At 35.6% G+C, this 144,179-nt stretch overlaps 1 long non-coding RNA gene across 1 annotated transcript, besides 2 other annotated features; it reads left to right on the top strand.

Annotated features, from left to right (window-relative positions):
- Window positions 14,995-15,289: a silencer, noted in NCBI's record as "tiled region #6537; HepG2 Repressive non-DNase unmatched - State 24:Quies". NCBI's record gives its function as "represses a minimal TATA promoter and a strong SV40 promoter by Sharpr-MPRA in HepG2 cells {active_cell/tissue: HepG2}" and the evidence as "EXISTENCE:reporter gene assay evidence [ECO:0000049][PMID:27701403]".
- LOC107984998 (uncharacterized) lies at window positions 62,113-129,227 on the top strand. The gene is made up of 5 exons (XR_001738111.2): window positions 62,113-62,250; window positions 127,069-127,112; window positions 127,198-127,350; window positions 127,446-127,575; window positions 128,053-129,227. It is a non-coding gene; the product is annotated as an uncharacterized LOC107984998 (long non-coding RNA).
- Window positions 111,871-112,419: an enhancer, noted in NCBI's record as "OCT4-NANOG hESC enhancer chr1:79603859-79604407 (GRCh37/hg19 assembly coordinates)". NCBI's record gives its function as "activates a minimal SCP1, AML or CMV promoter by ChIP-STARR-seq in primed H9 embryonic stem cells {active_cell/tissue: H9 hESC(primed)}" and the evidence as "EXISTENCE:reporter gene assay evidence [ECO:0000049][PMID:30033119]".
- Window positions 129,228-144,179: the final 14,952 nt, after the last annotated feature.

Genomic DNA, 144,179 nt, shown 5'->3' with positions numbered 1-144,179 from the left:
TAAATATAGCATTTGTGCAGTTAAAATTTGAATGAATCTATAAAAGAAAAAAATTGAAAGCATTCATAAAAATCTTATAAACACTATCATGGCATAAACGTCTGCAGATGACAAATCATATTTATATTTTCTTACCATAAAATCATAACTATATGAAAACTTAGATGATAAAATTTAGCTTTGTCTGAAAACAGATTTCACATTTTGGATAAATCTATCTGATTCACCATTCCATCCCAATTTGTAATAACTTCTGTTTCATTTATTTTATGTAGAAAACCTAGATTAAAATGATAGTTAAAATAGAAAAGGTTGTTCAATACAGGAAACCTGAAAAGTTCTATTGAATTCTCAAATAACTCCTCATTTTCCAGATGCAATTTATTCAATTTACCCTCATTATCCTCACTTTATCTGCACAACAAGAGGTCTTTAGGCCATCTTATGGTCCTATGGATATTAGCACTTCTAATAGGGGTTGGATATAAAGTGAGGGAAGGTGAAATTTAAATCAGCCCATTTTGCCGCTGCTTTATTAATTTCAAAGTGGATCCTTTGGGACAGAAAATTAGCACCTCTAATGGAAGTGTGATTTACTTTTGATGTAACCTATCCAGTTTTTGCGCTTTCTTCATTCAGCTATATCAAAAAGAGATTACTTGGTCCAATGCACCTCATACCAGCCTACTTCTGGGCATGCTCCAAGAAACATTATGTGCTTAATAAATGGATCTGTGCTTTCCAGTCTTATATTCAGTTATACACAAAGCTCCTATTTGCAAATGACTTACCTAACTTCAAGTCATTAGCTATTTCTGCCTAGATTACATGTGACAATTTTTTTTTGCCTTTTGATTTAGTCTCATTTCATTTTTTTTTTTTTTTTTGCTTCACATTACTCAACATTCCCCAGAGTCCCCAATCCTCTCCCACTGCCATGTCTTTGCACATTCTGCTTTCTTTGCATTGCCCTATTCTCCAGTTCTCAGCCTGGCATATACTCACGAATATGCCAAATGTCTGCTCAATAATACCTTTTCTAAATAGCCAGAATACTGACTGTTCTCTGTGTTCCCATAGGAGTCCACTGATACTATTTATTATTTATTATGTTTATTCATCTTTCTCATTAGACCACGAGTTCCTTGAAAGCTTAAAATGCTTTGTTGTGATAGCTCAGGTTCTGGCACATAGTAAAGACCCACAACAAGTTTTGTAAATAATAGTTAATATAGCTACCTAGTCTTGCTTAGATTTACCTTTTACCTCTCTCTCTTATCAACACATAATATGTTCCATATTTATGGGGTACATATGAGTGTATGTTTATTATTTAGAATAGAATGTGTAATGATCAGGTCATGGTATTTGTGGTGTCCATTGCCTTGGGAATGTATGATTTCTACGTGTTGATATCATTGCAAGTCTTCTTTTCCATTTACTTTGAAATATACAAAGTATTGTTGCTAAATATAGTCACCCTAGTATGCTATCAAATATTAGAACTTATTTTTTCTATCAAACTATATATTTTTACCCATTAACCAACCTCTTTTCGTCTTCCTCTCCGATCTACCCACACTTCCCAGTATCTGGTATCATTGTACTCTCTATGTCCGTAAGATCAAGTTTTTTTATCTACCAATATGAGTGAGAACATGCAGCATCTGTCTTTTTGTGCCTGGCTTATTTCACTTAAGATAATGACTTCGCCAATGTATAGTAAATAGTGATGGTGATAGTGACAACTTTGTTTTGTTCCTGACATTAGTGAAGATGCCTCCTGAGTTTCTTATGTAGACAGAGCAACGGATCAATGGGGAAAAAAGAATCCAAAAATAGAACCATACTTACATGTTTGATTGATATTTTGACAAAAGGTCTAAGATAATTCAACGGGAAATGGAAAATCTTCCTCTCAAATTGTGTTGAAACAAGGAGATAAACATAAGAAAAAATAAAGCATGATCCTTTTCTCAAACCACACATGAAAATTAATTTGAGATTGACACTTAAATGTAAAGGAGAAAATGTTAAAGTTTATAGTAGGAAAGATAGGGCAATATCTCCAGGTTTTACAAAAATGTTTTTTAGCATATACAATGGACAAAACATAAGACAAATAATAATGTATAAATTGGGCTCTATTAAATAGACTTCTCCCTAAAAGGTAGCATTAAGAATACGAAAGGCAAGCCATAGACTGTGAGAAAATATTTGTAATGCATATATACCTGACCAAGAATGTGTCTACAGAATATATTTAAAAAGATTCCTACATGACTATAATAAAGTGACAAATAAATTACTGGAAGCCTTGAACAGACACTGTACAAAAAAGCCTAATAAACAAATGGCTAAAAAGAATATGAAAAATTGTTCAATCTCATCTGTCATCAGAAAAAAGCAAATCAAAACTACAGTGACATACTGCTTTACATGCACCAGAATAACTAAAATTTAAACTGTCAACAACAAATGTTGTCAAGCATGAGGAACAATTGGAACTCTCACACATTGCTGGTGCAGTGAAAAATGTTAGAGCCACTTTGGAAAACCGACAACGTCTTATAAAGTCCACCATGCACATACCCTATGGCCCATCAATTTTACAGCTGGGTATTTACCCCAAAGAAATGAAAATACCTATACACAAAAAGCTTGTTTATCTTGGTTTCATTCATAGTAACCCTAACCTAAAATATTAAAATTTCTATCAACTGGACAATATATTAAGCAAATTGTATACTCATACAGAAAACTTAGCAGTAATAAATACTGATGAACTTGGACAAACCATATAAATGAGAACAATTATTGATATGGGAAGGGGTGTAAGGGAACTTTTTGGGATGATAGAAATGTTTTAATATATTTATTAGGATGTTGATTGCATGGTTGTGTATAGTTGTTCAAACTCATTAAGATGTTCTTTTAACATACTTGTATTTCACCATATGTAAATTTTACCTCAATGTAATTTTGTCTCAATATAAATCATAAACAAAATGTTGTATACATTGGAACCCTTGTACAGTGTGGTTGGAAATAAAATGATTCAGCTGCCATGGAAAGGGTTTGGAGGTTCCTTATAAAGTTAAGCACAGAATCATCATATGACCTGGTAAATCAACTCCTAGGTTTATACCCAAATTGTTGAAGGTAAGCACCCACACCAAACACCTTCACATGTGTGTTAATGCAGTGCTATTCACCATAGACAAAAAACAGTCCAAACATCCATCAACAGATGAATGTGTTGACAAATTACGGTATATACATGCAATGGAATATTATTCAGCTGTAAAAAGGAATGACGTACTGAAACATACTACACATTGATACACCTCAAAAATATGCTCAGTGAAAGAATTCAGACACTAAAGGTAATATATTGCATGATTTCTTTTATATGAAATATCTGTAATAGGTAAATTCATAGAGAAAGGTGCAGATTGGTGGTCGGAAGGGGCTGAGGATAGAGTGAAATGAGGAAAAACTGCTTAAAGGGTATAGGGTTTTATGTTGGATTTAAATAAATATTTTATAACTAGGCAGAGATGGTGATTGCACAACATTGTGAATGTAATAAATGCCATGGAATTGTTCACTTTAGAATAATTAATTTTATATTAGGTACATTTCATTTCAATAAGTTTTTAAATAAGCAATAGGCATCAATTTCATATTGCATTGTCTAATTAAAATTTCCAAATAATAGTAGTGAATGTCTAAAAGCTTGATGCGTAGAGTCCTTTTAATTGAGATGTTTATACCATTTACAATTAATTTATATGGTTAGCATTAAATTTCTTATTTGCCTTATGTTTCTGCTTCCTCTTTTTCTGTACTCTGCTTCCTTTGTTTTAATTACCTTTTATGATTTCATTTTATTTTCTCTTTTGGCAGCTTAGCCAAAACATTTTTATATAAGTGCTTGTTCAAGAGTTTGTAGACTACAGCTTTAACCTAACAGCCTACTTTCAAGTGATATTTTCCCACTTCATCCAGAGTATAAGAACCTTATAATAGGTGACTTCCATTTCTCTGCTACTGACCTTCATGCTGTTGCTTTCATTTATTTGACTTTTATGTTCTTATAAACTCCATACTACATTGTTATTGTTTTTGTTTAGTCAATTGTCTTTTACAGAGATATAAACAATAAGGAAAAGTACTCTGTATATTTACCTACGTCATTATCATTTCTAGTTCTCTTCTTTGTATGGGTTTGTGTTTCCATGCGGTATCATTTTCCTATTTTCCTTTTGTCTGAAGACTTTCTTTAACATTTCTTGTAGTGCAGGTATGCTGGTGATACTTTTTTTTTTTTTTCAGTTTTTGTATGTCTAAAAAGTTTGTATTTTGTCCTTATCTTTTGAACACACTTTCTGGCCAGTCATGGTGGCTCACACCTGTAATCCCAGGACTTTGGGAGGCCAAGGCTGACAGAGCACTTGAGGCCAGGAGTTTGAGACCAGCCTGGCCAATATGGCAAAACCTTTTCTCTATTAAAAATACAAAAATTAGCTGCGCATGGTGGCACATGCCTGTAATCCCAGCTAATCAGGAGGCTGAGGCAGGAGAATCTCTTGAGCCTGGGAGGTGGAAGTTACAGTGAGCAGAGATCACATCACTGCACTCCAGCCTGGGCGACAGAGTGAGACTGTCTCAAAAACAAACAAACAAAACAAAACAAAACAAACATACTTTCCTAGGTAAAAAAAAAAAAAATGCTAGGTTAATGTTATGGACTGTATGTATGCGTCCCTGAAAATTCATACATTGAAAATTTAACCCCTAATGGAGTCGTATTAGAAGGTAGAGGCAATTAGGTAATTAGTTTTAGATGAGGTCAGGAGAATGGAGTCCCCATGATAAGATTAGCGTCCTTATAAGAAGAGAAAAAGACTAGAGTTGTTTGTTTGTGTGTGTGTGTGTGTGTGTGTGTGTGTGTGCACCAAATAAAGCAGGTAAAGCCATGGGAGGACATAACCAAGAAGAGGGTCCTCACTAAAACCTGACCCTGATGACACCCTCCAGAACTGTCAGAAATAAATTTATGTTTTTAAGCTACATAGTTTGTATTAGTTCATTCTCTCACTGCTATAAAGAATTGCCCAAGACTGGGTAGTTTAATAATGAAAAGAGATTTAATTGACTCACAGTTCTGCATGGCTGGGGAGGCCTCAAGGAACTTACAATTATGGCAGAAGGCAAAGGAGAAGCAAGCACCTTCTTCACAAGGCACGGAGAGAGAGTGCAAAGGAGAAACTGCCAAACACTTATAAAAGCATCAGATCTCATGAGAACTCATTCACTATCATTAGAACAGCCTGAGGGAAAGTGATCCCATGATCCAATCACCTCCCACCAGGTTCATCCCTCAACACCTGGGGATTACAATTCAAGATGAGATTTGGGTGGGGACACAAAGCCAATCCATATCACAGTTTATAATATCCTGTCTTAGCAGTTGGAACTAAGACAGTTGATAATTTTCCCCCATTGGTACATTAAAAAATAATATTTCATTGTTTTCTCATCTGCATTGTTTTCAACAGAAATCTTTCCTCCTTATTTTTGTTCCTCTGCATATAATGAGTTTCTTTTTCTTTTCACTTTTAAGATTTTTCTGTTTATCATTGGTTCTAATAAATTTTACTTAATTTTATGTAAATTTTCTGACAAGTTTTTATGCTTCTTGGTGTAGTTTTATTCATGTCCTGGGGTTATTGAGTTTATTAGGCCTCTGAGTTTATGATTTTCATCCAATTAGGAAATTTTGGGGAAAATATTAATTCACACTTTTTGCTCCTTTCCTTTTTCTTTTTGGGGGGCTCTAAATACACAAATAAAAGGCCACTTGAATCTTTCCTACAGTTCACAATGCCCTGTGCATTTTAAAATTGTTTCATTCTGTAATTCCAGCACACTGGGAGGCCAAGGCAGACAGGTCACTTGAGGTCAGGAGTTTGTGACCAGCCTGGCCAACATGGTAAAACCTGGTCTCTACAAAAAATACAAAAATTAGCCAGGAGTATGGTGCATGCCCATAATCCGGGCTACTTGGGAGGTTGAGGCAGGAGAATCACATGAACTCAGGAGGCGGAGGTTGCAGTGGGCTGAGATTGCACCACTGCACTCCAGCCTCGGCTACAGAGAAAACTCCATGTCAAAAAAAAATTGTTTTATTCTCTGTGTATTACTTGAATAATTTCTACTTCCATGTCTTCATGTACACTGTCCTTTTGTTCTGCAATATTTAGCTTCCTGTTAATCCCATCTAGTATTATTTTTATCTTAGATACTGTAGTTTTCATTTTTAGAAGTTAGCTGTGGCTCTCTTTTATCCCTTCTATGTCTCTACTTACTATTTTGAACATATGAAATACAGTATAGCAGCTTTAATGTCTTACTGCTAACTCTAATATCCAAATCTATTTTGAATGGGTTTGAGTTGAATAATTATTCTCATCAGAACAGGTTGTATTTTTCTGTTTCTTTGCATATCTACTAATTTCTGATTGAATGTCAGACACTGTTTATTATATTTTGGAATATTTTGGATATCTTTGAATTCCTGTAAGGACTCTTGAGCTTTGTTCTGGGATAGTTATTTGGAAAGAGTTTGATCCCTTCAAATTTTGTTTTTAAAATTTGTGAGGTGGTAGTCATGACATATTTTGTCTAGAGATAATTATTCCCCAAAACTGAAGCAGTATTATTACTCTACCAAATGCCTGGTGGGTTATGAGTTTTTCCAGACTTGGCTGGTCGGAAAATACACTCTTCCCAGACCTGTGAGAATTCCAGGTGGTTTTCCCTGTAGCAATTTTGGTTGGTTATTTGCCTCGTATTGGTGCACACAAGTGTGCTAATCAGCACTCTACTGTACCCTTGAGGAGATTCCTTTGCAGATCTCTAACATTCTCTAGCTATGCATCTGTGTCTTATCTTGTAATCTGTCCTGAGCACTCTAGCAACCATGGTTCAAAGACATTCTTAGAAAGTCTTTCTACTCAGGAAGTTTGCTAAGCATAATGTGGATTCCCCTTTCCTACGGAAAAGCAATATGGCTCACATCATTTATTTTATGTCTCTCAGAGAACTGCCCTGCATTGTCTAATTTTTATGTCTTGAACACCAATGGTTTATATATTTTGTTGTTTTTGGTTGATTCAGGCACATGCAAAAGTTTATTTAATGGTATGTGTAGTTTTTTGTTTTGTCTTGTTTTGTTTTGTTTTGTTTTGTTTTGTTTTGTTTTTGTTGAGACAGAGTCTCTCTCTGTTGCCCAGGCTGGAGTGCAGTGATGCGATCTCAGCTCACCACAACCTCCACCTCCTGGGTTCAAGCAATTCTCCTGCCTCAGCTTCCTGAGTAGTTGGGACTACAGGCACACACCACCATGCCCGGCTAATTTTTGTATTTGTAGTAGAGACAGGGTTTCACTATGTTGGCCAGGCTGGTCTCAAACTCTTGACCTCATGATCCGCCTTGGCCTCCCAAAGTGCTGGGATTACAGGCTTGAGCCATCCTGCTCAGCTTAATGGTATGTTTTGATATTAGTGGTTTTCTTTATAATTTTTACTTCTTATGTCCTGCTTAAGAACAATTTTTCGTGGTTACAAAAATGTTCTTTTATGTTTTATCTTCAAATGTGTATTGTTTTACTGTCCACGTTTAGGTTGACTATTAATGTGGAATTTAATATTTTGTGTAGCTCAAGGTAAGGGTCCACATTTGTTTAATCACATTGTCTGGTCTGTTTGTGCTCCTATAACAAAATGCCATAAACTGATGACTTATGAACAACAAAAATTTATTTCTCACAGTTCTGGAGGCTGGAAAGTCTAAGATCAAGTCACTGACAGAATCAGTGTCTGCTGGAGGGCTTACTTCCTGGTTCATAGACTGCTGTATTTTCACTGTGCCTTCACATGGTGGAATGGGCATATGAACTCTCTGGGGATTCTTTTATAGGGCCACTAATTCTATTCAGGAGGGCTCTGCCTCATGGCCTAATCACCTTCCAAAGGTCCCACCTCCTCATATCATCACCTTAAGGGTTAGAATTTCCACATGAATTTTGGGGGGACACATTCAATCTCTTGTGCTAATATGGATATATATGCACAAGATATATATATATATATAAAATATGATATTCGATGACCAAATATCATCGAAAGGATAATTCCTTTTTCAGTATACTTCAATATTACTATAAATGAGGTGACTATATATATGTGGCTGTTTCTGGGCTTTCTGTCTTATCTCATTGGTTAGTTTGTCTATACTTGTACTAATATCAATAGGATTTAGATACTTTGGTGTCACTGTTGTGCAAGGCTATAGAAAATTCTCTTTGCAATCCATTATAATAATGGATAATATAATAATATAATAATCCATTATAATAATGCCCTATAGTTCTGTGTTCATTCCGAACAGTTTTAATATCATTGCTGTGTTTTAGCATTTCATATTTTTCCTAGGTTTCATAAGGATCTGAAGTGGTAGATTTCTTGTTTTTGCTAGGATCTGATTTAGAGTCAAGATGGACTTTAGAAATTATCTGGCTTAATTAATTCACTTTATAGATGAGCTAAAAGAACCTTAATTTGCTTAAAGGATGTACAGTTAGTTAGAACCTGGAACCCCATTCTTCACACCCTATGCCTTTTATTTTCCACAACTCACAAATTAAGTGCAGTTGGTGTCATACACACTTCTCCCATTTAGTTCATTTTCCCCCCTTCATGCTGCTATATGATTCTTCACTTTGGGTGTATTATGAGTTTTTCGTCCTCCACACAGGGTTCTGTCAGTTCGTGGTATAGCAATTTAGTGTTAAAATGGTGGTGTCTCAGCTGTCAATGCTATAAATACTTCGACTTCATTCCTCTTCAGGAAAGCTTAGGCTAATTTTTTCCCTTTGCATGTTTGCATTTATATTTTTATTAAGATGATTTTCATTATAATATTATGTCTTTATGCTAGAATTACAAAAATACAGAAAAGTAGAAGATGGAAAATCATTACCCATAATACACCACCTAGAGTTACACATTTTTAGAAGTTGAGAATATTTCTTCTGCTCTTTTGTTTCTTTTTATTGAGTTCAGATCAAATGATATATATAAAATTATATTGCCTGATTTTTCAAACATCCACTTTGTGATTATATAAGTATAATAATTTCATTATAATATTAAGAAATAGACTATTTTAAATATTTTAAAACTTTAATTTATTTTCACTATTAAAATGTTGCCATATTTATTGACCCAGTTTAAATGTATTTTTATATTTTCATGAAATTATGGCAAAATAATTTTTAAGCATCCTTAATCAGGAACTTCACGTGTCCCAGTAGGAAGATATGTGTATGGGCTCATAATAAAAAATATATATATTTTCAACTGAGTGGTTTATAGACTTTTCACAAGTAAAAAAAACTCAATGACTTATGGAATTTTTATGAGTTGCAAAGATGCAGAAAGTAATTTCTCATGTTCCTTGACAATGAAAATGACCATTGTGATTCTTCATATGGCTTGGCTGTTTCCCCACCAAAATCTCATCTTGAATTGTAATCCCTATAACCTCCACATGTCATGAAAGGTACCTGGTGGGAGGTTATTGAATCATAGGGGCAGTTTCCCCCATGCTGTTCTTGTGATAGTGAGTTCCAGCGAAATCTGATGGTTTTATAAACATCTAGCATTTCTCTGCTGGCACTCATTCTCTCTCCTGCCACCCTGTAAAGAGGTACTTTCTGCCATTATTGTAAGTTTCCTGAGGCCTCCCCAGCTATGCAGAACCATGAGTCAATTAAACCTCTTTCTTTTATAAATTACCCAGTCTTGGGTATTTCTTCATAGAAATGTGAGAACAGACTAATACAGGAAATTGGTACCACAGAGAGTGTGGTGCTGCTATAAAGACACCCAAAAATGTGGAACCAACTTCAGAACTGGATAACAGGCAAAGGTTGGAACAGTTTGGAGGGCTCAGAAGAAGACAGGAAAATGTGGGAAAGTTTGGAACTTCCTAGAGACTTGTTGAATGACTTTGGCCAAAATTGTGATGGTGATATGGACAACGAAGTCTAGGCTGGGGTGGCCTCAGATGGAGATGAGAAATTTCTTGGGAACTGGAATAAAGGTGACTCTTGCTATGTTTTAGCAAAGAGACTGGCAGCATTTGCTCCTGCCCTAGAGATCTGTGGAACTTTGAATTTAAGAGAGATGACTGATTTAGGGTATCTGGAGAAAGAATTTTCTAAGTGGCAAGGTTTTCAAGAGGAAGCACATCATACAAGTTTGGAAAATTTGCAGCCTGATAATGCAACAGAAAAGAAAACCCCATTTTCTGGGGATAAATTCAAAATGGCTGCAGAAATTTGTATAAGTAATGAAGAGACAGAATGTTAATAACCAAGACAATGGGGAAAATGTGTCCAGATCATATCAGAGATCTTCGGGGCAGCCCCTCCCATCACAAGCCTGGAGGCCTAGGGGGAAAAAATGGTTTTGTGAGTTGGGACTAGGGCCACTCTTCTCTGTGCAGCCTGGGCAAGTGGTGTCCTGAATTCCAGCTGCTTCAGTTCCAGCCATGGCTTAAAGGGACCAAGGTACAGCTCGGGCCATTGCTTCAGAGGATGTAATCCCCAAGCCTTGGTGGCTTACACATGACGTTGAGCCTGCAGGGGCACCGAAGTCAAAAATTGAGGTTTGGGAACCGCTGCCTAGATTTCCCAGAATGTATGAAAATACATGGATGTTCAGGCAGAATTTAGTTGCATGGGTGGAACCCTCATGGAGAACCACTGCTAGGGTGGCATGGAAGGGAAATGTGGGGTTGGATTCCCAACACAGAGTCCTCACTCGGACATTCCCTAATGGAGCTGTTAGAAGAAGCCCACTATTCTCCAGACTCCAGAATGGTAGATTCACTAACAACTTGCACCATGCACCTGGAAAATCCTCAGACACTCAATACCAGCCCGTAAAAGCAGCCAGGAATGGGGCTGTACCCTGCAGAGCCACAGGGGTGGAGCTGCCCAAGGTTGTGGGAACACCTTTCTTGCATCAGCATGACCTGGATATAAGACATGCAGTCAAAGGGGATCATTTTGGAACTTTAAAGTTTAATTACTGCCCTATCGAATTTTGGACTTGCATGAGGCCTGTGGCCCCTTTGTTTTGGCCAATTTCTCTCATTTGAAATGGATATATTTACCCAATGCCTGCACCCCCATTGTATCTAGGAAGTAACTAACTTGCTTTTGAATTTACAGGCTCATAGGTGGAAGGGACTTACTGTCTCAGACGAGACTTTGGACTTGGACTTTTGGTGATATGGTTTGGCTCTGTGTCCCCACCCAAATCTCTTCTTGAATTTTACTCCCATAATGTCCATGTGTCGTGGGAGGGACCCAGTGGGAGATAATTGAATCATGGGGGTGGTTTCCCCCATACTGTTCTTGTGGTAGTAAATAAGTCTCACAAAATCTGATGGTTTTATAAGCATCTGGCATTTCCCCTGCTGGCACTCATTCTCTCTCCTGCTGCCCTGTGAAGAGGTGCCATACACCATGATTGTAAGTTTCCCGAGGCCTCCCAAGCCATGTGGAACTGTTAGTCCATTAAACCTTTTTCCTTCATAAATTATCCAGTCTTAGGTATTTCTTCACAGTAGCATGAGAATGGACTAATGTAATTCTCAATTCTACTTCTATTTTTTTTTTTTTTGAGAACCCTGAAAAAATATATATTTAGGTAATTTTTCTCTCTCAGTGTTCCAAGCACATAGTTTAGCCAATAAAATAACAGCTGGATTAATACATTGTTTGTATCGTCTAAATGTATGGATATAAAAATTATCATTAGAGTTATTTGAATTGTGGGGCCAAGCATTGAATTTATAAACAAATTTCTTAGAACTCAGAAAATATTTGAGGAAGAAGTTCTGAGGACAGGATGGCAATTTACTCACAATGTATTAAATCTAGCCAACAAATATTAAATTCTTTAATTTGAGATCCAAATTGTGCAGGGAAAAAGCCCTAATTTTCTGTGTTTTTTTCTGTTATTTTATGTACAAATATACATATTTATTTGTAATCTCTAGGTCAACTAGGGTAGTTCTTAAGTATTATTTTATAAAATAATTTTATATTTATGTAAAAATATACATATTTTATGTACAAATATACATATTTATTTGTAATCTCTAGGTCAACTAGGGTAGTTCTTAAGTATTATTTTATAAAATGTGGGAGATGTAGTTTATTTTCTGGAAGTTTTGTATATCAAGATTTATTTTTTATTCTTATTACTTAGCTACATATAAAATAATGGAGTGACAATATTAATTATAATATTAATATTTTAGAAAGGTATTTAATGACTTGCATATTGAACTATGACAATTAAAATAACTCTAGATTACTCTCAAGGAATTTTTAAGATAATGAGTATATATTGGTGGAAAAATTTCTAAATATACAAATGTACAGATTTATACCGTTCTCATAGTTGTTTCATGGTATTTCTTTAATATCCTTTTAATATCCATGGGATCTGTAGCGATGCTCCCTCTTTCATTTCTAAGATTACTAATCTGTGACTTCTGTCTTTTTTTCTTAGTTAGCCTAGCCAGAGGCTTATTAATTTTATTGATCTTTTCAATGAACTAGCTTTTGATTTCATTGATTTTTGTCTATTTTCTTGTTTTCAATTTCATTAATTTCTGCTTTAATTTTTATTTTTTCTTTCTTTGTGTTTTCTTTAGGTTTAACTTGCTCCTCTTTTTCTACATATTCAATACTTTAAAATATTATGTAGACATATGTATTTTACTCTCTATTGTAGAAAGTACCTTCAATTATAAACCGATTGTGCTACAGGTTTAAGAAAACCATTATTCATTGAATGAGTATCATATGCCTTTCACTGCATTGAAATTTGATTTATATTATTTTATTGACTCCCCATAACAATCCTATAAGGCTACATGTTATTATCCTTATTTTATTAATGAAAAAACTAGGCTCAGAGAATTTGTCTAACAACTATGACAGAAGATGTAGGAAATTAACTCATCTTTGTCATAAAAGGCTATTTTACAGTGAAATTATCTATTTATATGGCTTTGTATAGTATATAAGGTAAGCTTTATAATGTCTTATTTAAATAAGTACTATATAAACTGCTAGACATATTAGATTATGGTCCAATCATTTTTGCTAACATATTGCAAACATATTATATGCCAGATATATACTAATTCATGCCATTTCCACAACAGCCCTATGAGGTTAGTTATCCTATTTTTACAATCAATCAGAAGGAGGCCCAAAGAAAGACTAAATAATTTGCTTAATGTCTGCAGCTTTTAAACAGTAGAATTTATAATCAAACACAAACAGTTAGGATGTAGAACCTCTGCTCTTGGCCACTAAGCTATCTAATTATTTCAGCAACAGTATATTCCAAATATATTGAAGATAACAGGAAGCATTTGCATTATGTACAAATATGTATGCAAACTGAATAATTTAAAATAGAAAATAATCTGAATTCTTCTAAAGCCATCCAAAGTTCTTAAATAGATCTCATCCAATGTATCAATGTAATAACCAGAATATTTACAAAGATAGGGACCATCAAAATAAAGACAAAAAAATGAAGAGGAGCAAATTTTTAACCATCTCTTTCCATTAATATATTTGATTACAATTATGCAGAGAAAATAAAAACAGATATTTTGAGGAAACAGAAGATAACCTAATTACCTTATAACTAATAGAACAACTAATTTAGAAAATTGACTCTTTAATAAATGGACATATTTCTTTTTTAAAGATCACTTGTAAGTTTATGGTGCTTACTATTTTGCAACTTGATTTTTAAATAGCTCATTTAAACTCAGAATTACCATTAACATGTGAACTACAAAAAGCATTTCTAAAATAAAAATAGCATTTGGAGCACATCTGTTCCAATGATATGTTTTAAAGAAATTTGCATGTATTGGGATCTGATGGCTTGTTTGTGTGTTGCTTTAAGAAGGTGCTCTGCATGATTCACAATTAGACTGCGTATCAGGAGAGATGGGTGTTGCCATGGTAAGTACACATTTTTTGATTGAATAGGAAACTAATAGGCACATAAAACCCACGTAAATTATTGGCACATAAATTGCCTCTCCTGAGGCTACAAATAAACATACTTCTCTTTGGAAATATTTTGCTATTTTTTCTTGGGCTTTGTTTAGATGGTAGACTCATGCATCTCCTTTTGCAGCCTGAAGCCTCGTTTCCTTAAACCCAGTCTTTCTCACCTCCCTTCACTGATGAGCAGCAGTTTTCTGAGTACAAGGAAGAACTACTTTGTACACAAAGAATGCTTTAAGATGTTAAATATCATGAAAATCATGATCTGATTCTTAATAAATATCTGGAATCTTTGCATCTAAAACGTCATGGGAAAATGGTATTAAATATGACTCAAGAAATCCCTCACAATTTGATTCTAGAGTTCCCCATAAAACAGGGATTGTTACATAAAGTGAATAAAAAGGAATACTTTCTGCTTGTACTAGAGAAAGATTATTTGTAAATGTGCATGCTCAAAACCTCCCTGTTCTCTCAGACGTCTGTTGTTCAGTCTTCTCTCCTCAGCCTTTCTCTTCTTCCTTACACCCTACCCCCAGCTCACCCAGTTCAACTTATTCATATCCTGTATTGACAAAGCAGTAAAAGCTTTTGTCTCTTTATTTTTTTCTCTACTTGCATATTTTGGACTCACATGCTTTTATTCATCCTTTGCTTCACAAAGGAAGCTCTTTTCATGGCATTTTGTGGGTTATATAGCAATTTGTAGGATGTGCTCTGCCTCCTTTTTCCATTTGGAAGATTTTTTTTTTTCTGGTTTTACTTTAATCACTACGAAGCATGTGGAGAGGACAGTCATTTGTACTCATATCCAAGTTATTTTTAGAAGCACATTGACAAATTTTTAAGTAGACATTGTATTTTACAAAGAATGCTGTTCTGAGATCATTTTGGCTTGAACAATAAGAAAATTCAAGACTACAGGAGGCAAGCACAACAGGATATCCATAAGTAACAACGCCTACTTATCAACTAGGGGAGCTTAACAGACTTGTTCCTGACTGTGACAAACAGTGAGCTGAATTTTTAGAAAGGCTGTAAGCAGTGAGTGAACACAAAAGGTAACAGGAAAAGATTTGGTGTAGTGCACCAAGACTGCTTCGTGGTACAAATCAAGAGTGAGTTAGAACAATAGTGACTGATCATTTTCAGCAGCTGCCTCGACTTTTATTCTATTGCCTTGTAGAGTTCACTCACCTTTGTTTTCTTACTTTGATTTCAGAGTTCATTTTTCATGATGTTCATTTTTTATGATGAAAGTGAACCTGTCTTGAAGGAATAGATGAATAGTTTCTAGTGGGTTCAAAGACACCTTCAACAGCTTGGAACAAAAGGAAATTATTATACAGATCAAGGTACTACATGAAAATGTTTTTACAGATTTTAAATAAAATATAAACAGCTGTTGAGAGAAGAATGGCACAGTGACAGTTGTTACCAATCCATTAATAATCTGAACGCAAATTCGATCCTGCTCATTATGTGAAACACACATTCCTCTATAGAGAAAACAGTCAGAGTTAAATGTATAAAAAATGGATTCAACAGCAAATCAGAACAAATATAGAAAAAGGAAATGGTGAATCAAGTCTGAATTTATTATGTAATTTTCTTGAAAACCAAGTAATCAATATGTTCTAGCGATGTAATGAATGGTGCTAATAGTGATAGCCTGCTTTTATTGGTTACCATTCAAAGGACTGTCTGGTAAATGATGAAACACTCCAAGGAACTCTTTCTCCTGTCTTTTTATATTTCCCTTGCTTGCAAAATAGTCTTACTTTCTAATCAGGAACATGCAGTCTTTCTAGATGCTTACTTATTAAAACAGAAAAGGTATTTCTCATGTCTTCTTACATTTCACTCTTCTGATTTGCTATGTGACTTAAAATTATCCTAATGACATATCTTCCAAAAGTCTCAAGGTTTCTTTAAGGTTATGTTTAAAATCTATATGGGTAAAAATAAGTGAGAGATTATAGAAATCTTTGTAAACTCTTATTTAATTGTGAGATATAGAGCTTAAACAGGAAGAGATAATGTTCTACTTTGCATCAGAAAACATAAAATTAGCCAAAAGATTTCACCAAAGCAGCTCCATTACTATCAGTTATGTTTGTATTGATGCCACATGATATAATAGAATACAGGTCATAGAAATATGACTCAGAAAGCCTGCTATAGCTTTTTAAAAGTTGGTGCACATATGTTGATGTCATCTGCTTATAGAATAAAAGGACTATAGTAAACAAGAATGCATAGGGGCAACAGGAATGTCTACCTTTAGAACAACCAAGCTGCCTATTGAATGTTCTTATGTATTTGCTGAATGTAAGGCAATCCTTCCTCCTTCAATGTTTTAGAATGCAGCTATTCTACCACCAGGAAAACATCTGTGTAACTACACTATCTTGATGGGTTTCCTAACAAAGTTGTTCTTAAATTATACTCCCTTGGAACACGATTTGACTTGGCTCAAATGTATTTACTGAAGGCAAAGAACTGTACATTATAAGAATGTTACATGGATACAGTATTTAAAGCTCTTCTCTTTACCTACTGAATAGAAAACAAATTTTATTAGTGACCTTACCAAAATGTTTATATCTTTTTCTATGCTATTTTTTCACTTTTTTCTCTTCTTTCTGATGATATTCAGATTTACATCTTTCTAATATTTTTAATCATTCCACATGGGGGAAAAGTAATAAATAGTTTTTCAACAGAAAATCTCTAAAGTAGTAAAGTACTCTAAAGAGGAAATATTATAAATGGCTCCATTTTGTAAGTAAAATGAATCTGTGATATGTTTAGGGGTGACCTAGTACATAATGGAGGAAGAACCATATTTAATATGTTCATTAGTGGTATTTATTAGCACACTTATGCAAGGAAGAAATGATCATTCAGGAACAACATTTTCATCAGACCAAGTACCCCCTAGAGAGCCTTATTGTCCCTAGGACGTCCAAGCATGAACCATGCTAACATCTGAACAATAGTATTTCTAAATAAAGTAATTAACAGGCATATGTGTTCTCACAATCCAGACATCAAAGGACAAAAATTTCACATCAAAATCAGACAATAAAAACATCAAATAGGAAAAGGCAGCTATTGCTGTCCTAGCAAATCCAGCTGATGCATTTTTAAAATGTAGTTATAAACCGTTAGACTGAGAGTCAATATTTGTTTTATCTCAATGATTTCCATTTCAAATTTTCTCAGTTTACAAGTCAGAGATTATTTTTCTCAATTTTTTATGTTACATGAGCACCCTGGGATTTGAAACTCAAACTGCATTCCTACCTTCTCTTCTCTTGGCCATTGATAAAGATCTGTAATTACAGTCAGGCCAGAGATTGCCTTGATGATGTCAAGAGGCAGAACACAATATCCCCTGACCTTTCCTAGAAACATTACTCTGCTATGCCAGCAGTCAAGTTTTCTTATGTCAGTAAAGCAAAAAGACTGGGCTGGGAGAAATAGAAATAACAAGACTGCTTCTTGCCAACCTGCACAGCACAGCACAGTCAAGCTGCACAACCTTCATTGTGTCCTAGAAGAAAAAAAATTCCTTTACTTGGTAGGTTTGCTCTGTATTCTATGGTTGAATTCCAGTTTGGGCCAAATTCTAGTTCAGAGCTTTTTTTTTTTTTTTTCCAAAGCAAGTAAAGTTGGGTTAACTGATTTTGATTACCAGAGAGCTTTTGTAACTCCTGCTTCCTCCCTAGTTGTCAGAGTCCCCTCCCTCTGTGCATGAAAGGAGGCATGGGCTAGCAGTGCAGGTCATGGCCTCTGGAGATGGATTGCCAAGACCCATTGCCTGCTTCTGCCATTGAACAGGTACATGATCTGGGGCAACTAACTAAGCCTCTTGTGCCTCATTTTTTATAAAATGCAAATGAGTACTGTACTTATACCATATTTTTAAGGATTAAGTAAATTAAAACAGCTAAAAGGCTGAAAGCAGGAACTTGTATACAATAAGTGCTATATGAAAGATGATGATTGCCATTATTATTGTTATTATTTGACATTACACATGTTCTACAATCAATTTGTACAATAGTGGTCCTGAGGTGATGTATATTCTCAGCTTACGAAGATAACAGGATCCTGAAATTTGGCTTACTTAGCATACGTTTCAACATCTTTCTAGTTTTCTTTTCTTTACAATGTAGGCTGGAAAGCTAAAAACAACACCCTATTGACTCCCTTCCAGCTAGGCTGCAGGCCTGTGATCAGTTTCTTCCAATCACATGCACCTGCATAAGGTGGCAGCTGGTCAAAGGGAAATCGGATTTTTTGGACAGCATGGGATATTGGCGTCCAGACAAGTCCAAGGTTCCTAAGTGTGGGTATCAACTTCACAGCTGTTTCCATTAGAAGAGTCCCATGGTGTGGTTGGGCATTTTTTTTTTACTGACATTAAAAACCAAATCTGGTTCTCTGGCCTTCCCTGATGTTTCATAAAACTATCCACTATGCCTTTGTAAAACCTTTTCTGCTTAAACTAGCTGGAACCTACTTTACCATTTGTAATTAGGATGCCTGGCTGCCATATACCATCATTTAAGTTTCATGAAGCAGCATAACTCTTCCTTGTGAATGTGGCTGTGGTGTGGCAAAGTTGTACCTCTCATACAGAGAGGAGGGGGCCATGCTCATGCATGTGACACACTGCTTCAAACAGCTGTCATATAGATGGATCCCTAGAAGTTTTCTCCAATTCCTCAAAGCACTTTTAACTTCAGCCCCAGGGAATTAGGGATATCTGTTCCAGTGATTGCAACACATTCATGGTTCTTCCCTCGGTACTTTATGCTTTTTCTATTATATTCCTTTCACCTTAGGACAGATTAACATGTTCAGTAAACAAATCTAATGTTCAACTTTGTGTCTTTGGAGAACAAAGGAATTTTAGTGTAAACAATGTAGACATTGGTAAGTGGGTAAATTCCAGGTTTAGGGATGGTCCCAAATTTTTCAGACATTTCTGGTTCCATTCCCAAATCTGCCCTTCTTTCAACAGCACTTCAATACCAGGGGAACCAGCCTCCAATATTTCAACATAGGTTCTTTCTATTTTCCCTAAGTGTCGGCCGGTCTGAGAAATAAAGAGAAAGAGTACAAAGAGAGAAATTTTACAGCTGGGCCTCTGGGGGTGTCATCACATATTGGTAGGATTGTGATGGCGACCCCGAGCTGCTAAACCAGCAAGTTTTTATTAGGGATTTTAAAATGGGAGAGGGTGTATGAACAGGGAGTAGGTCACAAGGATCACATGCTTCAAAGAGCAATAAAGATCACAAGGTGAAGGCAAAATTAGAATTACTGATGAGGGTCTATGTCCCAGTGTGCACTCATTGTCTTGATAAACATCTTTACAGGAAACAGGGTTCAAGAGCAGAGAACCGGTCTGACTAGAATTTACCAGGCTGGAATTTCCCTATCCTAGCAAGCCTGAGGGTACTGCAGGAGACCAGGGCATATTTCAATCCTTATGTCAACTGCATAAGACAGACACTCCCAGAGTGGCCGTCTATAGACCTCTCCCTGGGAATGCATTCCTTCCCCAGGGTATCAATTATTAATATTCCTTGCTGGGAAAAGAATTCAGCGATATTTCTCCTACTCACACGTCCTTTTATAGGCTCCCTGCAAGAAGAAAAATATGGCTGTATTCTGCCTGACCCTGCAAGCAGTCAGACCTTATGGTTATCTTCTCTTGTTCCCTGAAAATTGCTGTTATTCTGTTCTTTTTCAGGGTGCACTGATTTCATATTGTTCAAACACACGTTTTACAATCAGATTTCATATTGTTCAAACACGCTTTCTACAATCAATTTGTACAATAGTGGTCCTGAGGTGACACACAATCTCAGCTTACGAAGATAACAGGATTAAGAGATTAAAGTAAAGACAGGCATAAGAAATTATAAGAGTATTATTAGGGAAGTGATAAATGTCCATGAAATCTTCACAATTTATGTTCAGAGATTGCAATAAAGACAGGCGTAAGAAATTATAAAAGTATTAATTTTGGGAACTGATAAATGTCCATGAAATCTTCACAATTTATGTTCTTCTGCCTTGGCTCCAGCCAGTCTCTCCGTTCCAGGTCCCTGACTTCCTGCAACACTTCAAGGCTTATGTTAATAATCCATTCACTTAATCCCTGAAAATTCAAGATTGTTCTCAAGAAATTATAAATCAAAAGTGCCCAGTTAGATAAGGGCAGAGTTGAGAACAAAACAGAGTTGATATGGTTTGAATATACATCCCTGCCAAATCTTATGTTGAATTATAATCCCCAACCCTGGAGGTGGAGCCAGGTGGAGGTGCTTGGTTCATGGGGGCAGATCCTTCATGGCTTGGTGCTGTCCTCAAGATAATGAGTGAGTTTTCACAAGATCTGGTTTTTAAAAGTGTGTAGCACTCTCGTCCATTCTTTTTTGCTCCCCCTCTGCCATGTGAGACGTCTGGTTCTGTGTCACCTTCCACCATGAGTGAAAGCTTCCTGAGGCCTCTCCAGAGGCCAAGCAGATGCTGACATCCTGTTTGTGTAGCCTGTAGCACCATGAGTCTACTAAACCTGTTTTCATTATAAATTATCCAGTGTCAGGTATTTATGGATAGCAATGCAAGAATGGCCTACTGTAATAGGTCTTCTATTTTCTTGTCCAGAACTGTTTTTACTACTCTTCACTGGCAGTCTTAACTAAACTAGAAGTTATTCTCAGTTCAGGTATGATCTGAGTTTAGACTTCCAGGCCTTTTATGTTGCAAAAGGACTAAATTTTAATTGAAGGCTTTTTAACAGACCAGTTATGATCATTAACTAGCTAGTGTACTAGAACTCTTAACATAATACCATGGATAGTAACATAAGTGACAGTTGCCATTCTAGTTAGTCTAATCTAATTAAAACAATAATTTTAAAGATATATTCACTAATATGCATAATAATAATAATAGGACCTAATATTTCAGTATGTATTATATTTACAGGAATTATATTTAATACCAATTGATTCTTGAGAGTCAACTGATAAAACCCTGAGGGCATTTTATTTGTGATTTGCAATGCAAAATTAGAAAGGCTATCTGATGATATGACAATGGATCCAGGCATTTAAAAAGTAGCTTTGTTCCTAAGCATCTCCAAAGTCTTTGGCATTCTGTCTACAGTGCACTTCCTTGGTACCAAACCTTCTTTCTCCGTCCTCTAAAATTTCTCCCACTCTTCAACGGAAGATATTTTCTGCTCCACCTAGTCATTTCACATCACCTCAGCTAGATATGATTGCTTCCGCAATCCTTATTCTCTTAACAACACATACAGAATTTGTCAAATGCTGCTGTATATTGCAATTTGTTGTCTACTTAATTTCACTCCACTATCAGAGCATTAATCAGATCCAAGGAGACACATGCTATCTTGTGCTTTCGTTCTTTGAGTATCTCAGAGTATCTGGGGCTTTTCACAAAGATAATAAATATTTGACAAAGAAAAGGATCACAAACAAGCTCAACTGCCTGCAGGAGGTGGCGGTCAACATGACTGGGTGCCACTAATCTGATACAAGCATATAGGTGAAAGCCACTTGTACTATGAGCAAGCATAAGTCTGCCTGCTCACATTGCCTCCGAAATGCTGTATGGTCTTAATGAAGGCAAGATAAAGCACTTCCAGTGGTCAAGTTAAGCCCTATGCCTACCAGGCATGTCCCTTGAATAAAACACCAGTCAGCCTACTTCTGTACAGTAAAAACCAACTGAGAAAAATATGCCACTCAGAAAAAATTTCCTGAGGATTGAGTTCATTTGTTTTCCCCTCTCAGATGTGAGGAAAGGATGTGTAGAGGTTGTGAGGAGTCAGACTCATTAATCATTAATCCATGATAGGTCTTTTATTGAAAACAAGAGAAACGTTACATTAGATATACTTACATTTTACAAAACGATTTCACTTACATTGTTTAATTTAAACTTCGTAACAAATTAGGGAGTTGGCTGAGCATATAATACAGCCACATTTCTTATGGTTGAGAAAAATCAAGGTTGGAGAGACTCAAGTGTCTTGCCCAAGTTACTGAAAAATAGGTTGTGGTAGAGATGTCACCAAACCCAGAATATTTGATACCTACCCCAGAGCTCTTTGCACAACACTATTCTGCTTAGCACCAGACCTCCGTTATTTTTGGCCCAGGCTCACCAATCAGAAGTGAGAGGCAGTTCTTATGAAAACAGGAATGAGTTCTCTAGGGTTTTGGGTTTTTGTTATGCTTTACACATTTTTTTTGGTTGACATATAAAATTCTGCAAATTATCACATGCTTATTTCCCACGTAATTATTGGCTATTTTCTATTTACCAGTTATATGTGCATGTTTGTAAATGATGGCAATTAGCCTACTTGAGGCTTTATCCACTTTACAGTTTTTATCCTAAATTCAAAGACACAGAAACACAAAAAAACCCACATTCCATAATTTACCTTTTAGAGGGATGTCTAAAATAAACCAGCAGCCAAATTGAAAATTCAGAATTGTAACAGGAACTAATAAAAAATAAAATAATCTATCATACTATCAGCAATGATCAATAGAATTTGTGACATTCGAGGAGTGAGAAGCAGGGGGTTTTCATAGGCTTGGTGGGCTTTAGAAGTTAGTCTGCCATCTCTTTTCTCTTTTTTAATGGACTCATGTAAGCTTTTTGATGTAGGAAATCAGTTATTGTTTTGTTTCCATGTTCACTCTGTCTGGTGAAAGGTTGAATAACAAGCCTCCCAAAGATTTGGCTTGATGGGAGTTGGGAGGAGAGGATCACAGGCCATCGCTGAGGATGGAAGTTTAAATTGTCTTATCTGGAGCTCCAATCTTGATAAGAGAGAGAAAAGGAAAGGACCTGGGTTGGAGAGGGGGCAGGGGGTAGCGGTGATGGAGAGGAGGTGGAAAGGTGAGGGGTATGTGGGGGAGTGTGGGGACAGCTTTGTTCTTCTCAAGGTCTGTAGTGAAATTACTGACAGTGGATATTGGTTATAGGTCATAAAAAAAAATGAGGGATAGTGGGAAAGCTAAGAGAGAAGAGCAGAATAGACTGCTGTTCCGCACAAATTTTCCACCAGGATTCATAATAGTTTCTTCACTCAAAACGTAAATCATTTCATTATGTTAGTTTGCTAGCTCTTGACAATAATATACCTGTCAGTCCTCAAACCTGAATCAAGAAAGAGTAGGAAAATGGAAGAAAAGTGAATATTGCTAGGAACAATTGATCTGTCACTGCTTGCTTAAGTGACCTTGACAATGTAACTAAACCTTTCATAAACCAGCTACAGAATGATATCCAAATGTTTAGTTCTGGATGTGTTAACTGTAACATTTTACTTATATTCTTCTATTGAAATAAGTTGAAAAAATGCTAATGAGAGTTTTCAATGAGTATCTGTGTTACGAGGTGTTACAGTCTCATGTACTTTTGAGGGTTAAAGACCACAGCTACTTAGGAATTTATATTTATAATTTTATCTGAATTCTTATGTTGAAAGAAAACTTATTTTACATTAAAATATTTTTATGATGAAGTACATTAATATCATACCATGGAATCTATTGCAGATTATGGTTCCCAGAGAAAATAAGATGTTTTACTCATGTTTACTTTTGACAATTATTCTCCCATAAGCATTCACAGTATAATGGAAACTACACAAAAAAATACTCTAAAGATTGCCTATCTATATGTAAACACAGTACAATAAATAGAAAAACCATTCTCATAATTACCAGGAAAATATCTCAACTAGGAAAAATATTTCAACCACTTATGGAAAAGAGGTTTTCGAATGCTTATAAGAAAAACATCAAGATTCTTCAAGTTATTTGTCTTATTTACTGGCTAATTCTTGAAATCTCTATTTTACTCTTCCTGCAAAATCAGTTATTGAGTGGTTGGTAGCATCTTATGCTAGTATTTTAAAGGGATAAACAAACACTCATTAAATCATTTATTATAACTTAGATGCTCGAAGCTTGGTTTGAGAAATAAAATGTAACTTAGAAAAGAATAAAAATCAAAAGAATAAAATTGGTTATGCAGATATATATTAATTATCTCTTCATCATTAGTAAATCACATAAAAGTATTTTAGGGGAGAGAGTTATAAAATTTGACCCCAAATGAAAATTGATCCTTGAACAGTTTCCTCTGGGAAAAGTCCCTCTGAGCAGAGAAATAAAGAAGAGTATGACATTAGAGTGTAGTGGGGTAAGATGGAAGAAAGAGAACCTGTTTGGAGACTACGAGAAAGAAAAAGAAGTAAAGTGTTCTAATAGAGGCTGCACTTAAAGAAGGAAGGAGGGAATTCACAGAGGAACACAAACCTAGGAGTTAAAAGAATTACACAGCCAAATGAAGGCAAAAATGAATTAAAAAAGTAAAGGAAAAAGGGAACAGGGAAAAAGAAATTAAAAGAAAAAACAAATTAAAAGAAATTCAAAAGAAAAAATAATTAAAAGAAAAATTTGTGTTGTCTAGTAAGTAGAAAGTATGATGCCATTTTTACCAATTGTAATTTCTAACAAAGAGTTTAGGAATCAAAGTTTGTACATAAAGGTTCCCTTCAGCTATCTCCCTAACATAGCCTCCATGATTAAAATGTTGATGGTTTTTGACAAATCGTATGTTGAGGAATATAAATAAGGATGTACTAGAAAGTTTGTGATATGTAGCGAAAGGAAAGACTCCATTTTAACATTGTGTTCACAGAACATATGCATGTTTGTATTTACTTTGGGGCCAGGAAGAGAGAATGATAGGTTGCATCTTGGAATACTCTTTTACAATTAGGCAAAATAAGAATTCTTGGAAGTAGAGTCCTATGAATTACATGCTTTATTATATCAAAGTTAAACTAAGGTCCTTTGTTGATCCATTTAGCCTACCCTCGAAAGGGAATACAGCTGGAGAATAATATTTTACTAAATCTTACAGCTAATCATCTAATATTTTCCTTTCTGACACTGAAAATCCTTTTGCCACCATCTTGCTTACTTGTGCATCACACACCATTCACATGGTGAGGGAGAAATCCTTGATACACAAACCGTCAACTGATAGCCTTGCTTACAGAAATTTTCCAGGTCTCTGCTGGAAACAAATTGCATTTGGTTCTAAAAATTCTACATAACTACCTGTGTATCACCTTTGGACCTCATCTTTATAGTTCAGCTTGAGGGTTGGCCACATTTTCACTTCCATCTGCTCAACTGTGGAAATAAAAACATGTTCTCTTCTGACTATACCTCTGGATTTGTTTAGCTTAATAAAACAATGATATCCATACTTTGAGGACAAGCCACTTCTAACCCATCAGTTTGACTTCATGATCTTTGAACTTCTCTTGCTATAGAGCTTACATTAAATGTCTGCTAGGAAGCAACGAGTTTCATGTCAAGACCTAATAATTGATTTAACTCTCATAATGCTTTGAGCTTAGAATTTAATTCACGTACATTCCTTTGCAAGACTTACCAGGTGCATAGGATTTATATCGCCCCATAATTCTGATAACAAAACTCCATTTATCAAGGGCACTAATGGTTTATACAGTTTCAAATCAAATTAGCATATCTCCAACCTTATTATTTTTCTGAATACTCAGCAATATTTGATATAAATACTTTCCAGTCTTGAAACCACCAGTCCTTCCTACATCTAATGTATTTTCTATAATGAGGAGAATGTAAAGCTAAAAATTATGTCTCCAGATTTCCTGGAAGCTGGAATTAAAAATGGGATTTAGGTTTAACCAATCAGTGTCCTCTCACGTGAACTGGGAGGCAAAACCAAGGTAAGGGCAGAATCCCAACTGCTTTTGCTGCTTTTGCCAGGCAGGCATGGTATTCAGCGAATTTGTTTTTTCTGGACAACCATTGGCAGAGTTTTCAATGGCAAGTCATCAGATTTATCAGTTTCAAGAGTAGGATATTCATTTCTATGTAGATTTGTAGATTTTTGAACAGTTCATTTTTTCCTTGACTAGCAGAATAACCTCTCATCCTATATATTTCCTCATTGCATATATAAAACCTAAGGTAGTATTTATTTGTTAATTGTCCGTTCTTCTTCATCATAATTTAAGTTCCAGAAGGGCCGGGATCTTGTCTGTCTTCTTCTTTACAGATTTTAGAATAATGCAAAGCATGTAGTTAGCAATGAATAAATGTTCACTGAGTGAAAAAAAAATGAATGAAGACTGAATGAATTGGGGTTGTGTTAGGGAATTAAGGACTGGTGCTATGAAGATTTTTGTGTATCATATGAATATTGTTTATATTTTCTTTGCATACATACATGCACACGTGTGTGCATTTTGTGTGTCTATAATATACAAATAATCTTTAGTCCTTTTTGGATCTCTCTCCCAAGATATACCTCAAGAGTGAAAAAATCTTCCTTTACTTCTCAATCTCTGTAACTTTCATCTAAGTCCAAAATTCGCTAATTATTTTTAATATTTAACTCCATTTTTAATAAATTTTGACAAAATTTTCTAATTATGTTTAAAATAAACTTTCTATTGTAGAAAAGTTTTAGACTTAAAGAAAAGCTGCAAAGCTACTACAGTGAGTTCTCATATACCTTACACCCAGTTTTTCCTATTAACATCCTACATTAGAAAGGTACATTTGTTATAATTAACGAACCAACATTAAATTATTCATTCACTTATATCCATATTTTTCAGATTTCCTCAGTTTTTACCTAATTTTTTTTCTGTTCCAAAATTTTATCCAGGTTACCACATTACATTAGTAGTCATCACTCTTTAGGCTCCTCTTATCTGCAACACTTTCTCAGGCTTTCCTTGATTGTGATGACCTGGGGAATTTTAAGGAGTGCTGCTCAGGTGTTCTGCAGAATGTCACTCAACTAGGATTTATCTAATGTTTTTCTCATGATCAGATTTGGGTAATATGTTTCAAGATGAAAACTACAGAGAAAGAGTACCACCATTTCATCATATTATATCAAAGTTATATAGTATCAACAAAATCAACACAACTTTTCACTTTTGATAATGACCTTGATTACCTGACTGAAGTAGCATTTGTCAGTTTTCTGCATGAAGTTATTCTCTTTTCCTTTTTTACATACTGTATTTTTTATTTATTTATTTATTTTTTTTTTTGAGACAGAGTCTCGCTCTTTCTCCCAGGCTGTAGTGCAGTGGCACAATCTCGACTCACTGCAACCTCCACCTCTGGAGTTCAAACGATTCTCCTGCCTCAGCCTCCTGAGTAGCTGAGATTACAGGCATGCATCACTATCCTCAGCTAATTTTTGTATTTTTAGTAGAGACAGGGTTTCCCCATGTGTTCCAGGCTGGTCTCAAACTCCTGGCGTCAGGTGATCCACCTGCCTTGGCCTCCCAAAGTGCTAGGATTACAGGCGTGATCCACCGTGTGTGGCCTACATACTGTATGTTCTAGAATGAATTCACTATGCACAGCCCATACCTAGGAGTGAAGAATCTTACTCCATGTTCTTGAAGGCAAACTATCTACATAAATTATTTGAAATATACCTGCATTGAGAGTTTCACCTCTTATCTCTCATTTATTTATTCATTCAATCTTACAGTAATGTCAGTATTGACTAATATATAATTATTTTATACTTTGAGTAGTTATATATATTATATTATATTACCACACACATACATACACACACACACACACACACACACACACACACACACATATATATATATATATATTTTTTTTTTTTTGAGACGCAACCTTACTTTGTCACCTGTCCCTCAGGCTGGAGTGTGCAATGGCATGATCTTGGCTCACTGCAACCTGTTCCTCTCAGGTTCAAGCAGTTCTGGCTCAGCCTCCCAAGTAGCTAGCATTACAGGTGTGCATCACAATGCCTGACAAATTTCTGTATTTTTAGTAGAGAGGGGGTTTCACTATGTTGGCCAGGCTGGTCTTGAACTCCTGACCTCAGATAATCCACGAGCCTTGGCCTCCCAAAGTGCTGGGATTACAGGCATGAGCCACAGTGCCTGGACTATTTTATTTATATATTTTTGCTCAAATTATTTCATCTTTGGCTATCTGGAACTCTTTAGTTGCCTGCTGTGTCCCTTTGATGTATTCTCATCATTAAAGGTTTTCTTTTATTACTTCCTTGCTTTCTGTCCAAACTACAAAGATTGAGAAACAAAGGAAGATTTTTCCACTTTTGAGGTCTCTCATGGGAGAGAGATCTGTCAAGGAGTAAGAATTATTTCCATATTATACATGCACAAGATGCTCCAGGCTTAAATTGTATATTCTCTATCTCCTTCCTAGAATTAGCCATTTCTCCAAAACCCCAGTTTCTTTTTTGGGACAGTGATATATTAGTCCGTTTTTACACTGCGGATAAAGACATACCTGAGACTAGGTAATTATAAAGAAAAAGAGATATAATGGACTCACAGTTCCACATGGCTGAGGAGGCCTCACAATCATTGCAGAAGGCAAAGGAGGAGCAAAGGCACATCTTGCATGGTGGCAGACAGGAGAGAATGAGGGCTAAGTAAAAGGGTTTTCCCTTATAAAACCATCAGATCTCATGAGAGGTATTCTCTACCACGAGAACTGTGTGAAGGAAACCACCCCCATGATTCAATTATCGCTCAACAGGTCCCTACCTGTGGGAATTATGGGAGCTACAATTCAAGATGAGATTTGGGTGGGAACACAGCCAACCATACCATTCCACCCCTGCCCCCTCCCAAATCTCATGTCCTCACATTTCAAAACCAGTTATGCCTTGCCAACAGTCTCCAAAGTCTTAACTAATATCAGCATTGACTCAAAAGTCCACAGTCCAAAGTCTTATCTGAGACAAGGCATGCCCCTACTGCCTATTAGTCTGTAAAATCAAAAGCAAGTTAGTTACTTCCTAGATGCAATGCGGGCACAGGCAAAGGGTAAATACAGCCATCCAAAATGGGAGAAATTGGACAAAACAAAGGAGCTACAGGCTCCATGCAAGTTTAAAATCTAGTGGAGCAGCCAAGTCTTAAAGCTCTGAAATAATCTCCTTTGACTCCAAGTCTCACATTCAGGTCACACTGATGCAAGAGGTGGGTTCCCATGGTCATGGGAAGCTCCACTCCGTAGCTTTGCAGGGTATAGCCTCCCTCTCAGCTGCTTTCAAGGGCTGGTGTTGAGTGTCTGTGGCTTTTCCAGGTGCATGCTGCAAGCTGTCAATGGATCGACTATTCTAGAGTCTGGAGGATGGTGGCCACCTTCTCACAACTCTACTAGGCAGTGCCCAAGTGGGGACTCTGTGTGGGGGCTTCGACACCACATTTTCCTTCCACATTGCCCTAGCAGAGGTTCTCCATGAGGGCTCCACCCCTGCAGCAAACTTCTGACTGGACATTTCCATACATCTTCTGAAATCTAGGCAGAGGTTCCCAAACCTCAGTTCCTGACTTCTGTGTAGCTGCAGGCTCAACACAATTTGGAAGCTGCCAAGGCTTGGGGCTTGCACCCTTTGAAGCTGCAGCCTGTGCTGTACCTTGGCCCCTTTTAGCCATGGCAAAAGCAGGTGGGATACAGGGCACCAAGTCCCTAGGCTGCACACAGCAGCGGGGTCCTGGGCCTGATCCATGACACCGTTTTTCCCTCCTAGGCCTCTAGGCCTGTGATGGGAGGGGCTCTGACATGCCCTGGATACATTTTCCTCATTTTCTTGGCAGTTAACATTTACCTTCTCATTACTTATGCACATTTTTGCAACTGGCTTGAATTTCTCCTCAGCAAATGAGTTTTTCTTTCCTATCACATCATAAGTCTGCAAATTTTCTGAACATTTTTGCTGTTTCCTTTTTAAAACTGAATGCTTTTAACAGCACCCAACTCACCTCTTGAATGCTTTGCTGCTTAGAAATTTCTTCTACCAGTTACCCTAAATCATCTCTCTCAAGTTGAAAGTTCCACAGATCTCTAGGGCAGGGGAAATATGCCCCCACTCTCTTTGCTAAAACATAGCAAGAGTCACCGTTACTCCAGTTCCCAACAAGTTCCTCATCTCCATCTGAGACCAGCTCCGCCTGGATTTCATTGTCCATATCATTATCAGCATTTTAGTCAAAGCCATTCAGCAATTCTCTAGGAAGTTCCAAACTTTACCACATTTTCCTGTCTTCTTCGGAGCCCTCTAAACTGTTCCAACTTCTGCCTGTTACTGTGTTCCAAAGTTGCTTCCACATCAGGTATCTTCAGAGAAGCACCCCACCCTACCAGTACCAATTGTATTAGTCTGTTTTCACACTGCTGATAAAGACACACCCAAGATCAGGCAATTGATAAAGAAAAAGAGATTTAATGAACTTACAGTTCCATGTGGCTGGGGAAGCCTCACAATCATGGTGGAAGGCAAAAGGCATGTCTTACATGGTGGTAGACAAGAGAGAATGAAAGGCAAGTGAAAGGGGTTTCCCTTGAAGAACTATCAAATCTTATGAAAATTATTTACTACCCCAAGAACTGTATGGGGGAAACTGATCCCATGATTCAGTGATCTCTCACCAGGTCCCTCACACAACACGTGAGAATTATAGGAGCTATAATTTAAGATGAGATTTGGTAGGGGGGACACAGCCATACCATACCAAGTGGTATCAAAAACCAAGACCTGTGTACATTGCCACTAAAATATTGCTTCTAGGCCCTCTCAGCTGACAGAACAAGGAATTCTGTACACATACACATGCACACACACACACAAAATGCATATATACATGTCTGTAACACTAAAATGTTCCTTCTAGGCCCTCTGAGCTGACAGAACAAGGAATTCTGTACACACACATACACACAAAATGCATATATACATATCTGTAAATATTTCTATATATAACAATGTATCTTTATTATCTGTAAGTTCATTCTGATGTCTCCAATTCTATTCCATTACCATATAAATCATTCTAGTCTTCTTCCCTTACTGATATGTGATATCCTAATATCTGCTGTAAATTTAGTAAACTGTTTAATTTAGTATGTATGTAGAATGAAATAAGAATTCTCATATTGTAAACTTTATGATAAATGATTTTATTAACTAGAGTATAGTGCTTATTTACATTTTTTTATTTTTTGAGAGAGAGTCTTGCTCTGTCACCCAGGCTGGAGTGCAGTGGTGCGATCTTGGCTCACTTCTGCCTCCCAAGTTCAAGTGATTCTCATGCCTCAGCCTCCTGAGTAGGTGGGATTACAGGTGCATGCCACCTTACCCTGCTAATTTTTTTTTTTTTTTGAGATGGAGTCTCGCTCTATTGCCCAGGCTGGAGTGCAGTGGCATGATCTCGGCTCACTGCAACCTCCGCCTCCTGGATTCAAGCGATTCTCCTGACTCAGCCACTTGAGTAGCTGGGTTACTGGTGCGCACCACCACGCCCAGCTAATTTTTGTATTTTTAGTAGAGATGGAGTTTCACCATGTTGGTCAGGCTGGTCTCTAACTCCTGACCTTATGATCCATTTGCTTTAGCCTCCCAAAGTGCTGGGGTTACAGGCGTGAGCCACCATGCCCGGCTCTAATTTTTGTATTTTAAGTAGAGGCAGGGTTTCCTCATGTTGACCAGGCTGGTCTTGAACTCCCAGCCTCAAGTAATCTGCTGGCTTTGGCCTCCCAAAGTGCTGGTATTACAGGCATGAGCCACCATGCCTGGCCAATTATTTATATTTTTGTTTGTTTGTCTGTTAGCCTTCAGTCTCACAGACAGTACACATTTCTAGAGTTATTTATGTCAGTACCTATTTCTCCAACATTTTCAGTGTGATAGTTTCATACATATGCAATGTACTTAGATTGTTTTGTTATGTTCCACATTCCATCCACACATAACATGACCTCCTAAGTTACTTTTTAAATTTGCATATATTAAATTTTGTTATTTGTTCTATGTCAAAATACTGTGGGTTTCAACAAATGCATGGTGTCTTACGTCCATGTTTACAGTAACATGTATATTATAATCATGGACATATGAATAGTTTCACTATCCCAAAATATCCCCTGTGCCTTTATCTACTCAACCCTTCTATCCTCAGACTGCTGAAAACCACTGATGTATTTACTGTCTGTACAGTTTTACTTTTCCAAAAAGTTATAAAATAGTAATCATAGAGTAGGCATTCTTCTCAGGCCTGCTTCTTTCATTTAGCAACATACATTTATACATTTCATGGCTTGAAAGCTTATTTTTTAATATCACTAAATAATATTTTATTATATGGATATTCACAGATTGTTTGTGGTTACAAACATTCAGTCATTGAAGAATATATTAGTTACTTTCAGCTTTTGGCAATTTTGACAAAGCTGCTATTCATGTACAAGTTTTTGTGTGGACATAAAGCCTCGGCCAACATAAGCATCAGAGATGAAGGAAAACCCTCCTTTACTTATCAAACAAGCTCTGTAGCTTTCACCTTCTAAAAACCCCAGCTTTCAGGTAACATTAATTGCTGCTTGATATATTTTTCCTCTTTTAGTCATATATATGTGTGTGTGTGTTTGCGTGTGTGTGTGTGTGTATAGATTGATGCAACATACAGAGAAAAATAACTTTCAAACAGAAATACTCTTGATTTTTCCATACTCTTTTCTGACTTATCGTTACTATAACCCATATTGTTCTCATCTTTACATATAAGTCAATATTTCTGAAGGGGAAAAAAAAAAAGCAAAACAGTACTTCCTGAAACAGTGGACTTCAGAGGATTTTTTTCTGACAACGTGACTGTTACTTATTAGTCTTGAACTAAAGACAACTGTTACAAACAGCTCCTCAAGGAGTTTGGCTAATTGCTAGCAACATGAAGGGCAACACTGTTGCTTTGATAGTTTTTGTTGAATTTTTTTCTTTACATAGCAAAAAACAAATATCTTTACAAACACATTTTTATAAAACTTTTCATTGGAACACATACGGTTCCCTTGTTAAGACACTGTTCACTCACCTGAACATTCACTGATTTATTCACTGCCAACAGTCTGTGGGTGTTTTAACTGTCGTGTACCTGGCAATGTACCATAATATTTCACTCTAAAATCTGAAAGTCATTTAATATTCATGGAGATTAAAAGCTAGCTGAAGAGAACAAAACAAGGCCAAAAATATAGTTTGGTGCTCAGTGGAATTTCTGTTTCTCATTTATTACATTGTCTTCAAAATAAGTATGTGGGTGGAAGAGATGTAGATGGCACATTAACGACATTCACAGATACCAAATAAGGAAAATTAAAACCACAGAGCCAAATTAATATACTTTGTGTCAATGTGATTTGGAGATATAATAAAGACAAAAGAATCTGAAATCATGTTACACAGAAAAGTGAAATAAAAAATGTCAGTACTTTTAGAAATGAAGACAGAAAAGGCCACAAGTATTATATAAAGAAACGATGAGAGTTATTGATCAAAGAGTCACATGTAGATGATTCCACAATAGAGCTAGATAGAATTTGCTGGTAAATTATATCATTTTAAAATCAATTCACATTTAGTTCTCTGCCATTTGGTAAGATCATTCATCTTGTAACAACTCCATTTCTGAAGTCACACTTGCATGAGTGGGCAATGAGGTGGAGAGTTAGGCAATGTGGACTATTAAGACAATTATCTAGATAATTTGAACTGAAGATATCCACATTCCCTCATTTTGAAAATACAGTGAAAAGACTTTAAGACTTTCTGTATTCTTTAGGTCTCATATTTGAAGATAATTCCTCTAGAAAGATTTTTCTGACAGCCTAATGATGGCATCATGTGCTACTTCTCCAAATGTTTTCTTAGCATCTGTAAGTGTCCTACCACATTTCACTAATTGTACTTGCCTCCTTACAGGTCTATATTCCATACTGAACAGTAAGTTCTTATGGTAAGCACTTGAGAGTTATTTGCTGATTCAATACCTTTGTGACTTACAGTTGGAGAGACATGGAATTATAAAGAGTGTCTCTGCCATTTGCTATGAAACTTTAATAAGTTCTATCAGTTTCCGATTCTTCAACTTTAAAATGGAAATATAGTAGTTACTTCTCCCAGGATAGTTGTAAGGAGTAAATGAAACAATATGTGTAATCCCAAAAAAATAGTTTCTAGCACATAATAGGTGCTCAATAAATGTTAGTTTCCTCTAACTTCATTTAATTTGATAGATTTATAATAGCTGTATAATCAGTTAATTAGAATTTATAGGAATAAACATCTTTTCTTGACAAGATTGAGAAAGGTAAAAGAGATTTAAGAACTTGCCACAGCCCATCCTCTGTGCTTTTTTGCCTTCCTTTTGGGGTTCTCCCACCTACTTAATTTCATTGACTTTCAGGAATCCCCTGGTTTCCCAGGCTCCTCTCTTAAAAACTTCAGTTGATTTTGTCTTTCCTTGTATACCAGCAAGGGATTTGAAATGCAGAGACCTGTATCGGTATGGTGGCTCATGCCTGTAATCCCAGCACTTTGGGAGTTCAAGGTGAATGTATCACTTGAGGTCAGGAGTTCAAGACTAGTCTGGCCAACATGGTGAAACCCTGTCTCTACTAAAAATACAAAAATTAGGCAGATGTGGTGGCAGGCGCCTGTAATCCCAGCTATTCAGGAGGCTGAGGCAGGAGAATCGGTTGAGCCCAGGAGGCAGAGGATGCAGTGAGCCGAGATCGTGCCATTACAGTCCAGCCTGGGCAACAGAGTGAGACTCCAGCTCCAAAAAGAAAAAAAGAAAAAGAAAAAGAAATTAAGTTCAGAGGCCTGCAGTATACCATTTTCACCCTGGGAGGCCACACAGAAACCACAGTACCTGTCTGAGTTTCAACTTACTCATCTACAAAGTAAAGAAAGTATTTCCTGTATTAATGGTATTTACTTGGCAGGCTCCTCTCAATTATGGAAGACAGAAGATACAGCAAGAAAAGACAGCCATGTCCTCAGTTTTCCTAGAGGTTAGGCATTAAACTAACGTTTGCATAGGCTATTATTCAATAAGTTCACAGTACAAGTACAATATGTCAATTGATCAGGAGCAGATACACACACATATATACAAATGCATAGACATATATACATACTAGATATGTAATATATAGCCTAATCTCAGAAGTGGGGAGGAATAACAAAAGTGAAAGGGCTTTATAAGTTTTCCAAATCTATGTGAAGGCAATATATGAGTATTATTATTCCCAGGGAATCTTTTTATGTTATTTCTTTCATAGAAATTCCTTAGTCCTATTTCCCAGTCCCCATTGCTCTATAAACACTTGTTAATATTCCTTGAGGAATGAGGTACCTTTAACATGAGATGAAGTAAAAGACCATGCCGCTACAGTGTAGCACTGCTTAGTGTGTGATGCTGACATCCCTCCTCTCTCTGAGATAATGCCTTTTGGTTAAACTCATTGGTTCCACTTAGGTATCTTCCTTGTTTTTTTCTGGACAATGAGTTAGTTCCCAGAGATTGCCTGATCCTTTGCAGCCTTAACTACAAGCTTCTCTTTTTCTAGCTACCCAAAGATTCTCACACTATCAAAAGGTGTCCATTGTCATTCTTTCACTCTATACCTGTCTCATGGCCCAGTCCCAACCAAGTGTCCCTTGACTGTGACTCAGTCCCATTTTCCAGCATTTTATGTGTCAGCTATTATTTCTGTCTGATGTCCCTCTAAGACAGAAGGTATGGCGATTTCAGCAACAGTTATGGACCATCCCCTGGCTACTGGAAATTTTTACATTAGTCTTCCTGGGTAAATTATTTTGGAGTTTTGAACTTAATTCTCAGTCACACAACCTGCCATTCCGAGAGCTGTTTCTGAAGAGTGAGGCCTTTCTGTTTCCTCTAAATTAATACCTAAGAAGCAGTGTCTTGCAGCCCCCTTTCAGATGGAACTCTGATGCCCCTTCTCTACATAAAGAAAAGAGAACACTTCACAGAAGAGACTGCCTTTGTGTATTCTTGGAAACAAATAATCTATAGATCATCCAGGATTAAAAAGACACTTAAAACATCCAGCTGAGCAGAGCAATACAATTTCTAAATTGTATTGACTCAATATTCTGTTGAATTTTTACATTTGTTTTTATAGAAAGAGATGGAAACTGATGAATTTAAAATATACATTGCAATGGTTAAACATTAGAGGTAACAATAAAAATGTAAATATTTTTATAAATATAAAAATATATGCATCATGCTATCTGGATTATGATGCGATTTGACATATTTGCCTCACTCTTTGGACCTGCACACTCTCTTTCTCTTACTATTCACCATGTCAGGTCCTTACACATTGTTCCCTTCCCTTTGCTGAGAATGTTGGCCAACCATTCCTAATTTATTTGTTGTTTCGCCCCAGCTTCCTTAATGCCTGACATATAGTAATTGCTCCATAAATACGTGTTACATGAAAAAAGTATTATCTCTAATGTATAAGTAAGAAAACAGATTTTCTCACCATCTCTATGCAAGTCAATGGTAGCATTCAAATCCAGCTCTTTTCACAATATACTATGTATTCCTTCTTTGACACTAAGTTGTCTGGTTGCCATGGTTTTGAATACTGAACAGTGTTTTGCAAGGGACCGCCTAAGGTTTCTAGAACTTCAGGGATTTACAACCAACACTGTAGAGTTTCAAACAAAATAGTCTAATGAAACATGCTGGTGGAAGAATTTAATAATAGGTCTTTCATGAAATAAATCTGTCATCTCTTTTTTGGAAATATTCAACAATTGTGACTAACATACTATCAAACTTACATATGATAACATCACTGTGAAAAGAATCATTTTTCTTCAGTTAATTCCCCTGAGTGTTATCTGGGATGGAAAGGCTTTCATGGATATACCTAATGACCATTTCCATAGGAAATGGAAAGGCATAAACACTGATAATAAAGTTTTATTGTCTCCTGATTGAAATAAGCCTCAAAATCATCAAGATGGTTTTATAGCCACCCTTTCTAAACCCACACACATACACACACTTTTGTTTTAACTCAGAAATAATTATACGCACTATAAAAGGTTTTCAAGAACGACAACAAAATTGATGTGTAATATTTATATTGATTGGATATTTCTATTGTTTACAAAGGAATACATAATTATTGTAGAAAATTCAGAGGGCAGAGAAGAGCACAAAGAGGAATCACCAAAATATCACCCAAAAGTACTTCAAAGTATGTATTTCCAGGCTCAGTCACACGTGTATCAATATTTACCTTTTACTTTTTTTACAAAGTGAGAATCATATGTACATATTTTTTGTAGTAAGCAATATAATAAAATCATTTTTCCATATCTGAAAATGTTTTTCTATAATACCATATTAATGAGTGGAGAATATTGTATGAATGTATCATATGTTGTGATAATGTCCATTTTTGGTCATTAAGAAGTTTCTGACCTTTTTCCTGTTATAAAGTGCACTGAAAAACATTCATAAATATAGAGAATTTTTTACTTAGCTCCGATATTTAAAAAAAGTATTCTTAGAAAGTAAATTATTGTTTTAGAATATTAACATTTTTAGTAACTCATGACATATCAAATTGCCTAAAGAATGGTTGTGTCATTTTTCTTCCTGGTACATTCTAAATACCTTCACATTAGAAAGTTTGAAAGGTCAAAATGGCCCAGGTCTGAGTCTGCCTTGATCATTCCCATATCTCAAGCACCCAGGATAAATCAGTAACACATAAGTTGTCCAATATGTATGTGATGAATTATCGAGAAATGAATGAGTGAATGGTGAAGGAAGTAGAGTAGGAAAATATTTCTTTATAAAACAGAAAGCTATCTTTACTTTATAGACTATGCTGTACTCAGTTACTTTATCCATAAAAGGAGAAATATGTGAAACATGTTGGTCAGTGCCTGGGTCTATCAAAGCAGGGTGATTGTGCTCCATCCACTTTGTTAAAATATAACATGTTCACCTATCATTAACTTGCTCAAGTTTATCAGTGATTACTTCCCAAATTGTTCCATCTGCACTATTTATCAATAAATGGTACCACAGTGCCAAAATTCAAAACCCACAAATATGGGAGGTTTTGAAACCATCCTCTCACACCTGCATTTTCTATTAATCATCAAATTTCATACATTTTACCTCTTAAATATCTCTCCATTTCTCATCTCTGTTTATTTTCTTCAGCTTTACTGCCACCATCTTGTTTCAAGGTTCTATTGTAGCTTCTTCGAATTACAGAAATAGTTCCATAGTCTTCCTTATTCATTATTCTCATTTTCCAATCCAGAATAATCTTCACATTGCCTCCAGACAATCTTGCTAAAATGAAAAATGGCTATGTCAATCTTTGTTTAAAACCCTATAATGTCCTCCCATTGTTCTTAAGATAAAGACCGTGATCTTAGCATATTAATAGAAAACACAGCATAGCAGGGACTTTCTTACCAGCCTATCATATTCCATTATCTCTATTAATCCCAATCTCCTAAGACTCTGGCTTTCTTCAAGACATCTGCTTCAGTTGTCTTGTATTTGTACATCCTACTTTCTATACCCACAGAACTTTTTTCAGTAATTTCTACTTCCTTTTTTATTCATGCATCTTCATCCTTTAGGAATCTGTTGAATTCGGTGTCTCAAGGAAACCTTTCCTAATCTCAGGTTCTATCAGATTCCCCAGTTACTCTCCTAGTACTCTTAACTGCTCTTTGATACCTCCGAACAAAATTGTAAGTTAGTGGCTATTTTTGTAATTAATTGTTTTGTCTATGTGTTCTTCTTTAATATGAGCTTCACAAGACCTGGAATTGAGTCTATCGGATTCATGCCGTATCTCTAGTTCTGATTTAGATAGTTGAAACTGAATAAATTTATCTTCAATGAAAGAATAAATGAACAAATGATGAACAAATGAGAAAAATGTATAATGAAGTCTATGTGAATAATTATGGTTAATTTTAAATAAGTTTTTAATAACAATTAGCCTTGGGAAGAAAAAAGAAGACATTAACTTCAGCTATCACAGTTATGGTAGTCTACCAGTCTCCAATGCATATATCTTACTAGCAGACCTCTTAGCAAAGAAACCATTTTTTCCAAGATATATTTTGAGCACAGGTACAAATTTGCTGTTGATACTTTAAGTTATTACATTCTAACCCTAAGCTTTTGGGTTATAACTGATATCCACTCCAGACACCTTGCATTCTGACTGTAACATTGCTTGCGCATCACCTCATGACCTTTGCTCAACCAGCAAATTGAAGTTTTATGTCCTTAGAGTTAAGTTGGAATAAACTGGAAAACAGAGTTTCCTTCACTATTAGTTCTAACCTATCTAATCTTTTTGCTCCAGGAATTCCCCTCAGTTCAATTATCATATCCAGGAGAAGACATAAGTCTTACCTATTTGTTCATCATCTAACAATTTCCAATTAGGTCATTGATATCCACCAGCCAGAGCCACTGACCATTCAACCTTACCAAAACCCAAAGGACTATAAAATAATTTGAGTGACAAATTACGCCTTTTTGTGATCATAATTTAACTTTCCTAGGCTGCTTGAATAATAGTTACTATGGAATTGGGTTGAAAAGTAGATTGATACTTCTACTAAAGGTAGTAATGTTTCAAATAATATTCATATCACATTTTCACCATGTCTATACCTAACTAGAAGCAGGTTTGACAGTAAGATAGACCCATTAGTCAATGAATAGATTGAGGACATGTCTAGATTTGACATCTTTTTAGTATAAAGAGAAATTGTTTTTATTATTAGTCCCTAATAATGAACTCAGTCAACCATCAGAGTTGTACCATTTTTCATATTGGAATTGAATTTCAAATAATTTTTAATGTTAAAAGTAGATTTTTAATAAAGTTGGTTTAAAATAAAGTTGGATTCAACCCATAAGTAGATGGCAAGTTCTCTTCCAAACTACGTGGCAGAACTGTTGCAGGTACAAATATGTTTGTAACTTAGCTTTATTTTTATCTTAGCTTTATTTTTCTAACAGTGATTCAAATGTAAAGATCATGAGCTATCATGTGCTCCGTCTCTGCTTCCAGGTTCACAAAATGAGAAAGACTATTTGATATAGGTATTGTGAAAAATTCAGCAGCAAGTGAAAAAGTAAACAGCAACGAGACCAAGTGAGATAGAAAAAACACTCTCCCCCAGCCCCAGACTACAAGTTGCCTTCTAGACACAGAGTATGTTTCTCATATTCTCTATATACTCATATTAGCAGAGTATACAACAAAACATCAGACTTAAGAAATGGAAAAAACATCTTCTACCTACTAAAACGTAAAGAGAAACACCTTCCTGTAATCCAGAAAAGCTTCCCTGCAATACAGCACAAAGCCTCAGTTGCTTTGATTCAATTAAACTTTGCTTCTATTATTCTAACATTTTTTTCTTGAAGTGACCTATTGTTTCCATTTAGTAAGTAACTTTCTTGATAATGGGGGCAGAATTTTACAGAATCTCTATATCTCCCCAGTATCTAGCATGGTGCTGGGTGCATCCTAGTTACTCAGTAAATATTAGAATAACTAATTTATTCTACTTAAGTTTTAAACTGCCATGATTATATGGCAACATAACATGATAAAAAATAAACTTTCTACTGCTTCTGGATTTACTACTATTCTTTTTTCTTAGACTTATTGTCTGCCCCCTCTTTCATTTGCCCAAGTCCTTAGCCATACCCCAAGTTCATCTCAGTGTCACTTTCTCCACAGAAAAGTTTCCTTGATAACCAAAAGTCAAAGCTAGCATGCCAAACACTGTGCCTCTGTAACTCTCTAATCATCAGTCTTTTAGAATTTACCAACAAAATAAAAAGTATTTGTTAGGACTCTTCATTCTTCCAAGATTGTACATCTGCTGGGTTCAGAGTTGTACCATTTTTCATATGAGAATTGAATTTCAAATAATTTTTAATGTTCAAAGTAGATCTTTAATAAGAGTTGATAAATAAAGGCGGTGATAGGCATTAATTATAATTTATTAAATACATTATATTGTAAATATTCTTTACCTCTTCTTTTGTTTTCATTTTTAAGCTTCAAAAATTACACCTTTACTCTAAATATAAAATATACTTCTACAATTTTAATATTCATATAAGATTGGTTAATTAGCAAAAATATCTTTAAAGGCATTATCTTATTCAATATCAAAACTTAGTTAAAAATCAGAAGACTAAAACCTTGCACTTGTACCATGTCAATCAGTGACAAGCTTGTTAAAACAAATTTCTAGAGAGATCTTTAAGGAGAGAAGATTTTCCAATAGCCTTTTATTATAACTGTTGATTTAGTCATTTCAGGTTTAACATTCTTTAATACAAACCTCCTTGTAACCACATTTCTAGTGCCATTCTCTCATAAACATGACAATTTTACATTCTAACTGGCTTTTATTTTTCTACACTTTTTCAGAACATGACAATAAGAAGGGGTGTGTGTGTGTGTGTGTGTGTGTGTGTGTAAAATTTAATGATATTTAGTTTCCCTTTTAGTGTTTTCCAAGACAAAATTTTGAATGGCTTATTACTTTATAAGTAATTCTCTTCATTTCAGTATTTCACTAAAAATCCTAAGGTTATATGTTTTTAGATTTTTTTTTTTTTTCATATTGGGCTCTGAGGATGTATTCTCAGGACTTTCAATGTCATGGTTATGAGCTTCACCCCCATGTTGAAGTTTACTCGAATCCTCTTTAATGCCTGGGGATTCCTGGCAGCTTGTATTTGTATGTATAAAAGATAGGCTAAATCTCCATGGGAAAACATTCAAATTAGGAACAAATGTACCGCTGCTTACTTTATACATTAAACATTTTTCTCCAAATATTTCAAAAATGAGAGTTTTAAAAAATTAATATCCTGAGTATTTAAAAATAATGATCTTTAGTTACTATTAATTTTTTCATTTTATGGCAATTAACATTCTTGGATATCTGGATCCTTTATAAATCCCCTTCTGTCCTTCTTCTATGAAACCCTTTCTCCTACGAAATCTTATGTAATGTTTTTCTCTGGGAATGTACATTAATTTACACATCATGATTTGAGCTTAAACTAAAAGCCTAATGTTTTAAGTTAATAAAAATCTCAACAAATCATATCTCCCTTTATAAAATTTAAATTAACAGAGATAAAACGAATGTTTTTCAGTAAAAATGAGTAAACCTAAGTTGTTTTAAATAAGCCCGTATGTGGATGGAGGCTATTAAGAACTGGAAAAGTTACATTAATTATAAGCGACTTTCAATACAAACATCTGGAGTTACTGGATAGATTTGTTAAGGAATGGTGATTTTGCACCTGGGGATGAGTGTTTTCACTTCTGTGAATCATTATGGTTCATGTTGGCTCTAGATCCATTGCTCATAGATTATTGCACATTAATGACACCATTCAAATGCCATCCCTAGTTGGAATGGTGTACCACTCCGACCCATTGTTCATGGTTTTCTAGGCACTTCTCCATCAATCTCTCAACCTGTTTAGATGCTATTGAATCCACTTTCCTTATGACAGATTTCTTACTTTAGGACTGAGGAATATAATGGCCCAGAATTTTTCCCTTGCCATCTTTAAAATCAATAACCTTAAAACAATCTCAGTGCTCCCTTCTGAACTTGGGGCCAAATCCACATTCTAACCATAGTCAAGCAGTCACATAATGCAGTCACACACACAGACACACACACGCATGCACGTGCACACACACACACACGAGAATTTCTAGCCACAGATTGTCCTTATGTGGAACATGGGATACCAGTTAAGTAACTCATAGGTGGAAAAACCTGAAGTCCTGGTTGTTTATTTTTTATGAGCATTGAAATATCGTTAAAAGTATGTTCCTTTGGACAGCAATAAGACATTGCAATTTTTCTATTTCACTTCCCTATGTGCATTTTCGTTTTAAATTATATTACTCACAGCATTTCAAAGTTAAGAGAACATGGAACTCTGAAGGCTACAAAAAAAGAAATACATGTTTAAGAAGACCCTGGAGACTCACAGATGACACGGTTCATACTTACTTAGACTCCATGCAAGCAACATTCCATATAAATAAATTAGAAGGTTGGAGCAAGAGAGCCAAAATATCACCTCCACCTTGCTTCATAAATTTCTACTTCTTTTTCTTCCTTTTGTTTCTTCACGGTGCTTGTTACTACCTGAAATAGTGTTGATTTCTTGACTTATTCATTTGTTGTCTCTCTTTATGCACCGAAATGAAAACCTTGCAACTGTAGGAACTTTATCATGTCTGTTCACTGCCCAATTTGGTCCTAGAATCAGACATGGTACATTATATGTGCTCAGGAAATATTAGTGCAATGAATGAAGGAATGAACATAAAAGAGAAAAGAGTGATATTCAAAGGAATATGGCTGATTTCATTTTATAGGGATGGAAAAGTTGCATTGTGAATGTAATCTTTCCTTATAAAATGTAATTGATAAATGAAGACTGAATCTCCAAAGAAACATGATTCTGTCTTCACTAAAAGCAAATTCATGTTTATTATCTAGGAAACAAAATAAAGTAGCACAAGAAGAACTTAGCTATTAAGCCAGAGGAAGTTGTACTGTGCTAAAGAATGGAATGGTGACTGATATTCTTGAAGGCACCTCTAAAAATCATGATCATAGAGCTCATTGGTAATATAGAGTACATTATTATAGAAAAAACATCAGACTCAGAGTCCTATCTCAATAAATAAGTGCTCAATAAATGTTGCCAATTAATTTTAATAAATTATAATTGCATTATTAATTATACTATGTAGGCATATGTTTGTATGCATGTATTTATATATGTACTAGGAATAATGGTTAAGAGGATCAGCCAGATTTGGTTTCAAGTCCTAGCTCTGCCACATACCAACTAGTGACCACAAGAAGATTGTTAATGTATCTGGGCCTATTGTCCTCATCTATTTCCTTGGACTGTTGTTAGTACCAGAGACATAATGCATAAAGCTTGCCCTGTCTGGTAAGATAAATAGTGATGATGATGATTATAATGGCAATATTGGTTTATTTAAATTCAAGTAATATAAATGGGACAAACTAGAGTTTTACCATACTAAACAAAATTATCTTTCAAGGTAGAAATAGAATTTATAAGGAAGATTTTCCTTTTCCCTTAATATTATATTATTTCTTCCTAATCCTTTGATATTATAATTCTACAAAAGCAAATGATGTGACTCTAGATGTTGCTTAGAATTACTGCAGCTAAAAGACAGAACAAAAAATAAGAGTATATATGCACTGTTTTATGAACAAAATATACAAATGTCTAAAAGATATTTAAAGATCAAAAATATTTTAACAGTAACTGAAAGATGGTATTTTCAAAAATATCTCAACATAAAAATGTTTTGCCTCCAGGTCTTAAAAATATATTTGGCTATTCCTCCATTTGGAGTTTGTTTTAAAACTCAAGTACAGACTGATGAGTTTACTAATGGTCCTTGTTTTCTCCTTGTTCTCTGAGCACTGATTTTTTTTCTCTGACTAGTGAAGTTTTGTTGTGCAACTTTATACCTTATAAACACACATGCACAGGCACATTGATTAAATTTGCATTCAGGCACTATATTATTTTAAATAGTGGCTGGCATATATCACAATTTCATCAGATACCTTTTCTAGTAATAATAATGAAATACATCTAATAAGGCATATGTTAGTAGCCCTGTATATGAAGTAGTCTAACTTAAAAGGAGATGCATGCAGCTGTCAGAACTTAAAATCTAAAGAACAAAACAGAAACTTAGCCTCCCAAAATGGCAAGACTTTTCTATGCCTGTCTGGATATATGATTATAAGGTGAAGAACAAAGTTTTGAAATAAGTAAATTTTCCCTTTGCTGTTCTTCACGTTTCTATATCCCTTTTTATTCCTTGTCTCCAGTGCCCAAAGACTGAACTAAGCCTCCTATTGACCAATGACCTCTCCCAATATAAATCTTCAGCAGCACTGGGTTCTCTGAATAGTCCTCAGACTCCAGAAGTCTGTGTATACCACATACATGCCCTGCATCCCATACTCTTACACAATTATTCCTGTCCAACTATCAATTACTTTAAGTACTATTGCTCATGACAGAGGTTAGCAATTTATACTCTGATGGCCAAATCCAGACCATCATCTGTTTACACAAGAAAAAATGTCATCGGAACATAGCCACACCCATTCAGTTATTCTGCTGTGGCTTCTTTCATGCCATAATGGCCAAGTTGAGTGGATGCCCTGGAAACCATGTAGTCCACAGAGCATAAACCGTTTGCTATCTGGCCCTTTAAAGAAAAAAATTGCTGACCCCACATTATCAATGCACCTGAGCCACTCAGACAACATCCTGTAATTGTATTGTAGTTTCAGTTTCTGCCTTCCAATCTGCCTCATGATCTGGTCCTAATTATCACAGCTTTGGAACTCTTACCCCATCTTCTATGACTTCTTCTTTGTCCTTTGGACATATCCTCTGAGATAGCCCCTCTAAAAACCACATCGATTCCTGTCTAACCCATTTTGGCTCCTTTCTTTGACTGCGATGTACACCCCTCAGACTACAAATACTTCCAACCACATGGATGTCAGCCAAGCCTTACCTAGTCTGGCTTTGGCTTCTCAGTATTAACCTATGTGGCTGGTAGTCCTTTTGGATTCACCTATTACTTCAGATAAGGCCTCTGGCCAATATAATAGATGTTAATGAATTCACTTTTTAACTTAATATATAAACGTGTAGAGAAATATTCCCCTGACTAATCTTTCCCCTCTCTCCCTCCCCACCGCTCTTCTCTCTCTCTCTCTCTCTCTCTCTCTCTCTCTCTCTATATATATATATATATATATACACACACATACATATTTTTTTTCTTTGAAATAGAGGCTAGTCTTTAAGCAGTTGAGTTACTTTCCCAAAGCAGAAAAATGGCAAATTATTTCTTAATTATTTCTTTAGTATAATTCCTCCTGAAAGAGTTTATTTAAAGAGTTTCAGGGGGTTTGAGCTACAAAGGAGTTGTCTTCTTCTAAGTTTACCAGTGGCTCCCTCATTCATCATGGTGTTCAAGCTACTGCCATATTTCCACAAATCATTGTATACTTATATTACAGCTAAAGAGAAACAGACTAAGACTTGTGTGTGGGAAACTGCTATTCATGGAGTCACCCATTTTGGTTAGGTTTAAGGTTTGTTTCCTGATTAAAAACATATTTTTTAGGGTAAACTCATCTTAGTTTACTATATACATTACTGCCTGCAGTAAAAGACAATATGCTTGAATTTCACAAGTCTCTGTGAGCTATAATCTGTGTCTCCCATTCTTGCATTGCTTGGTAGGGGTTCTAAACTCAGCCCAAGTTTCTTATAGAAGGACAAATTTTAGAAGTGAAAAAGCCCAGGAGTTTTACTTAGGCTAATAAATGATTATCGTGCTCTACAAATACAACCCTGATTAATGAATTTTCTAATTGCCATTCCCTGATCCTTCTCTTTAGACATGACATTTACACCCAGGTAACAACTTACTTAAAAGTTTTACCAAAACTTAAAGGAACAACGGATAGGGCAGGAAAGGACTTTCATTTTAGTATTTATCTTTTTTGAGTGTTATTGCCAGTTTGTACAATGGCTACTCTGTTTGCCTACAGAGTCCCTACTCTAACAGTATCTCATTCATTATTTATAACACACGTTAGGATACTTTGAGTATGGAAGATGCTGCAGAAAACCAATTCTCCCCTCCTTATTTTGTTAATCCTGGATTAAAATTAATGAATTTTATAGCAGAAAGAAAATGAAATAATGCATAAATCTAATATGGCAAATACAATGGAATTCAGAAAATTAAATTTTAATACGTTTCACTTTGTAGCTTCTTGGTTGGGAATGATGTGATGTCTGCCTTTATTGTTTTATTTCTATAAACCTTGTGGTAAAAATCATTACAGTATATGGTCTATCTTCAACTAACCTAGTAATGGTAAAGCTACCCAGAAATGAAATATGAATTTAACCAAACAATGAATCAAACTGCCTCAAATAATCATATATGCCCTTTATTTCTGTAATATCTGTGTTCTGCACATTCCCACCTGACAACTTCATGTTCAAGTTATTAGAATTGGTGATTTTTTTACAGCATTAGACCAATATAATAAGAAGAAAAATCTAAGCATATAAAGTCTTTCTTAAATCAATAGAGCAAATATTGTTAAATATAAATAGTAAACATATGCGGGCAAAAACCCAAATAGATATTTCACCTAGAATAATTATTTCCATAGTGCATTTTGGGACACGTTTCTATTGCCTGTATGGTTTAAGGTAAAGTGGATTCAGCACTTTAGCCATGGTTTTTTTTTTTTGTTTTTTTTTTTTTTGGTCATCTGTAGCATGAGGGATGAAGGAGAAGGGGGCTGCTATTAGAATATATAACACCACTGGTCACTTGTTTGGAATAATTGGATAAGGCATCTCTCTTTGGATATATAAAATTGCTGACAGCATAGCGTGGTTAAAATTGGAAGAAGACATTTCTTATTTTGGAAAGACACAGCTCCACATCAGAAGACAAGGCTTAGCCAACAGAGTGGAAATTTGACTTCATCCTCTTCTTTCCCCTTTAGCTAGACATTCTTGTGCAGTGAAAAATCTGCAGAAATGTGTATGGTTGTTAGCTTGGAAGAGAGCTAGAGAGGTAGACAGCCTCTAATTTCTTCCATCTCACCCACCATTGTTTTTTTTCTATACCTATAATATGAAAATATAATGTTCAGAACAAGAGCAGTTATGATAAGACCAGATGTGGAAACATGCTTACATTTCTGTGCACCGCATAACGTACATTCACCACGTGCAGTATGTGTGTGTACATGGTCTAAAAGACCAGACTGGAAGTTTCTAAAATTTTGAACAATAAGTTTCTAAAATTTTGAGCAATAAAAAATAAGACATCAGCTGGAGAAAGCCAGACGGCTTCCCAGATAGGACCCTAGAATTCAACATTTTCCTTGATGAGTTCACTGTTGCCCAATAACCAGTGAACAAAAGTATCCACTCTCTTACCCAATTGACATTTATAGAACACCCCACTAAACAATAGAAGACTATACATTTTTTTCCCATACAAACAGAACATTTACCAAGATTGACAATAGCCTGGATGATAAAATAAGTCTTAATAAGTCTTAAAACTTTCAAGTCATTCAAATTATGTTCTGTGATACAATGGAATAACATTCAAATAAAAATAAAAATATTTCTGATAAATCCCCCAAATTTTGTAAATTCAGTAACTACTAAATAACTGTGGGCCAAAAAAGTGAAAAGGAAATTAAACACTATTTTTGTCTGGATGGAAATGAAAAATCAACATAGCAGCATTTGTGGAATGCCACTAAAATAATGCTTAGGGAAATTTTATATTCCTAATTTTTTCTTTTTCTTTCTTTCTTTTTCTTTTCCTTTCTCCTCCTCCTCCTCCTCCTCCTTCTTCTTCCTTTTTTTTTGAAACATGGTCTCTGGCTAACGCCTGTAATCTCAGCACTTTGGGAGGCTGAGGCAGGCGGATCATCTGAGGTCGGGAGTTCGAGACCAGCCTGACCAACATGGAGAAACACCGTCTCTACCAAAAACGCAAAATTAGCCAGACATGGTGGCACATGCCTGTAATCCCAACTACTCGGGAGGCTGAGGCAGGAGAATCACTTGAACCCGGGAGGCAGAGAGGTTGCAGTGAGCCAAGATCATGCCATTGCACTCCAGCCTGGGCAATAAGAGTGAAACTCTGTCTCAAAAAAACAAACAAACCAACAAACAAACAAAAAAAACAGGGTCTCACTCTGTTGCCCAATCTGGAAGGCAGTGATCACAGCTCACTGCAGCCTCAAATTTCTGGATTCAAGACTCTTCCCAACTCAGCCTCTCAGGTAGCTGGAACTATAGGTGTGCCCCACCAAGAAAATAAAAACATTCATTTTAAATTTTTTATATAGAAAGGGTCTTGCTATGTTGCCAAGGTTGGCCTCCAACTTCTGGCCTCAAGCTATCCTCCTACCTCAGCCTCTCAAACTGCTAGTATTGCAGGAATGAGCCATCATGTCTGTTCTATACCCTAAATTCTGATAATAGAAAAGAATGATATCAAATCAATGATTTTAGCTTTTACTTAAATAAAAAAACTAGAGACAGAAGAGCAAATTAAATTCAAAGGGAGTAGAAAAAAAGAAAATAAAGATTAGTCTATAAATCAATTAAATAAAAAAACAGAGTAAAAAAACAGAGAAAATTAATGAAACTAAAATCTGGCTCTTTGAAATCAATAAAATGGATAAACTCTAGCTGGAGTTATCAAGAAAAAAATACAAGAAGGAAAATATTAAAATAGGAATGTGAGAGGTGATATCATTACAAAATCTACAGATATTAGGATAATAAGAAATATTTTGAACAAGCTTATGCCAATAAATGTGACACCTTATATGAAATAGTTTAATTCCTTGAAAGAAACAAACTACTTAAGCTCACTCAAGAAGAAAAAGAGAACCTGAAAAGCCCTATATCTCTTTAAAAAATGGAATTAGTGGTTCAACACCATCCCATGCTGACTACAACTAAGCATTTACCTTGGTAATTTGACTGTTGCCCAGAGGTATAATCTTCAGCTTTGCAAGTTAAGATAATTGATCCCACTATTGTCCAAATGTTGAGAATGTCAATCTACATTAAGCAATCTCAATTTCCAAGTGAAGGAAATCTCAAGTCACGTTTTTCAGCATAAGCTACAAACTAAGCCAAATGGATAGATTTCTTGATGAGTATGAAATCAGAAAAAGGGATTTTAGAGTCCAAATGATGTCTCCTTCTTCAGAAGAGTAGAATGGTTGCCAGCAAGGTGCAAAAGTCATGTTGGTCTGGTAGGCTAGCTTTTCCCAGGAAGATAATTGCCTGGACACTGAAAACATTGCCTTGTGTTTCTTTTTCTATGCTTCTAAGATTTATGAATATCTCTTCTGGTAATCATCTTTCTTTAGTTATGTTTGTGTCTTTCTTCAGATATATTTGCATGATATCAGGTTAAGGTGAAGTTTCTCAATCTGGGCACTATTGCCATCTTGGGCTGGGTATTTATTTGCTATGGGGGGCTTCTTGTTCATTACAGAGTATTTACCAGCATCTCTGACCTCTAGTAGATGCCAGTAACTGCCATAGGTTGTGGGAACTGTAAATGTCTCCAGACATTGTGAAATGTTAGGTTAGCAGCAAAAATTGCTTTCTTTTAGGATCTACTGAGTTAGGCTCAAGTATTGTTGACCTATGCACCTTCGGGATAGCTTTCTCTATTATCATATATTACCTGCTGATTTCAGCATTCAAATCTCTGAGAATGTAATTTTCCGTATTATCTTATCCTTCTCTTCCATTTCTCAATGAGTAAGAATTTTTCTTCATGGAGAGTACTAGTAAACTGTATATAAAGGCGATTTTAATCAGAGAGATCAAGGTGAGTAAAGGAATATGGAAACAATATATTTGGAGAAAAACAAAGCCAAGACAGATTAGAGAGTGCATCTGACAGTCTTAAACTCACCTTAATTAAAATATTAACCTCATCTATATTCTATTGATAAATAATAATAATCAATGTTGAAAATTTAGAACATTTTAAGAAAAATGCTGAGTTACCTGTTTATTGTGTCTTGGGGCTTACCAACCCTCATGAGATAAGTACTGTATTTACTCCCATTTCATACATGAGAAAACTGAAGCAACTTAGCCAAACACACAATAAATTGAGCTAGTTAACAGACTCATTTTTTCTGCGTCTGTATTCTGAGATCTAGACATTGTGCTGTACTGCATGGGTAGACAAAGAGAAGTGAGAAAATCTTTCAAGAAGCTCCCAGTCTAGGAGATCCACAATAATACAGTTTAATCTTTACATATTGTTTTATCTTTCTAGAGTATCTATCCATCAAGTGTCAACTGATATAAACATTACAATATTACTCTGTAGCTTTAATTAAAACGACTCTGTAGTTTTAATTTTCTAAGCATTGACCAAAACATGTCCTCTGAATATTAACATGTCCTCTGAATATTGACATGTGGAAATTTTCATTTCAAAACTATGTTTCTGAATTTTGTTTCCATTATATCTGTGAAAATAAAAAGTAAACAATGAGGGGAACTGTAGTATCTCTACAGTTCAAGACTGGCTACAATCAGCTGCCTCTGAACTAGGCAAGATGACTCACAATATTAATTGAGAAAGCCTTAGGGGAACGTTCTAGTTAGACTGGCATGCAATAGCGGTAAAATAACAATGTGTGGGAAGCACTAGAAAAATGTTTATAAAGGGCATTTCAATCAGAGAGATCAATGTGAGCAAAACAATATGGTTTGCTATTATTTTGTTATTATAGTTAAAGATGGTTTTCTATTATTTTGTTATTATTATTAAAGTTAGATGATTTTCCATCATTTTATTATTGCTGTTAAAGGTAAAATATCTTTGTATATTCTTTTGCATTATTTCTTGAGACAGGTAGATGAGAATGGAAACTCCTCCCCACGTTTTAAAATTCACATTGATGTGAATGTGTTTTTATCACCTTAAGCAACTGCTGTTTATAATTTAACCATGTAAGAGAAACAAGGAATGACTTCCAGCTAAAACAAGTATAGCTCAGGTCCTCTGTCCAATAGGAGATAAGAAAAAGACTGTCTATATACTCAAAAGATTTTTTGATTGGCAGACCCCTTTCAAACATTTGGATTTACATTCTAATTTATGTGCAGGGTTCAACAATTTAGTGCCAGCTACTACAAAGTATAGTGCCAGCTGGAAGTTCTGGTAAATAGGAAGTAATTTTTAAAAACAAATGTCACATCATTTTTTGAAAAACTACAGTATATTTTGAGAATAAACTTAGTCTATATTATACACACACAGGCAAACATACATAGATACATATTATATACACACATATGTTTGTATATAAATAAATAATTATTTTATACTTTACCTCTAAAAGTGTTTGAAGATGTTATGGAAGGAATGTTTCAGGCTAGGGAAACTGATGGCTGTGGGCAGGTACAGACAATGGTCTTGTCTACAAGATCCTTTTGAGAAGATGGACCTCTGTAGTTGAATCATAATTCTGTAATAATTTTCATTTATTTAGCATTTTGAAGTTCTCCCTTACCTGAGAATAATACTAGTAATATGGCTTTAAAAGAGCCTAAGTTAAGCCCCCTTTTCTCCAACCCCCCTAGTGTTTTGTGTATAAAAACTACCTGGGATATTCATTTCAAGTATTGGTCCTTGAGTCTCATTTCAGAGGATTCTAATAAGTAATAAGCAGGTCTAGGATGAAGCTCAGGAATCTGCCTTTTATAAGCCATGCCAAAATTGATGAGTTGATCCCCCACCACAATTTAAGAAATACTTGCAAAGAAACACCAACAATATGGTATAAAATACATACAGTTTCAAATCTTTAGGAAATAATTATTCCCTCAGCCATAATAAGAGAAAAATATTTAATATTTCTAAAGATGAATTTTAAATAAAAGAGAACTTATTCGGAAGGCCTTAGGTTTAGGAAACACTACTTGTGGCTAATGTCGGATCTAGAGTCTTCCCCTGTAGTGGCATTCAAGACAAATTCTGCCACCAGATGGAAGACTCAACCAACAAATCAAAAGCAAGAGTCCATCATGAAATCACAACACATTTGGTGGCAACTTATTATCTTTCTAAATAGCATAGTAAGAGCAGTCAAGTCAGTCAGAACTGTAATTTTAACCACCCCATCTGAAATTCTTTCTTCCCCATACTGCTTCAATAACAACAAATGTCTCAGAAATTATTTGAATGAAGGTTAGACAGTACACATTTACTTCCCCCTCTCTTCAAAACACACCACTTTTGAGTCAATCAACTTATCTATTGTCTTGCTGGTTTTGATGTTTGTCTAAAATAATCTGGAAAAAAGAAGTCACATTGCACTGTTTGTAAAAGTGGAGTCGGTACATGTATTTTTTAAATGGAATGTGTTTGTGACAGAAACTTTCCTTTAGCACTTCATCATTTTAAGACATTTTAACTGAGCAAGAAGTAGCTCCAGTGCAATCAGCCATTTAAAGGAACACAAGAGAATTATATACTTCCGTAACAGGTTTCTACACATACAAAATCTCCCAGGACAATTTACAACAGCCTAAAATAAATTATCCCTGAAAGAAATTATGAGGCTGGAGAGTAAGCATAGCATAATGGTTAAGGGTGCAGATTCTGTAGCTGAGCTGCTTGGATGGAACTCTTGCCCTCACTAGACTGTGACCTTGGTCGAAGTGTTAAACCTCCATGTGGTGGATAGAATTAATACCTATTTATTAGGTTGTTAGGAGGATTACATGATTAAATACATGTTAAAGGGCTTAAAACAATGGCTGGTACATAGCAAGCACAATTTTATTTCTTGGACTATACTTACATAGGGCTTCATGTTCAATGGATGAGAAAAAAAATGAGATGAAGGTTGAGGGAAAAATTATGACATGTTAAATATAACTAAATGTATTAAACATTTTGATCCATCAAACAATGATTATGTCACAGCAAATTCCAAATGGAAAAAGAGAAATGTTTCAGTATTTGAGTGTCTAACTCCAAAAAAACTAGTATTTTGGCTAAGACAAAATGCATGAATAATTTCAGAATAAATACAAAATTTAAATATTTAATCAGACCTTTAAAAAGTTGAAGGAAATCAAATGGGGTTTAATTAAAGACAAATGGAGTAATTTTAAGTGCCCTGCTAACAGAGCGGAGCAACTGTCTCTATCACACATTTAATTCTATGCCTGCTGTTCTCTGGAAGACCTGCCAGTTGAAACTGAATAAAGCTCAGATCCCATCAAATAGCATATAACAGGTCCAATGTCAACGAGTACATGGCACCTTTTCCTGAGGCAACACACTGACAAGCTCCATGTCATTTAACACAGTTCATGGGAGTAGTGAAAAAACAGGATGCCTATCAAGGAGTCATCAGACTATGTGGTCAAGAAGCAAGCAAGAGTGAAGAGGGAAAGAGGTCAATGATGTTTCCCACCTTCAGCAGAATGTATTTAAAATAGCTTTGCCTATGGTTATTGCTAACGAGAGAGATCTGAGACAGGTTGAAAAAGACATGATTCTCTCCCTGTTCTTGATATAAAAGCACAGAAGCTTCATTTGAAGACGTTGGGGGAAAAACCCAAAGCACACAGTTTTATCAAGTTCGATTGACTTCATTCCTGAATCTGCAAAATTTGGTTTAAAACCTTGTGAGACCCAAGTTTCTTGTGAGATTTCTGGGCTTTCAGATTTCATTCAAGTGGAAAATGAACAGGCTCTCTCTCAGCAGCATACTGCTTTGGCTCTAGGTAAATCAGGGCCATCTGGGGTTGAGGGTCCATGAACCGCCAATCCCAGCATCACATCTCTGCTCCAAACACCACCCTCCTACAGACAATCACTTTCTCCAGTTTTGTATGCTGTAAATTCCAAGGAAAATCTGCCTTTTCAATAATGAAGGTCTTGTTCCCCGTATTTTGCTAGAAATGCCTTTGTATCTCTTGTTCTATGTTGACAATCATTGACCCCGTCCATTCTTTAAGAAGCACCTGTTGTGGAGAGATGGAGGAAGGAGAAGGGCAGTCCATGGAAAAGACATAAGAAGGCTATGATTGTCACAATGAGCAAGATTTCTCCATTAAAAGGTTTAGAATAAATCATATTCAATGTGACAAATAAAACACTATCCTGAATCAAAGTTCATTGTGAAGTACATAAAAGGAACACTTCTCTTTTAATAGTGATTGTAATATTCTTCTTCCTTCTTTTTTTTGTATTTTGTGATGCACATAAGAATCCCACCACTGTGCAATGATTCACCTGGATGCAGAGGAGTAGGCAGAGGCGAAAGGAAACAGGGATGTGAAGGAATGTGGGGCAATGGTGCTTTTGGGCAAATGAGCATTCCATGTCAAGTCCATGAATAATCATATTTCATGTCCAGTGATTTCTGTCTAACAGCCTACTTTTGGTTCCATTTCTAATTAGGGCACACAGTAAAAAATAAGGCCTTGAATAAAATTCCATTTTCTTTTACTAAAAATCACTAATTCAGAGTCAAGGGCAGCATCTCATCATTAATGTTGTTTTTATAGAATTGTTCGTACTAGCTATCTTTTAGCAGTTTAATGAAGTTGGTTTAACTAGATTAGTGTTTCATCCTCCATGGCCAGAGCTTGAAAAATTAGGCTTTCTGAGATTTAGAGTTACGTGTTATTATTACTTCAAAAGTGCTTTTTTAATAATATTAACTCTGGGTAGTGTTTATTCAGGGAGAACAAGTGATGCATCATATTTCATTTTTCTTTTTTTTTTTTTTTGAGATGGAGTTTCTCGCTTGTTTCCCTGACTGGAGTGCAATGGCGCAATCTCTGCTCATTGCAACCGCTGCCTGCCAGGTTCAAGTGATTCTCCTGCCTCAGCCTCCTGAGTAGCTGGGATTACAGGCATGTGCCACCACGCCCGGCTAAATTTGTATTTTTAGTAGAGACGGGGTTTCACCATGTTGGTCAGGCTGGTCTCGAACTCCTGACATCAGGTGATCTGCCTGCCTCAGCCTCCCAAAGTGCTAGAATTACAGGCATGAGCCACCGCGCCTGGCCCATATTTCATTTTTTCCAAGTCTTGAATTTATTTTTTGAAAAAAAATTATTGTGAAAACCTATGCCCAGAAACTGAGGATTAGTTAGGAAAGGGTTCTGTTCACAATTTATTGAACATATAGAGTGGTACATCATTAAAAAATGGTTATCTACACATTTCAACCAATTCTAAGGATGCAAAAAATTATTTTTTAATGTGTGTTTTGACAAGACCGTATCTTCTAGTACGTTAATGTAAAACACTAAAATGTCACTTCTATTATTTATTAATGAGGTTATGGGAGGAGAACAGAGTATTAAGAAGGTCAGAGAAGTCATTAATTGTAGGTTTAAAGAATGGTGGATGGGTTAATTGAGAATCCGTGAAAGGTTTTATTTTGTTTATTTGACTTTAGAATATTAAAAAATATTTTAGTCATTTCATTAAAAAGCCTTGGCATGGTAAGCTATCTTAGAAGTCAAAATATATATTGAATCATTTAAATATTCTTCATTTTGGACAAATAATATGATAGATTTTCTGAAGAAAACCAAATATTTGATGAGGCTCTTAATGAACAATGTAAAACTGTTTAATTAGAGTTACTTGACACATTCTTGTATTTAAAATAGTTCATTATAAACATTTTACTCTTGTATTTTTATAAAGACTGGCTGGAAGGAAGTCATTTTGGACCAGAGCCAACCCATAACACAATGCAGAGGTATTGCTTTTTTTGATAAGTTAAGAATTGCCCATTACAAAGGTCAAAATCTTTTTTTTTTCCTTTGCCAAAAGTCAAATGCTGTTATATTTATATTGTCCCTTTAAAATTATGATTAAACATTTTTATTTGTACCGTCTTTAGCTGTTACTCAACATCTGGGTAAAATGTCAGAGTCACTTTTTATCTTTCTTAAATGCTTTTGTTCCTACTCAGCAGCTGGGCTGAGAGTCACACTAAGGAAACAACGTAGACTCCTGCCTTACTCTGCGGGCTGCTACAAAGGAAGGGGAAGCCAGGTGTGCTAAGGGCAGAAAGTCTTTGTTCTGAAGCCCTCCTTGATGCAATTTGACCTAAACAAGTTCAATCTCACAGCGTGTTCTGAAACCTGATTGAATAGTAGTTACTCTTACAAATTAAGGTAAAGCAAGAATACGTTTAAGACTTTAAAAAAGACTGGTGATTTTAATGGCTTAGGCTTTCATTATGACTCAGCAGCATGCTGGTAGAATTTTGTTTTCAATGTCAGGAAGCAAGACCAGGATACAGGCAGTTTAGGTAGAGCAATCAACAGAGACACAGAGCAAAACTGCAGTTGAGCACAGTGTTTATGTTCTTGTGTCTGGGACAACTTGGTTCTCTTTGCGCGGTGTTTCTTACATGAAAACAATAGCCCTGGCATAAAAAACGATGTCTCTCAAGTGAATCATGAGTGTTCTTTTGTTTGTTTGTTTTGAGGTGGAGTTTCACTCTTATTGCCCAGGCTAGAGTGCAATGGCACCATCTCAGCTCACTGCAACCTCCGCCTCCCAGGTTCAAGCAATTCTCCTGCCTCAGCCTCCCGAGTAGCTGGGATTACAGGCGTGCACCACCAAGCCCAGCTAATTTTTTTTTTTTTTAATTTAGTAGAGATGGGGTTTCTCCATGTTGGTCAGGCTGGTCTCAAACTCCTGACCTCAGGTAATCCACTCTCCTCGGCCTCCTAAAGTGCTGGGATTACAGGCGTGAGCCACTGCCTCCAGCTGTGTCTTCTTTAATTAATACCCAAAGGGTAGTTTAATATATTTAAAAACAAGCTTTTGTAAAAGTGCAAGGTAATATAATAGTAGGTTTTAATTGGCCAGGCTGAATTACAAAATTCTACTTTTACTTTAGCAGTTTTCCTCAGTGCCGTATGCTAATGCTAATGGATAAATCTATGAGATATCCTCTTGTACTTAAGCTGATCCTGGAAGGGACTGAAATGAGCAAATTACTCCCTTCATGTACAATGTTCAACCATGTGAGGTAATTTTCTACTTCCAGTCCTCCTGAGTCCTTTTCACAGTACTGAAAGAAATAATTTCTCCAAATTGTTCCTCAGTGGCCCAGAACAGTGAAATCTTCATAAAGACAGAGCTTCTATAAACTTACAATCAGTTGTGGCAGATCTAAATGTTCAAAGTTAAAACTTGGTGTTGAAGGCGTCAAATAAAAAGTCAGTGAAGAAACATTTACATTACTGAAAAGTCCTTAATGTTTCACTGCTGTTTTCCACATGGAACAAGACTTGGTAATAGTTAAAGTCCTTTGAACAAAAAGAGGATAACTACTATTTACCTTCTAAGTCTCAGAGGAAAGCCTGAGTAAAGTCACTTCTCAACTCTCCTTGAGAGGAACCAGGCAATCATGGCAGGGACTGAAAGTTAAAGTGAGAAAGTGTCCCTTGAAAACACAACTAAACGATTTATCCTATGATGGTTCAATATGCACTTCTTAGAATATAAGGAAATGCTTATTTTCCTTTAAGAAACTATGAAAATAACAAGTAAGAACCTTTTCTTGCCATTTTTCTTTTCTGCCTGAATCTTGATATATTTTATCCTACAGAAGTTACATTTTAGCCAAAATAGGACAAATTATCTCTCTCAAGTTGGTCCTAAAACAGAATCCAGCATCCTGAAGTATTTATAAGTTCACAAACTATTTCCCACATTTCTCCTATTACCAAAGGTAAGAGATATTTAAAATCTCAAAAATTTCATTATCTGCATAAACATACTAATAGTGGTTAGGTTTCAATGAATTCCTTTTGGTTGTGTTTGAAACCGTGCTGTATAAATAACTAGGGTAACTGAAATTTCATTTGTAGCAGTACTGTACTTAAAATCTACAAATATCATAGGAGCTAAAGTTTTAACCAACTCTATTAGTTACTTATTACAAATAAAATCCTTCCAATTTCTTTACACAACAGTCTCTATTGAGTCAGGATACCCAGAATATCAGGCAATTAGAAACACGAAATTACTATATCTGTTCTGTCATAAACCAGGAGATTTAAAAATACTTTTTAATGAACACAAATTGCTCTATACTACCTCCACATTATAGCAGGCTTTCCAGAAACTGACACTGGATCTTTGGGATAAAAATAGTTGAAGACATCGAGTTGGAGAAACCATGTCATTTTTTATGTGAGTGGCAAGTTACAACACTAAGTCGCAACATCTAGAGGTGTGTGTAATCCAAGCTGAACCGGAAAATGTTCTTGAAAGCTGCAACAAATTGATATATATAAGGCTAGGAAAAGCAGGTTGGTGAAGAATCAGCTTATCATGGCCGCCTTTTGTTAAATCAAATTTAGCTTAAAGCTGCCTCCTTATTAGTTTGGCCTGAAGTTTTCTCTGAACATAGTGAGCAGTAACCTAACTCAATATGTAAATGGTCTACTCTTGTAACAAGCAGCCCTGTCTCAGTCAATCACAGAAGCTACACTTCAACTACTCACAGGTGACTGAAGCAAGAAAGTTCCCTGACTCCCCTGTGGGACTTGCAACAGGGGTGTGGCTAGTTTGCTTGGCTGCTGTGCACTCAAATCCCTATGGGAGGGGGAGCATGCCAGGTGCACAAGTGCAGAAGCCCAGGTGAGCGCTTTTGGGCTCCAACCCCATGGTAGCGTCTTGAGGTGTGTTACAATTAATGTTCTTTTAGCATTTGCTGTCCACTGATTAAGTGTTAAACCAGCTCAGTGGAAAGTCAGGGTGACAGTCTTTTACACCCTGACCTCTTGGTACCTAGGTCCTTGTCCAGCACCCAGGGAGAATCAGGTCACGTGGACTTGAAGGATGGTGAATGCAGGGAGGGACGGTGAGTGATGGAGGTGGCTCTCAGTGGGATGGATAGGGGCCTGGAAAGCGAATGGAGTGGGAAAATGATCTTTCCCTGGAGTTCCTCCATCCCGCAACTTATCTCCTCTCTGACTGTCCCCAGGCATGGTGGGCCAGAGCGGTCTTGGAAGAAATAACATTGGACATGAAAACAGGAATGCCTCTTCCCATTTAGGGCCGTGAGTTTCCATGCTTGAGGGTAGGGCCTTTGCCAGGGACCGCTCTCTTCTACCCAGTATTTCCCTGCCTTCTGTCCATATTATAACCAACTGTTCAAATAGCATTCAAATAAGGCAAACACTGGGCTGTAACCAAGCCAGTTGTTTCTGTGCCTCACTTCTCTTTCCTGTACATCACTTTTTTTTCTGTCTTTCTGAACCTATTCTGGTTCAGGGGCTGTCCGATTTGTGAATCATTCTTTGCTCAGTTAAACTCTGTTAAATTTAACTTGTCTAAAGTTTTCCTTTGAATACCTTTCACAGACAGATTTAGGGCAACTTGCCACCATCATTGTAAGACTGGTTTTACTTCCTCCCATTTAACTTGCCCTAGATGAGTGGAACCTATTGGACTCCCTTGTGCTTTCACTCAGTTGAACATTATTTATGAATGATCCTGTTATTGAACCCCAGCAATTATTTGATTTAATCTTCTATATTTATCCAATCCAATATAATTTAGAAGAATAACATATTATTTCCTATATATTAGAAATGAAGGCTTTTTATTTTTATTTATGTTTTTTATTTGATGATCTTCATTGTTTAAGGAAGAGAATCATAAATGCTACCCTACTAACCACAAGAAAAACCTCAATGAAAATCTAGTCAAAACTAAAGAAGTCTGCTGCTTATGATCGTTATTCTTAAAACCAAAAATTTCAGGGAGGATGAAGTGTTACAAATAAGGAGTAGTGTTTGATTTGCTTGTTTGTTTGATTGGTTGTTATCTGATAGTGCTGCATACTGAGACCTGTCAGATATGCAGTTACAAAGTTAACCTCTTTATAGAAAATAGGAAGTTTTTGTTTACTCACTAGCCCCTTCCTGGCATCTATTAACTCTTCTAGAATGGCTTTCTCTCCCCATCTAATTTCTATTCAGGGATTCATTTCACCCTCTCAGTTTACAATATCTCAGAAGGATAGTGGTCAACCACCCTCTCCAAGGATGGACAATGTGATTCAGGCCCAAGTCAATCTTATTGGTTGTGGTGAATGGTTGTGGTGAATGGTTCTAAGAGCAGCATATAATCTAAAACAGTTCAATCAATATGTATTTTATAACTTTTGCTACACATGCCTAAAACCAAGATCTATATTTTTACCAAACTTTCTACAGGATAAATAGGAAAGGATATGAAAACCTATGAGAGTATTTTTATATGATAAATGGAGGGAAAGCTGTGAATGCAGTTGGCATAAGGGAAATGTGCTAGACTGTGTAGAGTATAATCGAGTCCTGGTAACATTGCTTGAAACCTGGGTCAGGCATCACCTGAAGTAAAGCTATTGCTATACCTAAGAGTTATGAGAACCAGTAAATACATTTCCTTTTCTATAAGCTAGTTTTAATTTCTTTTTTACTTTTTTATCACTTTTTAATTGATATCCAATTTTAGTCATCCTTATGCCATATCCTTATTGCAATCATATAGCATAGATATAATTATTTGCATGTACAGAAGCAGGGAAATAATCTTAGTTAAGCAAGTTGCCCAAGGTCAACATTTGGCAAATGTCACAGTTGAGGTTTAAAGCTATGTGTAACTAATAGAGCTTAACCTCTTAAACATTACAAAATGAAATTTCCCCACTACAAAGAGGGGAAAATAATCTGGTTTCAAAATCAGATTATACAGCTAAATGATCACCTGTTTTTACTGGCTTTGCATGGACAAATAATCCTGCAAGGATGTGATAAATATGATGAAATGATAAAGTCATGAAATTTTGGAATAGTTAGGTCTTTTATAAGGATATATCATATGATTCTGTTATGCTTTATATAATTTATTTTTGTCATAATTACAGAACCTTCCTCCCTGTAGTAAAATGAGTCCTAAATTGACACTTTCTTCTCCTGTATGCCTGGCTCGTTCTGGACCGGATATGACTCATTTTGTTGATCTTAGCTTCACCATAAGTCTTCCTACAGAAAAATTGTTTTGATTAGTATTTAAAGTATGATGAGGATTGTTTCCTGTTTTTCTTAAGCTTTCCACCCAGTTGCCATTATCCCACAAATGATTTGTTAGGCATGCAGGTTTGTATTGTTTCTGATACTATAAGGACAACAAATACAGCTCTTTTTTTTCAAACTGCTACACCCAGGAAGCTGGAAGAAGAGTAGATATTACATATTGAGTTTCTGAGTGAGTACAATTTTATTTTTTTAAGAAGCTGTGCTTTTTTAAAAAACACGTGAAATTCTTAACAGTGTCCTTTAGAATTATTTCTCCATTATGCATGCTATGATGTGGAGTCTCTCTGTCCTTCAGATAATAGCATAGTTAAAAGACCAGAAAACTAAGCAGTACAATTGAATCTATAACTTTCTATATATAACCTTGAGCAAACAGCTTAACTTAAATTGAAGATAGTAACAGAACAAGTCAAGTATAAATTTATCAGAAAAGAGACTTGGGGAAAAGAGTGAAACTTCTCCATGTTGAGTATACAAAGAACCAATACATGTAAAAATTTTGTGAAAGATAGATTGTAGGACATACACATACCTAAGCCCGTTGTGCATTAGTACATGGCAAGTAATTCAGTGCAGAAAAGGCAGAAAGTGGGTAATAAACCAGGTTCAGCCAGACATTGGAGATTCTTTTATGGCAGATTAAAGATCTCTGTCTTCAAGGGAAGAAGGATCCATTGAACTATTGTAAACAATAGAGAGAAATGATCAAACTTGCATTTCTAAAATATTACTTAGGTGGCAATGTGAAAACTTGATTGGATGGGCCTAGAATCTTCACTATTTGATGACTTGATAAGACGAGAATAAATGGTTTATAAAAATAATAGAGGTTTCTAAATTGGTCCTCAGGATAAATGATGCTTCCGTTTATTAAGAAAGTAGCATTCAGGAGACGCACCATTATTTGGTTAGTAAAGGGGCCCCTTAAAGCTTTGTTTCAATTCTTTGGTAGTTAATCATTGTGTATTGTACTAAGTAATTCTTTATTTTGAAGTTTCCCTGTCAAATAACAGATGGTTACAGCCTCGTGATTGTACCTTTACTGATATTATATTTTTAAATACATAATTCTTGAAAATATTAATAAAGAAACGATATAAAATTAGGAATAAGGTGCAAAAATAACAATGGCTGTTTTTAAAAGTTCAAAATAAGTTACTTGTCTGAGAAGAAATCAAAATGGAAGTTTTAAAAATAGAACTAAATGACATTATAATTATTCATATGAAAACTGCCAGGATGCTAGAAAACATATGCTTTATTTGTGATGGTATCATTATCTACATAGAAAAATATACAAATAGATTTCATAGAAAACATAAGAAAAGCTGCAAATGAATTATTATATTTAATGAGAAGATTTAGCAACTGGATTAAAATTAATACCCAAGTGTATTAATAGAGTATATAATTTTTCTAAACCTACAGATTGCAGTAGCAAAACAAAATGAGATACCTAGATGTGTAAATATTTATATGACTCAGAAAATTATGAGACATTATTTAAAGCCAGCAAAGAACATTTACATAAATAGGAGATATTAAAAGTTTCAGTATCACAATGATGTCAATCGTCCCAAAATAATTAATAGATTTAAAGCAATTCAAATTAAAATGCCTACATGTTTATATAGTAGCTGACAGTCTAACTTTAAAATTTGGCTGGGAACACAAAGCATCATGAATAGCGAGGCATTCTTAAGGAAAACAAACAAGGTTTAGTAGATGTGTCCAAACAGCTATCAGGACTTATTATAGGTCTATATTAAAATGGTGGTGTGAGTAAGGACAGAAAAATTAACCAACGGAAAGAATAGGCATATGGAAATTTAGTTTATGATAGAGCTGATATTGTATACAAAGTGGAGAAAACATAAACTATTAAATAAATTGTAGTAAGACAATAGGTAATTACTGCTGAAAAAAATGACACTTGAGTCCTACTTCACATAATACAATATTCATTTTACTTTGATTAAATAATTAAATATAAAAAAGAATATAATAAATAACAGTATATATTCAATAGAAATATTAACTAATAATTAATTAAACATATTTAATGTATATTAATATAATTAAATATAAAAGATTATATTTTAGTAGATAAAATAGAATAATAATTTACATCAGGGTTTATTAAATATCTTTTAAAAAGCAATTCACTAAGGAAAAGCTGATAGTTTTAACCATGTTAGCATTTACACCTTCTGCTTATCTGAGGATATAATGAAACAGGATACAAAATCTAGAAGGTCTTTACAACATGTGTAATTAATACTGTTGATAACTTTTGTCTATACTTAACTTAGATTTTAATGTTGGCTTTTTCATGCTTATCACAAGTTATGGTTGACAGTTTTGTGTGACTTTGCTTTTTGTTTTTAAATGGAATCAACACTTAAAATACCAAGATGCTCTGGACAGGATGGTTATTAAAAGGAGCCACGGGAAAAAGATTAAAATCCACTTCAGGAAAAACAAAAACAAAACAAAACAAAAAACAAGAAGACCTTGAGAATATCACCATGAGAGTTGTTCAGGGACAAGATTATCAGACAGGATCTAGGCAAAACAAACAAACAAACAAACAAAACCTTGTTGTAGCCAGAAAGGGTAATTGAAGAGTGTTTAATGAAGAGACCAAGGTAAAAACAGGCATAGGGAACCAATAAGTAGAAAGATGTCCCCACCCCTAGTCTTAAAGGGGAAAGAGGAGGGAATGATTAACTGAACCAAAGATACATGCAGGACTTATGGGTTTTGTAAAAAACTCAAGAGCTATTTCAAAACTTCCAGGCAGGAGAGAATATCCTTTCTCTCTAACTTGTACTCACCTACTTATGCCTCCTGTTAGTGGAACCCAACCTACAGAAGGAAAGATAATCCAGGTGACTTATTACATAGATGTCAGACCCTGTTTTCTTTTTCTCCAATAAGGGAATGGAGGAGTATCCAGCAAAGGAGGTAAAATTCAGAAATGGCTGCCATAGTCCAGCACTCAACCATAACAATAGTAATCATAGTAAAAACCGTCATGCTATGTTACTGAGGTATAACACATTATAGCTGAGAAAACACCTGTACATATATAACGTAGTTTACTTCTCAAAAATCCACTGAAAGAATCATTAAGGTCTCAATTTTATAAAATGAAAACTAACGCTCAGAAATTTGGAATTTAGCCACAGCCACGTAACTAAAAAATAGGGAGATTTCAATTCAAAAGACCACACAGGCTTCCTGAAATATATAACCAGGTATGTATATTAGGGCTGGTAATTTTTATGTAATGATTTCCCTTACTCACTTCCCCTTTTCTTCACCCCAAAACAAATGCAGTGTTGGATAACTTTAGAGAGATTGGAATTTGTTGATTTTGCAGTGGTCTATGAGAGGAGGTTTTTATATTTAAGGTGCTTTGAGTGTCAATATTCAAATTTTGTGGGTTTGAATTACTACTTTGCCATTTACTGTGTGTAAAACCTTGGAAAGTAGTTCATCTCACTCTTTCAGATTTCTGTAAAACAAGATGCAATATAGTATACCTTTTTTGAAAGTATGTTGTGGTGATAAATTTAAATAATTCAGGTAAAGCATTTAGAAAAATATCTTGCATATTATAAGCCATCATTGTTATTTTTGCATTATTGTCATTATCTGTATTATTAATACTTCAAGATTATGCCTATCATTATACTCTAATCTCACAACACTAAAATGCTACTTCTTGGGCACCAATTTCTCTCCTTCTACTACCAGTTTTATTTCATAGCCAAACTAATTGAGAGTTTTCTGTATACTGTCTCTACTTCCATCTCTTCATTCTCAGCCATTTCAATTGTATTCATATCTTCTCAAAGTTTGCCAGGATCTCTGTTTTATTAAATCTCATGACACTTTTTCTGCCCTTATCATGGAATTCTGCAGCAAAAGTAGATGCAGTTTAATTCTTCTTTTTGTTTTGTTTTGTTTTGACAGTATTACTCTACTCTTTTTTCATTCCTCAGCTCTGTAACAAATGTAACCTTCTGACTCCACTGATCCAAGTTGCCCTGGTCATTCCACAAAATTACAATATTATTTCTCCTTACCACTGATGACATCAGAAATTACCTTAATTTTCCTTTTTTTAAAAAATTCAGTTCCACTTGATTGTAAGCCCTATGAAAATAAAATCTTGTTTATATCAGTCATTGCTGTATTTTCAATGCCACGAACAGTGTCTTTCATATCATAGGCCCATATTGTTAAATAAATTGATAAATAATATAACACACATATAAACAGGTGTCTCATACCAAGTAGGTGCTTAATAAATGATAGCTTTTATCCTTCTAGCAATCTGAAGGCAAGGTAGCAATCATTTGTTTAGTTAAATGATTCCCTGAGTGGTACAGTAGATTCCCAAATATACTCCCAACATAACCATGGACCAACAGTCTTTCTACCCTGAACTGCCATTCTTTCATGGGTTCTCTTTTTCCCTCAGTCAGAAGGAAAATGCCATCCTGTTTGGGTCACTAGTTCTTTCACATCCATTTCCAACCATTCTGTAGTACGGGTGGTCCTCACGTTATGAGAGTTTGACTTAGGATCTTTTCAAGTTAACAATGGACTTATAGGGACATAACCCCATGGTAAGGCGAGGAGCATCTGCAGTTAGATTTGTCTAACTAGAGAACGCTTAGGGGTGATGCTGCTTAGCGTCTTCACACTCTGACCTATAAGACTTCAGCTCTGACCTCAAAAATAACGTGATAACAGTACCCTAACAGTATCTTAAAAATCAGTCATTACAGTAACATAGCTAACCATTTTTATAAAAAGAAGTAAAGCTATTTAAGAGACTGAATTGATCATTTGTTTGAATTAACTGATCAACTAGCAGCTAGCCATCAGATGGCCTGAAATGTACTTTTATACAGAATGCTATAATTTTCAAATCATCTTTACATACAGTGTTTCATTTAATTTATAGCATTATGATAAAGTTAGAACTACCAAAAGCAATTATCACTTGAAATGACCTAAGTTGTCATCTACTCCAATTTCTTTATTCCTATAATAATGACGGTGATAATGATACCACATTACTAACTTGAATTATCTCATCCCTTTGTAGGAAAATTAATATATTTTTAAAATTAACTTTAAAATTGACTGACTAGCCAGTGTTCTTCTGTCTCAGTAATATTGCAATCCATGTCAATCATTCTAGATACATGACATTCTAGCCTACTTGGGGGTGGATGTTAAAATTATATTCTCAAATATTGTTTAAATTAAATATGGGAAGAAAAATGTAAATGAGAAAATTTAAAATACAAAAATGCAGTAACATATTGGCAGTTGTCATTCATGTATTATCTTTTATTTGAAGACATGGCAAATGCACAGAGCTAGTACCATATTCTGCAAACTCTGATACAAAATTTGATATGTGCTAAAATGTCAAATCTACCAATGTCAGTTATTAGTACCTTCTTTGGAAGTGTATCCAGTTCCTTTTTTATATCAGCTTTCTTTCCTGATACTGTTTTGAAAGCTTCATAAGATATTCATAACCTAGAGAAATCTAATAATTTTTCCCAGTAATTTCTTTTACTGCTTTATGGAATTTGTTCAGAGGAATACTAATATTAGATACTAATAAGAAATGTTGTCATATTAAAAAATACCTACTGCTTATCCATAAAAGGGGAAACTTTAGCTTCATCTGGTAACCAGAACCAGGATAACCATGGAGCCATCTGGTAAAACTAAAACGCTATGGCAAATTAGCATTACCAATCACCGCTACATTCTTACTGTGAATCTCTATATGCCAAACAGACCTCTCCCAGGAAGATCATAAAGGAAAAACAAGGTCATAGTGTCAGACTCCGTGTCCTTGATTATTTTTTTCTGTGATTTGTGGGGAGATGGGTGGTTGGCGTATATTTTATATTTTAAACAATTTCCAGGAAATTATTATTTCATTGAATCATAAATGTTAGGATGGCAAGAGGTCCCAGGAAAGCATCTGCTTCACTTATTTTTTTTCACCCAGGTAATAAATTATAATCCCTATTTTATGGATAAAGTAGTTGAGCCTTTGAGAGCTGAGTGCTTTGAAAAAAAAATCATGTGGTTTAATTCAACTAGAAATAGGTGCTTCTCCTGTTAGAGCATTTAACACACTGTCTTGACTGCCTGTTTAGTTCTTATTTATTCATTGGTTTCTCTTAAAACATCCTAAGCACCAAAAAAGTGCACATGAATAAGCCACATGTATGTTTATCACTTTTTAGTCATTGGCTCCTAGTACTCTGCTTAGCACATAGAAGTTCAATTAATATTATTGAATAAAAAGTAATAAATGGTAGAATGATCATTCAAGAATTTACTGTTAAATATTCATCTGTGGACATGAAAAGCCATTTATTTAAGTTAGAAATTTTGAATGATGCATCCTATTTTTATTTAGGAGAGTCACAAAATCAGATTATTTTTAGTGCAAGAGAGGACCATACTGTTTATTCAAAAAGAAGAAAAAACCTATCCTTGTTATGCTAGTTCTTTAAATTATCATATCAAGTATAAAAACGAAAACAAAAAATAGGTATTGAGACATATTTCATATTGTTCACTGGAGCCTGAATGAGGCATTATTTCTTATAGTTGTTGATACCTCTTACACATAGAATCTAACAAACATTTTATAACCTCTTTACGAAATGTTGTATTTCCCTTTCTTTCACCAGAGGAGTTTCATTCTGAGCCTGAGTACTCAATATAATTCACATTGAAAATTAACTCCATAGCTTTCCTACCATCATCATTATTAAAGGCCTCCAGGTGCTCAGTCCTCAACATTTTTCAGGCAGTAAATTGCTCAGGTCCTTTTGAGGAATTTAGAAACAGAGAACCAATAAATCCATCTATAACCTCAAAGACCTGTCTGCCATTTTCAGACAGACAGGTCTTTGTTGTGTTTTGTTTTGTGTTGCTTTATCCTAAGGGCACTAATGGGTGTAATAATTGGGACACAAAAATAATCAAAAAAGAGATACAAACAGCTTTGTATACTAGAGGATACCATCAGATTGCCCTAAGCATCATTTTTCTCATCTTCCACTGATATGTATGGGTTTATGTAATGTTTGTCTTTCAGATACATCTGTTGGAAAATACCAGACCAAACTGATATTTGTTAGCATTCAGGCAGTCTCTTTTTCTGCTGGAAAATAATGAAAACAACATATTAAAAGAATAGCTGTCTTGTAGAAAGTACCTGTTTTTTTAATATACACTTATTTATCAAAGCCGTCTTATTATTTGAAATGTCTCTTGGGTTTTGAATAATCATTTTATCAGGTAAAATTTGTAGTGATTCTTTCAACAAACTGAAACTTATTTCACATTCACAAATTCATTGTTCTATCATGTATATTCATTTAAAAAAACAGGAGGAGAAGAAAGAGAGACATGTCCCTTTCTGAAACATTTCATGCTGATACCTAGATGACCAGTTTATTCTTAGGTCTCATTTTCTGTTGTGTAAAGCAGAAAATGAGCTCCTTATTTTATTTCATTCTTATAATTTAAGAAGTGCTGGCTTCAGTTGGAATTGATGACCTAAAACTTCTAGAAAAAAAACTTGAGTAGCTTTTATTTTGAAGACAATATATAAAGTTTGTATAGTTCTTTGTAGAACTGATAAAAATTGCTCAGTAATTCAGAATATTAAAAAATATAGTCTTGATATTTGGTTTATATTGGTTTATAGTGTTTTTCCTTTTAATTTAAATAAACATGCAAATATTGTGGGTAATCTATCTTTGTATTTCTACTTTCCTATTATAGATTTTAACATATTAGCTGATCTGAAAGTGCATTTCCATCATCAAAGGCAAAACAAAACTTAACTAGAGAAATGTTTATTTTTCATTAGAGACCACTGTAATAGCCTCAATGGGGTAAGACCATATTCTCGTTGTCTTACTTTGAGGTTTCCTATTAGGGACCAACGTAGAGCAAACTAACTAAATGAGACAAGTTCATCTTTCAATTTTTGGGGTTCTCCAATGAAGTATTTTTCCTGAACAGGTCATGATATCTCAAACATTCTGCAAAACTCAGTGCTCACTTCTGTGCAATACAGCTGTATGCTTGTCCTTTATGTAAGTTACCATGATTTTGTAATGAGAATCTGTATCTCTGGCTACATCTGAATATCCCAGGAATCAAATTCTGATGTCAAAGTTGATAAGAAGGAGGCAGTCACCTATGATGAATCCTACCTATTACAAAAATAGTTTAAAGGCCAAAAGATATTTGGAGTATTACATGTTTCAATGCTTTCTAACTGAAGCTAATAGACTACTGATATGGTTTGACTGTGTCCCCATGCAAATCTCATCTTGAATTCCCACGTGTTGTGGGAGGGACCCAGTTGGAGGTAATTGAATCATGAGTGAAAGTCTTTCCCGTGCTTTTCTTATGATAGTGAATAAGTCTCATGAGATCTGGTAGTTTCAAAAACAGGAGATCCCCTGCACAAGTCATCTCTCTTTTTGCCTGCTGCCATCCATGTAAGATGTGACTTCCTCCTCCTTGCCTTCTGCCATGATTGTTAGGCCTCTCCAGCCATGTGGAACTGTAAGTCCAATTAAACCTCTTTCTTTTGTAAATTACCCACTCCTGGGTATGTCTCTATCAGCAGCATGAAAACAGACTAATACAGTAAATTGGTACCAGGAGTAGGGTTCTCCTGAAAAGATACCCAAAACTATGGAAGCAACTTTGGAACTGGGTAACAGGCAGAGGTTGGTATAGTCTGGGGGACTCAGAAGAAGAGAAGAAAATGTGGGAAAGTTTGAAACTTTCTAGAGACTTGTTGAATGGTTTTGACCAAAAGCCTGATAGTGATATGGGCAATAAAGTTCAGGCTGAGAAAGTCTCAGATGAGACTTTGGACTGCAGACTTTTGAGTTAATGCTGAAATGAGTTAAGACTTTGGAGGACTGTTGGGAAGGCATAATTGGTTTTGAAATGTGAGGACATGAGATTTGGGAGGGGCCAGGGGCAGAAAGATATGGTTTGGCTGTGTCCCCAGGCAAATCTCCGGTTGAATTCCCACATGTGGTGGGAAGGACCCTCTGGGAGGTAATTGAATCATGCCTTTCCCATGCTTTCCTCGTGATAGTGAATAAGTCTCACTAAATGTGATGGTTTTAAAAGAAGAGTTCCCCTGCACAAGTCATCTCTCTTTTTGCCTGCTGCCATCCATGTAAAATGTAACTTGCTCCTCCTTGCCTTCTTCCATGATTGTTAGGCCTCCCCAGCCATGAGGAACTGTAAGTCTAATTAAACCTCTTTCTTTTGTAAGTTGCCTAGTCTCAGGTATGTCTTTATGAGCAGTATGAAAACAGACTAATACAACGACCCTGTCCTAAACTGGATTGAATAACTAGAAAATTATATTTCCTTACATAAAAAATTCAGAAGCAGGTATAGTCAGGGGCTACATGTTAAAGCTCCAGCTCCACTTCCCAGTGAATAATGAACTATGCATGGCATTATTCTCAAGCCAGAAGCAAAATGGCTACAACAATTTAACAACTACAACCCACTACCAACAGCACCTGTAACAAGAAAATTAGCCATTTCTTCTCTGGCTATTCAATTTTTTGTATGAGAAAGAATCCTTCTAGACAACTCCGGAATCCCTCAAGAATCCTTCCAGAATTCTCCAGAAAACTTGACTTCCTGCCTTATGGGTCAGTGTTTGGTAACTCAATCAACAACAAAGGGAATGAAATTATTATTATGTTTTATCCAGGTTAGAAAAGTCATTTGAGGAAGATATAAGTGAGGAAATTATCTGACAAACAAGTAAACACTAAAAGAGGAGATAGAAAGGTAATAGAAATAGAGCAAAGGAACTAAGCTATGTCAGAATAATAGCAAACAGAGTTGTTTTATCTTGAAAATCTATCAGGTCTGCCTAAAGCCTTGCTAAAGGTACATTAATTTTTATATTTTCTGAGCTTACCTCCCTGTGTCTGTTTGCAACAAAACTTCATAAGTTCAATTAAATCCAAAGACTGTGGAACAACATCCTAGTTGCTAGGCAACATCCCAAACTCCAGAACTTTTTTGACTTCTTACTCTATGTCATAAACTACTTTTCCACATCTTATTCCCTTGATTCCTTACTCTTTAATATGTAGAGTAAAATATCATTAATTAATATAGCCCCTTTGCAGGTTTATACCATCTTTGATTTAATCATACCTTAAATAAAAGTAGCAAATATATTTGCTTTAGGTCTCCCTACTGTATTGTTACAAAGACTCCATGTTTTCAAACTCTTCTCTTTCCTATTTTCTTACTCCTTAGTTACTGTCCTAGTTTGCTATTGCTTTCTTTAATTCAGTCATTGCTGCAAGTGGAAATCAATCACTGTTCCACTTATGTTGCTATTGTTGTTGGTCACACACCAGAGGTGTTCCTGCAATTGCCACTATTTCCATGACCACCACCAGAGATCTATTGAAAACCTTCTCCCGTGACTAGAATTCTTTTGGCTAATTAGGTAAACATAGCTCTTTTTGTAGTTTAGCATTTTTTAAAGTATGCTAGTTTTCTGTTGTTATGTAACAAATTATCACAAACTTAATAATTTAAAAAACCAAATTTATTACCTCAGAGTTCCTGTGGATCAGGAGTACAGCCACAGTTAACTAGGACTTCTGATCAGGATCTCACAAAGCTGTAACTAAGGTGTTGTTTAGACCTGAGTTTTCACCTCAAGCTCGGTGAACTTTTCCAAACTCATATGATTGTTAGTAGAATTAATTTTCTTGCAGCTGTTGAACTCATGGAAGCTCCTTCTTCAATGACAGCAGGAAAGTTTTTCTGATTTCCAGAAGGCCCAGTTCTCTTTAAGGGTTTACATGATTAGGTTAGCCCCATTCAGGAAAATCTCTCTTTTGATTAATTCAAAGACAACTGATTTGGGACCCAGTCATGAGAGTGACAATCCATCATATTCATGGTTTTGCCCACATGCAACAGGACAGGATTATAAAAGGTATGAACGTCAAGGGGCTAGGGGTCTTGGGAGTCATATTAAGATTCTGCCTACCACAAAAGCTAGCTTTCATTTTCACTTCATTTTTATAGTCGTTATGTTAGGCAGCTCGGATGAAAAGATGATAAGATTTGATCTCTAGCCTTAGAGAGTTTACTCTACTTTGGAAGATGTATTTGCAGAGATTAAATAAAGGAAACAAGATAAACATACAATTAAAAACAATCATGTAATCTAATAGGTCAACAGAGGAGATATGCTAATCTGGTTTTGGGAAACATAAAGAAATAAAGGTAATACTTAAATAGGTGGCAATGTCCTTAAAAGTTGAAGCTTTCTAAGATGAGTAAAATTTAGACAATTTAAAATATAGGGAAATGATAATACATATAAAAATAAGAAGAAGGAAAAAAGAATGGTCAAAGGCCTAGAAGCATATATCAACATGTAGTATTTCATGAAATACTGGCAATTTATCATTTTGCTAGAGTTCAAGGTTGGAGGTAGGGAATTGAAACAGTTAAAATATACAGAAGTATTCATTATATTGGGAATATTGAATGCCATTGTATAATTATGATAAATTATTCTACTGGGAATGGGAAGCTATTTAAGAGATTTGAAGGAAATTTTTATTATATTGGTATATCGTACTATCTTGGTGGCCATGATAAAAGACTGCTTGAAGAAAGAAAAAAGGAAAACATTTTAATAGGTTATGGTAGTTTTTCAGCTTAGAGGTGATAGAAAAATTAGGCAGTACAATAGTATTAGGGATGACAAAGGGAGGAAAAATTGTGACAGGTTGAGAGGGCAAAGTTGGGCAGTACTTGCAGATGATTAGTGTTAACACTGAAGAAAGAGTCCAGACAAATTAATTTCTCATCTTAGCAACTGAGTTCTTAGTGGTGTACTAAAATTAGTAGAAAGCATAGGAGAAGATTTATAGTCTTAGAATTGGGGAATAAATGATTGGTGCAATTTGGCAAAGTTGATTTTGAGGTTCTTGTGAGATACAAGGTGCAGATTCCAACAGGCAGTTGTATCTACAAACTACAGCCTATAAATAAGTCTGAAGATAGGGGTGAATTTAAAGATTTAGATTTTAGACTCAGCCACATAAATATCAGGTAACCCACAATAAAATGCCCAGGAACAATATAAAAATTAATAAAAATGATAACATGAGGCTGGTGGCAGTGGCTCACACCTGTAATCCTAGCACTTTGGGAGGCTGAGGTGAGAGGATCACTTGAGGTCAGAGAAGTTCAAGACCAGCCTGGCCAAGAAGTAAGACCATGGCTCTACAAAAAGTAAAAATAAAAATAAAAACAAATGATGAGGAGATAATTAAATCATGGTCAAACAGAGGAAGAAGAAAGAAGAATCTTCAAAGCTGTTAGAAAAACAATAGTCCCATAACTACAGGAAGTAAGACAGAGTAGGGTCCTAATAGTTTAAGAAGAAACATAGATAGCACCATAGAAGACTGGTATATAATAAGATCATGCCAGAAGCTCCTTGTGATTAGATATGACAATTAGAAGGTCATTGAGTAATTTCATTAAAAAAATTTATTAGAGTAATGGAGAGAGAAAACCACTTGAAATTGTCTGCGGTATAATAGGATGTGATAAAGTGGAAACACAAATAGAGACCATTCTTCAAAATTTCACCTAAGAAGGAAAGGAATTTAGGGGAAAATCTACATGAGGCACAAATTTTAATTAATGTGAAGCTTGTAATGTAAATGTAAAGAATACTTTTAGGTTATATGTCATTAATGAACAGAAATAGACATCAAAGTAGGCAGAAAAAATAATTCATGAAAAAATCATGAAAGAGAATGGGAATCAAAAACATTGGTAAAGGAGGTTGATCTTGAGAAGGAGAAATGACGTGTCACAGTGAGACTGAGTGGAAGGAAAGAGGGTACAGATATGCTTGTGTTGGAGAATAAGATTTGGTTGATGGAGTCCAGACCAGATTACTACAACTTTGTTGTTTGTTTCACTAAAATAAAAAAAAGATCAGAATTAATTGTTTGTTTAGAAGATTGATTTAGATACGCTTTGAGAGGAATGAGAGAAGGCTTTAAGAAAAGAAAAGAAAAAAATGTAGAGCTTTGAGTATTCAGGTGTAGACCACATTTAGAGCTTTGTAATTCTGAATTGAACAAGCAAACACGATAAGTTATTAGATAAAGAAAATAGATCAAGCAGCTTTAAGGACCCACTTGAGGTTATGAATTTAAAATTCCTCCTGTCAACATAAGTTTGTGTTTTTCTTAATTTAGATTTAGCTGTGTTGTCGCAGAAGTGAAATACGTGGAGATTTGGAACTCACCTGGGGAATTGTGTCCAATTATCTTATTGCCGTTTTTTCATCCTTAGCACTTAAAGATTCAAGTTGCCACTAACAGAGCTGCTGTTGTCCACATGCTTCCATTTTTAATGACTGAATAAAACATCATCAAATTGTCTACTACCTCTTTTATGGAATCTGTGCTGTGTTGTGGAATAGTACAGATTGAATTTACCTAAACCTTTTCAATTCCAAAGCTGCCCCACTAGTTCTAGGAACCAATCTCTCTTCTATAGTCTAATGTGATAGTCTCCTAATAACCCTTTTCATATTCAATTGTCTTTCTCTTACTTTAATTATGAAATATTTTAACATTCACAAAACCATTGAGTGTAATAGTTAACATTTATTTGTCATATATATGCAGAGATTATAAGAAAAATAAGATTAACATATAGCTAAAATCTTTCTACTTCTTTTTTATATCATCCCTACCTTCCCCTTCCAAGAAGTGAGTACCCTCTCCAATTTGCTATATATCATTTTCATGAATGTTTAAAAAATAAGTTTACTATATAGTCATTAGAAATTAAATATATGAACGCTATTTTTTATATTTTGAAATCATTTAAATGGTATCATACTTCATGTGTCATCCTAGGTTTTATCAAAAATATGATTTAATTTATAATAAAATATAGACGTATTGATTTCTCAGGCATAAATTTAACGAAATATCTAAAATATAGGTAAACATTGAAAAAGAGTGAAGAGTATACCATGTTCATGAATTAGAAATCTCAATATTGTTAAATGTCAATTCTTTCTAACTTGAGACATAGATTCAACACAATTTCTTTCAAAATTGGAGCATAATGTTTTAGTACAAATTGACAAGCTAAATCTAAACTGTATATCAAAATTCAAATTATCTAAAGTAGCCAAAGCAATTTTTAAAAAGCAGAAACATTATAAAAAGTTACATTTCAATATTTACTATCCAATTAGATCCATTGCTAAAACTCTAGTATTATTAAAAACAAGTTAGATAAAAGAATTAATTGAACAGAAAAGAGTCCAGTAATAAATCCATACTTGTGTGATAGATTTTTAACATAAAATAGGTTATAATTCTAAAAATTAAAAACTAAAACTGTAAATTTTCTAGAAGAAATATCTGCAATCTTAAGATAAACCAATTTTTTTAAGACACAAGCACAAATAATAAAAGAAAAATGATAAAATGAGGTTTATCAAAATTAAAATCTTTTTTCTTTAAAAGATTTTATTAAGAAATAAAAGGCAAGCCATATGTTGGGGGTAATATTTGTCATACACATATCTAAAAAGGACTTATATTGAGAATATATAAATATATGAATAATATATAGAATAACATAACTTATAAATAATATCCAAATAACTTATTATTCAGTAATTTGAAGACAACAAAAGAAAAGCACTACTAAATCACCTGAGTATGCATAAATTTAAAAATTATTTTGCTGAATCAAATAACAAAAGAATACATACTATATCTTTCAAATAATACAAATCCCAAGACAATTAAAACTGATATATAGTAATAGTAAGTAGGTTAGTGGTTGTTTGGGGAAGGGATTGGAGGGAACTATAGTTTACAAACATGCACAAAGAAGCTTTTGGGATTAATGAAAATCTGTATCTTGATTTTACACTTTAAATGGGCTCAGTGTATTTTAAGTTAACCCAAATAATATTAGCAAACAAATGAGGGAAAAAGAACTAGAAGTACAAGTGTACTATTTTACCTAGTTAACCAACAAAATAACTTTATAGCAGTAAAAAAGTTTTCAAAGCTGGATTCAGTAAAAGAAGTGGGGAGTAGCATGAATGAACAAATCTTTATTTTGTATTGCACACTGGAAAATTAACAGGTTAACACACAAAGTATATATTTTAAAGTTATGAATGGCACTACCCAAGGATTTAAAGACAGAAATGGTTACAAAAACGTTGTTTCTGAGGATCAAGATTGGAATGTTTAATGGAGCAATAATCAAACATACATTATTACTTGTTAGTTTTCAATAGACTCTCCATTACCATTTAACTTTTTTTAATCCATGCAAACTTGTTATATGATTTTGTAATGAGAATTTCTCTCCATTAATGATTAGTGCTTCCAGACCTAGGGTATTCGCTTTCATGCATTTTTTTTTTTAAATAAGTTTTAAAGTAAGTTTTTTTTTAAAGTAAGTTTTCACCCACACCCCTTGCATTTTGTTTCTGTTAAGAAATGTTAATCCTAGCTGTGCAAAGAACTGAAAATCCCCAAATAACCGTCATCATTTTTCCCGTGAGGGTTTGTAGGGTGTTTTTATGTAAATAGGATTCCGTGTAGCCTTCTCTCTGTAACCTTGTGTTTGCTAATAAGAGTTATATCCCTTTCCTCTCCCAAGTTACAAAATTAGAGCCCTATTCAATATAGCAGACCATGAAAATTCCCAGGTGCCAAAGGAACAAAAGCAGGGGAGGTGTTGTAAGTCTGAGGCAAAAACGATGGTTTAGTTTGTACATGAAAGACTATGGTTGGTGTAGGAATTTGATTTAACCAGTCTTACTATCACAGAATGTCAAAATAGCAAAGACACCTATTGAGTCCAATCTCATGAAACTGGGTTTCCACAGTCTTAAGCATATTTGCTTGTTTTCAGTTTTTAAAACATCAATAGGTATCAGAAATTTTCTTTTAGCCTCCAGTTTGTATCCTTGTCTGAATATCACAATTAGACCCAAGTTTCAAATACTCAGAAAGGAATGGCTTTAATTATCTTATTGAGTTTCATAAATAATTATTTTTCCTTACAATTTTGACATGTAAGAACCCTTGAGATTCTTCCAAAACCCCTAATAACATTGTCAAGCATGCCAAAATGCTAATAGTCATTCTGTCTGGATTTACAAGAGGGGAAAAAAATCTAAAGATGTGAAGATATAATGAATTTTTAAAAGCTCAAAAAACGGTGAGTTTGATATAAAAATGTTAAATAATGTACTCATTGAAAATAAATTATTTCTGTGCTTATTCCTTTAATAGAATCAAAGCATATACATGGATCAGATTGTAAATTCCTATTAGAAAGAATACCTCCTATGTGTAGGTGTTAATATATATGCATAAATTCTAACTGAATGACCAAGTATATGTAAGAATGAAAAGATAAAGGCACATTTAATTTTCAAACTTGATTACTGATATTTTTTTAAATGATCTTAATTAAAGACTGAAAAGAAGATCCCTATGGTTTTGTTCTGGGTCCATGGTGGAACCTGAGAAGAGTTTCATCAACTAATATTTTGATTTACTACTAAGATAAAAAGTTTTGGTGATATCAGTATCTCTTTAATTAAAAATTATATTTAATTAGTCTTTTAAAAAATCCTGGATCCTTAAGACCTAGGCAAGTGCCTGGCACAAGGGTCTAATGACACAATAAATGCCCAATGAATTACTGAATGAATAAATGTAATCAAGTACCTTTAATTTTTTAAATTGGAAATTCTTTATTCCTAAATTTTTCTCTAAGATAATTTACACACCTATCAGCAGTCATTCTAGCTTTTATTGAACTTAGAACAACATGAAATAAAAACAACTTCAAAAAATTCTTGCCTGTTTTAAGTCAGTGGAGCAAAAGTTTCCAAGTTCAAAATTCAAGGATGCTGAATCAACACATTAATCTAGACAAATTCCTTCCTGTGAAATGAATACAGTCATAATATTCACAAGAAAAATGCTATTCAATAGCTATATTTTCTGCATTTATAAGTATCCAGATAATATGAATGCAAGTAGATGACAATTTTACTTTGCATCTGCATTGATCTTTTAAAAAAATAAATAGCCACTGAAAAAGATTTAATGTAGAGAGGATTAGAAAAGGAAAAATTAATAAATCTTCAGTTTATGAATTGTTAACCTCTTCTATGGAAGAATCAGCCCAATACTTAGCAGAAGTTTTAAAAGAATTGCATCATAAGTGGCAAGGTTGATATTACATTCTTTTCTTTTTTTTATTATTATTATACTTTAAGTTCTAGGGTACATGTGCACAACATACAGGTTTGTTACATATGTATACATGTGCCATGCTGGTGTGCTGCACCCGTTAACTCGTCATTTACCATTAGGTATATCTCCTAATGCTATCCCTCCCCCCTCCCCCCACCCCATAACAGTCCCCAATGTGAGATGTTCCCCTTCCTGTGTCCATGTGTTCCCATTGTTCAATTCCCACCTATGAGTGAGAACATGTGGTGTTTGGTTTTTTGTCCTTGCGATAGTTTGCTGAGAATGATGGTTTCCAGCTTCATGCATGTCCCTACAAAGGATATGAACTCATCATTTTTTATGGTTGCATAGTATTCCATGGTGTATATGTGCCACATTTTCTTAATCCAGTCTATCATTTTTGGACATTTGGCTTGGTTCCAAGTCTTTGCAATTGTGAATACTGCTGCAATAAACATGTGTGTGCATGTGTCTTTATAGCAGCAGGATTTATAATCCTTTAGGTATATACCCAGTAATGGGATGGCTGGGTCAAATGGTATTTCTAGTTCTAGATCCCTGAGGAGTCGCCACACTGACTTCCACAATGGTTGAACTAGTTTACAGTCCCACCAACAGTGTAAAAGTGTTCCTATTTCTCCACATCCTCTCCAGCACCTGTTGTTTCCTGACTTTTTAATGATTGCCATTCTAACTGGTGTGAGATGGTATCTCATTGTAGTTTTGATTTGCATTTCTCTGGTGGCCAGTGATGATGAGCATTTTTTCATGTGTTTTTTGGCTGCATAAATGTCTTCTTTTGAGAAGTGTCTGTTCATATCCTTCACCCACTTTTTGATGGGGTTGTTTGTTTTTTTCTTGTAAATTTGTTTGAGTTCATTGTAGATTCTGGATATTAGCCCTTTGTCAGATGAGTAGATTGCAAAAATTTTCTCCCATTCTGTAGGTTGCCTGTTCACTCTGATGGTGGTTTCTTTTGCTGTGCAGAAGCTCTTTAGTTTAATTAGATCCCATTTGTCAATTTTGGCTTTTGTTGCCATTGCTTTTGGTGTTTTAGACATGAAGTCCTTGCCCATGCCTATGTCCTGAATGGTATTGCCTAGGTTTTCTTGTAGGGTGTTTATGGTTTTAGGTCTAACATTTAAGTCTTTAATCCATCTTGAATTGATTTTTGTATAAGGTGTAAGGAAGGGATCCAGTTTCAGCTTTCTACATATGGCTAGCCTGTTTTCCCAGCACCATTTATTAAATAGGGAATCCTTTCCCCATTGATTGTTTTTGTCAGGTTTGTCAAAGATCAGATAGTTGGAGATATGCAGCATTATTTCTGAGGGCTCTGTTCTGTTCCATTGATCTATATCTCTGTTTTGGTACCAGTACCATGCTGTTTTGGTTACTGTAGACTTGTAGTATAGTTTGAAGTCAGGTAGTGTGATGCCTCCAGCTTTGTTCTTTTGGCTTAGGATTGACTTGGCGATGCGGGCTCTTTTTTGGTTCCATATGAACTTTAAAGTAGTTTTTTCCAATTCTGTGAAGAAAGTCATTGGTAGCTTGATGGGGATGGCATTGAATCTATAAATTACCTTGGGTAGTATGGCCATTTTCACAATATTTATTCTTCCTACCCATAAGCATGGAATGTTCTTCCATTTGTTTGTATCCTCTTTTATTTCCTTGAGCAGTGGTTTGTAGTTATCCTTGAAGAGGTCCTTCACATCCCTTGTAAGTTGAATTCCTAGGTATTTTATTCTCTTTGAAGCAGTTGTGAATGGGAGTTCACTCATGATTTGGCTCTCTGTTTGTCTGTTATTGGTGTATAAGAATGCTTGTGATGTTTGCACATTGATTTTGTATCCTGAGACTTTGCTGAAGTTGCTTATCAGCTTAAGGAGATTTTGTGCTGAGATGATGGGGTTTTCTAGATATACAACCATGTCATCTGGAAACAGGGACAATTTGACTTTCTCTTTTCCTAATTGAATGCCCTTTATTTCCTTCTCCTGCCTGATTGCCCTGGCCAGAACTTCCAACACTATGTGGAATAGTAGTGGTGAGAGAGGGCATCCCTGTCTTGTGCCAGTTTTCAAAGGGAATGCTTCCAGTTTTTGCCCATTCAGTATGATATTGGCTGTGGGTTTGTCATAGATAGCTCTTATTATTTTGAGATATCTCCCATCAATACCTAATTTATTGAGAGTTTTTAGCATGAAGGGTTGTTGAATTTTGTCAAAGGCTTTTTCTGCATCTATTGAGATAATCATGTGGTTTTTGTCTTTGGTTCTGTTTATATGCTAGATTACGTTTATTGATTTGCGTATGTTGAACCAGCCTTGCATCCCAGGGATGAAGCCCACTTGATCATGGTGGATAAGAAGAAATGATTTATAAATTTTATGGCAGAAACTTTGACCACATTAAAAGAAATCTTTCTGAAAGGTGAATTGGTAAACTATAAAAACATCAGCTTTTCCATATGAATCATATTTTAAATTAGGGCTTAGATTTACCTACTTCATGCTTTCTATATATAAATGCAAATTTATAGATTTCTTAAATCTGTTGAATTAATATGACTGTGAGAATATTTTTCTCTCTGGGTATATTTAAACATGTCAATTTCATATAACTGTCCATTTTGTTTTAATTTTAATGGTAAAATAAAAAATATAGCACTTAATGAATCAACAAATCTCTATTATAATCACTATTGGGAAGATATCTGCCATAATACTAATATAGTAAGATGTCTACATATCAGGAAAAGTGACATTGGCTGTGGTTAAATGTCAGCTTTGTTTTTTAGGCAAAAGCCTAAAAGTGGAAGTAGAAATGTTCATAAATTCACCCACCGAATTATACAAGTATCATTGAGTAAAACATTATTTAGGTGCATTTTGAAAGCCTTCAGAGTTTTATCATACGTGGATAAAACTCATAATGCAAATTATCCATGTATGATACAACTCAGAAGGCTCTCAGAATGTGAGATTTGGAATGAATTTGAAAACATATAATGAGAAGCTTGTATGAAAAGGTCATTGATTCAGATCTAAAGACATAGCCAAAGGCACTGCTCCTCTGCAAGTTTACCTAGTAGTATTTTTAGGTGTATGCTATACATTAAAAACATCCTGTTCCTGGATGTCTTGTTTAAAGACTTGTTCTGCTTTTCAGTCCTTCTTTCAATTCTGTAAACTGTGCAATTTCTTTCCAATGAGTTCTTCCTTTTGGTAAAGTTATTTTAAATTTTAAGATAATGAGAATCTGTTTCTGTTTGCTGCCAAATATCCATAATGGATATCTAAATAGGTAACAACAGTAGGTTATATAAGCAATACAACCTTGGAAATGTGAGTATTTGAAGTTGGTTATTGGGTTGAGGTGAACCAAAAGACTGAAATATTGGTTCATATCCTATTGCTTCTTTTATTGACCTGAAGCCATGTGCCAAATAAATGTTAAGCTCTCAGTGTCAATTTTGTATTAGAATTCTTCATTTGCTGTTATGAGAAATAAATTCTCTTATGTCAGATTAGAATTAAGTGAAATCAATTATACAGTATAGTTAATAGAATTAAGGGAGAAAAAGTTGATCAATAGGCAGAGAAGGGACAGGAACTAGAATGCAGTCTCTAGCAAGTAATCATTTCTTGATTTATTATTGAGAATATCTGGAAACTCAATGTTTCATAATAGGACACCAGAAAATGCTCATCATAAACTAGGTGCCATTAGGTGAATTCAACAGTATGATAATAAATGGGTTAGATCCAAATTGTCCTAAAGGCAGAAATAATTTGAATGAGAAAGTTGCCTATTCTAAATATGTGTTACCATTTTCAAAGTGCCATCGATCGCATAGCCCACAACTATAATTTCATGGTAAAGTTCTTATAACTGTGTGATTGAGAATTTAAAAACTTTAGTGTTATTTATAGAAGCCTGTATAGGTGGCACCAAATCTAATCAGAAGTAGTCTGTTTAGACATTACGACTTTACCAAGAATGGCCTTTAGGGATTATGGAAAGTGATATTCTTCCAGTGGGCAGAAAAATGTGGGTTAATTTGTTTCTACTTTGCCTAAAAGGTGAGATGGTCACTCTCAATTAGATGTTGAGTCTTGGAATGACCAAGATTAGATTAGTGACAGGGAGATTTGGGAAATAGAAACCAGACTTCTCCGAATAAGTCTGGAGCTATTCAGAGAAAAAGCATGGTCTATGTCAATAACCTAATTTTGGATTCTACCCACTAGAACTGTGAAAAAATAAACTTCCATTCTTTCAAGCTACCCATTTCATGGTACTTGTTGTGGAAACCCACAGAAATTAATACAGATTTATTTCATGTCAGTTCCCTGTCATTCCCATCTATATTAGTCCATTCTCATGCTGCTACTAAAGACATACTCGAGACTGGGTAATTTATAAAGGAAAGAGGTTTAATTAACTCAGTTCAGCATGGCTGGGGAGGCCTCAGGAAACTTACAATCACAGTGGAAGGGGAAGCAAACACGTACTTCTACACAGGGCAACAGGACAGAGAAGTGCAGAGTGAAGAGGTAAAATAGTCCCTTATAAAACCATCAGATCTTATTGAAACATACTCACTATCACTAGAACAGCATGCAGGTAACTGCTCTGTGACTCACTTACCTCCCACCAGGTCCCTCCCACAACACATGGGGATATGGGAACCATAGTTCTAGATAAGATGTGGGTGGGGACACAAAGCCAAACCATATCATTCCACCCTTAGGCCCTCCCAAATCTCATGTCCTCACATTTTGAAACATAATCATGCCTTCCCAAAGGCCCCCAAAGTCTCAACTCATTTCAGCATTAATTCGAAAGTCCAAGTTCAAAGTTTTATCTGAGACAAGGCAAATACCTTCCACTTATGAGCCTATAAAATCAAAAGCAAGTTAATTACTTCCTAGATACAGTTAGGGTACAGTTATTGTGTAAATAAACTCATTCCAAATGGTAGAAATTAGCCAAAGCAAAGGGGTCACAGTCCCCATGAAAGTCTGAAATTCAATAGGGCAGTCATTAAACCTTAAAGTTCCAAAATTATCTCCTTTGACTCCATGTCTAACATCCAGGTCACACTGATGCAAGAGGTCAGCTCCCATGTTCTTGGGCAGCTCCACCCCTGTGGCTTTGCAGGGTACAGCACCCCTCCTGGCTGCCTTCAGGGACTGGTGTTGAGTGCCTGCGGCTTTTCCAGGCACACAGTGCAAGGTGTCAGTGGATGTACCATTCTGGGATTTGGTGGATGGTGGCCCTCTTCTCACAGCTTCACTAGGCAGTGCCCTAGTGGGAATTCTGTGTGGGAGCTCTAACCCCACATTCCCTTCTCTGCCCTGGCATTCTCCGTGATGGCTTCATCCCAGCAGCAAATTTCTGCCTGGACATCAAGGCCACCAAGCCCTTAGGCTGTGCACAGCAGGGGGAAACTGGACCTTACTTAGGAAACCATTTTTTTCTCCTAGGCCTCCAGACCTGTGATGAGAGGGGCTTCAGTGAAGGTCTCTGACATGCCCTGGAGACATTTTCCCCATTGTCTTGGTGATTAACATTTGGCTCTTCATTACTTGTGCAAATTTCTGCAGCCAGCTTGAATTTCCCCCCAGAAAATGAGGTTTTCTTTTTTACGACATCATCAGGCTGCAAATTTTCCAAACTTTTATGCTCTGCTTCCTCTTTAATGCTTTGCCACTTAGAAATTTCTTCCACCAGATACCCTAAACCTTCTCTCTTAAGTTCAAAGTTCCACAGATCTCTAGGACAGGGGCAAAATGCCACCAGTCTCTGCATAGCAAGAGTGACCTTTACTCCAGTTCCCAACAAATTCATCATCTCCATCTGACACCACCTCAGCCTTGACTTCATTGTCCATATCACCATCAGCATTTTGGTCAAAGCCATTCAACAAGTCTCTAGAAAGTTCCAGACTTTCTCACTTCTTCTGGTCTTCTGAGCCCTCTAAGTCTCCAGGAAGTTCCAAACTTTCCCACATTTTCCTCTCTTCTCCTGAGAACTCCAAATTGTGCCAACCTCTGCCTGTTACCTAGTTCCAAAGTCACTTCCACATTTTTGGGGATCTTTACAGCAGCACCTCACTCCTGGTACCAATCAATGGTATTAGTTCATTATTACACTGCTAATATAGACATATCCAAGACTGGGGGTAATTTATAAAGGAAAGAAGTTTAGTTGATTCACAGTTTAGCATGTCTGGGGAGGCCTCAGGGAAACTTACAATCATGGTGGAGGGGAAGCAAACATGTCCTTCTTCACAGGGCGGAAAGATGGAGAAGTGCAGAGGGAAGTGGGGGCAAAGCCCCTTGTAAAACCATCAGATATCATGAGAACTCACTATCACAAGAACAGCATGGAGGTAACCACTCCCAAGATTCAATTACCTCTCACAGGGTCCCTCCCACAAGATGTGGAGATTATGAGAACTACAGTTCAAAATGAGATTTGGGTGGGGACACAAAGCCTACCCATATCACCATTTATGGATCGGAATCATAGCAGCGTTTTCTCTTAGCAAAGCATTTCTTTCATAGTGAAGGAAGATCAAAAGTGGTTTGGTTCAAGGAGGATTTATTGTAGTTGCTAGGTTATCTCTTATTGGAGAAGAACTGAATTCATTTTCTGTTGTTGATGAGTTAGTGTGGTAGATTAAAGATGGGTACATTGAAGAATGTTCTCTTTGGTGAAATTTACATAAATAAGTATAAAATGAAGGGTCTTTAACATATATTATTCTGTGTATAAAATGAGACAAGAACTGGTTTATTTGCTTTCCAGAGATGATTTGGTGAGTCAGGATTTTAAATTATAGTCTTTCTGACAAGAGCTAGATCTGCAAATATTCAACTGTATTCTACTGGAACTGCAAAGTTTTCATATAGAATGAGGACTAAGCAGGATGAATAAGTGATAAAAGAAATGACAAACATATAAAACTACAAGAAAATAAGATTTAAAATAATAAAATCCAACCTCAAGAAAGTTGCTGAAACAAACAGTATCAAAGGCAGAATAGAGGCTGTATTTTACACAACACAATATAGGCATTTAATAAATGTGAATTTTTTTGTTATTACTATTTTCTTGCTATCATTAGTATTATTAATTTATGAATCACTGCAAACTTAGAAAATAAATGGTAATTGTAATGCTTAATTAAACTAGGAAAAGTGCTATTAGAGTAAATGAATAAGTAAAACTTCTGAGTTTATTTTATGGAAATCTCAGCAGTTTTATGTTATTAAAATCCATAGTAGTAGTTTCTTTCTTTAATAGATAATTTTCTGATGTTTCTCTATATCAAATATGGTATTAGTCTCATAATTCATGTAAGCATAGTCTAGGTAACCAAAAAATACGTATTTTTGCACATTGTCATATATTTTTCCTAAGTTATACAGAAATGAAAGCAGACCAAAGATGATTTGATTAAAATATTTCAGAACAACTGATTAGGATTTAAACAATGCTTAAGGTTTTCTGCTTTTTTATTAAACTGTATTTTTTAGAAAACACATCTCAAATAAAACTAGATTAGAGGTTTATAATTCAAGATTTTATGCCTCCAAATATACAATTATACTACAGCAAATTACTTATTATAAAATATTTCATATCTAATGAGTATTTTCTATGTTTAGAGCACCATGCTAAGCCCCATTCATATATGTGTGAGCTCATTTATGCTCACAGTTGAATGAAAGAATTACTGACATTATCCTCTTTTACCAGAGGAAACCATGGCATAGGGAGGTCAAAAGAACTTCTACATGGTTATAGGAAATTGAAATGCGGTTATTTAATATTAACTGTTTAAAACTATGTAAAAAATAAGATTTCCCACAGAAGTCATAATCTAACATGGCATTTTTCCAAGTATGTTCTTCTTTCACCTTAGAAGATAATAGATAAGAAAAATAATTCCATGAACACAGAACATCCAGAGATGTTGGTTTAAACAAAGATAGGGATGTGTGTGTGTGTGTGTGTGTGTGTGTATTTTGTATATATGTATATAAATATGCCTATACCTACATATGTATGTATATACATATATACATATGCCTATACATATATACACATCTACCTTTATATAGCCATACACTGTATGTGCATGTGTGTGAAGACTTTTAAAACTTTGATAAGCTAATGTGCATTGCAATCCATCAAGAGGAAGATATAGGCAGTAATTTAATAAAAATATTTATTGAATTTCTACTGCATTCTAGGTATTGGGCTAGAAATTAAGAATGCAAAAATTACATAGGCATACATAGTATTGACTGCTACAGAAGTCATGTATAAGAAGGGCCATTAAAAGTAAAACATGCAATTTGAGCATATAAAAGGCAATTTTAGGGTAAGTTTGGAACAAGTGACATTTAAGGTGATAGGAAAGAGATGAATAGAAGAATGTGTTATGGTTAATAACCATTCTCTTCAGCTAACCAATTGGTTAAGAATGTGGTTGTTTCGCTGAAGAGAAGGGAAAATGATCTGGGCAGAGGTACATCATGTACAAATGTGTTGAGGCAATAAAGAGAATGGCAGATTTAGATAATTGTGAAAAGGCTAATACAGCTAGATTAGGAAGATTGAAAACATACAGCCAGAGGTAGAATGTGACAAGCTCAGAGGCCTGGTAAGCTCTGATAAGGATTTTGGATTTTATCCTAAGTGTAATCAGCCAATAAAGGGACTTTAGCAAATATATGCCAATATCAATTATTCATTATATAAAGATAAAGAGAAGTTGCCACTTACTTCGTGGTCTGCTTTAGTACTAAGTTATATTTATTCTGCTCTGGAATAGATCTTGAATCTCTTTGGTTCTCGCCATGTCTTTTGCTACCACCTTATCCTGTATCACCATCCATTGCTGCTCAACTTTATTATAATAATGACCTGCCAGGTGTTCTGCTCCCAAGTTGGGTGAAGACTCCTAACTTCTAGTCTTAATTCAGGACCCTAAAATCCTTTCAACACTTAAGTCAGAGTATATCCCTACTCTGCTTAAATGCCTCCAGTGACTTCCTCATGCTAAGAAAGCACCACTGCCTCACATAGCCTTCAAGAGACTTTTACTGCTTTCGTGTCTACTCCCTCAATCTCACCTACTCACACTCTGGAGCCCTTCTACCTGCTATTCCCTCTGTCTGTTTTCTCCTTAGATACTCTGTAGCACAGACATAAAAGGGCATCAATGCTAAGGGAGATTCAGGTAATGATACATTTTCCATCAAATAAGATTTGTAATATTGTTGCCTTGTCTATTTACATCATCTCTTAGATTTCTAAAACTTTGCCAAAAAGTATCTGGATATCTCAAAATCCTGAATAGTTTAGACAATTTGAAAATAAAACACAAAGTCTAACATCCAATTTTTCTCTGAGGGTAAAGCAAAGTTTGGGTTTAGAGTATACTCATTTTTTTTCGTTTGTATAAATAGATTTATGTGTAGAAAGAAATCTGGCTATTTTTAAAGAGAGAATTAAGAACCTTAATCCCCTAGTGAATGTGATATCAATACTGAGGCATACTTTCCACTGCCCATGTTAATTATGAGGCTTCACTCATAGGTCTTTAGAAAATGCTCTGTTAAACAATAGATGGACTGCTGATGTCCTTGAGTGTCTCTCTCTACAGTGGATGCTGTGACCTGGGTGTAGTTCCTGAATTGATTACTCAGTTAAAGTAAGTAGCTTATTCTGTAAATAGCAAGTTAACACTGCACAGGCTGTGTTTTCTGACTGTTCTTTGGCTACAGGAAATAATCTCTGCTCTAATTTCCTACATGAGTCAATAGGATGGAAGCCAAAGGAATGCAGGCTAATGTGACCTTTAAATACATTCTTATCATATACAGTTACATGTGAAAAAATTTTAGAAGAGGCATACTACCTTTTAGTATCAGGAATATGCATGTTTGCTGGCATTAGTAAATAAAATTTAACAATTCTAGGGTTAGTCTTAGCAACTGGAATCACCTCAAATTCATATAATATATTCATGGAAGCCTTGTAAAGCTAGAACTGGAAAGACTGTCACTTTAAAAGTAGTTACAACCTAGTCATATAGATTGGTACCCAATTTTAATATAATATGCATATAGTGTGACTCTTGACAATATTATTTCTAATTATTCTTAATCTTTACTTGGTTGCCAAGCTCTTGACTTCTCAAGAGATTTCTTACATGTTAGATATTATTAGATTTGACCATTACATTCTCAATCTGTAAATTTGATATATACACACATTAGTTACAAGGGGTATAAATAATTTTTTAAATAAGGGATGAATTTTCTAAGTAAATATTGATATTATTAATGGATCAATGTCACTGGCAACAAGTTGTCCTTTATGGAAAAACAAACACAGGCACAAACCAAAAAATGTCCAAGCCACTCATATGACAACTGCGGACCTTCCTAGCACAGCTGAAACTTCAAGGTAGAAAAACACCAGAATGTCACGTACATTTTCAGGCAGATATATCTAAATAACAGAATGCAAAAGAGGCTACATGTCTGAGGGAAAAAAACTGGGTTTATTTCCTCTAGGTAAAAAGAGATAATAATACATGTATCCCAATCCTAAAATAGCAACAACCATATATTTTCACTCTTGAAAAATATTATTTTTTAATGTAGCTCCAGCAAATTATTTCATCCAGAAAAAAATTTTGAACAATTTTCAGCAAAATGTCATCATTGCACTGGCAAGCTAAATGTCTTTTCTGGTAATAGGAAATATATAAAAAACATGAGAAATTCTAATTCAGGAGTATAAATATTAGTGAATGGAAGAAAGAGATGGTTTTTCTTTTATTTATTCAAAACATTTGGAAAAGTAAATGCCAAGGTTGTGCCAGCTAGGGGTTCCAAGATAAAAGATTGTCAAGTTCTGAAATTGAGGCAGTAATGAATAGCCTGTTAACTAAAAAAAAAAAAAAAAAAAAAAAAAAAAAAGCATGAACAGTTGGATTCGCAGCTGAATTCTACCAGATGTACAAAGAAGAACTGGTACCATTTCTACTGAAACTATTCCAAAAAAATTTTAAAGGAGGGACTCCTCCTTGTCTCATCCTCTAAGGCCAGCATCATTCTGATACCAAAACCCAGCAGAGACACAACAATAAAAGAAAACTTCAGGCGAATATCCATTTTTATTTTTTTGAGATGGAGTTTCACTCCTGTCACCCAGGCTGGAGTGCAATGGTATGATCTCGGCTCACTGCAACCTCTCCCTCCCAGGTTTAAGGATTCTACTGCCTCAGCCTCCCAAGTAGCTGAGATTACAAACATGCAACACCACACCCAGCTAATTTGTTTGTATTTTTAGTAGATATGGTGTTTCACCATGTTGGCCAGGCTGGTCTTGAACTCCTGGCCTCAAGTGATCTGTCTGCCTCCCAAAGTGCTGAGTTTACAGGCGTGAGCCACTGCACCCGGCTAATAATCCTTGATGAACATCAATGCAAAAATCCTCAACAAAATGCTGGCAAACTGAATTGGTGGCACATCAAAAAACTAATCCACCACGATCAAGCAGATAAAGCAGGCTTCATCGCTGGGATGCAAGGCTGGTTCAACGTATGGAAATTAATGAATATGATTTATCACATAAACAGAACTAAGGACAAAAACCACATGATTGTCTCAATAGATGCAGAAAATGCCTTGGATAAAATTCAACATCCTTTCATATTAACAACTTTCAATAAACTAGCTATTGAAGGAACATACCTCAAAATAGCAAGAGACATACATGACAAACTACAGCTGACATCATGCTGAATTGGCAGAAGCTGGAAGCATTCCCCCTGAAAACTGGTACAAAACAGGGATGCCCTCTCTCACCACTTCTATTCAACATAGTATTGGAAGTTCTGGCCAGGAACTTCAGGCAAAACAAAGAAAGAAAGGGCATCCAAATAGGAAGAAAGGAAGTCAAACTATCCCTGTTTAGAGATGACATGATCCCATGTTTAGAAAACCCCATCATCTCAGCCCAAAAGCTTCTTAACTGATAAGTAACTTCAGCAAAATCTCAGGATACAAAATGGATGTGCAAAAATCATTAGCATTCCTATACACCAGCAAGTTAAAATCCAAATTGCAAGATCCAAATCACGAACTAACTCTCATTCATAATTGCCACAGAAAGAATAAAGTGCCTAGGAATACAGCTAACTATGGAGGTGAAATATCTCTACAAGGAGAACTACAAACCACTGTTCAAATTAATCAGAAATGACACAAACAAATGGAAAAGCATGCCGTGCTCACAGACAGGAAGAATCGATATAGTCAAAATGGCCATACTCCCCGAAAGAATTTATATATTGAATGTTATTCTCATTAAAATACCATTGACATTCTTCACAGAACTAGGAAAAACTATTTTAAAATTCATATGGAACCAAAAAAGAGCATGATTAGGCAAGGCAATCCTAAGCAAAAATAACATAACTGGAGTCATCATGCTACCTGACTTCAAACTGTACTACAGGGCTACAGTAACCAAAACAGCATGGTATTGATACAAAAACAGACACATAGACCAGTGGAACAGAATAAATAACCCAGAAATAAGACCACACACTTACAACCATCTGATCTTCAACAAGCCTGACAAAAACAAGCAATGAGGAAATAATTCCCTAAATGACCCTGGGATAACTGGCTAGCCATATGCAGAAAATTGAAACTGGACCCCTTCCTTATACCATACACAAAAAATCAACTCAAGATGGGTTAAAGACTTATATGTAAAACACAAAGCTATAAAACGCCTGGAAGAAAACCTAGATAATACCATTCAGGACATAGATACAGGCAAAGATTTCATGATGAAGACATCAAAAGCAATTGCAACAAAAGCAAAAATTGACAAATGGGATTTAATTAAACTAAGGGGCTTCCACACAGCAAAAGAAACTATCAACAGAGTAAACAACCTACAGAATGAGAGAAAATATTTGCAAACTGTGCATCTGACAATGGTCTAATATCCAGCATCTATAAGAAACTTAAATTTAACAAGAAAAAGGAAAAAAAAAAACATAAAAAGTGGACAAAGGACATGAAGAGACACTTGCCAAAAGAAAACATACATGCAGCCAATAATCTTAGGAAAAATCCCTCAAAATCACTTATTATTAGAAAAATACAAATCAAAAACACAATGAGATACCATCTCACACCAGCCAGAATGGCTATTATTAAAAAGTCAAAAAATAACAGATGCTGGCAAGGTTGTGAAGAAAAAGGAATGCTTATGCAGTGTTGGTGGAAGGGTAAATTAGTCCATCCATTGTGGAGGACAGTATGGTGATTCCTCAAAGACCTAAAGACAGAAATACCATTCCACCCACCAATCTCGTTACTGGGTTTATATCCAAAGGAATATAAATCATTCTATTATAAAGACACATGCATGAGATGTTCATTTCAGCACTATTCACAATAGCAAAGACATGAAATCAACCTAAATGTCCATCAATGATAGACCAAATAATGCAAATGTGGTATATATACACCATGGAATACTATGCAGTCATAAAAAAGAACGAGACCATGTCCTTTGCAAGGACATGGATGGAGATGGAGGCCATTATTCTCAGCAAACTAATGCAGGAACAGAAAACCAAATATCACGTGTTCTCACTTATAAGTATAAGGTAAATCATGACAACACATGGACACATAGATGGGAACAACACACACTGGGGCCTATTGGAGAATGGAGGGTGGGAGGAGGGAGAGGATCAGCAAAAATAACTAATGGCTTAATACCTAGGTGATGAAATAATCTGTGCAACACATTCCCATGATCCATGTTTACCTACACTACAAACCTGCCCATGTACCCCTGAACTTAAAACAAAAGTTAAAAAAAAAGATTATCTATAGACTATAATGAAAAGATTGTGCTCAACTTTCATCCATAATGGTGATCACTCAGCAGCTATATTTATATTTTGACTCTGTTCCCTGACTTTGGCTGATTGTAGCAGTGGAGAGGTCTCAATCCAAGGTAGGATAATCAAATTATCTTCCCAGCGAATCTAGGAAGGGAGTTGAGAGTGGCATTCCTTATGTAGCTGGAATTATATTACATAAGCTCTTGTACTTTAGGGTGGCCATACTGTATTTAGTTATTTGGACAGAATCAGGGAAATCTGGTATACAAAGAAGGAGAATGCTGAAGTACACCAAGACAAAAAACGAAGACAGTGGAGTGAGAAACCTCCCTTGGCCTCTGTTAAATTTTCACATCCTTTTTCTATTTTTCCTGATCCTTTGGTGTCTTCCTGCCCTGGGTTTCATTAAAGATTTCTAAATATTTATAGTATAATCTCCCTTTTTCTAAATCAGATTACATTATACTCTGTTAATTACAACCAAAGGACTCTAAACTAATATGAGGAAATTTTAGTCTAGTGTAAAGCCAGAAAACAAAGTTCATAATGACAATATAGGTGTTAATGGTAAAGAAGGCACATAGAGGAGGCTGTATTGTCAACTAAGCACTAGGCTATAAGGAATAAAGAGTGGTAGGGGCAGGGCAGAAGGTGGAATTAAAGATGAATAAATATTTCTGGAGTGAAGAATGTCATGGCTTTGACACTTGGCTCACATGCTAAGATATACAGCAAAAGAAAGAAAAAGAAAAAAAAAAGGATACAAGAAAATATATGCAGGACCTGAGAGTGCAAATGGTTGATATATATTAAGTTTGGAGTTCTCTCTGTATCTTTATAGGGTATTCTGGGGGAAAGCCTTCCAGTTAGCTATTACCCTGCTTTACAGGAACCAGTTTAGGCTAGGGTAAAATAAGGGGGAGGATAGCAAAAACCACATGCGCACACAACACACACACTTTCCTGTTTACCAAGGCACCAAGTCAATTACCAGAATGGTGGCTGTAAATTCAGTTGTCTCTATTTCTTTGAGATTCTGCAGATATACAAAATGATTAAAGCAGCAGAGGTGTTATCAATGGAAAATAAAATGCCTACCAATGTCATTAAGATAACCTTTGTCTTTGATACCAGAGAAGTAAAATCTCTTGTTTTAAATGCTATTTGTCAACCTCTGCAAGGAATGTGATATCTCTAACAGTTCTATAATTAGGAACTCATCTATTTCAGTTACTGTGGATTACTTGTGCCTTTAAGGTTTCTAATTAGTTGATCATTGTGACCAAACTTTTACTGCAATTTTCCCCCAGAACCTATAAGAAAAACTTGAGTTAGGTCCTATCAGGTCTGCTATTAATCAAGAGTATCTGTTTTAAATGATGTCTCCTCATGAAAACCTCCTAGTATCTCCCATTGTAAAAATGTAATGCACAGGAATATTAAAGACAAAGTGATTTGGCTTTTATAATTGTGTCAAATTTTACCATGTTTTTGTCCCTTCCGATATGAAAATACTGAATTTGGAAGCCAGAAGTTTCATTCTCAAAAGAAATGTGGATAGTAAAACAAACAAACAAAGGAAAAACACCAAAAAAACAGGGCAGAAACAAGGAAACAAATAGTCTACTAAAATAAATTGAGAGGGTCCACATCATCCCACTGGTCATTGGAACCAGCAAGTTCTTTGAGCTTAAAAGTCCAAAAATATTGAAGCTGTCCTCAACTTTTATGTTGTCTCATCTTGCATGTAATAAAAAGGCTAATGTGGAGAAATATGTGTGATTTATTATTTGCTGTTGTAATAATTTATATATCATAAAATTTTATATGTGAAAAACTCCTAGAAATTATTTTTTAGTATCCTGATTTTACCAAATATGTAATGGAGGCCTAGAGAAGTTAAAAGATTGTTACAATAATCTGTATGTTTTCTGGTCAGCTGTAAGTCACAACGTATTCTTCACCTATATTATCTCTGGATTTCTAAAATCACCTCCTTAAAGTTTGCATTTGTCAAGGTTCTTTCACTCCACTAATAAGCACAGCTATGGAGTAATTAGCACAAATTAAAATGAATGTTTTACTATTTGGTAGAACTTTTAAAAACATATCTACCCTATTATATGCTACACAGAAATACATTTATCTTAATTGCTTTGATATTGCTTCTTTAGAAGGCTACAGCAGCCCTAACCACCTCTAAAATAAAACTAAACTACTTTTTAAAGGCTGAAATTAGATTGCTCTCTAATTAATAACTCATTTTCATTCTGTCTTCAGTAACTGTGGTCATATTGACCACCTCTCCACAACGTATCACATCTCCCAACATAACAATATTCTTTTGAACCAGTGTACTGGATATTTCCTTAAATCTCATCATCTGAGGTCCTGTTAAAAGATGCTTTTTCTGTTCTTTCCAATTTATATTTTCTTTATTTATTATATGAAGAAAGCTCATACAAATCCTTTCTGGGCACCATTATTCCATTAGACCCTTTCTCCATTCAGTGTATTACATTTTTTAATGGTGATATTCATATATATTGAGTCACAGACTGCCCTTGACTTAGAATATTTTTCCTCAGTAATGTTGGTAGATCATACCATTCTAGTAGTATGTGAAAGAGACTAATGGCAAGACTGCATAGCTTGTGCAACACAGTTTTTTTCCATGCCAAGCAACATGACTAGTATGAAAGTAGACATCAAGATTTTAATGCCATTGGTGTCATTACCCAAACTTTACTCAACTAAGATAAAATATATATATATATATATATATTTTTTTTTTTGTGGCTGGCTTGTGTTTATGTTTGTTGTTTTTGTTATTTGATTATGTTTGATCACCGAGGGGGTGTGTGTGTGTGTGTGTGTGTGTGTGTGTGTTTGTATATTTGCATGTATCAGTTATAAATATATGGCACACCTAAACAAGATGCAGTTGTGCACGTGTACATCACCTAAGTTCTAAATTATCAGACAGCCATGCCAGGCATTACTTCCTTAACTGCCTCCAGCTCCTTTGGAAATTTCAGAAACAGCCGTTGTTCTGGCAAGGAAATGAGTTCAAAAGCAATGAAGAACACCAATCCCACTGCCATCCCCACCATCACACACAAATGTGTGCTTGTATGTGCCTGCACGTATATGCTTATAGTCTTCCAATCAGCCTGCAACTCCATCTACAAATTCTACCTATAGAATTAAATGCTCCAACAAAAACAGATTTCTTAGTCTTGCCTTCAAGAAACACATAGATCTGGATATACTTCTTCTAGAGATCCATAATACTGCAGTTTCACTTTTAAAAAAAATTTCCCTCCCTCAACAACACAGGTCTTTCAAAGCCATTTCTTCTTGTTACCAAAAGAACTCTAATTGCAAAATGTCCTTTTCCCTCCCCCTTCACAGATCATCTTTAAACTTTTATATTAATAAAAATCTCCTTCTGTACTTTTCTCTTTAAAAAATTTTGAGATTTGATATATTTCACTCTCGCTGGATTATAAACAGTTCTATTTTCATTCAGCATTTAGATTTTATTAGTTTTTCAAAAAACATTGAATTAACATGCTGACTAATAAAAGAGTCAATAAGATGTTTTCACAAGCTTTGCTTATAAATTTAAGAAAAAGACTGTTGAAGGGCTGACAGATTGAAGAGAGTAATAGTTAATGGACATATAGGACAGGATAAATTGCATTCTTTATGGAAATTTATAGCAAATAATTTCTGAAGACCATTTTCATTCATCAGAGCAAACCATGAGAAAAGATTACAAAAACAAAATAAACTTCCACATTAGTCTTAAATAAAGGATCCATACAGGATTTTTAAAAGTAAAACTACAGTCAAAGTGAAATGCATAAAAACAAACTTTAAATCTGTGGTTTGAAAGAACCACATGTACTTCACTCGCCCTTGAATTCCAGCACCTCATTTTTAACTGCACTTAGTTTACATTTTACTTTCAGAGATTAATCTTTTCTTTTGCTAAGTGCATTGGAAATCATGAGCACTAACTATGTAAATGATGCTAGAAAATGTATCCGCCAAGTATGAAAGAAAGCTCTAGCTAGATAATGCTAATGAATATTAATATATGGAGATAGCAAAGGAATATTAAATGATTAAGCTGCCCAAAATAAGAATAATAACATACCTAAAGTCCTCCAGGCACTCATTCAGTATTTTAGGGCTCTACAAATATTAGCAAAAGCAGAGCCTGCAGAGAATTGTATGTCCTGAAGCTTTATGACTTGAATCACCGTAAGAAGAGGAATGGGCAGTAGCTACAACTTAACAGGTGAAAGATGGACTTAGTTGGTTAGACCTGATAATTAATTCTGATAGATATAGCCTACTATTTAAACTTTCAAAAATCAGGTTTTCTTCTCCACGAATTACCACTCTTTAGTCATTTTGTGAGCAAAAAAATAGTATTTTGTAGGCTTTAGTAGTCTCTGGAGAATTTGCTTTTGCCCTAACCACATTACCTATTTTTTCCAGACAATTGGATTATAAATATTGGAGTAAAGGGAATGAGTTGTTAAGCAGAATGTAGAAACCTCTGTCACCCAAAGCAGAAGTACAGTGCACCAAGAAACATTCCATGGGTGCCTCATGTCTTTGTAGGTTCACAGAGTAAGAGATGAAATGAGTGGCAGATTCCCTAACTCCCTAACACAAGTCAGCATCATAGACCGAACATACATTTATTTTTTATTGGTTCCAGTATTTGAAGAATATCATGCCCAAGCCATAACAAATAGCATCAATTCAAGAGGGCATTCTCTCTACTGCTCTACGTTGAGATTATCTACAATATACTCTAATATCGCTATCAGGTGACCTGATTGATGATTGGGTCAGTGGGTCTTCTGAGAAAGAATTTGTACCAGGCCATAAATGTTTTGCTTCCATATTAAAGAAGGTGAAGGGAATAGATGATGATGATCTTGCTTGGATGCCAGATCAATGCTCAGGTTCCTCATAAAACCCCTTACCACCACTTCCACCTCAATCCCATCAAGGAAAAGATACAAAATTATACTTTTGTATATGGTGGTAGTATAATAATAAACTGTGTATTATCATAAGATAATTTTGCATCTCTGCAAGATTTGAGAGATATGAGTATCCATAGCCATATTAACAATTATCTTGTAGTCTGTGCTGTAAATAAGAAAACTAAGTTGGAGATATTAAAAGTCAGTTTTTTTTTAATCATAAAACTACTGTTGCAGTTTAAATTGCACTTCTGGCTTATGGGGATTATATAAAACTAATAGTAAGAAAAAGATCTGAAAACAATTGAGCAGCCGTAGCATGATTGTTACCCTGCTTGCAAAAATCAGAACACAAAAAAAGGGAAAAGGGACTTATTAGAAGAAGCAGTACAAAGCAAATAGCACAAAGCAAAGAGTCTATAGATGTGATTTCAAGTAATTCAGTGAATTTCTATACAGTGCATAGCTTTCAGCCTCAATAAAAAGCCAATGACTAATCTTGCAATTACCCAGCCTTATCACTACCGCACACACATGCTGACTATGGCTAGAGTTCTAGATGATATTCTTTTTATTAGTATAGCCAAAGAGAAATTTAATTAGAGATACTTCTCTTGAATGGACACGGGAATATATAAGGATTAACAAATTAATCCTAACATTTAATTACATTAAAATGTTTACCATTCTGTATAGAAAATATTGACACTCTAGCTAACCCCTTTTTTACATCTGTTCCCTCTTATATCACAGTGAAAACATTATTTCTGAAGGGGAAAAAAGGTAGGATTTCCTTCCTGCTAGCTTGTGTACTGACCAAACAGGAAGAAATAATCAACCCAGTTTATTCTGGACTCTATCAGTTCCTGACCACATTCCGTAAACTCAGGCATTTGGAAGAAAACAAACTGATCCGCAGGTTACAGAAACCAAAATATGTACTGATGGAGAGATAGGAAACTGTGACTAAATGAATCCAGGTAAGTCTAAAATAGAGTAATGGAAAGAAACCCCGGCAGAATATTTAAAGAGATAGTCTTGCTTACATCACAAACCTTTATTAACCAAGCTAACAACTAAATTTGTATGCCATAAATAGTGTAATTTCTGCCTGTTTGATATGGTTTCTTTTTTCTTTCCTTCTCCCTCAACTGCATGTATGCACAGGTAAGATAATGTGTGTGCTTTTGGGGTGGATTTCTGAGTTGTCTACAAATAAGGCCCAGTTGTATGGCTTTAGAACACCCACTCAAACCCGCACATGTGGATGCTGTAACTTTACTATTATTGTTTTGACATTTAAGAAACAGATGGATGTTTTTCACTTTGGAAGCCAAACATCTGTTCTTCAGAATTCTCTTCAGAAGCTAGAGTCTTCTAGCAGGAACATATTAAATTAAAGAAGCTCTTTACCACCTCACCCCTATTTGTGCCTCTCAATCAAACATATTTTAAGAAACTGAAAAGAGAAACTTATGAATAAGTTTACAAGCATGAAGACTCTGCTGACATTCATTAAATAAGTCCATACAATGTTCACTGCAAAGTAATCTATGCTAATGTAATTTACTAGTAAGAAGGAAGAAGGAAGTTGAGCTTTGAGCTGTGATATATGAAGAGTTGCCTGAGGAATCAGGTAGCCCCGCACTTCAGAAAAATTGCATAATTCCCATGAAAAATAAATTCTGTCTGTTTTTATAAAGAAAAATCTAACCTAAAATGCATATAATCATTTGTGCCTGTTTCTGGCACATTGAATGCATGGTTAAAGGGGAGAAAATTTCACAAAATGTGCATAGAAGGAATTCTTTTTTGTATTGTTTTGTTTGAGCTTTATTTTGGGAGGGGGTTCTGTTTTGATTTTACTCTGAAAAAGAGATTGCCAGCTCTATCAAAGAGTAGTTTGCAAAATACAAAATTGCAAAGTCCTCAGAACATATCTAGTTCATCTGGAATTTGTAAATATATTAACTTACTATTCTCCAGGGGAAAAAAAGGTATGTTTTAGACTAATTTTGGATGTAAATTCTAAACAGGTGGACAAAGCAGCAGGAGGGTGATAGCAGTCTGCTCACAGGGTTCTCACACCATATAGTTGTAGAAAATGAATCACAGGGATTGGTAGTAAAGGAAATCAGATTTTCCAAGCCAAGTATTTATATATGAAAGGAGCAGGAAAGCTCAGTAAATTGAAGATCAGGGATTCAAAGCCATGCATCCACAACGTATAATCATGTGGACTCACTGCAGGCCACTGCTGTCCAGTCAATAAAGAATGCACATATTTTTAATTTAACTTTTAAAATTGTATGCTATAGTCTAAGTGTTCACATGATGAAAACATTTCTTCCTGTATACATACTACACATGTGCCTTGGAATAAAGTTGCTTTTTGATTACCAACAACTTTTGTGAGCTTCCTGCTGGTGACACTGTTTGTGACATTGGCAGGAACAGAGTTCAGATGAAGAGGTGATGAACTTCATATCCCTCCTAGCTAAATATATAGAAGAGAACAAGAGAGTCCCTGTGTCATTTTTGAGCACAGTACAAATTGTCCTGAGAATAAGTAACAGATGTTGTTTTTGGTGGCATAATCCCAGTGGGGACATAGATAATTTTTGTGGAATTTCCATTTACTGCTGGCATTCCTAGAAATGCCAGGGTTTTTTAGTGTTGCTGTTTTTTCCTAGTTCACAATTTGCAGAAAACGTGAGCATTTTAATTTTAAAATGCATTTTTAATGTCTTCAAAAATCTTGGAAGTTTGATTTTTAAATGACTTTCGCTTACACGGCGACTTTCAGGATGATGAATTTATCTGTATCTCCCAAACGTATATGGGGAAAGATCCTCAGAAACATTTGCCCAGCCTTCTCACAGCCACACTGATTGTCCCAGGTGTTTTGCTCTGTATGACAAGGAATATGATGATAACAACGTAATTAAGATTTACTGAGCATTTACTACTTACAGGGCTCTGGATTAAATGTTTTACATTCATTATCTCACTTAATCCTCACTCTAACTCTCGAAGTTAGATAGCATTATTATCCCCTTTACAAAATAGGTGATGAAGCTGTAGTTTGAGGAAGTTAATTAATTTGTCTAAGATTACTCATTCTAGTCATTGGTAGAACCAGGCTTGAATTTAGACCTGACAAAGCTATGTAAGAAACACTTCTTGATGCAAAGTTTACTGACTGTTCTCCAAATTGATCCTTCTAATTTTCATAATTGCAGTGCAGTGTGTTAGCCTGCAAAAATTATCTAAAAAAGTAGTAAGCCCACATTGTTTGACTTTCGTAAATTCTGGAAATCCTCTAGCAGCTTCCTTGATTCCCATAGATGATCAGGGTGGTCACTTGGTACTAACTCCTCAGCTGCTAGGTGTTTAACTTACTGTTTCTTCTTACTGGAGCCTCTTCCTTCTCTGCGTAGCCCAATCAGATGCCCAGCACTTCAGACCTAAGATGGCCATGTACACATTCTACTCCTGGTACTCCTCATCTTAGCAGACAACTACCCATTCATCCTTGCTTCACCAAAGTCTAGGCTGGAAAATCATTCTCACAGAGCAGTACTGGATCGGATCAGCTAAAAGTGCCGATAGTCGGCCCCCCTTTATTCTAGATGTGTGTTGGTGGAAGTTAGAACAGAGTTTGCATGCCTTCTCATTATAGAGGGTCACATATAAAATTTCCTTGGAACTCTATAGACTTCCGACAATGGGTTTGATGAAATAGGGCAAGAAATTATGTCACTACTGGGATGCAGAAGAGGATAAGACTCAAAACACAGGTTTTGCAAATATTGTATCCTTATCTTATAAGAATTCTCCATCATCCACTATCTTGAAGTCTCAAAGTCGCTGAGAAACCCCCCAAATTCTTAGACCAGATTTGAAAGAATTTATATTGTAAACATGCATATGATGATTTTGCAAACATTCCAGCATGTTTCATATCAGTGACTGGCAGATATTTCAATCATTTTATATCCTGCTATGTCTGCATCTATATTATTACATGTACTTATATATCTTTTTAACTTAAATTTGTACCAGTTTCCTCAGTTTATACATCTGTTATTTTTTGACTTTTTAATTGTAGCCATTCTGACTGGTATGAGATAGTATCTCATTGTGGTTTTGATTTGTAATTTTCTAATAACAAGTGATTTTGAGGACTTTTTCATAAGATTATTGGCTGCATGTATGTTTTCTTTTGGCAGGTGTCTCTTCAGGTCCTTTGTCTACGTTTTGTGGTTTTTTTTTTCTTTTTCTTGTTAAATTTGTTGAAGTTTCTTATAAGATTTACAAGATTTAAATTTAACACACAAACAAATTCAAAACAAGAAATATGATAGACTGGATAAAGAAAATCTGGTACATATACACCGTGGAATACTATCCAGCCATAAAAAAGAACACGATCATATCTGATATGGTTTGGCTGTGTCCCGCCCAAATCTCATCTTGAATTCCCACATGTTGTGGGAGGGACTCGGTGGGAGGTAATTGAATCATGGGGGCAGGTCTTTCCCATGCTGTTCTTGTGATAGTGAATGAGTCTCATGAGATTTGGTGGTTTTAAAAAGAGGAGTTCCCCTACACAAGCTCATTCTCTCTCTTTGCCTGCTGCCATTCATGTAAGATGTGACTTGCTCCTCCTTGCCTTCTGCCATGATTCTAAGGCCTTCCCAGCCACATAGAACTGTGAGTTCAATTAAACCTCTTTCTTTTGTAAATTGTCTGGTCTTGGGTATGTCTTTATCAACAGTGTGAAAACAGACTAATGCAATGTCATTTTCAGGGGCATGGATGAAGCTGGAAGCCATTATTCTCAGCAAACTAACACAGGAGCAAAAAACTAAACATGGCATGTTCTTACTTATAAGTGGAAGCTGAACTATGAAAACACATGGACATAGGGAGGGGAACAACACACACGGGGGCCTGTTGCGGGAGGGAGGCGGGGGAGAGCATTGGGAAAAAGAAGCTAATGCATGCCATGTTAATACCTAGATAATGGGTTGATAGGCACAGCAAACCACCACGGCACACATTTGCCTATGTAACAAACCTGCACATCCTGCACATGTACCCCAGAACTTAAAAAACAAAATAAAATTAAAGAGAAGAAATATGTTAAATGGCATAAAAAGATTGCTTACTTGTTTGAACAGCATTAAAATATTAGAATAATATTGAATAAAGAAAATTGAATAATTTCAACTACTTAATTGAATTCAATAAATTTAATATCAAATGAGGAAGGAAAAATAAAATGACACTAAATACTCGATAAAATAATCATAGTTATATTTTACTGAAAAAATATGGAAAGTAAAAGTCTTTATGTAAAACCAAGTATCTTCTACTTTTATTAAGAAACTTCCTTTTCTTTAGATTGTCATTGTCCACTTTGTTTCTTTTTTGTAGTTTTTCTTGAAGTATATAGAACTCATTCCGCTAGAGTTATTAATGTGTCAACATTTTCACCCTTTTTGAGAGGTTCATAAATCAGCCATAAAATATGTGATGATGGTGTAAACTTGGCATATATTCTTAGTGAGAAACATTCTTTTTTTCACGTTTTTAAAATGAAATAGTTTGGCTGCTATGAACCTACAAAGGGGCAAAATCTAAATGTTTTCCAACTCTATTTGTGTTACACACTCTTCCTAAAAAGATTTGTTCAACCAAAAAGAGGAAAATCAGAGACAGTTCAAAATAACAGCTTCAGGGAAGTCATTACAAGCTTGTTCTGTCAAAGATTTTTGTGTTAATAGCCTCATGTATACATCAATGCATACATAATAATAACTTTAGAACTTATTCAACTCCCACCTAAGGAACAATCTAAAGAAAGCATGGAAAACACATTCAATAGACAACAGGCAGCATACAAGCTGAGATATTTATGTAAACATTATTACCATGGAAATTTCTTCTCCTTATCGCCTACATTTTTGTTATCAAAGCTCACTGAATATGCTTAATAAACAAGAAGATAACATAACAGAAGTGGGAACATGTTACCGAAAAGGAACAATATGCATAGCTCACTCACAGATCTGCCCAACATCTACAGAGAAGTCTCTACGCAATGCCCCAGTTCCTTGAATGGGACAAAAGGGAAAAAGGATGTGATTGTCACTATTGTTTTATGTATATTAAACCTAAGAAAAGGTTCAAGTTATATTTCATTTTATCATCCCGAAATACAAGACATTCTGCAAATAAGAAATATGAGAATAACTTTCTTATACCCAGCTTTCTCATATTTTCACATAAAAAGCTTTCATTGAAGTATTGTACACATAAGTATTAAAAAGCAATTACGAAGAATTAAGACATATATTTGCCATTTCCTTTTTTCTACTTGTAGAGCAAAAAGTGTCCAAATAATAATAAATAAGAGAAATGTTATAGTGTTACCACATAGCTGATGATAAAACACTAGGAATAATAGAGTAAATCTGCAGAATTTGGAGAAATTCAAGTTTGTATCCTCTCTATCTTACATTTCAAAGGAGACACAGGAGTGAGTGTAATTAACAATCATTCTCTAAGCAAACTTCTTTATTCTTTTTCTTTTTTTATTTATTATTTTAAGTTTAGGGGTATATGTGCAGGTTTGTTACATAGGTAAACTTGTGTCATGGAGGTTTATTGTGCAGATTATTTTATCACCCAGGTATTAGGCCTAGAACCCATTAGTTATTTTTTTCTCATCCTCACCCTCCTCCCAACCTCCACCCTCTGACAGGCCCCAGTGTCTGTTGTTGTCTTCTATGTGTCCATGTGTTCTTATCATTTAGCTCCCACTTATAAGTGAGAACATGCAGTATTTGGTTTTCTGTTCTGGCATTAGTTTGCTAAGGATAATGGCCTCCAGCTCCATCCATGTCCCTGCAGAGGATATGAGCTCATTCTTTTTTTATGGCTGCATAGTTTCCATGGTGTATATATATCACATTTTCATTATTTGGTCTATCATTGATGGACATTTCGGTTGATCCAATGTCTTTGCTATTGTGAATAGTGCTGCAGTGAACATCCAAGTGCATGTGTCTTTATAATAGAATGATTTATAGTCCTTTGGGTATATACCCAGTACTGGGATTGGTGGGTCGAATGGCATTTCTGTCATTAGGTCTTTGAAGAATCACCACACTGTCTTCCACAATGATTGAACTAATTTACCCTCCCACGAACAGTGTATAAGCATTACTTTTTCTCCATAACCTTGCCAGTGTCAGTTCCTTTTTGACTTTGTAATAATAGTCATTCTGACTGGTGTGAGATGGTGGTTTTGATTTGCATTTCTCCAGTGTGGTTTTGATTTGCATTTCTCCAATGATCAGTATTGTTGATATTTTTTTTCATAGGATTATTGGCCACATGTGTGTCTTCTTTTGGGAAGTGTCTGTTCATACCCTTTGCCCACTTTTTAATGGGGTTGTTTGGTTTTTTCTTGGAAATTTGTTTAGGGATCTCACTTATTTAATAAAATATTTAGTGTCTGAAAAGAAAATCACCAAAAAGTTTTCTGAAGCATTTCACGAACTTCACAGAGATTATATTTTACTTCCAAGGAATGCCAGTTTAGTTTACCAATAATATGCCTCATGAATATTGAATTTATATTTCTGCTCTAGAAAATGTCCTCCCTACTAAAAGTGTAGAAAAGTAAGGAAATCCTTGACGGATTGTAACATTACCTAAAAGCAGAAGGAAAGAAGTTTCCTAGTATAAGACCAGTTCTTTTTATCTCAGAGGACAGATAAGATATTTCACATCATTTTCCAGATGGTTTTTGACTTGTTCTCATTTCATGGTGAATCAACCATTTCAGAATCACAGGATTCTAGTCCTTGACCGAATATCATTCATTAGCAAAATTCCATGGTCAACTCCATAATATCTGGTGTACTACACATAAATCATTTTTGAGGTTATATAAAAATAATTCAGATTTAATATTTAACTTATTATGGTCTATAAAATTTCTGACATACAAAAGAACTTTAATAATGTATTCATCCTATCAGATTTGTTTTTCTCTGTCTCATTTTTTCATAAGACAAACATTCAGGTTTATAGTGCAAAAAATAGTCAACTTGTTTTTTATTTTGTTTTTCTATGGAAGATCTGATATTAAGACTCTTTTCAGGTTACAAAGACTACTTCAACTTTGTGGACCTCAAATGAGAAAATTATATTAAGTGACTTCCAAAGTAACTTCCATCAACTATACTTGCTTTCTGTCATTGGAACTCATAAGTTTATGAAAGACAAGAGAATTCATACATATGCCTATAATATACAAAACCTTATACATGTAATAGTTAATGTAAAGGAGAGAGAAAGTAGTATGGTAGGAATGGGGACCCTGAGCATTTGAGCCACTTCATCTAACTTATCTGTGCCTTCAGTGCCAAAACACATATATAGTACTTACATTTGATAATGGAGTGCTACTATGCACAATCAACTTTATGACTTAGTTTGTCAGATTAAACCCAATTAATGATGGACAGCTCTGGTCACATGGTAACTTGGTGGGCCCGTGGTTAAGTGTTCAGTCTCTAATAAAGCCCAGTAGCCGGGCAAAACTGTTGCTCAAAAGGGGACCAGTTATCTCCAGAGGAGGGCAGAACCTTGCTTCAATATCCCAAGGGCCTGCACTGCAGTTAATCCATAAAGGCCTGCCAAAGCCTCGAAACAGCATCCCTAGCTACCACTGACATGTCAAGCACCATTGGACCTGCTGGTTTATACGGCCCAAGAGGCAAAGCTGCTTACACAGCAGCCTGGACCTGTTGCAGAGCCTTCTCTTGATCTGAGCTTCACTCGAAACAAGCAGCTTTTTGGGTCACTTAGTAAATGGGCTGGAGTAACACACCCAGATAAGGAATATGTTGCTCCCCAAATTAAAAAAGGGCCAGTAAGTATTGCCCCCCCCTTTTTTGTACCTACAATCATACCTCTAGAAAATAGATTCATCTCGTTTTCTTTTCTTTTTTCTTTTTTCGGTTTTGTTTTTGTTTCTTGAGACAGTGTCTTCCTCTGTTGCCCAGGCTGGAGTGTAGCTTCATGATCTCGGCTCACTTCAACCTCTGCCTCTTGGGTCCAAGCAAATCTGCTGCCTCTGCCTCCCAAGTAGCTGGGACCACAGGTGTGCGCCACGACCCTGGCTAATTTTTGCATATTAGTGGAGATGGGATTTTACCATGTTGGCCAGGCTGGTCTTGAACTCCTGGCCTCAACTGGTCTGTCTGCCTTGGCCTCCCAAAGTGCTGGGATTAGAGGCATGAGCCACCGCAGCCATCCAGATTATCTCTTTCTTTAAGTGGAAACTGAATTTTAGAGGGTGTAAGTACCTTATTCTGGTTCACATAGATAGGAAAGAGCAGAACTTAGTTTGAACACAAGATACATTTTGTTCTTTTGAAAGGTTGCATCTTTTCAATTACTCTTTTCCCTTGTACCCTTTACCCTCTCTGACTTTAAGAGCAACTAGAGAATTATGATAATACTTCAGGAAATAATAAATATCAGCTTAACACATCGTGTGTGGGTGTGTGTGTGTGTGTAAACTGCCATGCTAGGTACTGTAGTTGTAGCAAATACAAATAAAATAAGTATATGCTTTCAGTAGTTTCATATATTTTATTGATAATTTACCACGTGTTAGGCCTACACTTGCTACTGGGAATAGAATATTATTAAAAGACCATAGTTTCTATCTTCAAGGAGCTCAGTCTAGTGTATGGGCAAATATGCAAACTAAAATTACATCTTAGTTAATTGGTATTAAATTGGCATTAAAACATTTTTATTTGAGCAAAAGCTAGTGTGTATTAAAAGACAAAGAAAAGTGATTAAAAGGTGCTAACGTTATAAGGATTATAAGTGGCTCAGTATTATTGAGTGTAGGTACATGGAGGAAAGACCAAAATGAGCTAGACAGACAGGCAGGGGCCAGATCATAAAGGGCTACATATGCAGTACTGATTAGAAGCCTTGAAATATTTTGAGCATAGGTGTGGGAAAATGATTATAGAATTTTGAAACTAAAAATAATACTGTTTTACAGAAATGAGGAGGTTGGCTTTGAGGACATGATCTGCTATAGGCAGACTGTGCCCCTTACAGCAGTTAAAAAGACATCACTGGAAAATTCTTTGATACTCTTCTATTGGCAGAGTGAGGTCTATGTATTCTCCCCTGAATCTGAGAAGCAAAAAGGAAATAAAAGTTGATAGGCTAAAGTAATCATCCAGTCAAGATTATTGTATGAGCCATACCTAGTACAGTAGCCTTAGAAATAGAAAGAAGGTCTGGGCGCTGTGGCTCACACTTGTAATCACAGCACTTTGGGAGGCCCAGGCGGGCGGATCACGAGGTCAGGAGACCAAGACCATCGTGGCCAACATGGTTGCTGAGGCAGGCAGATTGCGAGGTCAGGAGATCGAGACCATCCTGGCTAACACTGTGAAACCCCGTCTCTACTAAAAATACAAAAAAATTAGCTGGGCCTGGTGGCGGGCACCTGTAGTCCCAGCTACTTGGGAGGCTGAGGCAGGAGACTAGCGTGAACCCTGGAGGCGGAGCTTGCAGTGAGCCCAGATCGCGAGATCGCGCCGCTGCACTCCAGCCTGGGTGACAGAGCAAGACTCTGCCTCAAAAAAAAAAATAAATAAATAAATAAATAAATAAAAGTAAAGAAATAGAAAGAAAGTATTAGATATGAGAAATGTTTAAGATACAAAGCTTAAAACATTCAAGAAACATATAGTTTGGTGGCAATAGACTTGTAGATAACAATCTATATTGAAAATCAGAATGTAATGGAACTATGGTATAAATACTGTGCGTTGGAGCATAGAGCAGACACTGTTGGTGCACTACCCATATCCCTTCTGTCCTTCACTTTCCAGTCTTGCAAATGGTGTCCACTGTCAATTCCCAGCCTTAGGACTTTCTCAAATCTCTTCTGTAGAGCAAGCTGGAAATACCCCCAAATTAATGCCACCAACATTAGCATTAATAACACAAAAGAGTTTAGCAAATAACACATAAGAGTTTCAGGATAAATTCTGCAGCATCCTCATGCCTTAGATATGGTAATACTGGGAATTTTTCTATTCTGTCTTCCAAAATTTCCTAGAAAGACTGAGCCCTAATAGACTGCAGTGATAACCAACTCATTAACACACATTTTTTTTCTCCTTCTATAGCCTCCACAAGTGATTTCTGGGGTTACCTGTCAATAAACTACTTTCTCTCTAACCTCGGGATCATCCTCTGAAAATTCGAATGAAGCTACGACAGATAAAAAGATTAAATTAGTAATTTTTAAACTTTCCGCAAATAAGAGTTCAAGTGTGGACAACTTCATTGGTACAATCTATTAAACATTTAAAGAACCAATACCAACTTTTATCAACTCCTCCAAGAAATATAAGAGGGCAGAATTCTTCTCAACTCATTCTATGAGTATGACCCTGATACAAAAATCAGACAGACATCACAAGGAAAGAAAACTGCTATATCTCTTATGTATGTGAATATCTCATAAGGAAATATAAATATATATATCATGATAATATCTCATAGGGAGATAGACTTACATCTCTTTATGAATAACATAAAAGCCCTCAACAAAATATTGCAAACCAAATCCAGCGACATATAAAAACAAATATGGACCATAAACAAGTAGGCTTTGTACCAGGAATGCAAGATAGACTCCTCATCCGAAATCAATTAATATAATACATCAGGTGAGTAGAATGAAAGACAAAAACTGCATAATCATCTCAATAGACATAGAAAAGCATTTGACATATCTAACATCTTTCATGATAAACATCCTTAGCAAACTTACGATTGAAAGGAACTATTTCAATCTGTTAAAGGACACCTACAAAACAACCCACACTAACATAACACATAATGGTGAAAGACTGGATGCTTTCCCTCTGATTTCAGGAACAAGATAATGATATCTAGTTTCTTCTGTTTGTGTTGTACTGGAGCTGGGGCAGTGAATTCTAATCTCAACAAAGCTGTTATTAGAAAGAAATACATCCAGTAAAATTTAACATCCTATTTTTTAATTTTAAAAAGCTCTCACCAAAGTACACACTATCCCTCTATGATAAAGGCAGTCTTGCAAAGTTCAGTTGACACCATAATTGAAATATTCTAAGAATAGGTACCAAGCAAGAATGCCCACTGTCACACTATTATTCAACAATGCACTGGAAATAAACTCAGTTTATTAACAGATAACCTGACACTATTTTGCATGTAAAATTATGGGAAACTACAATGAAGTGGCTACAAATGAAAAGCAAATTTAGCAGGGCAATATTCCAACAACAATTATATTTCCATATACTTGTGGCATAAATTTAAAAACTGAAATTTAAGAAATACTATTTTCAGTAGCATCAAAATCATAAAATATGTAGGAATAAATTTAACAAAATACAGGGAAGATATCTGAAATTAAAACTACAAAATGCCATTTAGATAAATTAGAAACCTAAATTAATAGATATTCCATAGTCATGAACTGGAAAATGCAATATGATTAAGATTTTACTTTTTTTCTAATTTAATCCATATTTTAAAGCAATCCTAATCAATATCCATTTCTTTGTAGAAATTAACAAGCTGATTTTATAATTTATAAAAAATGCAATTGACCTAGAATAGCAAAATATTTTTGGAATGAAAAATACAGTTGAAAGACTAACAGTTTCTGATTTCAAGACTTGCTATAATGTTACAGGGATAAGCCAGTGTGCTATGGGTTTAAGGATAGGCAAGTGGGTCAAAAAAACATGCACATTCTAAAAACAGAACAATGCACTTGATTTTTGGCAAATGTGCCAAAGCAAGTCATCAAAGAAAAAGAAATCTTTTCAACAAATGTTGCTGGAGCAACTGGATAAATGTATAGAGAAAATACATCAAGACACCCCCTCATATCATAAACAAAAATCAATTTGAGAGCGTTCGTAAACTTAAACATTAAAGCTAAAACTATGAAGCTTTTAGAAAAAAATATTTTGCAACTGGTGGTCAGCAAAAATTTCTTAAATAGGATGACAAAAGCAATAATCATGAAAGAAAACAGGATAAAAATATTTTCAGCATTTAAAAAATTTTAGGAAAAAACATCATTGAAAAATGAGTAAGCAAGCTACTGGGAGACAATACTTACAATGCACATGTATCTTCAAAATATTTATATGCAAAATATATATTATCGGGGGAACCAGCCCCCTGTATTTCAACATAGGTTCTTTTCTATTTTCCCTAACTGTTGTCTTGCCCCGGTCTGAGAAATAAAGGGAAAGAGTACAAAAGAGAGAAATTTTAAAGCTGGGTGTCTGGGGGAGACATCATATGTCAGCAGGTTCCGTGATGCCCCCTGAGCGGTAAAACCAGCAAGTTTTTATTAGCAATTTTCAAAGGGGAGGGAGTGTACGAATAGGGTGTGGGTCACAGAGATCACATGCTTCAAGGGCAACAAAAGATCACAAGGCAGAAGGTCAGGGTGAGATCACAAAGTCAGGGCAAAAGTAGAATTACTAATGAAGTTCCATGTCCTGCTGTGCACCCATTGTCAATGATTAACATCTTAACAGGATTCAAGAGCAGGGAACGGGTCTGACTAGAATTAGCCAGGCTGGAATTTCCTAATCCTAGCAAGCCTGGGGGTGCTGCAGGAGGCCAGGGCGTGTTTCATCCCTTATCTGCAACTGCATAAGGCAGACACCCCCAGAGTGGCCATTTTAGAGGTCCCCCCAGGAATGCATTCTCTTCCCCGGGCTGTTAATTATTAATATTCCTTACTGGAGAAAGAATTCAGCAATATTTCTCTTGCCCATTTTCGGCAATAAGAGAAATACGGCTCTGTCCTGCCTGGCTCCCAGGCAGTCAGACCTAATGGTTATCTCCCTTGTTCCCTGAACGTTGCTGTTATCCTGTTCTTTTTTCAAGGTGCCCAGATTTCATATTGTTCAAACACACATGCTTTACGAACAATTTGTGCAGTTAACGCAATCATCACAGGGTCCTGAGGGGACATACATCCTCAGCTTATAAAGATGACAGGATTAAGAGATTAAAGTAAAGGCAGGCATAGGAAATTATAAGAGTATTGATTGGGGAAGTGATAAATGTCCAAGAAATCTTCACAATTTATGTTCTGCTGTGGCTTCAGCTGGTCCCTCCGTTCGGGTCCCTGACTTCCTGCAACAATATATAAGTTCTTACAATTCAAACAAAATACAAATCAATGCTAAAGACAAACAACTCAATAGATTTCAGAAGATATATCACAAAAAAGAAATAATTAGTAACCATATGAAAAATTTATGGCAAACTGAAATCACATAATACTACTTTCAACATTCTAAAATAGCTATAATTTAGGCCGGGCATGGTGGCTCACACCTGTAATCCCAGCATTTTGGGACGCCGAGGTGGGCGGATCACTTGAGGTCAGGAGTTTGAGACCAGCCTGGCCAACATATAGTGAAACCCTGTCTCTAATAAAAAATACAAAAATTAGCTGGACATGGTGGTGTGCACCGGTAGTCCCAGCTACTTGGGAAGCTGAGGCAAGGAATCACTTGAACCTGTGAGGTGGAGGTTGCAGTGAGCTGAGATCACGCCACTGCACTCCAGCCTCAGCAACAGAGCGAGGCTCTGTCTCTCAAAAAAAAAAAAAAAAAAAAAAGCTAAAATTTAAACTCTCAAAACCAATTTAATGAGGATATAGTGCAACTTGGGCATTCCCATATTGTTGATGAAAACATAAAATGATGCAAGTACTTTGGAAAATTGACAATTTCTCATGAAATTAATGTACAACTACCCTATGGCCCAGTGTTTCAATTCCTAAAGCAATGGAAATATAAGTCTGTGAGCCTGGATGTGATGGCTCACACCACGGCCCAGCTTTTTGATTCCCAATGTAATGAAAATATACAACTGTAAGTCTGTATATGGTGGCTCAGGCCGTAGCCCTAGAACTTTGGGAGGACAAAGTGGGAGGATTGCTTGAGGCCAGGAGTTCAAGACTAGCCTAAGTGACATAATGAGATCCCATCTCTACAACAAATAATTCATAAAAAATAAATACATAAAAACACATAAACTAGAATGTTTAGAGTAGCTATATTCATAATAGACAAATATTGCAAATAGCTCCAAGTTCCAAGAGAATGGAAAGAATGCTGACATATTCTTGCAATTGCAATCACTAGTCTTAACAAAATAGAATGAACTATCAAATCATCTTATGTCATAGTTTAAGTCTGCCAGGAAGCAAATACTAAAGAAGTAGGGCTACAGAAATGTATGGCTATGATCTGAATGTGTCCCCTCAAATTAGTGTGTTGAAAACTTAATCCTCAATGCATGGGAGGTGGGACTAACAGGAGATATTTAGGTAGTGAAGGGATCTGCCTTCATGATGGAATAATGCCACTCTAAAATGGGCTTGCATAAGTGGGTTTTCTCTCTCTTTACTTGCACCTTCTGCCATGTAAGGATGCAGTAAGAAGGCCCGCACTGATACCAGTAGCTTGATCATAGACTTCCCAGCCTAGAAATACATTTCTGTTCTTTTTAAATTACCTATTCTTCTATAGAAGCTCAAAATGAATTAAGACAGAGAGTAATACCTGAAGAAAGAGAAGAGAGAAAATATGACTGATCAGGACACCTCTTGCTGTCATGCAGTGCTGAAGGTCTCTGCCAGTCCAGTGGGGAGATTCAGTCAAAGATTAACCATAAGAGGGGCCTTGCAGTGGGTATAAATGTTGAGACTCTTATACCAAGACTTTGCTCAGTCATTGGCTAGAGGCATCCTGAAGTGCAACACAGCTAACCACAATTCTTGCAGCTTGGCAGTGAGTTCTTTCCTCTAAGGGGAATCAGAGCACAAAATTTGCGTTTTACACCCAACAATGTGGATGAACCCGAAGGTCATTACTCTAGTAAAAGAAATTAGATGTAAAAGAGGCTATATTTTATGATTCCTTTTATATGACATGCAAAATCAGGCATATCTACATATTTAGAAATCAGAATAGCGTTTGCCTTTGGAAGATTGAGGATTGACTGGAAGAGGGCATGAGAGAACTCTCTGGTGTAATGAACATTTTCCATATCATGATGGGAGTACCGGATACAGTTTATCAAAAGTCATCTAAACTGTACGCTGAAGTGCTACAAATATACTTCAATTTGAAAAATAACTATTTAACTACTGCTCCTCCCTACTCTACATACAAAAGATACAAGCACTAGAAACCTAAAATTGCCATCGAAATCAGCTGTAAGTCTCTACTCATTTACGCTTGCTAACTGATACTTAATTTTTTTTTTTTTTTTTTTTTTTGTGAGATGGAGTCTCACTCTGTCACGCAGGCTGGAGTGTAGTGGCACGATCTCGGCTCACTGCAACCTCTGTCTCTCCCAGGTTCAAGCGATCCTCCTGCCTCAGCCTCCTGAGGAGCTGGGATTAAAGGCATGCACTACCACACCTGGCTAATTTTTGTATTTTTAGTAGACAAGGGGCTTCACCATGTTGGTCAGGCTGGTTTCCAACTCCTGACCTCATGATCCGCCTAGGCCTCCCAAAGTGCTGAGATTACAGGCATGAGCCACTGCACCTGGCCCTGATAGTTAATTTTTAGGGTAACTGGGATTGAGCAAAGGTTGTTGAATTTTGTCTGGCATTTCACTGAGCATGACATGTGTATGTGTGCGTGTGTGTGTGTTTGTGTGTGTATGTTTTCTAGACGTGTGCTTTTATACAATTCTATGTATTAGGGTGGTGCAAACTTAATTGAAGTTTTGGCACTAAAAGTAATGGCAAAAACCGCAATTACTTGTGCACCAACGTAATATATAGACATGGCTAAGGGTACATCACTAATGAATTACAAGCTTTAAATAAGTTCATCTACAAGGAAGATATGGAAAACTTATTTTGCAGTCTTCATGAACACACAGAGAGGAGATCACACATGTGTTCCTGTACTCAAATATTCCATACCCAAGTTATTTTTATTGAAGTAACATATGCTTAGGGTTCATGTATAGGAGCAGCTCTGGCCGCATTCCACCCAGCCTTCTGCTCTGCTTCCCAAAGGAAAGTACTCCTACACTATTAGGGTAGATATAAATTGAGTTCTCTCTGTTTTTTTTTTTTTTTTTTTTTGAGATGGAGTCTTGCTCTGTCTCCCAGGCTGGAGTGCAGTAGTGCAATCTTGGCTCACTGCAACCTCTGCCTCCCAGGTTCAAGAGATTCTCCTGCCTCAGCCCCCTGACTAGCTAGGACTACAGGTCCATGCCCGGCCACATTTTGTATTTTTAGTAGAGATGGGGGTTTCACCATGTTGGCCAGGCTGCTCTAGAACTCCTGACCTCAAGCAATCCACCTGCCCCCGCCTCCCAAAGTGCTGGGATTACAGGTGTGAGCCAATGTGCCCCGCCAATTTAATTCTCTTACACCAGTACTCCAGTCCTGGATTTTTTTACCACCTATAATCCTAATGTAACTTTTAGATTAAATAGTTATTTAGTGTTTGTACTATTTTAAGTATATAAAAATATTACAATGCTTAAGCCAAGTGACTTAATAGAATTTTTTTCTTTCCTGTATCATTAGTAGTCTTTCCTATGTTAAAAATTGCCCTATTTGTATGTGTTTGCCTGTTTATTTCTATAATAATCAGTTCTTCCTAATGAGCTAGGAGGTGGAACTCAACTCAGGAGATGAGACTTGACTCCAAGGGTGGAGCTCAGACACTGGACCAGATTGAGGACTAGCTAAAGCAGAGACAGAGCAAAAGCAGCTTTCCACAGGACATACTCACCAGTGTGTGATGTCAGTTTACAATTGCCATGGCAACAACCAGAAGTTATGGCTTCTTTCCATGGCAATGACCCAACTACCTGGAAGTTTCCACCGTTTTCCTAGAAATTTCTTCATGACCCGCCCCTTAATTTGCACATAATTAAAAGTGAGCATTAATATGACTGCAGCACTGGCTCTGAGCTGCTGTGGGCACAATGCCCGTGGGGTAGCCCTGCTCTGCAAGGGGCAGTAGCTCTGCTCCTGCTGTCACTTCAATAAAAGTTGCTGGGCCGGGCGCAGTGGCTCACGCTTGTAATCCTAGCACTTTAGGAGGCCGAGGTGGGCGGATCACCTGAGCTCAGGAGTTTGACACCAGCCTGACAAACATGGAGAAACCCCAACTCTACTAAAAATACAAAATTAGCCGGGTGTGGTGGTGCATGCCTATAATCCCAGCTTCTCAGGAGGCTGAGGCAGGAGAATCACTTGAACCCGGGAGGCAGAGGTTTTGGTGAGCCAAGATCACACCATTGCACTCCAGCCTGGGCAACAAGAGTGAATCTCTGTCTCAAAAAAAAAAAAAAAAATGTTGCTAACACCACCAGCTCACCCTTGAATTCTTTCCTGGGAGACTCCAAGAACCTTTCAGGCTAAGCCCAAAATTTGGAGCTTGCCTGCCTTGCATCACCATTACTTCCAGTAGACTAAATATAATTTTTAATATATTCAGATGTCCTATATAATTTATCACTTAAATTTATTTGCAGAGCTTATTCCTAAAACCTCATATTTTCCTGATACAATATAAATTGGTTACTCTTTTGCTCTACCACATAGTTCTTGTCCTGGAATTTTCCTGCTCAGTCAACTTTACCTTTCAAATTTTTGTGTTGGATTCCCAGTTTCTTTGGTTTCATGTCTTGTCCTTTCTTGTTTAACTTTCTCACCATGGTAGATTCCTGTTAAACTGTGCAAAGACAGTCATTCTTTTTGGAGAACTTGCATATCTGATAATGTCTTTATCACATATTCACATTAAATTGATATGTTTTCTCAAAAAGGAATTATATGATACATTTAAATTTCCCTCAGAATTTTGAAATTATTACTCTGTCTTCTAGCTGCCAATATTTGTGTTGAGAGTCTCCTGACTTTGTATGAAAACTTTATGAGAAACATCTTATTTTTCTTCTCTCTGTAGCTTTAAGGCTTTCACCTTCATTCCTGTAATTATGAAAATTCAATAATTATTATTCACTTTAATCATCATCATTTTAACTCACTTATTGAAATACTTATTTGTTAACTTTCTCTCATCTCTTTTCTTTATTTTCTTTCCGGAATTCATTAATCAGTTGTTTGACCTTCTAAGTATTCTCCTATTGTCTATCTCTTGGGTATTTTTGTATTACTATCTGCAAGATTTCCCTAGCTTTTATCTTTCATTTTCCCCTTGAAGTTAGTTTTGTATATTTTATTTCAGTGATTTAAATATAAGTAATCTGATATGAACATCTATGTGTTTTGATTAGCAATTCCACTAACTTACATGAATCTATTCTTATATACCTGCTTTCTCTCCTGTTTCAATAAATTGTCTGTGCTCCCATCTAAGACAAACACAACTACTTCATTTATTTATTCATTTTTTCACTCATTTATTTGTTTATTTTTTTGCCTGGCAAATATTGTGTGTCTATTACACGCCTATAACCTAATTCTATTCTCAATAAGACAACAACTACAAAAAAAACTCTACTGTCATAGATCCTTATTTGAAGGCCTGAGGAAATAATAAACACAAAATAATTGCATTAGATAGTAAATTAAAGCATTATAATCCCAGCCCTTTTTACTTTTTGAAGAAGTTTGCTCCTGAAACCAATTCCTTTGTCTCTTTCATCATCAGCCTCAGTATCTATTGAATAATTTCTATTAGCAAGTAAACACTTTATATTTCAGCTTAAAAATAAATAATTATACTTCATTCCCCTTTATTTATTGCCACATTTCTCTGTTCCCTTTTAGGGCAAAACTCCTGAAATTTGTGGTCTCCATTCACTGTCATCATTTTCTCCCTTTCTCACTGCTTTTCATTCCATTACCTCATAAAACTGCTATTATCAAGGCCCCCCTCTTGCCAAAACTAATGGATGATTCTTAATCCTGTTGTCACCTCCATTTAGCGTTGGAAATACTTGATCATTTCTTCTTTTTGAAATACTTTCTTGACCAGACTTTTGGAATACCACTCTTGTTTTCTCCAGTCTCACGAACAGTTCCTTCTTAGTCTCACTTGCTAAGTATCCCTAAATGCTGGTATGACCCATGGCTGAGTCCTCAGCCCGCATCTCTTCCCTAGGTGAACTCACTTAGTCCCATGTTTAAATGTCATCTGAGTGATAATGAATTCCAACCCCATTTAATCAACTGCCTATCTGTGACACCTTCACTACAATAACCAGTCATAGTAACTAACAGCTACTGAATATTTCTTATGAGTCAGAAACTGTTCTAGGAACATTTAGAATAGAATTAATACATTTAGTTTCCCAAGAACTCTTTTTACACACTATGAAATTAAAACACTGTGTACTTAATTCAGTTTTTAATATTATATAGCTAATAAGTCATTTACCCAAATTTAAACCCAAACCATCTGGCCCTACCTGCCTGTGTTCTTACTCATTACACTATGTTCCTTTTGGCTGGTTAAAGCTGGCATTTCAGACTAAATACAGGAAGACTTTTACTCTAAATCAGACTTGCTTTTAGTAGGAACCTTGCAGTATGTAGGTATGTTTATGTATAAATATACATTTAGCATTTGAAGATTATACAGATATATACTCAGGGCAACAATGAGGTAGCAGTTGATTTCTCGGACAGTCAACAAATGTACACTCTTCTAAAATATTATTTTCTCCATTTTTCCATTTTCATTCAGCTGAAAATGTGATCACAGTGAGTAGTAATGTTGAGGAATTGGGAGAGAAGAAGGAAAAACTTAGAGCCAGCAGCGGAGGTAGAAGACATGCTTGTAAATATAAAGGTTAAAAATCTGGGCCGAGCGCGGTGGCTCACGCCTGTAATCCCAGCACTTTGGGAGGCCGAGGCGGGTGGATCACGAGGTCAGGAGATCGAGACCACGGTGAAACCCCGTCTCTACTAAAAATACAAAAAATTAGCCGGGCGCAGTGGCGGGCGCCTGTAGTCCCAGCTACTCGGGAGGCTGAGGCAGGAGAATGGTGTGAACCCGGAAGGCGGAGCTTGCAGTGAGCGGAGATCGCGCCACAGCACTCCAGCCTGGGCGACAAAACGAGACTCCGTCTCAAAAAAAAAAAAAAAAAAAAAAAAAAAAAAAAAAAAATCTGTTATATATGTAAATGAAATGACTGTCAAACGTAGATTAACTATTTCCATCAGCTTGTTGATGAATGCAATAGAAGACCACAATAGTAAGATAAAAGTATTTCTAGAGAGTAAATGAACATGTTTCTTGCTTCACCTGACATTTGCTATTGAGTTCATATAATGTGGAATATCACAACTGAAATAGTAATAAACTGTATCAATCACTGAAAGCAGCATAAATTGAGTACAAATAACATGAAAAGAGAGAGTCACCAGTTCCCTTAGTCAATAAAGATCACAGCTTTTCAGATCATGCCTGAATTGCAGTTATTAATCACACTGCCCACTTACGGCAGACAATATTGTGCCGCTGATGATTGATAATCATCCTGGGCATAATGTCAGCTCTTCTATGAACCAGGAAGACTTGGGCCATGTATTTGAGATATCACAGATTGTTGGAATCTGCACTTCAATACATGCTCAAATCAGTTACTTTTTTATTGTTATTGAATATATTGAGAGAAAACAACTGAAGAACAATTCTTTAGGTTTCTTAGGTCATTTTTGTAATTCAGGTGAATTTATGACACATTGATCATGAACATAAAAGTTATTAGAAGCAATTGTTCTATAATAAAAATTGAGTGCACATAATGTGGTTATAGCAGAAACATCTGCCACTCATGCAGACATCATTCTGTAAACTCATCTAACTAACTCTATTTTCCTTTCTGATTGTATCAGGGTAGCTTGCGGCATGACAGTGATTTGAGTGACAGGCATCCACCCTGGCGCAGGGTGATGCATGCTTAAGTTTTGTTTACGGGAATCATCCCTCCTTGAAAAATGTAAATTTTTAAATTGGTTTTTATTGAAAAGAGGTATATAAGGAAGCAGTGTGGTTTCCTTCAATCCTTAAAAAGTCAAAGTCATTATAATAGTCTCCAGCTTTCATAAAAATTTTACTAACTTTTTAAATTGACTTTTTGGTTTTGTAATGAAAAAGAACATGAATTATTTAAAAGTTTCAGACAGTTTTTATTTAAAAAATATTAGAATATAGTAAAATGCAAAAGACAATGTTCAAGAAAAAGCATAATATTCACTACATTTAAAGAGGTTAACATCCTCACGTGTACTTCCTCAGAAACAGCCAAAGTCATTTTTAAATTCTAAAGTTACAAGGACAGCAAGGTTATATATATATGTGTGTGTGTTTATATATATATGGAACTATAATATGTGGAACTTTAAATGTGGAACTATAGTAAAATATCTGTTATAGAATCCTTATAAAAACGTTAGCATGTTAGATTTGGAAGGGACTTTTGAGGACATCCTATGTTGATGCTGGAAGCAACATGGAAATCCCTCAATGATATTCCTGTCTGAAGGTCCACCAGCATTTGCTCAGCCACTTCATAGGAAATTTCTAACTTCATAAGGCAATATTCTGCATTAGAACATCTCTTGTTTTAGAAAGAATTTATCATATTAAGCCAACATTTATCTTGTCTCCACTTTCAAAGAGACACCCTCCTAAGCTACACAGCACGACACACTACTTTACAACACAGAGTCTTACAATTTGCATAATTATGTGAAATAATATTTTGATGTTGCAGTGTAACTGGTTAATTCAATTGTTTATATGACTATCATAATGAAATATGTTAACAAATATGACTCAATAGCATTTTTGGTAAAATAATTGTGACATCTTTATATACGCAAATGACTTTTATCAGAATAAATCAATTCCCAATTTGGTCAGAACTGTGTGAAAGAAACAAAATGCAAGTGGGAAAAAGATGCATGAGAATTTGGATTTCTGCACTTTCTTTTTAGTCCTGTTTGACTGTATCTTCATTCCCTCACCATGTAGCAGATGTGATGAGTCATATATCAAACACTGTAAACAGCTTTCCACCACCAGAGCTGCCATGTAGGCGAAATGTGTTCCCTTGCCAATAAACTCATGCTTTCTCTTCAGTTATACCAATCTGTAAGTTGACTTTATACATTATGTGTTTACTTGTCAAGCTGTGTATTGATTCGTGATGAGAAGAAAGAATTTTTAAAAAATGAGAAAATAACACATATAGACTCCAATAGTCTTGGACCACCGTGCTGTGCTAAAGAAGAAACAGAGATCTCTTTTGCATTTTTTTAAAAATCCAATATCCTCAAAGACAACTTGGCCCTCATAATTACATTTTTGTCTTTGAGTATCTGGCATTCTTGGGTCAAGTTATTTATCAAGAAAATGTTCCAATGGATCACTTAAATTTTTATCTCAGAGAGGATAGGAATCTAAAATTTTGTCTAACCATGTCATTTTAAGTTTTCTGAGATGGCATGGGTAGATTTCAGTTCTTCTGACCTGGAATTCTGTTGTTTAAGTAATAGAGGCAAAACAACCTGGGGGTTCACTGAAAATCCTATTGAGTCATTATTTTATAGCTTTCATAGACAAACCCTTGTTTAACTTTTTTTTTTTTTTTTTTTAAAGCAAGTGAAATGTTTTCTCCACTTCGAGTTAGGAGGAGGGGGATGGTAAACAGTGAATGGTTAAGACATACCTCTTCTGCCAAGGTTAGGTAATGAGAAAAATAGGCATATTACATATTTTAAGAAAATTTACATTGTTTTGACTTGCATTGGGTAAAATTAAAAAGCAAACTATCTCAAACATTGCTTTTCCACTCACTGTCTTAAAATAAGTATAATTGTTTAAGCAAATCTTGAGTAGGCAGTGTAAGGAAAGGAAAAATAGCATAACAGATGTTAGGCACCGTGGCTTACGCCTGTAATCCTAGCAATTTGGCAGGACAAGGTGAGGGGATTGCTTGAGCTCAGGAGTTCAAGACTAGCCTGGGCAACTTAGGGAGACCCTGTATCTGCAAAAAGTACTAAAAAATTATCTAGGTGTGGTGACATGTGCCTGTGGTCCTCCTCGAGAGGCTGAGGTAGGAGGATCGCTTGGGCCCAGGAGGTTGAGGTTGCAGTGAGTTGTGATCACACGACTGCACTCCAGCCTGTATGACAGAGGGAAACACTGTCCAAAACAAGATTAAAAATATAGATTTTTTTTAAGGCACATATTCCTTATGGGAGAATGATGCAGTATAAAACATGGAAACTATTTTGATAGATTCAGAGAAGAAATAAATAGAACAAAGACAAAGTAAAAGATAATATGTACAGGGTGCCAAAGATATGCACACAGAAGCTGGTGGTTGAGAACCCTGAAGAGAGAATGAGCAAATTTGCCATTCATGTAGTAGGCAAGAGGAATGAGATGTTGTTATTGCTTTTAAATCTCCCACCATGTTTATCATATTGAAACTCCAAGGATATAAGGTAGATAATATTTAGTTTTGTTTTATTTTTGTTTTGTTATAATTCTCACATACTATAAAATATTTAGATAAATAAATCACAAATCCTGGGCCAGAAACAGAAATATATTACACCTGTCTTGATATATCAGAATGAAAATGTGAGAAAAAAATACCATTAATTTCATTGCACATGATAAGAGTTTATTTACTAAGAGCTACATCCTCATAAATGGGAGACATATTAGCTTATTGCCTAATTGTCACTTTGAAGTCATTGCAAGTAAAAGCAAGTTCTACTTCTCTGCAATAAATCTACGTACCTTCAAATGATTCAGAAAAGTCTAAGTGCAGGATGTGTGTCCTGATTTTCCAGGGACGAAGGAGCTTTTGGGGGCACAGAACTTGCAGGTTTAAAACTAGAAAAAACAGCTTATAACCCTAATGAATCCACAATTACCAGGGAACCCTAATTATAACCCCTATATATCAATGGCACAAAAGACTTAAATATACTATTCCACTACCTGAAAACCCAGATATTGATGATCCTCCTCTGTCTCACAGATAAAATAGAATGGAGATTATTACCTATCAAAAAATGGAAGATACCATAGAAAAAATATATAAATATATCTATATATGTTATACCGATATAAATTTTGGTGAGTGATGTTGCGAGTAGTACTTCAATTAAAAAATAATTATTATTCTTCATCATCATGGGGTTTTTTGAAGGAAAATAAATACTGAATTCCTCCATGCAGAGAGTTAATTGAGGGAATTATACAGCCAAATTTCTCATTTTGGTGCAGTTTGTTAGTTCAGAAACAAAAGCTTCTTGCATAAAATAAGGCATAAAAATAGTGGGGTAAAGGAGTACAAAATTTGAATGCAGTGAGAAATGGCAGTACCAGAAACATTGTGTATTGTGTAGAGCACTAAGGACATTTGACAACTGAGAGAATAGTCTTTGAACAGAAATAGAGAGGGAGAGAAGGTGAAGAATATGTAAGAAAGGGGGTGAAGGAATATAGTAGCTCCTATAAAACTGAAGAGTTCAGGTAAGCAAGAGTGTGGGAAGAAAGGCTGTTTGTAATAATTTCAGGAGAGATAGCAGAGTTAATAAAAATATAAATCATTTGGTACTTAGTCACCATAAATAGAGATCTGTAGTTCTGATGTCCCTGACATATATGAAACAAAATATGTATTTAAAAATGTCAGTGGACCAAGGAAACAGATACAGTTTTGGGGGAGATGTATTTTAGGGAGTAGCTCGCATCATAGGTGATTGTATCCAGTCTTAAGGCTTGAAATATCATTTACATGCTGATAACCCCCAAATTTATATATATAGCACAGACTTCTTTCCTGAGCTCCATACCTGGCTCAAAACTGAATATTGACCTTAACAACATGGCTCAGTGTCCATTTTCTTCAGCCTGGCCTCCTCCCACCATTTTCTGTCGCCTTTAAATCTTTGCCTATGGAGGACAAGAGCAGAAAGGAGAAAATGTAACATGCTCAAAATAAAATTTTAGTTCCATCAAATTTATCACCAGTGTATTAGTCCATTCTCATCTTGCAAATAAAGACATAACTGAGACTCTGTAATTTATAAAGGAAAGAGGCTTTATTGACTCACAGTTCAGCATGGCTGGGGAGGTCTCGGGAAACTTACAATCATGGTGGAAGGAGTAGCAAACATGTCCTTCTTCACATGGCAACAGCAAGAAGAAGTGCCAAGTAAAAGGGGAAAAAGTTCCTTATAAAGACGTTAAATCTTGTGAGAACTCACTCATTATCATGAGAACAGCATGCGGGTAACCACCCCATGATTAAATCACCTCCTAAAGGCTTCCTCCCCCCACATGTGGGGATTATGGGAACTACAAGTCAAGGTAAGATTTGGGTGGGGAAGCAGCCAAATCATATCAACCTGCTTCATCTCCACTATTTCCTACTTCTTTTGATGGTACTATGATGGTATACAATTGACACCTGCACACTTGTGTTTTCTTTCTCCTTTTTCCTTCAGATTCATTGTTCAATTCATCATTGAGTCTCTTTGTTTGTATACCAAATATATCCAGGTATAATAGGTTGCCGCCATCTCCACTTCTATCTCCCTCTCTTGCTTTAATCGTGTGGTCTACTTCAACAGCCTCTGCATCAATCAGAACCTGAAGAGGAAAGAAATGGCATCCTCAAGCTGGGTAATTGAAGAGACTACTTGCAAAGTATGGGAAGGGCTTAGGAAAAGCAGCAAGGAATGGTGCTGCCCTCTAGGAAGGGAGATATAGTGACATTGAGAGGGTTTTATCACACCAGGTTTAAAAGGTAAGAGGAAAAAGAAAGCTGCATGATGACTGCCAGCCGTCCATAGTAGGACAAAACCAGCCTGGGGAGACACATCAGAGAAAAACAAATCCCTTACCTCACTCTGCTGCTTCACTCTGATTTCCTATCAGTATCCTCATTGGCTAGACTCAACAGGAAGTCACAGGGCAAGGGGGCCTCCTGATTCATACAGTCTTTGCCAGTCAGTATTCCAAAGCACACGTGCAGTGGAGAAAGGTGCACACAGGACGAAAGACAGCACATCTTCTGGCTGGTTTCCTCATTCCATTTTGCCTCACTGCAGTCGATTCATCATTTTCAAGTCATCCCCACAGAGAAATATTCCTTATGTGCCTTTCACAGTTTCCAACGCTTAAGCTACTTATTTTTACTCTTTGTCTTATTATGCAGTGTCATTTTCTTCTGTCATCGTCACATGTAACTATCCAAAATAATTGTATAGATGGAAGGATTGATGGATGAATCAGTAATGGACATTTTAATGTCCTGTCTCTCTCCACAAAAATGACTCTAAACTCCATTGGACAGGGATTTAGTATGGTTTGTTCACTCCTGTATCTGGAGTATCTGAAACAATAGTTCACCCAGTAAATACTTGTTAAATAAATTAATGAAGACATATTTGTATTATTTGAAATAATGCAGTTGATAATAAGGGGACAAGATATTTGATAAAGTAAGTTAAAAAAGAATACTTGTGATTCGTCTTAGAAGAAATGCTTCTTGTACTCACAGAAGACTGTCTCCAATTGTTTTTGGATACTATAGAAACTGTTGTATAATAACAATCACTATTTGTAATCTAGCCTTCCTTTTATTTGTTCACAATCAAGTACCACTTGTTCTGCCACTATGACAGCTTATCTTTTTTATATATCTTAACTGTTTAATAACCTCAGTTGATTGACTTGGTGATACATAACTATTTTTTTCTGGTTACTATATCAATCTAAGGAAATAAATTATTTAATATTATATGTTACTTGTCTAACACTTCATGCATTATTTAATTTGATTTTCACACTAATAATTATAATTATCCTTATTTTGCAAATTATTAACCTTGACACTCAGAGAATAAAAGTAACTGCCCCAAAGCTATAGAGCCTATGTAAAATAAAACTAATAATCATCTCAGTAAATGTTTAAAATGTTTTATCATTAAAAATACCTTACATCCTGAAAAAGAGAAAAATACATAAAGTAAAAATTAAATATCAGGCAAACACAAACATCAAGAAAACACATGGGTATGTAGACCACCACTCAGGTTGACAATTCTTTTATTTACATTTTATTAATAATTATGTATTCATGAAGAAAATATTTAATATTGTATGTTTTGGGATTTTATATAAATGTAAAAATGTTATACATGCCCCTCTGTGACTTGCTTCTTTACCTCAGTATTCTATTTCAGGGATTCATTAATGTTAATTCCAATACTTGTTAAATCATTAATGTTCACTGATATATAATATTCCACTTTATAATATCTCACAATATATTTCATCCATTCTACTGTTGACAGGTATTTGAGTTATTTCTTCTTGGGAGCCATTTAAAACAATGCCACTATAAACATTCTGCATCTTTTTCAGAAAATATAAAAGTTCCTGAGGGTATACACCTGAAAGTAAAACAGGTAGGTCTTAGATATGCATATGTTTATCCCTCTAGGCAATGCCAAATTGTTTTTTCATACTTGTTCTAATTAACATTTCCCCTAGTGGTAGATGACTGTGAAGGCAGAATAATGGCCCTCCAAAGATGTACACATCCTAATACCTGGAATCTGTGAATATGTTACCTTACATGGCAAAAATGATTTGCAAACATAAATTAAGAACCTTCAGATGGGGAGACTATCTTGGATTATCCAGGTTGGTACAATAAACAAAGGCCTTTAAAAGGCAGAATTGTCCATTAGAGTGATTTGATGTGAGAAGAATTCAACCTGCTTTTGCTGGTTTTGAAGATGGCAGAAGGAGCCATGAACAAAGGAATATGGGCAGCCTCTAAAATCTGGAAAAGGCAAGGAAATAGATTCTCCCCTACAAGATCTGGAGACCAGTGAGACCAATATTGGACTTCTAACTCACAAAACTGTAAGAAAATAAACCTGTGTCATTTTAAGTTTGTGATAAACTTATCACTAACATCTAACATATTTTATATTTTAGTTTTTTTATTCTTTCTTTACCCACTAGAATGTAAGCTTCCTAAGAGTAAGAATTTTCTATTATTCTTAATTGAAAATTAAATCAGTTTACTGCTGACTGCCTAATGCATAGTGAATCCTCAAGAACTATTTATTGAATAAATGAATGAATACATTGGGCCTGGTCCTTATGCACTTCTTGAGTTCTGACTGCAAATTGCACAATTTCCGTTAGACAGAGGGTAAACAGATGTTCCCTTAGACACCATTTACATTTTTTCCTACCAGGTGGCTGGAAGCATTACCAGCTTGGCATCACTTTAGCATAATTGCTGAGTCTCTTCAGATACATTCTTGGTATTTTAGCTATTCTAAATTTACACTACAAATCTATGAGGTCCTTCTTCTTGCTTTAACTGTTCAGGTACTTCTGCTGCTCAACATCAAGATTCAAGGAGTTCATCACTTGGATGAGACTGGGGAAGAGGATGGGTATTTTTTGTTCACCAGAATACTGAGAATTGCAGTATATCTTTTTAGGATAATACTTTTTACAGTGAGATTTCCTAGTAGTCACCCTACGGTGATCAGGACCAGAATTTTCTCTTCTGTCCCTTGTGTCCCTAAAACTCATGGGAAACAAGATTGGAGTTCATCAAGTTCAGCAAATGCTCTCAAGGCCAATGCCAGCTTCAGTGTTCAACATACCATGGTAAGCTCCAACCTTCCCTTAATTAATCCCAAGTCTAGGTATTTCTCATTTTCTTATCAGTTCATCATATGCTTTTGAGGGAATTTTTCTCCATTTTGGGAGAGGGTGTATTGACAGAAATAAAGTCCCCAGTCCCCAACCGATCACATTAGAATCTCTGTCCACCTGAGAGAGGCAGGACAATCATACATGACTAGGCCCCGAATAGAGGTCATCACACAGCTACCAAATAAAATGGATTGTGAAATACTTCAGATTGACTAATCTTATTAATTTTTCCAGTAATATACAATTCTTCCATATTCCTATAGAATCTACTAGACCCATTTTTAGCACTGTTCTCTTATTTTTTTAATTCTTCAGGTCTTTGGAATGTGAATTTCATAACAACAGGGAATTTTTCTTGTCATGACCATTGGTAGTTCCCCAGTACCTACATAGGTACTCTAAAATTTTTTTTTAACTAATTGTGTGAATTGAATAAATGAATATAAAATTTAAGGTGTTTATTACAAGACAATTTTCCCCCCAATTTTGCTATAGTACAGCTCAGGTTATAAGATATCAAGCTATGTATTGACACTAACTTCAGAGAAGCTCATTTTTTAAAATAAGGATGATGTAGCCACAAAACCAACGTGCTTCTAAAAACAGAAAGAATACTACCTGACTTTTTGCTAGTAATTCATGATTTTAAAAACTTTCGATAACAATGCTTTAGCCAATAGAGGTTACAAAGAATTTTTCATAAGCAGTACCGCACTGTAACCCCCTACAGCTTTGTGAATTATAAAAGGGAAGAAAGCTATGGTTAGAATTTTAGGCAAGAGAATGCTATGCAGCCATAAAGAATGATGAGTTCATGTCCTTTGTGGGGACATGGATGAAGCTGGAAACCATCATTCTCAGCAAACTATCGCAAGGACAAAAAAACCAAACACCACATGTTCTCACTCATAGGTGGGAATTGAACAATGAAAACACTTGGACACAGGAAGGGGAACATCACATACTGGAGCCTGTTGTGGGGTGGGGGGGCGGGGAGGGATAGCATTAGGAGATATACCTAATGCTAAATGACGAGTTAATGGGTGCAGCACACCAACGTGGCACATGTATACATATGTAACAAACCTGCACGTTTTGTGCACATGTACCCTAGAACTTAAAAATATATATGTGAAAAGAATTTTAGGCAAGAAAAATTCTAATGCCTTATGGCTGATTCATGGCATTGCCAGGATTATAAATTAATTCGTGTGTATTCTATTTCAGAGCTTTCCTTTCTTGCTTCAATATTACTTCACTACAAACACTAAATTCAGTAACCTAGATCCCTAGTGATACACAGATAACCCTAAATGAATTGTTAGTTATGAAAGTTCTACCTTAGGAGTCACTGATACTAATCAATCAGTTAACAATGGCAATATGTTACATTAAAAAAACATTACACATGTGTCTGTGCTTTTTCTAAAAAGAATCTGGTATCTCTGAAACCTAACATTTATTTTTGTAAACAATCACAACTTACATGTTGAAATCAATTCAGTGTGTATTTTACACAAAAAAAATTTAAAGAATTACACAAGGCTGTAAAACTAAGATAATTAGCCATTTGCCAGAATTTCTGACTGCTGCTACATGGATTCACATGTTAAATATCAAATATTTTATTTCAACCTAAGTTCTAATAATAGTGGGATTGGCAGTATTTTTGAAGAAATCTTACTCAAAATCCTTTCCATAGCAAGAGTAGTTTGGCCATGTAAAATGAGGTAATACCTATATCTGTCCAAAAATTTATGTTCTAAAGGAAATAAAATGATTTTCCTCTTGATTCTGGGTCATCCTGAAAAGGGATTAAAGTTTCTGGAATGAAATGCACAACTTTATTTATGTATTTTTCTACATGAAGAATACTCAAATGTTAATGAACAATTAAACATTAGGTACCGTTTTAAACTTACTATTTTATTTTTTATTAAATGTCAATAATGTCCTATTTTGGCAAATTTACTAAAAAGCAAACATGTTAGAATATTTCTGATGGCAACATAATTTAGAAAATTAATCTTGAAAGCCAATTTGGCAATATTTATTGTAAGTTTTATTAAGTGTTCCCAGGCTTTGGATTCAGGTGTATCATTTCTGGGAATTTATTCTGAAGAAAAAAAAAATCCTATGTAAAATAACTATATTTAACTTTTTTTTTGCCCAGTAATAGGAAAATACGTAAATAAAACATGACACATTTACTCAGTGAAATATCTTATAACAAATATAAATTATCGTAGACTATGTGGCAGAATGGAAAACTGTTCAACAACAACAAAAAAAATGAGAAATACAAACACAATGGGAGCTAATCCTAAGTATCTAAATACACACATGGAGTTCTGATTTTCAGTGATTTATAGGTAGATTATTGGAAAATATAGTGCCTTATGCTACTTTTAAAGTTAATTGATATTATGGCCTAGCCTGAAAATTCAAATTTATAACACTTGGAAAGAAGACAGATAGTATTTGAGGCTTGATTGAATTCTACATAAGAGGGTAAAAGAGAAGAGTAAACACTGATTCTTGGCCAATCAGTTATGTATTCAAAAAATACATGTATTTATTGGATTCTTTCTCTAGGCCAAGTTGCATGCTAATACAAAAATTGGTATGTTAAGAGTCCTCAATGAGCTTAAATTCTTGTCCAATCTGTGGCCTAGGACAGCTTTGTAAACTTTCTTAAAACATAATGACGGCCATGCACAGTGGCTCACACCTGTAATCCCAGCACTTTGGGAGGCCGAGGTGGGTGGATCACGAGGTCAGGAGATCGAGACCAGCCTGGCCAACATGGTGAAGCCCAGTCTCTACTAAAAATACAAAAATTAGCTGGGTGTGGTGGTGCGTGCCTGTAATCCCAGCTACTCGGGAGGCTGAGGCAGGAGAATCACTTGAAGCCGGGAGGCAGAGGTTGCAGTGAGCTGAGACTGAGCCACTGCACTCCAGCCTGGTGACAGAGCAAGACTCTGTCTCAAATAAATAAATAAATAAATAAATAAATAAATAAAATTATGAGATTTTTTTTTTTTGAGATTTTTTTTAAGGTCATCAGCTATTGTTATTGTTAGTGTATTTTATGTGCAGCCCGAGACAATTCTTCTTCCAATGTGGCCCAGGGAAACCAAAAGATTGGACACTGCTGTTCTAGTAGGGAAAAAAGTGAACTAACTTGGTAAAGATATAAAAGCAATATGACCTGCACTAAATGTAATCATGAGAATATTTTTGCTAATTCATTAACTTATTCAGTAATTCATTCTTTGGCATAGTATTGTGGTAGCAAGCCTGAGCTTTGGAGTCAAAAATCTTTGTAACACTGGGAAACATACTTAAATTTGCTAAACTTTGGTCTCCTCATCTGCTAAATGGGCTTAATAATATCATCAGATTTGACGTGATAATTAAATATAAAAATAGGCATAAAGCACCCAGGTCTATATACTGCTCCTGAAGTGTTAAATCTTCCTGCAGCTTTTCCTGTTGATTCTGGGTCATCCTGAAAAGGGATTAAAGTTTCTGGAATGAAACGCACAACTTTATTTATGTATTTTTCTACATGAAGAATACTCAAATGTTAATAATTCTAACAAATATTTTCCTCAGATTCGCCAGTATCCTTTTCTACTAAGTGAAGATTTTGAAAGATCTCTTCAGACTGTTTAAATATCAAAACTTAATAGTTTTAGGAATTCAGTGTAAATGAATTAGGAGTAGGCATATTAAATTTTCTTTGAAATACACCAAATGTTTATAGCTAACATTAAATATTAAAGACAAAGACAAGGATTTCCAAAATACATGCTAAATCTCCAAACTGATACAAAAAAAAGGTAAGGAAAGTTTTCATAGAATTATCTTTTTAAACATTATGTCATATAATCAATATATTTAGTCTGCAGAGGCAAGACTAATCTAAGATCTCTCCTGACTTTTAGCCCTGGATATTATTAATGAGCACTGCATTAACTTCCAGTTTTGATAACAAATATGCTTTAGTTGTCTTTTTCTTGCACAAAAGGAATGAACCCATACTTTGCTCATTGGATGGCTTTCAACTGAAAGAAAGAAAGAAAGGACACAAAGATGACATTAGCCATATCACACACTCTAGGGGATTTCAATATTACTAGGAATATTATATTCCTCTTGAATAAAAGCTTCCAAAGAGCGTGACACATTATTTCTTCAAAGAAGCTTTCCCTTTTGCCATCAATTGACATGGCTGAGAAATTACTCTTATAATTCTTCATAAGTGAATATGTATCCTAATCAGAACATTCACATAAGGTTATATTTCCCAAAGTGCTTTTCGATCTATAACTTGTTTGGGATATTATATTTTTCAATGCAAAGCTGCTTGATGAGTATGACTCAGTTGTCAGGTTAAATGTACAAGTAATCAATAATACATTTCTAAGTTTTCCAATGATTATTTGCATTTGTATAACTAAAGAGAAAAAAATACTGGTAGGAGAAAATGGCTCTTCTTAGTTCTCAGAGAAGCTATGAGTCATTTACTCTCACGTACTTATGAAGTCTCACTTATTCCTGCAAACAGAAGAGGTAAGTTGATGTATGATTCAAAAGCATGAATAAAAACATGCTGTTGTATTTGGCTTTGCTTTCTTGACATCTAACCTGCAACCCAACTGCTGAGTACGACTTCAACAGATTAAAGTCGTGGCTCATGATGCAATCTGGAAAGGAAGTAATTCAATAAGTTTTGTATAACATACAACACAATGCTATCTGTTCTGTTGATAGCTAAATAAAACACATTTTATTCCTGCTTCCATGATAAATTAGAATTAAAAGCTAGCTGATTTTTTTTTCACTGGCATATACATAACCCTGAATTAAGATTTGGAAAATTTCAATTTGGTTCTGGCGATCTCATTAACTCATCAGCTTTGTTTTTATGTATTATAACTAGTATTGCCTTTCCAGATCTCAAGTATTTCGTGTGTACAATTATAGAATTGGAGTAAGCCATCACTGGGGCACTTTCTGGATTTTAAATTCAGTAGGTCTGAAATTCTGACACCGAAGCTGACTGTCTCAGTTAAGGAAAGTGTTTCAGAACACTAACCTATTTCCACCTGGACACACATCCAGCAATTAGATGTTTCTATACTTTCTTCTGCTCCCACTCTTTCTTGGACCACCCCACCACTTCACTAAAACTGCTGATTTAAGGACATCAAATGACTTCCATGTTGATAATCCAGTGGTCAGTTCTTTTTCCTCTAGACTTTTACACGGCATTTAATACAACAAATTACTTGCTTTTTCTTGAAACATTTCTTCTTCTGGTTCCTGGAACATTATTAACATCGTTCTCTCTTATATCTACCTCAGTATGTGACTCCTCCCACACTTTTGCTTAATCCCTTTTTCTTGACCTTTAATGACTGAAGTGTCTCAAGCGTCATTTCTCAGATCTCATCACTTTTTCATTTACATTCATTAGCTAAGTGATCTTATCAAGTCCTGTAGCCTTCAAAACATAGTAGCAACTCATAATATTATCTCTGGCCAGGAATTAACCCTTTAACTTCAATATTAAAATCCAATTGCACACAATATGTCTTTATTTGGGGACCAAATAGGCATTTCAGACTTAACATGTCCAAAACCATTATCTTGATTCCCACTATCTACCTGCTTCCAAATCTTTCCTTCTAGTCTTCCCCATCTAGGTAAAGGACCATCACATTCTACCAGTAGTCAAGGCAAATATTTTAAGATCATCTCTAACTCATCTCTGGAATAGAATTCCTACTCCATAATTTAAAAATCTTCTTTAAAAAATATAAGTATACAGAATTTTCTTAATTCTACTTATTTTTCATTACACACTCATTTATCCACACCAAAACTTATTTATTTAATCTTCAATTCATTTTTAAAAATAACATCACAAGCACTCATGAACCTATCATTCAATACAAAAAGGGTACTCAATGGATAATCTATGCATCCCCCAGCCTTCCACAACATCCGCCTGCCACTCCTAACCCAAGTAATAACCATCAAGATGCTTCATTCACTATTTCCTTGCTGTAGGTTTATATATTTTTAACTCATCTTTATGTATTCCTCTACATTTTATTAGCTTCTTAAAAACACTTTCATGGTGTATGTACATTTATACTCAATATTATATTGCTGAAATTCATCTATGTTGTTGCATGTGGATGAGGTTAATTCACTCTTACTGCTTACTGATATGATTTATTAATATTAATATGTTAATATTAATTCTATTACGTGACTATCCAACACGAGATAGATTCACTCTTGTGTCAATGAACTAAAATGATTGTTTCTAGGTTTTGGTCACTGTAAGCCGTGCATCTGTAAACAATCTTGTACATGTAAAAAGTTTCTCCCAGATGGTAGCAGATGCTTCCAGTATCTTGCCCAGATTCTCAGGGACTCCTTTACTGGGTTCTGTTGGCACTGCTGCTAAACGCTTCCACCTGCACCTTTCCCTGAGTGACAGCACTTGCAAAATTGATCCAACCTTATCCGGGTTGCTGGGCTTGTGCTCCTCCCACCCATTCTCCTCACTGGAGGCAGTTGGGAGTCAATGTAGGTGTACAAAAGCCCTACTACCCAGTTTAGCTTTGCTGCTTTCACTATCCTGCTTTCTAACTCCCTGTTAAATATCTCCTAAGTGCATTGCCTTAACAAATCATTGTCCAAGAATCCCTGTCTTGGGGTCTGCTTCTAGGAAATTTGACCCAAGACACATGTATCTGCCTAGGGTTGTGGAGTGTAAGAAAGTACAATTTTACAAGACAGTGTCTGTTTTTTAAGTGATTGTATTACTTTACATTTCCACCAGTAATGCATAAATGAGTCTGTGGATCCATATCTTCTCCATCACTTGCTATTTTTGGATTTGTAACTATTTTTTCCAATAGAAGAGGTGTAAAATAGGATCTCATTGTGATTTTGATTTTTTTTTATACTCACTAATAAAGCTAAGTACTTATTTGTGTGTGTCGGCCATATATATTTTTACAACATGCTGGTTCATGTCTTTTTTTTCTCTCATTTTTAATTAGTTCTCTGAGTTTTTCTGAACAAATCATGAGTTTTTTTATACGATTGATATCATTCCATTGTTATCTGTAGGCATTGCAAATACTTCCTAAATTTGATTTGTCAGTTATAAGTTCATTAGCATTTTTAGACCAAAAAAATGAAAAAAAATTAAAAGTAAAATTGAACATCTTTACACAGCTAGATATTTTGTAGATTTAAGAGAGTTTTGCCTACCTCAAGGTCTAAATGCTGATATGTAGTATATTCTTTATTATTCAGTGCTGGGTAGTTTTTAATCCCATTAGAATTTCTTTTTCAATGATTAATTTATCAGATTTGTGATTATTTGATTTCTAATTATTCAGAAAAAATTTACATATCTTTTGTTATTTTCTTCTAATTATTATATTATCAGTGAATATGATCTGCATATACCTAGTCTTTGAAATTTTGAGGCTTTTATTTACCTTTTAACATTATCAACATTTATAAATATTCCATGTAGGCCTAAACAATAGAATTTTCTCATTGTTGGATGCAGAAATGGTTTTTTATATCTCTCAGATCAAGCTTATTAATTTTGTTCTACTGATTGTATTATCTGCTTTTCTTTGAATTATTTTTGTGTTGAAATTTCATATTATGATGGTAATTTTCTAAATTTTTCTTGCAGTTCTAATTTTTGCTTCATATAATCCAAGGCCATTTCATTAATTGCATACATGTTTAGAATTTCTATATCTTCTTACAGAATTGGACATTCTGTTCTTGTGTTTTGAGCCTTCTTGATGCTTGTTTATGATGCTCTATCCCTAATAATATCTCCTACCATCTATTCACCACATATCATGGCCAGAGTGATCTTTTAAAAACTAAGTTAGAGAATATTACTCATCTGCTGAAATACTGTAATGTTTTTCCCTTTGAGTCGAAATAAAATTCAACATTACAATAGGCCCCCAGTGCTTATTCTGACAAATGACTGCCTCTTCTAACTCATCGCTTACTATATTTCCTTGCTCCTTCAGTGCAGCTGCAGTGGCGTCTTTGCTTTTCTCTGACCAGGCCAAAAATGTGCTTAGCTCAGGGCCTTTCATTTCCTATTTTCTATACCCGGATGGCTCCTCCCCTGACACAACTCTGTGGCTTACTTGTTTCCTTCACTCAAATCCCCATATTGGAACACTCTCTATAAAAATGTCACTCCCCAACAAACACATCGTCTCTCTCCTGTCTTTACCCTGGATATTTTAAAATAATTTTTCAACATCATTTGTTTTTCTATTCTTTCCATAAAAGTAGCACTGTTATTTCACTCACCGACATGTGTGGCAGACTAAATCAATCATTTATTTCCCTAGAGAGCATCCACCCCTCCCCTTCTATTCCTTATTTTGGTGAGAGATCTAACTCTTCAGCCACTCGTTACGTCTTACAACTGGTATATCCCAAGAGTCACAGAATGAAGAGTGTGTGATTGAGTGCTGAGTTAGCCCTGCAGGAGAAAAGGATATAAACAGAGAGTATAACAGATACCAAAGGACAGATACATGTAGTTTTCAAGACATCAGAAAACCAAATGGACATATATTCAGAAAATTGGACAGATTAAGAACCCTGCATTGACTAATTAGATACTTTGAAGGGCACAGACTTTGACAGTCATGGAAGTGTGTCCCTTAAACCTCCTTTCAAGAGAAAACCCATTATGAGGAGTGTACTCACCTGAGAGCACCCACTGGCCACTTCTTTGGAATCTTCCACCCTATTCAGGTCAAGGCACATTCCCCAGCATTCCAGGGCAGCTCCTATACAATGACTGACCATGGTGGAGGTGCTAGCTGAGACATGCCTGCCCAATACAGCTAAACTTTCATGAGAAATCGTTGTTTGGGGGTCCCCCCCACACTGGTCAAGGTTTCCTCAGAGCTCTGTGTGGCTCTAGGCTCCTCCTAACAAATCCTTCTTTCTTTCCTGTCTTCATAGGTGTCAGGCCCATATTGTGTCTGGAGTTGGTTCCTGCTGGTGGGTTCGTGGTCTCGCTGACTTCAAGAATGGAGCTGCAGACCTTCCAAGTGAGTGTTACAGCTCTTAAAGATGGCATGGACCCGAGAGTGAGCAGTAGCAAGGCTTACTGTGAAGAGCTAAAAGACAAAGCTTCCACAGCCTGTAAGGTGACCTGAATGGGTTGCCACTGCTGGCTGGGGTGGCCAGCTTTTATTCCCTTATTGTCCCCTCCCATGTTGCATTTCCATCCTATCAGAGTGTCCTTTTTAAAAGCCTCTCTGCGATTGGCTACTTTTAGAATCCTGCTGATTGGTGCATTTTACAGAGTGCTGATTGGTGTGTTTTACAATCCTCGTTAGACAAGAAAGTTCCCCAAGTCCCCACTTGACCCAGAAAGTCCAGCTGGCCTCACCTCTCAATATCAACAGTCTGAAGTCTCTCAACCTACTCCTGTTTTGTCTCTCCTGTATCTTTTACAGGCATTCTCCAACCCCATTCCACCAAAAATGTCTCTTTCACTTCTGATTTCAATTTAGTGTCTACTTCCTAGACAACTGAAACTGACAACAAACAGAGGCCCTTATTTGAAGGGGGCCATTAAAATATAAAGTGACAAGAATTTAATTAGGATAGATTTGAAATGTATTGACTAATTATTCATTTATTCAGCAAATATTTGGGAACCCATTATGCATCAATGTGGTTGTCTTCACAAATATGATGTTACATTTTTAAGAGGAAACCAAAACGTTTTTCTTTCTTGTTTCCATTATAGTCGTAGGAATTCAGAGAAAATATTTCTTTTCTTCCATTGTCTGGGTATGATTGCAGTGTTTCAGAATGTACCTTATCTCTTCTGAAATGCAATAACTTTCATTTTAAATAACTAGGCTTCTTCAACTAGCCACATTTGCCAGATGATAATAGACCATAAAAAATAAAGAGAATCAAGTACCTAACTACCCAATTAAAGATCAAAACAGTGACAAAATCAAAGTAGAAGATTATATTTCTGGAATGCTTGAATTCTCCTAATAATTGGAATGGGAATAAAAACAAAAATCATGTATCACACTTTATCAAGGGTTTAGAATAGATTCATTAATAAAATAAAGTTTGCCTTCCTTTTATGCAATAGATACGTCCTGGAAAGATGTAGGCAAATTGAATTTGTCTAATCAAATCATGTACCAATGCTTTTTATTAAGGAAAGTTATGAATTTCTTACCAAAGAATTGTCCAGAGTTTTATACTGGTTTTGCTTAAATCAAGGTAAATTCTCAAGATGGCATATTTCAATATACTAAATATAATAAATAATTGAAGAGGAAATATTTAATAATTAAATACAAAAGCTATATCTTGGAAGCCGGATTCCTACAAATTGAAATGGGAAATGTCTCTAGGTCAATTTGATTTCTCTAAATTTGTAAAATAATGTTATTTTTAAAATCAATATTTTACTCTTTAAGATATCTTTGCCCCTTTTAAATTTATCTTTGCTTTCATGTGCTCAGAAAGAAGAAATAAGGACAAATTTACTTTCTACAATACATATTAATAGTCTTCTCTTTCCTGAGAATATTTTTATTGCAAATATGTAGTCATATATACGTAAGATAAGGATATTTTAAATACTACTTTAAAAGTTATTACTATAATGCTTTAGCTTATACAAATTCTAAATCAGAGTTCATCTATAATTGATCCCTAAAGACTGAAAGATGGTAAAGGGAAGATGATAAAATTAGCTAGTTTCTATAGAAGGAACATGATGTGCTGAGTAACAACTATGAATTCCAAATGTCAAAATCTACTCTTACATAAAATAATTTCAAAGCTTCTGTCACCAGGATAAATTATCATGTTAAACTACCAAATTCCATCCAATAATTTGTTTTCCATGAAATTTTTGTAACAGAAACAGATTATCATGACAATTTGATGTAATCAATAAAAATATTTATGTGCTGATTTCATGAAAACAAGTTTTATATCTGGATGAAGATGAAGATTAGGAGAAAATAGCTCCTGCTCAGAATTTCAGAGCACCAAGGGCCAGACAATGATGTCCAGATAGTGGTTTTTGAAATTTCAGTGTTTTAGAGGGTTTCTCAAATGGCTCTTTTTGATTCTGCAAGCAGATTGCTTCAAAGGGACAGCTGTTTCCCTGGAGTCCACTTAAGTATCTGCAGGCATGATCTTGATGGGTCATATATTAGATATCTACTGATTATTCATTTAGCTTCCCCAGGACACTATAGTTAAGAGGTTACACTGGCTTTCCATTCAAAGGCAGAGCTAAAGCAGAACACAGAGCAGAACTACCTTTGAATTTACAGTCACTGTTAGCTTTTTTTCACATAAAATATCATGTGCTGTAGATTTTGAAGACACGGTAGCTGAATCCACATGCCTACAGTTTTTAAACAACATAAAAATGTAAAATTATAGAATAGCACATTGCTCTCAGTGAGGTGAGATCATGCCACTGCACTCCAGCCTGGGTGACAGAGCGAGATGCTGCCTAAAAAAAGAAGGACACTATCCTAACTTCTAAGATTTTTTAATATTGGGAAGATAAAAATATGTTACCAGATTACCTTATATAAATTATCTCCCCTTTTCTTTCAAGCACTGGCACATGTACTCTTGAAACATGGACTTTAGGAAGGGCACAGAAGCCAATTACTGTGATGCTGTGTAATAAGCTCAATAATGGTAAAAATTTCAAATGTTGGTATCTCTAGGGGAGCACAGAAGAGAAAGCAAATAACTTCTCCCGGGAAAATTTACAAGTAACATTATCCTGGCAGCAGCAGGTAATATTCCTGTGTCCTTTTCTGTATGGGACTTTGTACCCTGTAAAATATAGAAGTTAGAGAGTGAGGAATCCAAAAAGCCCCAATCATTTGAAGGTTGATACTAATTTCAGAAATGTTTGAAGAGTTTAAGGCTAAAGAACTTTTAGTATTCTTGCTTTTGGTTATACTGGACATGAAGATTTAATATAATGGGATGTAAATTCAAGTTATGAATGTACTCATTTTTTAAATTCAGAGGTCCTGAAGAGAATCTGCACCTAATGAATTAAGTTCAACTGATTTATGTTAAAGAAAACTTGTGGAGTTGAGAGCCTCAGGCCAAAATACAACGCAATGTTAATTTTTTTGTGTGTGTGTTTTTTTTAAGTGGGGGAAATTTTTTCTCTCTAGGATATGACTCTATGTTCCACTATTCTTTCTATAACATGAGATGCCCACAAGAATTTGTTGAAGAATTTTATAATTTCCTTGAGACTTAGTTTTCTTTTCTTATTTCATTTTTAAATATATATCTTCATTTGAATTGACCCACTCTATTTTATAATTTACACTTGGCAGCAGTTACCTACTACTTGCTTCAAAATTACCCCCAAGTAACTCTAAGTATCCCCAAATTCCTCTAAGTCACTCTAACCAACTTAATTATGTTTTTGATGGGTCAGCAATTTAGACAGGGTTCAACTGTGTGATTCTTCTGTTCTATGTAGTGTAAAATGAAGTTATCTGATGATATTCAGCTGGTAGATGGACTAGTCTTAGGGTCCAAGACGGCTTTGTTCAAATGTCTAGAGCCTTTGCAAGGATGGCTAAAAGGCCAGCCTTAACAAGGTCTGACCACCAAAACACCCACACATGACCTCACCTTCATACTCTCTGGGTAGCCCAACTTACATGACTCTAGACAATCAAAGAACTGTCCTAGGAGAGATAGATAGAGGCTAAAGTGTTCCTATATCCTGGTCTTGGAAGTTCTAGATTGTCACTCCTGCTACATTTTGTTGGGGAGTGAAACTTCACCTCTCATTAGGAGCAGTAGCAAAGAATTTGCAGCCATCTTTAGTCTACCACAGTCTGACCTCTGGTCACCAATTATTTATGTTTTCCCCATTTGTAAAATACACATGATGCCCTCTTAAAGCTCCCCAAAATGTCATCCTATTACAACACAGGATTTTGACATGTAAATCAGTTCCAGGTTAAAAATATATATACCTATATTCTGCTCCAACTATATATTTCTGCATAAAATATATCCAAAAACATAATGGCTTAGAATATATTTATTATTTCTCATGATTCTGTGCATTTACTGGGCTCGGTTGTGTGTTCTCATTCCATATCTCTCATGCTGTTACATTCGGGCAGCTCCTGGGACTGAGGTTATCTAACGGCTTCTTTACTCTTCATCTGGTGTCTGGGCTGGAAGACTGAAAACCTGGGATATGGTCACCCATGTCACTTCATGCAGCCTCTCCAAATGGCTAACTTGTGTTTCCTCACAGCAGGATAGTTAGACTTCTTACATAATGGCTGACATCTCCCACAGCCAGGGTCTGAAGATGCCAGCTTTTTAAGACTCAGAAGCGAAAACTGGCACAATGTCACTTCTACCATATTTTATTGGCCAAAAACTGCCAAAATTCAATGGGAGGAGATAAACATCCCACATCCACAGAAGTGTCAAATAATTTGTGGTCACCTCTAATCTGCCACAGTCCCATCTCTGGCCACATTCCTCCAAAAAACAAAATACATTCATACCCTCCAAAGACTTCCCAAAGTCTTATCCAATTATAGTATCAGCTCAGAGCCAAGGTATAGGATCTTGTCACCTAAATCAGCTCCAGGTGTGGGGATCTCTGGGTACAGTTCCTCCAATACATCTCTTCAAGTAGAGTTCTAGTCTATCTGAGGCCTTGTGAACTAATGAGACAAGTTTTATGACGTACCCCCCACACATCCAACAAACATTGATGAGATAGGCATAGGCTGACCACAACAGACCTTCCCTTTCATGGAGGGTAGAGGAGAAGAGAAACCGTAAAACAGTCACTGTAGTTCATGGAAATTCTGAAATACAGCTGGGCACTTGTTAACAATCATTGGTAGGCCTGGTGCTGTGGCTCACGCCTGTAATCCCAGCACTTTGGGAGGCCAAGGCGGGTGGATCACAAGGTCAGGAGATCGAGACCATCCTGGCTAACATGGTGAAACCCCGTCTCTACTAAAAATACAAAAAATTAGCCAGGCGTGGTGGCGGGTGCCTGTAGTCCCAGCTACTCTGGAGACTGAGGCAGGAGAATGGCATGAACCCGGGAGGCGGAGCTTGCAGTGAGCTGAGATCGCGCCACTGCACTCCAGCCTGGGTGACACAGCGAGACTCTATCTCAAAAAAACAAAAAAAAAAACAATCATTGGTTAGGGACCCTCCATCCTCCTTGGAAGTAATTCCTTGGTTCCACTTGCTTCCATCCTCCTTGGAAGTAATTCCTTGGGTTTACTGTTATGACTTTATATTCACTGTTCCATTTATATAAAAAATGGCCAGTATTGGACACTATGTAGCCTTTGTTACTACTTCCTACTTGTAGATATTTGGAGTCCTAAAGCTTCTTTTGTTGCTGTCCTGTTCCTAAACCATTTAGTCTTAAGATGGTGGTGTAATTCTCTTAAAAACTTTGTGACTTTTCTACAAGCCTTTTTGGAATTCACTCAATCAAACAAAAACAAAAAATCTCCACCCACCAATTGTGTCAAGACAAGCTCCTTTGGCCACCTGGGAAACTACTGTGCAATAACATCATCGAGTCTATTCTATCATCCATACTCTTGGTTTATTTACCCGAAGATTACATTTTCCTGCCTTGGAATTAGTCTTTTGCTTGAGACCATGCCATACTTGGAGAATATTTTACTAGAAGAGATGGAGAATGAGAGACAGTTCTAATTTCATTTCTAACATGTCCTAACTTTATGCTTCCTCTAAATTCTGCTGGAAGATTGGAATGTTTTATGTTTAGGTTATCTCTCTTTTCGTATTTTATCTTGAGGACCTATAAGAAGTCAGTTGGCACTTTCTGTATTCTGCCTGGAATTCTCCCCAGTGAGATTGTGAGTTCATTACTTGTCCTTTTTATTCTCCATATTTCTATAGATAACAGAGCTGGTGAACTTTTCTTCACTATATAAAAAGACTCTTCTTTGCTCTAAACTCTAAATGTTTCACTTAGTGTCCTTTAACTCCCAATAGTTTTTTCAAGGCCCTTCTAGCATTCAAAACAATTCGCTCACATGTCTTCCAGATTCTACCTGCCACCTATGTTCAAAGCCAGTGTCATATGTTTTAGGTTTGGGTGACGGCAGGTCCCCAGTTCTTGCCGCCAAATTCTGCTCTGATTATCTATTACTGTAAGAAAAATAAAATAAAAATTAGCAAATAAAAACAATAATCATCGTATTCTATCTCGTGATTTTGTGAGTCAGAAATTTGATCAGTACTGAGGCAATTCTTTGATTACGTTGCTGAGGTTCCCTGGCGGTGCTCACCTGGCAGAGGCTGGTATAGATGGTCAAATATGGCTACTCCCATAGCTGAAGTCTTCACAGGAATGTCTAGAAGCCTGGTTTCTTCCGAGACTATCCACTGAAGTACTTATATGTGTCCTATCTAGCTTGGCAGTCTTAACATGAAGAACTTCTTACATGTGTCTTAGGGCTCCAAAGAATGTGTTATATTAGATCTGGGTGAAAATTGAAGGCGTCTAATAACCTAGCCTTTGAAATTTCAGATTGTCACTTCCACTGCTTTCAATTGATCCAGCAAGACATTCCAATCTAGATTCAAGGTGAAGAAAAGCATAGTCTCCCTCTCACTGGGAGGAGCAGCAAATA

The sequence above is a fragment of the Homo sapiens genome, chromosome 1 (assembly GCF_000001405.40).
Source record: "Homo sapiens chromosome 1, GRCh38.p14 Primary Assembly".
NCBI lineage: Eukaryota > Metazoa > Chordata > Mammalia > Primates > Hominidae > Homo > Homo sapiens.
The sequence above is the reverse complement of the archived record's forward strand: the minus strand, read 5'-3'. Positions and strand labels throughout refer to the sequence as shown.